The sequence below is a fragment of the Equus caballus genome, chromosome 31, assembly GCF_041296265.1.
Source record: "Equus caballus isolate H_3958 breed thoroughbred chromosome 31, TB-T2T, whole genome shotgun sequence".
NCBI lineage: Eukaryota > Metazoa > Chordata > Mammalia > Perissodactyla > Equidae > Equus > Equus caballus.
The window spans coordinates 8,562,218-8,704,386 of NC_091714.1; the positions used below are offsets into that span (position 1 = coordinate 8,562,218).

Consider the following 142,169-nt stretch of genomic DNA (forward strand, 5'->3'; position numbering starts at 1 on the left):
CTTGGGCAGGAGAGATGACCAGATGGGCCTTACGTCCCTCTTACATCTGTGAGGACCACAGGAGAGAAGGGTAAGAAAGCGGCAGGCAGGGCCATCAGAAGGCTCTGCTCTCATCCCAGCCGGTGTGAGGGGGTTGGGACAAGGGCAGCAGTAGCGAGACGGCAAGGAGGGCTGGGTGGAGGGAGAGGTCGAGGGTGGGTGACCAGTTGGAGCTGGGGTAGTGAGCTGGGAACTCTGGGAGCTGGAGCTGCCAGGGGGGCAACTGGAGGGACAGTCACTGCCTGCCTTCATCGAGGGAGGCCACCTGGGAGCAGACACAGGTCCATTCTGCCCCCGCCAAGTCTGGGGCACAGGTGAGCTGACCCAGAGAGACGTCAGCTGGAGAACAAACTTCATCACCCCAGCCCACTGACCGTGCACAGCCCTTCAACACGGACAGAAGAGGAGCCTCGAGGGGTGTTTGGGGGGACAGGGAGGGGGCGGAGGCCAAGCTGCATGGTCTACGAGCCAGTCAACGGAGAAGGAAAACATGGCTGGAACGTGGGGAGCGGGGCCAGAGGCACCAGGGAGGGGGCAGTGAGGGGAGACGGGCAGAGGGCCCAGCTTCTCTGTCTTTTGCTTTGGTGTTTTCATGTAATGACAGGAGAACGAACTGCATGAAGAGAGCTGATGTGAAGAACGAGACCAGATGAGAGGGCAGGAGGCAGGGGCAGAAAAAGGCCAGACGAGGGACCCGGCAGCCACCAGCACCCAGGGCTCTCCCTCCAGGGACACAGGGAGCAGGGCACTGGCCCCACTCAGCACTTCCGAGTGTGCACACAGATAAAGAACCCATGGTGAATTTAGTAAACGGAGTCCCGCCTTAGCCATGGGCTTTCCGGTGCCACCGCCCTGTCATGCTTCCCCCAGGGAGGCAGTGTGGGCCGTACGGGGCCATGTGGTCAGCTGGAGTTCCCACGACAGGCGGCAAGATGTGACCAACAGCACGGACACCCCACTGAAGGCCCACACAGCAGGGGCTCGAGAAAGATAAGAGTTAAATGAACAAGGTCCGATCAAGTCCCTGCAGGCTCTCCCTCACTCAGAGCCACACAGAACGGCCTGCAGTGCTGGGGGCCTGCTCCAGCCCGGGAAGTCAAAACGGGCACTCAGCGCCCTCAGCTGGGAAGTTTGTGGTCACTTTTCAGATTTGTTAATGCAGGGCTCATCTAAGCGTGTTTGGGCCCCAAAAGCCCACTAAAGAAAAGGCATTCTTGGGCTGGCCCTGTGGCTGAGTGGTAAAGTTCGTGCCTGCTCCGCTTTGGCAGCCCAGGGTTTCGCCGGTTCAGATCCTGGGCACGGACATGGCACCGCTCATCAGGCCATGCTGAGGCAGTGTCCCACATGCCACAACTAGAAGGACCCACAAGTGAAAAAAGAAAACATAGGGGCTGGCCCGGTGGTACAGCAGTTAAGTGCGCACGTTCTGCTTCAGCTGCCCGGGGTTCGCTGGTTCGGATCCCAGAAGCAGACATGGCACCGCTTGGCAAGCCATGCTGTGGTAGGTGTCCCACATATAAAGTAGAGGAAGATGGGCAGGGATGTTAGCTCAGGGCCAGTCTTCCTCAGCAAAAAGAGGAGGATTAGCAGCAGTTAGCTCAGGGCTAATCTTCCTCAAAAAATAAAAAAAAGAAAATATACAACTATGTACTGGGGGCTTTGGGGAAAAAAAAGGAACAATAAAATCTTTAAAGAAAAGAAAAGGAATTCTCAGTGTATACAGGTACACCCAATGAAAATACAGACAGTCTCACTAGGACGCTGTTTGGGCAAACGGGTAAAACCTCCCACCCCACCACCTGAGAACCTGGTGTCACCAGTCTGACCACAAGCTGCCCCGAATCTCCTAGGGACAGCATCCCATTGGTCACTGTGCCACTCACATCCCCCAGGACAGGGATGAGACTTCCAGAATGGCAGCTCCCAAACTCTCCATCTGGATGGCTGCCACCACTAAAGCTTCTGTTTTTACAGAGAGAAAACCTCCCCACTGAACTTAAGGCTTCGCTGAATCCTTAGGCTCAAGGCTGAGCGAACAGTCAAGTTCAGCTGCCGATGAAGCCAAGTGAAGTGCGGATGCTGCAGAGGAAACGACACAATGTGATCACACCTCGGCTTTCAAGGTAGACACCTGTGGTATGGGTCATTATTTTTGTTTCTAAAGTGAATATTAATGTTTTATGGTTTATATTACTTACGGAAAACATCAGCGATGCAAAACCTCCTTCAGACTGATCTCAAGTCAAGACAATGGTTTTTTGGAATTGACACCAAAAGCACAGGCAACAAAAGCAAAAATAAGCCAATGAAACTACATTAAACTAAAAAAGTTTCTGCGCAGCAAAGGAACCAATGAAAAATACAGCAACCAACAGAAGGGAGAAAATTGCAAACTATATATCCAATAAGGGGTTAATATCCAAAATATATAAGGAACTCTTACACAACTCACTAGCAAAAAAAACCAAATAAATAGATAAATGACCTGAATATTTTTTCCAAGAAGACAAACAAATGGCCAAGAGGTACATGAAAAGATGCTCAACATCACAAATTGTCAGGGAAATGCAAATCAAAACCACGATGAGATATCACCTCACACCTGCTGGAATGGCTGTTATCAAAAAGACAAGAGATAAGTGTCGGCGAGGACGTGGAGAAAGGGGACTTCTATGCACCGTTAGTGGGAATGTAAAATGGTGCAGCCACTCTGGAAACCAGGATGCAGGTTCCTCAAAACATTAAACATAGAAACGCCACATGATCCAGCAAGCCCACTTCTGTGTCTGTATCCAAAGGACATGAAATCACTATCTCGTCTAAGAGAGATATGCACCCATGTTCATCGCAGCATTGTTCACAACAGCCAAGACACGGAAACAACCTCAACATCCATCGCTGGAGGAGTGAACAAAGAAAATGTGATGTGTTATAAAAAAACAAAACACACGTCACCAACGCACATGCGCATTTAGCTTCCCTTTTCTCCTTTCCTAAACTTAGAAAGGCTATTTTTCAGGCCTAAATCCCTACCAGCCAATTAGCCATTAATGTCTCTCCAAGAAATGACGTGGCCTTTTGTCCACTTCGTGTCCAGATCCCATCCTAACTGTCGGTTCATAAGGCACTCCGGAAGACGAGCTGAGGTCCCCAGAGGTGGCGACTTCTCCTGTGTCATTTATAGACAGAAAAGCTTAGGCCACAAAGAAATCCTTGGATATGGTAACTTTATTATTGACAGTATTTACAGAATTTCACATTCAAGACATAACAAAAGTCCTGGTAAGGACCACACAGATCCACCTGCAAGTAGAATAGGATTCACACAAACAAAATCCAGGCTGGCCGTTGGAGAGAGATGCAGAGACGGACAGAAGGACAGAGGCTGTGGGCGGCCTGCTGCGTTCAGGGGCCAGGCCTCCCGAGGAGGAACGCGAGAAGGGCCCAGGTGGTGACCACGCCACAGACTCTGAAAGACAATGACACAGGTCAGTGGGCACGGGCGTGGGTAGGCTGCATGTGTGATTTGTGACACGGGCCAGCGGCCAGAGTGTGGGCAGGCTGGGTGTGACCTATGACATGGGTCAGCAGGCCTGGGCATGGGCAGGCTGCATGTGACCTATGACACGGGTCAGCGGGCCCGGATGCAGCAGGCTGTGTGACCCGGCAGGTCTAAAGCACTGACCCACAGGGTCGCCCTCCTATCGTCCTGGCTTTGTTCCCCCAATGTTATTTTCTTTCCCTCGTTCTCCCAGTGCCAACATGGAACTCCTGCCTCTTTGGGTTAGAATGGCTCTGGGACGCAGACAAGTCATATTTCCCAGTGATCAACATCAGAAGTTGACACAAGGAAAAAGGACTGCCTAGTTGACGTTTTTCTTCAAAAATGCTGTTTTCTGTTGACATGGCTCCTAAAAAGCAAGCCAAAACCTTTATAAAGCCCGATTAATAGCAACTCCACCTTTCTCGCTGCCCAGGCCCAGAAACTCTGGCCTGCTCCAGGCTGTCAGTGATGCCACCTTGACCACCCCCACTCTGCCACCAAGGAGCCCAAGCCACAACCGAACTGTGACTGCTGACTCGCTGGCTTGCCGACTCCCCCCCTCCCCGCCCTCTGTGGCCTCCACAGCCGGCCTCACCACAGACAGGGCACACGTGGTCCCTCCTCGGCTGAAACCCCTGGACGGTCTGTGTCTCCGCGGCAGTCCTGACCCCCAGCCCTCCACTCGGGCGGGACCTGCCTGCTCCTTGAGCCTCGTCTCCGTGCTCGTTTGTTCCATCAGGGGCCTTCTCTCTGTCCCTCGACACACCAGGCACCTCCCACTCGAGGGCCTCTGCCCTGCTGCCCCTCTGCCTGGACGCTGTCCCCCGATCCCTCTGCCTGGCTCACTCCCTTACCTCCTTGGGGTCTTTAACGAGGGCCCCCCATCTTCTCCTTTGGCTGGCAACCTCCCCTCAGGTCCCCCAGCTCCACCTCCTGACCTGCTCGTTTTTAATCAACACTTACCACCTAATGTATCACCCACTACACCTGTCTATTTATTGTTACCTCCCACTGGAATGGGAGCCCTGAGAGCTGGGATTTTTTTGGAAATTTTTCTTTTGGTGAGGAAGATTGGCCCTGAGCTAACATCTGTGCCAACCTTCCTCTATTTTATGTGGGATGCCGCCACAGTGTGGCCTGATGAGTGGTGCTAGGTCCATGCCTGGGATCTGAACCTGTGAACCCCGGGCCTACTGAAGCAGAGAGTGTGAACTTAACCACTACACCACTGGGCCAGCCCCCAGGGATTTTTTTTTTTAGTTACAGACGAAGCCCCAGACCCTCTGACAGTGCCCAATACAGCAGATGCTCAATAAATAGTTGAGTGTTACTGAATCAGGTTCAGTTTGCCATACATGTCAACGACTCCTTTCCAACACACACCAGCTAGTGGCCTGTGCTCGACTCAGACCAAACTGGGAGCACAGGACGGGCAGACGGACAGCCTCGGGCGGGTCACTTACTGTAACACGCAGTTGACGCTCGGGGAGTGTCTCCAGTGCCGGTAGAGGGAGACCTGCAGGGTAGGGTGGCCCCGGTACTCCCTCAAGATGGTGCGAGCGCTGCCAAAACAAGTTCTTAGGTCAGACCTGCGGCTCTGAGGCGGCTCAAGGCGGCCGCGCGCAAGGAGGCGGGGTGGCTGCAGGGAAGAGGGGACAGCTGGAAGCCAAGGCACCTACTCCTTAAACTTGTTGGTCAGCAGCAGGAACTGGCTCCGCGTGAGCCGCCGGACGTCGAATTTGCAGAGATTCTGAAACTCCCGGTAGACTTGCTGCTCGCTGAGCCCAGGCCACCTCCTGACACGGAGGATGAGGATGGGAGGGCGGATACTCGGGTAATCGGGACCAGAAAAATTCTAGAAGACAGGGAGGAGAGCAGCAGAGATTTTCCACGATTCCTACTGACAACCTACCAGTGTGAAAACTCTGAGAGAGACACTAGGAAAGGCTCTGTCTGGGGTGGAGGTAGGCAGGGGAGAAGGAAGGACCGAGCAAGTCCACATTGGTTCTGGCAGGAAGACATAAGAAAAAAAGAACAAGCTTAGTGGGGCACGAGCATCCTCTCCAAGTCTGATCTTGGTTATGGTCAGGATCCCTCTGAGATCTCCCAGAGAACCCAGCTGCTCCCCAGCCCAAGCCTCTGAATAGGAGCAAGGAACAGAAGGAAGGTACTCACAATCTTAGGGACGCCAGCTCGGATAAGATTCACCTGGTTCACATAAGGGGCCAGCACATCGAGGTACAGAGGGAAGGAGAGCTCCGGGATGGAACTGGCACTACATGGACAGAGAAAACCCCAAAGGACTCAGACACACAGGTGGTTATGCACATGTCCCCGGCCAGAGCTCAGGGCCTGGGGACAGAACAGCAGCAGCGGCTGCCTCAGACAACTCTCCCTCCCTCCCTGCACAAGTCTTGCGGCCTGTGTCTGTGTGCTTCCCCCAATTGACCCATCCCCAAGAGCTCTCTCCACGGCCCAAGCCAAAGCAGGGCTTCCAGGTGGCCACCTCTGTTGGCGAGTTTGAAGACGCCGCCGCTGAGAAATGTCAGCAGGAGGCTCAGAATCAGTGAGAGGCCACCGCTCAGAGGAAGGGCCAATCTGTCACCCCTTGACAGGACATCACTCGTGATTCTGGATGGCTGTCCCCGCTTCCATAGCCCCGCCTCCGTCCAGATACTGCCACGCACCTGAGCGCAGGCCTGTGAGAAAGCACAGGCCTCTGAGTCAGGCAGGTCTGGGTCACTATGAACTTCTCTAAATCCCAGAGGGTTTTTAGATCATGAGGATTAACAGAAAGAAAGGCTTAAAGGCCCAGTCTCGGGGCATTAAGGGGCTCCCCCACTGTCAGCTGCCTTCACCATCCAGCACACGTGTACCACCCAGAGGGCACTTAAATGCTTCAAAGCACAGGAAAAATGGAGCCAGGGCGGCAGACCTCTTATTTAAGTTATAAGCCTCACATCAACATGTCACAGACTGTTTCCATGCATGACATCCAGTACCAAAATGGACAAATATAGGCAGTACCCAATTCAACAGATTACAGTCCAAAAACGTTTCCAAGTCAGCCCCAAAGAACCCACTGCAATTCTGATTAGCTCCTTCGCCTGGCTTGCTGAATCCTATTTAACAAAGTGTACACCAAGAACGGTGCTACAGAATGCACATCTCAGGTGTGGAGTTGGTGCCCAGGAGCCCAGCGCTGTCGGCATCAAGGACCATGGGGCAGTGCATTCAAGATTCCAATGTGGGGTTCTAAGAATCCGCCCCTGTGTGCCTTATTCCAAGTCACTACGCTTCTCCCCAGCCTGACTGAGGACCCCGAGGATGCATCATTTGTCCATCTGAACGCTTTATCCTCCTACCCCGCTGTTATTTACGTGGTTACGAGAAAACAAGTGGTAACACAGCATGGAAGCGGGTGGTGGAACCTAAGCCTGACTCCACTGCCTCAGCCTCCTGACACGTGAGTTCTCCCAGTGCTAAGGGGCCAGGACCAGCACAGGGTCCAGGCAGGGGCGGGAAGGAGGCTGCGGCCCCATCAGGGACCATCTTTACACACCGACACTCTGCATCCCCCCTTCTTTGGGAGAGCCGCAGGCGCCCAGAGGTCTGGGCTTACAGCAAGGACCTGACAGATCCCGGCCACAGATGGAATCACAGGACGGAAGGAGAGAACACTCACCCATGCACCCTCCACAGGAGCAAGTGTGCCACTTTCAAGAGAACTGGAAAAAAGAAGCTGGAAATGTAACAGACGTTGAGGCGCCAGCGGATCGCCTCATCAAAATACGCAAACTCATGCTTGATTTCCGTTAGGAGACACCCGCCTGGAGAAAGACGGACAGCCTAGGGATGGGGGGCGGTCATCACGAGTAAGATGTGAGTCTCCTTTCAAAGGACAGCGAGCCTCACCTGAGCCGCAGAGGAAGGCGTCGTATGCTGCTTCGTGGGGGTACTTGGTCTCAACTGAAGCATTGTTCCAGAAGCAGGAGAGAGTCAGGCAGCAATGAGAACACAGTCCTGGAAAGGAGTCTCTCCCCCTACCTGGCTCCATACCCTCTGGCCATGCCTAGACCACCATCCCGCCCCTGCTTCCACATCCGCGTCGGCTGCGTGTACACACAGCCACCAAGTATTCCTCCAGAGATGTGCTCCCTCCTCCCCACCCACACCCCATCGTCACTCGGTCCTCCCCACGGTGGCATGAGACCCCCAGGAGGAGGGAGCACAGAGCCGAGAGCTTCCCGACAGCTTCCCGACAGCCTGACCACCACGTCAAGGGGGAGCAGATGGCCCCCCGGGACCGCCAACACACGCTGGGATTACCCCTTTTGAGGGAGGGGGTACACGGAGCACGGCACAGGAAGATGATGGAGGAAACCCCCACGGTCCCCTCCCAACACCTGCCACACGGGGAGCCCAGGCCTCGGCTCTGGCACGTTGGTGCTCCGCCAGCTGAGCAGGAGTGCTCACGGGGACGTACCGTATTTTTCACACTTGCTTGCATGAATAATCACAGGCCCAGAATTCTTGCTGGGATTCAAGTCACTATCAGAGAAGAGGAACAGGATAAAGAACGTTCACGGGAAACACTCCCTTCTCATTCTCCCCTCATCCTCTTAAGTTAACACTAATAAAAATGTCCTCAGTACCACGATCCCTTAAAAAAAAAAAAAAGCCCAGATCTATGCATGGGCATATGAGGTCGTGGTGACCAGGCCATAGGACAGCTGAGAGAACAGTAGCGCAAGAAGCTCCAACCAGGCCATTTCGAACATCTATCAAACGCTGAACCTGAGCCTTGGGACCAGGATAAACTCAATGCCGGCTCTGACCTCGGAGCCTGCTGTCCAGGGGCCTGAAGGACGAACACAGAGATGCTCACGCCTGCATCCTAGACACGCAATGCCCGAGGCGTGAGCAGTGCACTCCCGGATACAGGCTGCAGGCATTTGGGAGGGAAGGCTTCCCGGAGGAGGTGGCACTACAGGCGAGTCCTGAACCACAGAACTCACTTGGCTGACATCACATGGGGTGGTGTCAGGCATTTCAAGCTGAAAGTAGAGCACGCAAAGACAGTGAGGGACAGCGAGCAAGGCTGACCCGGTGCTTCTGAGAAGCGACATGTGGCTGAAGCCCCCATGTGAAGGGCAGGGGCCGATGAAAGAGCTCGTGTGACATGTGGGGGCTTCAGGAACACCAGGAAGACTGACCAGACAAGTGGCCCAGGCAGTTCCCATTTTAAAAGACCCCTTAAGGGGCAGTAGGGAAATGAGGCGGGACAAGCCACCAGGGTACCAGGTAGGGGCTCCCACAATCACTGGCATGAAAACTTAAGGCCTGGATGAAGGCAATGATCATGGGGGTGCAGAGAAAGAACCAATTTTAAGTATATTTAGGGAGTAAAACTGACAGGACTCGGCCACCTAGAAGATGCGGGCGGCTCGGTACACGGTCCCAGCCTATGAGGGAAGCAGGAGCTGCTCTTCCTACAGGAAGGTCAAGGACTGACTGAGACATCAGGATCACTCATTCATGCAAATGTGCAGTGGACTGCTGGAGGCCCACGAGAAACCTCAGGGTCTGAAAGAATAAGACCCTGCTCCCGTGGTGGCTATCACTCCAGCAATCAGAAACAGATCCAAAGAAACCAAAATGTGTCCTGCGGAGTGAAATTGCCCTGACTGAGAAGCCCTGCTCCATAAGCAGCACCAAAGCGATGCCTGCCTTACCTGTTGAGGACTTCATACACTTCGGAGAGATTTGAAACCCTTGGGAAATTCAGTTCCTATAATTACGGGAAACAAATCAGTGACAATAAGATACTTGTGGTCGTGTGTGTTATCTGTGTCAGGTATCACCAAATGGCCATTAAAACGACCTAGAAAACGCTAACTCCTACAACCTCCCCTTTCTCTTCAAACATACAGCCTTATTCCTTAATTATGACATCAGGGTACCTAGAATCCTTGGGTTTCCAAAAAAGGACCCAATAACCCAGGCTAGAAAAAAGTGCCACAAACACAACTCATACCACCTTCCTTCAAAGGCCAGTGTTTGAAGGGTTTTGGAAATACAGGGACTCCATGGTACCAGACTGTGGCCCAGGACACATCTGCAAGTGGCCAAGCATCCTAAGGACCCAAGGGCCTTGGGCAATCCCAGGTCACGGAGTCTTAGAGCTTGTCTCGTCCTGTGAGGGAAGGAGCACACACTGGTCCCCTGGATCAGCACCGGGTCCTTCCGCTCCATCTGAGGACTCATGGAGACCAGCAGCATCACAGGATGCCATCAGAGCGAGAAACATGTGAAGTACAACAATAAAGGCGTCTCTGGACAAAGACGCACCAAGTAACCCAGTCCCACTTCTGTGCTCCCTTCTCGAATACAGTCACGCACTGCATAACAGCATCAGTCATTGACAGGCCACAGAGCTGACGGTGGTCCCATAAGATCCGTCCCATAGAGCCTGGTGTGTAGCAGGCTGTATAAGTCGTGTAAGTTCACTGTGATGGTTGCACAGTGACAAAAATCACCTAATGACGTGCTTCTCAGAACAGATCCCCCTTGCTAAGCGGCACACGACTATAATTAACTCTGAGTGATCAGCTTAAGCCTTTAAAACATTGATCCGACGCCTCTTTCTGTTCTTCAGTTTAACTTCTAAGCAGCATTTAAACCAGTTGGCTGCTTCTCTTCTCCATGTGTCGTGTACAACAGAAGTCACTGGGAGCTTTAGAAATACCACCTGTGGCCCCTTAACCAGAGGAGACGCTGCCGGGGGGAGCCCAGGGCTCAGTATTTAGCTTCCCAGGTGACTCTGATATGCTGTCTGGGTTGAAACCCCATGACTTTAAGGTTCAGGAGAAATGTTTTCAAGGTTTGTCAAGAGGGGACCCCACCCCCTACTCTCACCCCCCGCCCTAACCCTGACGCTGTAAACATTTACTAGGTATGTATCAAGCTGTGAGACAAGTTTTCTGTTGTCCCATCTACATAAAGACACGAACTACACACAAATACGTCAAAACATGGGAACTTGAACGAGGAAAAGAGAAAAAAAAAAATCACATATGAGCTGATATGGTGCCCCAGGGGTGCTAAGGAAACAACAGATGCTGGTTGTAAAACATGAGAAAAGGGTTCAAGGAAGAATTTTTTTGAGAGAGAGAGAAAGCTAAGTGTCGCTGGGACAGATAAAGCATGTCTTAACCCAAAGTGATATCCACAGTACCTTCCAGATATCCTTCGTCACGTTCTTGGTATCAATGAGAACAGGAAACAGGTTGTGGACGTTCAGCTTAAACTGCTCGTAGCTTTCTGCAGGGAAAACCCAGAGCGTCAGAAGTGAGTTTGTTGGTAAAAACGGGAAGGAAAGTTCTCCAACCCAGCTTGTGACCAAAACTGGTTAACCAACAAAGCAAACAAAATAAAATGGGAATTGAAAACATCCCTACTCCTAACCATTGAGGACTTCTAAGTCTCAAACCATCCTGCCATCACCATTTGTAACAGTAAAAGCCAAATGGGGTCTCATCAAATTGAGGACACTACTGCCAATATTAGTTAATGTAGTTTGCAAAGCGCTAGCTGATAGAAAAAGGAGAAAGAGGTATTACTGGAATGGGAGATATGAAGTCACTTGTAAACGACTGCTCAGAGAAAAATCTAAGAAAAATCAACTAAATATCACTATAATGAAAGTAAAGACCTCTGACAAGGGAAAAAAATGGGAACTATTAATTGGGATGTTTATCAAAATTATGCCTGCATGTAGTTTAAAGAGGTTTATTGCAAAACCAATCAACCAACCAAAAAAAAACCCCTGTAATCCTCTTCTCACCAGCCTCCCACTTCCTACTCCCCAAAGGCAACTACTTTCAGGTGGGTTTTTTTTTTTTTTGGTGTTTAATCCCATTTCTCTAAACAGTATCTTTATGTTGCTGGTGATTTCCCCAGTTTTAGGCATTTAACTCTTGACTCCTCCCAGGTAAGATGATAATCACCTCTCTCCTTCCACCTCATTGTTACAGCCACCTGCACGTCACTCACCAAGGAAGGGCTCTGCCGTGTCCTCCAATGACCTTCCTTCTTGCACAGCTTTTGTTCTCCCAGCAATTTTTGCTTTGCTGTTTTTTCAGTTTTTTGGTGAGTGATTACTATTACTTTGACCTCTAATTCTCCCCCAGTTCTCTCAATATGCTCAAACTAAGGTTTTATCAATTCATCTCTTGGGGAAATCTCTCCAGAACCTTCTCACCCCTTTTAGTCTAGACTAGTGTTCTCTGTACATTAGTTCATTTAATCCTCAAACAACTCCACATTATTGGTACCATGACCTCCCATTTTACAGGCACGGAAAATGAGAATAGGTATGTTAAAGGAACTTGCTTGTGATCACACGTATAACAAGGAGAGGAAGGAGGACCCAAGCATGGCTTTCCGGTCCATGCTCTGAACTGCTACATGACACTGCTGGACATCCAACAACGGCAAGTCATGGGAAAGACGGTACAGCCATAAGACAAGGCCACACGGCCCTTAGAATGATGTTAGGTTAATGACATAAATAAGTGCTTTCAGTAAGTGAAAAAAAGCCCACATGTAAAATGAAACACTGGGGCCAGCCTCGTGGTGTAACGGCTAAGTTTGTGAGCTCAGCTTCAGCTGCCCAGGGTTTGCAAGTTTGGACCCCAGGCACGGACCTACACACTGCTAATTAAGCCAAGCTGTGGTGACATCTCACATACAAAATAGAGGAAGACTGGCACAGATGTTAGCTCAGAAACAATCTTCCTCAAGCAAAAAGAGGAAGATAGGTAACAGATGTTAGCTCAGGGCCAATCTTCCTCAGCAAAAAAAAAACCCCAAAAAACCAAAAACGAAACATAGTGTATTCGAAGACGTAAACACAACAGAGGAAAAGCAAAAAGTGCTGCTGATTATGGCTGGGTTAAAGAAGGCTTGTCTCCTGCCCACATTTCTGATTTTGCTAAGTTTTATACAATGAAACCAAACAACTTCTACAATGGGGGAGGGGTATCAATGCAACTGTTTAAGTTTTTCTCCCTGAGAAAGTCCCCTGATCTTCCACTCCTGGAAAATGATAACAGGCACAGAGCTTCCTGATCTGTCCGGAAACATGCAGACCCTGGGGAGGGGTGTACATGGAGGGGACACCCCGGGAGCACGACCCTGGAGCAATCCCCCTGCCAGATGGCAAACCGAGGTCAGAGGAAGGAGAGGGCGGGGCTGGCCCTACCTGGGAGGGGTCTGAAGAACTTCTCATGCAGATGCAGCAGATCCATCATCATATTATGTCCCACTAAGGGCTACTTGGAGGAAACCGACAGGTGAGAGAAATGAGTTTTTAAAACTAAGAACAGACACCATTGACCCGGAGCAGGCTCTCGCCAAGCCTGCAGCTTTAGAGCCACCGCAATTCTGATGCCGCGGTAACTCCACCCCAGCCCTCGTTCCTCCCCGATGACAGCAGCCCAACTGCTGAAAGGCCAACGAAGAAGACAAGCAGTGAGCAGAGCAGGAGGGCCTTGAGGCCGGGCCCACCCTGGGACTCTCAACACTGAAGCAAATACACGTTCTCCCCCAGGAATTTCAGGTCAACTAGTACTGAAGTGCCCGTGTGCCTGAAGGAGCAAGGAAACAGTAACGATTCAGACGGATGGTCTTTCTCCAGGCTAATCTATCAGGATTTGGTGAAAGTCAGGTTAGAGCCACAAAGCCCGTTGTCAACAAGGCATCACTTATTTTAAGGCATCGTCTTACACTCTGGAAGGGGCCATCAGTATCTGTGGCCAGAAAGACAAACGACTGCTAAAGACCAAGAAGACAGAGATTTTCTCGTACCTTCTGGGCTTTCACCAGCATCTGGAAAAACACAGAGAAACCCCTGGCAGAGAGAAGAATCTTCTCCTTCCAACAGCTCTCTCGATCCCCAGACGTGTTCTCAAGGTACCAGCGATGCTGTTTACTCACTTTCTTCACTACCACCTGAAACGAGAAGTAGAGACAGGCTCCCTGAACCCTGGGCTCCTGGGATGAAGCCGAGAAGTCATTCTTCATGTCGAGAGGGAAGGAGGGTAGGAAGGAGACAGAGAAGCCATTCACAGAGGCCAGATTCAGGTGAACGCGGGAGAAATGATGGAGCTGCTGAGGATGCCCCATCCCAGGGGAGAACTCACCCCTTGGTCTCTGAGCACCGTCCAGATGTCGGGGAGGGCCTGCCTCAGCACCAGCTGGACCTCAAAGGCCTGGAAGCCTGCAGCAAGGAGAAACAGGGCTTGCATGGGACCACCGAGACCCTGGAGTGGCAGTCCACCTTCCCCTCAAGAGAAGCCCAAGAGATGGATGAACCAAATGGGAAAGCGGCTCTTGGGTGAGACTAAGCCCTCAAGGCCATGTGACAGGGATGGTATGGCCTGTCATGGCATGATCTAGGGCAGCATTCTCTTAAGTTTTTGACCTCGGGGGCCACTCTTAAATTGAGGTCCCCCAAGAGACTTTTTTTGTGTGGGTTATAGCTCTTGATGTCCATGTTAGAAATTAAAACCATAAATTAAAACTTGTAAAAGTCTCTTTTAAAATAAACTCATTATACATTAACATTTTTACCAAAACATGTTTAAAATAACATTTATGAAAAGTAACTATTTTCCAAAACAGAAAACTTCAGTGAGAAGAGTGACACTGTTTTACATTTTTGCAAATCTCTTTAATGTCTGGTTGGGATCGGATAACCGCTTCTGCATTGAATCTGTTGTGATATTTTGTTGTTGAAGCACAGGAAAAAATCCACAGTCAAACAGATAGGCAGATGGAAAGGAGAAAAGAATTACTAGCCTTATCAGATGATTCTGGATAGCTTTCTTCAAGACTATGCCGAAATTCAACGAGTGGTAGTTTCTTAAAGGTTAGTTGCAACGTGGGATCGGAAACCGTTGTTAATGAGCTTTCTTGTACCAGCACAGTAAAGTCCACTGGACTACCTTCCCCCTTCGAATGGATCTTTTGCCTGTGATTTTGTAACACCATGCCTCGGTTTTTTGGAAAACACTGGTTTGCTGGGCTAAGCAATCATCCAAATGCTCACACGTTTCATTAGACAACACCAACAAAAGACACTAGGAAATGTGGCCACTGATGTCAGCAGAAAGGTCTCAGCATTGGGAAGCTGTCAAGCTTATGGTGGCAGACACAAGTTTTCCAAAATTCCAGTCTGCGACTGAAAGCTGGAATTTGATCACTAGCAAACACTGAGTTACACTCCTTGAAGTGACAGGCTTACGTTTTTCACTTGGAAAAGATTGAAAACACCCAAGATGAAATAACCACAGTCAGTTCCTTCAGGTAAAAATGCTATTCCACGAAGGAAAAAAAAAAAGCAGCTAATTCAGCTCTCAGCTCAAAAGCTTGCACAAGCGCTCTTCCTCAAGACACCACCAGCTTCGGTCAGCAGCAGCAACAATGTCTTATGTATGCTTATATTTTTGCATACTTATTTTGACACATCAATATTTAAAAAGATGAGCGAAGATTGAGAGTGAGCAAAATGAAGGATTACTGCTTCTTCACCAAGGAGGTTCGTAAGGAAAACTGGACTGCTTTCAACTGAGCGTAAGCGGTAACAAAGAATACGATTACCAGCGTGGCTGACCCTCCACCTTACCCTGCAATCTGTGCTGAGGTGCTGGCGGGCTCACCCACCAGTGCTTCAGTACCGGCAGTGCAAATGGCACAATGACAATGGCGAGTGGTAGCTGAGTGATAGCCTGACAATAGTTTTGAACTTGTGGATCCCTTGGAAGGGGTCCCAGAGATGCCCAGGGTCCACTGACCAGGGCTGAGAACCACTAATCTCGAGATGTTCATTGTGATGCCAGCTTGCACCATCGGGGAGCAATCCAGAGATTAACAAAAGCAACTAAGAGAGGAGTACGTGGGGCACTCAGGATTGGGACGAAAACGATGGCTTTGAATGGAACTTTGCTTCCTCAGCCTTAACATTAAAAGTAGGTTGAAAAGCCTTCAACTTCCGAATTGAGGTCAGAGCTTTATCTAACCACAAGGACCACACGTCTGTTGAGCCAATGCCCAGGATCCACAGGAAGAAGACAGTATGCCCCCACCCCCTGGGAGGGGACAGTGATCACCTCCAACACTCCCAGGTAGGGGGGCAGCCTTCTGCTTACCAGCAATACCAGGGAGAGTCATCCAGTCACCTTCGGCTGCCAGGTCCAGCCACCGCGTCACCTCATCAATCACCACCTTGATTTGGTCTTTATCCGGAGAACTGGAAATGGGCACATGAAAGTAGAAGCATTAGAGGACACCACCAGAACCGCAGGACGACGGTAACGGGGGAGGGGTTTCTGAGGCCACCAGTTTTAACACTGATCTAAGCAAGAAAAGGGACCCCAGGGGCTGGCCCGGTGGCACAGTGGTTAAGTTTGCACGTTCCACTTCGGCAGCCCGGGGTTCGCCGGTTTGGATCCCAGGTGTAGACATGGCACCGCTTCGCAAACCATGCTGCTGTGGTAGGCATCCCACATATAAAGTGGAGGAAGATGGGCACTGATGTTAGCTCAGGGCCAGTCTTCCTCAGCAAAAAGAGGAGGATTGGCAGCAGTTAGCTCAGGGCTAATCTTCCTCCAAAAAAAAAAAAAAAAAAAAAGCGACCCCAAAAAGACCAGTAATTTTCCAAGTCTTGTTCTGTAATAAGAAGTCAAACACCTGGCCCATATTCTCCCACACGCTCACAGGAACGCACCATCCCTTTCTGTTTCACAAGGACACTGAGGGAAGAGGTACCAGGAGCTAGCCTACACTGAGCACTACTGCCGGCCTGGCTTCTGAACTCAGCTTTCAGAGGTGATGAAGCACCAGCTGGTGAAATAAGGAAAAGACAGCACCTTGGTAAGCGTGTCTCCTCGCGTGTTAGAAACAGAAGAGCAGGATGTTATTTTGAGATAAGGAAAGACTTTTCTCCAACATTCGAAAATAACAGAAGATTAAGAATTCAAATTGCTTTTCCCTTACAAAAAGCTACATTTTTAAAGGCCAGCCTAGTGGCATAATGATTAAGTTCATGCCTTCCACTTTGGCAGCCCACGGTTTGCCAGTTCAGGTCCCGGATGTGGACCTATGCACTGCTTATCAAGCCATGTTGTGGCAGGTGTCCCACATATACAGTAGAGAAAGATGGGCACGGATGTTAGCTCAGGGCCAGTCTTCCTCAGCAAAAAGAGGAGGACTGGTGGCAGATGTTAGCTCAGGGCTAATCTTCCTCCAAAAAACAGAAACAAAACAAAGACAACTCCAATATTACATAAGATAATTATGTGGACCAGATAATTATAACATTCCAGTGTTAAAACCTGTCTCATTTAACCCCCTTCCTGATAAAGCCGAAGAATGTACAGGCCAAAGAGCTTAAATGACTTGTTCAAACGATGCAACTAGCTGACAGCAGGGACTGCCTGGCACCGGGTGGCCTGCTCCTTCCACCACACAACACTGCCACTCACTCCATCACTCCTGTCGCCAGCTCTACAGCAGTTCCAGGTTTTAAGTATGAGGACAGGCACTGGAGGGCAGAGAAAAAAGGCAGAGCCCCTGCCCTCGGGGAACACAGCAGGATCAAGCATGGGGGGCTATGTGTCTAAGCCAAGGTGTGTGACCGCACGGTCATGGTTACCCATGATTCACCCCTGAAAAACCCCTAAGATCACATTGAAAGCCAACATGACATCTCACGATAAGTCCAACAGAGCAATTTTCCTCCTCCAGCACTGGAGTGGAGTTCCTGCTTCGAGTACCTTTTCCTTTTTCCCCTCCACTTTTAAACACTAAAATCACACTCAACACAGTGATAGGCTTCTCTGCTCAGTCACAGGAATGGAATCACCAGCACTTCGAGCTACTGCCCTGGGCTGAGCGCATGCCACGGAAGCCACCCCAGCTGAAGCTGACGGCATGAGGTCACCGTGCATGCGCTCAGCCACCCCAGCTGAAGGTAACAGCATGAGGTCACCATGCTCTGGAGACAGCACGCCTACCCATGGGAAACGCAGAAAAACACCAGTGACAGAGAAACCTGCAAAGTCCCCAGAGCTATAGGCCTCACCTGTGAACGCTCCAGTTCCCAGTGAGGATGTTGTGTTTAATTTTCTTCTCCTGTTCTTCATTCATATACGGGATTCCGTTTTTGAGAAACTAAAGACGGGAACAGACAAGAAGACTAGTCAGAGGCATCCTCTGTGCTGGGTAGCAGAGTGAAAAGAAATCTTCCTTGTCTGGTTTCACGTGGACAAGGAGGAAAGGGACAGGAAAGAGGACTCAGACCAGAGGGACCAGATGAGCTCTCAGACCTCCCCGCTTCCCCGCTCCGATGCTGTACCTTGTTGTAGTCGAAGCCGTACTGATTCAAAAACTGAACACTGGAAGCCTGGAAAGAGAATTCCGAATCCAAAATCCCAAACGTTGTAGGGAAGAGAAAGAAGTTACATGAATGGGCTACATACCTATTAAAAAAAGATAACCAGAAAAAGCCAAAATCGTTTTTAAAACTCTGGCTCATACAGCAGACTTCAGCGTGGGCTCCTCCTTTCACTGTAGGAGGATGTGAACGTCGGCGTTTCCTGTACCATGATTGGCACCGGGGGCAACGAAGAAAGGCAAAGATCCCGCCCTCGGGAGCAGAGCCTACCCCCCATCCTGAGCCCAGGAGCCTGCCTGTCGGTGTCTGGGAGATACGGCACCCTCACTGTAGCACTGTGTTAACTGCCACCCCGAAGGCAACAACAGAAATGGGGAAAAGACACCTAAGATTCAGGGCAGGGGTGTCGGGGAAGGCCCCCGAAAAGGTGCTGCTTTGAGAGAGACTTCAAGGACAAGCAGGAATCTGGGCCGGAGGGCAGCAGTGGAAGGGCACAGAAGCAGGAGAGCATAGGGAATAGCCAGGGCCAAGGGGGTCAGAATTTGGAGCCTGAAGCAGAATTCGGAAGGAAGCAGGTGGAGAAGACAAATGGGCACAAGCCGGGTGTTTTGCAAAAGGTCTTCATACATACTTGTTTGACTCTCCTTCAATACTGGAGAACACAGACAATCCTGGAAGAAAGACAGTGGAGGCAATGAAGACCAAGATTAGCTACCAGCGGTTAACTCCAAAAACAAAACATTTTAGACAGTATTTTGCATCCAAAGACAATGTGTAGGCTTTAGAATAGGATAACCTCTTTGAACAAAACAAACGAAAAAACAGAAAGAGACAGATCCGAAACATGAGCACTGTCCACTGTAATTCACACTGAAATTACTAAATTGTGGCTGTGAATGGTTCTTCAAACATAGAAATAGTGACATTTTTGTAGTTTTAAAACTAAGCCAAGGAAGTAGTAAAAACCATGAAGATTTATATATTTAATGGCTTTAAAGTGTCTGTACTGCTAAAAAGACCACACCCCAAGTGAAAAAGACTTCAGAGTAGGGGGAGAGCAACAGAAACATACCTGAGTGCTGTTTCCCATATTTTTCAAAGAGGTCTTACAATAGGAAAAATAGAAAAATAGCAAAAGACAAGGATAGAGAGTAAAACACACACACACACACACACACACTCACCATCATTCATAGGAAAAGCAAGGGTCAGTAAAATTTCTCTCACGACCTGTTTTTGGAAAGTTTTATTGGAATACAGCTATGCTCTTTCACTTATCATCTATGGCTGATTCCCTATTAACGGCAGAATTGAGTAGTTGTGGCAGAGACCACACGGCCGGCAAAACCTAAAATATTTACTGTCTAGCCCTTTACAGAAAGTTTGTTGACCTTGTATTACAGATGTAAATCAGTAATGATTAGATCGTTTTCCCTCTACCAGGTGGGCAAAAAATTTAAGACTGACTGACGACGCCCTGAGTGAGTGAAGGAGACAGGCACCTTCACGGCTGTTAGTGAGAGTCCCACAACTCTGTGGATGGTTTGTAGGGAGAGGAAGAGTTTGGCAACACAAACCACTATTGTAATGCACACCTCTTTTAACTCCACAGTTCCACTGCTAGAAGTATATCAAACACACACACTCACAAAAGGACCGTAATACATAAGTATCGAGAGAGTCAATGCAACCTTGTTTTATTACACATAGGGGTAACCAAAGAATGCATCATTAAGAGACTGAATCAACAGGTACCTTCACAGTCTGGACTACAACACAACTGTTAAAAATGAAGAAATCTGTATGTGTTGATAGAGAAAGATCTCTAAACCCCATTAGTGAAAAAAAACAAGATGCAGGACAAATTGTTTATAGGATGATCTTGTTTGTATAAGTTTTCTTTAAACACAAATCACACACACGTTTCCTTGAAAGATGGTACAGGTTCCTTAAGGCGATTTATTCTGGCATAGGAACAACACTGGAAAATTGGGTTTCTGCTTGTTCCGAAGTGTTAGGCCCCATAGGCATAACATGGCCAAAACCAAACAGGCACATAAAATGACAGCCAACATCCTTGAAAGGTGTCAAGGCTGTTTTAAGAGTAAGAATCACAAAGACAATAAAAATACCTCCTTCAGTTACTGATGACAAACAGCTGAAGATTACACTCACCGATCTGGCAGATGGTGAACTGCTGAACGCTCTGGCGCGTCTTTAGATACCACTCGGATGGCAAGTCAAAAAGACTGTGGACAAACAGGCATCTCATCCTAGAGGCAATGAGACGGCACCCAGGCGCCACCCCCTCCACGCTGGATCAGGACCTTTCAACCAGGGGCAGCATTTTCCCTTGTTACAACAAGGAGGGAACCCTACCAGCATTCAGCGACAAAGGCCAGGGCCCCAGCCCCCATACAAAACGTTGTCCTGCCCGCCCGTGCTAACAGAGTGCCTGCTGAAAAGCAACGCTGGGTGGCCAGGATGCTCGGCAGAGCAGCCCCCGTGAGGGCGTCCAGCTGGGCTCAAGGCAGCTTCGCTTTACCTGATCTGCTGGGGTCGAGACAGGTTGGAACGAAGGCCGGTGAACTCTATGTCCAGACCTGTGGGGGAGGCAAAGAGGACAAGAGTCCCCTGCTGCAGACCATCGCCACTGCTCTTCAAGCTGTAAATGCTGCAGGTGGCACACGGATCCGGCTCGCCTTCTTGGTGCTCAAGAGCCCAGGGGAGGTGAGAAAGGGAAAACGCAGGCAGCCACGGCAAGGACCAGCCAGGCCACCTCGTTTCCTTCCGCCCGGCTCCACCGGCTCTTAGTGGGGTCAAAGGGGTAATTGCTGCTTAACGTCCCACGGCCCAGGCCCGGGAAGGACTGTCCCCGTCCCTCGGAGGGGCCCCCTTTGAGCCTCCCGCGGCCTGGCGACCGTCCTGCCGGGCCTCGCCCCGCCGCCCCACCCATCCCACCCGCGCCACCCCCGCCCCAGGCTCGACCGGGCCTGGGGCTCCGGCCACAGGGCCCGCGATGCCGGCGCCTCACCCACGAAGTCCGCGCCCAGGACAAGCTCCTGCAGCAGCGGCAGGCTCTGCTCGAACTCGTCGGCGCCCACGTCCATGGCCACGTCGCTCGGCCGAGGCGCCCGGTGCGGCCACGCGCTTCCGCCGCGCCGCCGCCTTAAAGGGCTCGCGCGGGAAACCGGCCGCCCCCGCGCCCGCCAGCCCCGGGGCGCGGCCACCTGCTCGCACGCCCACCCGCAGGTGCTGGATTTTACACCTTGCCCGCTGGGGCGAAGGGATGCTGAGGCTCCGGCTTTGCAGTCGGAGCCTACTGACCTTGCTTGGCACTGATTTGTTTGCAGTCCCTATATAAGATAAGAAGGTTATTTATGTAGACCTAGAATGTTAAGGTGCATGGTAAGACAAAGTAGACCGGTAAACAGCACCTGAAGGAGGCACAGCGAGGAGGATATGGAGGAAGCAAGGCCTGTTTTCTAAATCGGCACTTCCCAACTTCGCCATCATTGCCAATGTTGGTCTGTCCCCATCCCTCCCCGACAGCCCATCTTGTTCCACACTTTATCAGCATCATTGCTGTCTACACAACACTTTGTATCAAACTTGCCACACAAAGCCTCCAGAATTGCCCATCAAACTGGGAGTCCTTGGTGCACACAGCTGATCTAGCACAATCATATTCTTTGCAGAACAGATTCCTACTTACAGCATCACTTACAGGTGCATGCTGTTTTTGACAATTTCCAAAGCCACTATTCCAGTCTTCTTTATATCCTCCCTTGAATTCTAGACTTGTTTGAACAGACTTCTAGTGCCGTGGTCCTCAAAGCAAGATGCTCCAACTAATCTTTAAGATGAGGGAAGAAAACAGAACTATAATATCCATTTTTATATGTCTCCACTGGGGTATTTATTGATCAAAAGGGGATTACTACACAATTGCATTCCAAAGGCCTCTCAGAATCAATCCTACCTTTTAAAAATGTTGGTGCATACATATTTATCTTTTAAAAATAATGTATTGAATACTCAGATTGACAGTAGTGGTGTTATTTCACGTGTACGTAAATATATAATAGGGTATACATTTAAAAATGGAAGGGAAAATGCTCTGGAAGCCACCTTAACTGCTTACAGGTTCTTCCGCCCCAGATTCGTCTTAATTGCCAGAAAGAGTTAACACCTTACTTTGATTTAATCAACTCCTTTAAGAGAACTGCCCTGATTCCCACCTACCCCAGCTTCAATTTTAGATCAACTTCAATGCCCCTCAACCTCCACCTGTTATCTAAGAAATTTTCACTTCGTGGCAAATTTAGTATCCACTAACTCTGTCTGTCTCCACCTCCATTCTCAGTTCCTCACTGCTCCCTTGCAAATCTGGTTCTGTCTCGTAGGATCCAGGAGCCCAACTGAGATCAGGATTTGCCCCTTTTATCTTCACATTACTGTTTATAATAAATTGATTGATGGTGACGTTGCCTATCAAAAAACCACCTGTAACCCTGAGCAGCAACAGCTATCATTTATTGAGAGCACCCAGAACGAGGCCGACACGGTAACAAGTGCTTTGCATCAGCCTCATGCTTGTGTTACAGTGAGCTCAAAGGCGGAGAAAATTCCATGTAACCAGAAGATGAGTTCATAATGTGCCTTTATTCTCTAACTTATAAACAATGTTTAATTTGTTCTTCAAAAGTTAATTATAATTGGTGACAGCGTTTCTCAGATACATGTCTCATGTCCAAGAGAGGGGAAGAATTTAGCCCTTGATTTAAAAAAAAAACACAAGGCGAGGACGGGATAACCTTAACTACTAATAACATTCCACCATCACATTATCGTCTAAAACTTCCAAGCCGGGTGTTCCTCCAGATGCTCTCTTCCGATGGACGTAAGAGCCAACAGCTTTACAGTGACCCGTTCCCAGCACCACTTGAATTTCCTTCATAGATTCTCCGAGGCTCCTGCAGCACCACGCCGCCTTCTGTCATAGCACTCTGCAGTCGTTTCAGCTGGTTTTAAAGAGCAGGAAAAAGGAAAAGATCAAGTCAGCACCACCAGTGAGCTGCCGATCAACAGTTCACTTCCCCAGAGGAAGAAAAATAACAAGGAGCAAATGCTCCGTGGCACCACCTCAGGCTACATCAGTTTTTCAGAAAGAGATCTTAATGTCACAGATATGAAAAGAGAATGTAGAGATGTCAAGGATTAGCAGCATTTAAAAATATGATATAGACAAGACGTGAATATACGACAGCGAAGTAGAGTGGTTGACACCGTGGCTATAGCATCAGTCACCCTGTGACTCTGGGCATGCCAGCCTCAGGGTACTTCCATACAGAACAGGAGAACACCAGTCCTGACCCATGGGCTGCTGTGAGGATGAAACAACAGAATGCAGGTCAGGATACTCACCTCAGGGTCTGACACACAGAAAGAACTTGATAAACAGAACTATTATTATTATGTGAGTATCTGATGTCGCAAACTCACACACCACCTTTTACACAAGTACATGAAAACTAAAATACCGAGTCTGAGGCTGCCTCCCAGGGAGTTGGTTGGTAGACCATGAAGTTGATTCCTGCCTCTAAGCATCGCTCTGCCAGCACTCGTCCTATACTCTCACAGGCCACCACATTTTTGGTTCGATAAAGGTGCTTTTTAATAGCCCATTCGCGCGTGGATGCTGAAACCACAACCTTGCCACTGCGATGCTCGACAAGTGCCTCTATGTGATGCTGAGTCTTTACGACTCGCAACCTAAAGGAGGTGAGAAAAGAATAAAATCAGAAAAGAATCCTAAAGATAAATGACCTCAGGTGAATAAGCCTAAATCTTTCTCAAGACTGTAACCTTTGGTTCATTTACTTCAACATACTTAACCTGGATTTTACAGGAAAAGGTGCTTTTCCTCTGCATTTACGAGGACATCCTCAATAATAATAAACCAAACATTTCCACCTCACCTCAAAAATCCAGGAGAAATTCGGTATTTCTGAAAGCTGAGATTTGTTTATACAGCATCTACTTCCCAAAGCATTTGAGGAGGCAGAGCTAAGTTGCTGATGCTTAGATGCATAAGGATATGCTTACTCTATGCTTTTACTTCCCAGCTAACACCAAAATAAACATACGATGGATCAAAAGTTTAAATGTAAAAACTGAAATCGTAAGAATACGAGAAGCCGACGTGGGAGAATTTTTTGAGAGTTTCAAAGTAAGGCAAGCCTATTTAAATATGACAACAAACCATGTCATATGGCTGTTGTAAAAGAAAAGATTGACAAAGTTTTCTGCATGATACAAAACAAAAAAACCAACAGTAAAATCAAGTCAAAAGGCAAGCAATAAAACAAAAATTTTAAACATATATTGTTCAAAGGATTAATTTCCAAAATATGTAAAAAACCTCCGACAATCAATAAGAAAGTGACAAATAATAGAATAGGCAAACGATTTGAACTGACTATTCATAGAAAAGGAGAATATTAATGACACAAACCCATGAAAATATACCTAATCTTACTGATCAAATGCATGGACAACACAATTCATTGCAACACTGTTTGGAATCATAAAAGATGACCATCAATAGGGAGCCAGTTAACCAAACCATCCACGCAATGGTATTCAACAGTTTCTAAAAAGAATGAAGTAGCACTTTATGACTATGATGATGCTAACATTTATTGAGGACTTACTGTGCCAGGCACTGTCCTAACTATTTATAGGTATAGCTCATGTTTCAAAATGATCCCTTATTATTTTCAATTTTTTTTAGGCTGCAGAAACTGACAGAGAAAGGTTAAGTAACTTTAGCAAGATGACAACCAATGGTAAGTAATGGAGCTGGGATTGAAGTCCAGGGGTCTGGCTCCAGAGCCAATGTCCCTAACCAACACAAAGGACGTCCAAGACGTATTTTTATGGGGGATGCAGAACAGTATACGTGTGCTAAGATTTATGATTTAAAAACTACAATTTATACTTATGTGCATAGATTATCCCTAGAAGATCATATAAGAAACAGTATTCCTTTGGATTTTATAACACGTGTATATATATCACACATTTAAAAATTAAGCTCAATTAAAAAAAACACTGGAATTAGAGATTACACTAAGATTCTTAGTGTGAAATAGGAAAAAGAGCATTAGATTTAGAAATGTGGGTTCTACTCCTGGTCTTGCCAGGATCCCTAGTAAAAATCACAATTTCTTAAACTTAAGGGATCAACAAAGTGTTTCTGTGAAGGGTCAGAGAGTAAAGATTTTGGGCTCTGTGGGCCATCTGGTCTCTGTCGCGACTGCTCCACTCAGTTACAGCAGCACTACAACAGCCAGGTGACAACGAGTGTGTTCCAGTACAACTTGCTTTGTGGATAATGAAATTTGAACTTGATGTAATTTTCACATGGCACAAAATATTATTCTTTAGATTGTTTTCAACCTTTTAAAGAAAACGTAAAAATGTTTAGCTTGCAAGCCAGCATTGGCCCATGGGCCATAGTTTGCTGATCCTTGACTTAAACCATTTGTTAAAAAAAGGGGACGGACTCATCACCTCTAAGGTCACTTGGTACTGTAAATGCCAAAATTCTATACTGATAATACTGCCAATAGGGCAGATAGGAAAAAAAAGGGGGAAATAGTTTTCTAATTATTTAAATGATTCAAATATTAGGTAAAAGTAATAGGTTAAGTGTGGGAAAGAATTTTAGACTTAAAAGCTAGATTATTTAGAACTGAACTGCCTACTCCTTTCTTTGACTCCTCTCTGTACTCACTAAGTAAACACGCATCAGAGTGACTGTCACACTTGATTATCCCTATTCCGTCTTCCACTACAAAACTGTTAAAACTTTTGCTGACGGGCTGACATGACATCTACTTCATCTTTGCATCGCTTGCATCGAGCACAATGCCCATGAGCTAATATTGGCCTAATGTTTGCTGAACAAATCTGTCACACTGTTATGATTTTTAACTCATCCTCATATGGGGAAAATTATTGTACCTGCTACATAAAGTAGTTTTAAGAATCAAATGAGAAAAAACACATAAAGCAACTAGCATAGCGCCTGGCAAATAGAAAGTGTTCAATAACGAACAGACTCCTGACTGGTCTTCCTACTTCTACTCTTGCCCCCTTAAACTTCTCCCCAAGGCAATCACAATGATCTTGCATTCAGGCTCAAACTTCAAATCCTCTCCTAAAATCCCACTGCAGTGAAAGCGAAGTCTGTAATGCTTACTTCCCTTACAGCGCTAACGATGTGTCTCCTACCTCCCCCTCCATTTCCATCTTACACCCTTCGCCACTTTGCCCACTGGGCTCCAAGTACGCAGGCCCTTTAGTTCCCAAACACAGCAAGCTCATTCCCACCCTAGCTGTTTCCTCTGCTGGGAAGGCTCTTCTTGGCAGATAGTCTGGCTTCTTCCTATCTTTCAGGGGGGCCTTAGTAGGCAACACAGTCAGCCCCCCATTCTACATCATCCCCTTTAGATTTTCTCCGTGACACCTATTTATTTCTTGCTTGCCCCCCTGCCCTCCGCAGTCGGGCTCCTGAGAGTCCCCAGCAGCACCTGGCCCGTGCGCCGAACGAACAGATGAGAACTCCGCAGGGCACCGCGCACCGCTGTCCATCACTGACAAGCAGCCTGCGTTACCTGTGCCAGAACTCGCGGGAGGGCCACACTGTCCCCCAGCCCCGCTCTTTCCTGGCTACAGCCAAGAGCTCCAGATTGCGGGGGTTCCGATTGGTGAACTCGGGGGCAACCGCTTCGTTGTCCAGAGGGTCCCTGTGAGGCTTCACGGCCGGCGTGGATCTGGTGGAGAGCGCCGCGACCCCGCACCCTGCGGACGGAAACCACCGCACGGATCTTAAGGAACGACGAATACGGACAGCGCGAGAATACGATCTACTACCCAAACCCACCCACCCCCAATCTCCGCGCCGGGAAGGGGGACAGAAGGGATGTTCGGTCACAAGCTGTAGTCCTCGCTCGCAGACCTTGGTCCTTAGCTGTCTGAGACGATCATCGTAATGCGGCTACCCCGTTTACTTTTCGGTGGGTATCCCGAACACAAAATACGACCTAATATGCATTTATTGTGCAGACACTGGGGGGTCATCTGAGAGTTTAAGTGAAGCAAGATTCATTACCGGGGTTCCTGCAAACCGGCAACAACTCCCACAACCGCAACCGAAGCGCCATCGCTGGGGAGATCGCGGGCAAAGTCTCGGAAAAACCTCGCCTCCCCTCCTCACCGGGGTCCCTGCGACTCGCCGGCCGCAGCCATGTTAACTCAGGGAAGGTCTGCGGATCGCAGAGAGCATCGGCGCCGCGACCAGGGACGAACAAGCCCCCTGCCGCTGAGTGGCTGAGAGGGCAATCTGTTACCTCCGCTCCTCCAATCACCGCTTACGCTGGGGGCACGCAGACGCTGGGGGCAACCAATCAACTCGCAGTAACGCACTTGCGGGTGGGGCGCGACCCGTTAGTTTGAGCAGCGGCCTTCCCGGAGTTCGGCATGTAAGATGCTCGTTAACTTCCCTTTACGATTGTTTTTGGGCCATCTGGTCACAAAGCCTAGACCGACCATTGTCGGGCCCACGCACACCCCAGATGGGCACTGGGAGGAAACGGGGCAGCGCACGATGCACAGTTTTCAGACACGCCGGTTGTCTTCCCGTATGGCCCGTGGGAAACCCTGGCGTGTCCCACCCCGGTTGAGGCCTCAAGTTTATACTCGAGAGCCCAGAACAGAGCCTGCGACTTGCCGCGCGCTCTCCACCAAGCTGCGACATTGAAGGAGAACAAGGAGAACCCGACCACGCTAGACTCAGAGGCTCAGCTCAACCTGAGAGAAGGGCCCGCCCCCTCCTGTCACACCCCAACTCCAAGCCCCGCCCTACCCACCACCTTTTCTAGAAGGCACTAGAATGCGCAAAGGCGCACGCGCAACCCATGCCTGGGGAGAAGCCTCAGCCCAGTGCCTCCTTCCCGCAGCGGCCCCAGATCCTGACTTCCGTTCTCCTCCCTTCGCGCCCTCCTCATCCGCTCTCTTATTGGGCGAAAGTGCTGGACCCGCCCTCTTCCGGCTGCTGACTTCCTGCCCACTCTCACTTCTCACCCCGCCCCCTGTCCTTTCTTTCCCGTCCTGCCCTGCGGCGGGCCCGGGGAGTGGGAGCCGTGTTCCCAGCAGTCCCCGCGGCGTCGCTCGGGCCCGTTCCACGCTGCCGCCGCTGCCGCCGCTGCCACCGCCGCCCGGCCTCGGGACCGATCCGCTCGTTGCCTGCGGTGTGAGCGAAGCTCGACGTGTGCCCTGCCGCGAAGATGGAGGGGCCGCTGTCCGTGTTTGGGGACCGCAGCACCGGGGAGGCCATCCGCTCCCAGAACGGTAAGGGCGGGCGAGGCCTGAGTGGGCCGGCGGCGGTGTGGGCCCCCAGCCCGCCCTGCTGGGCCTGTGGCTGCCGGGCTTTCAGTTTCCTTCTCTTTCCTCAAAAAGGCCTCCTCCCGGGGCGGGGGCTCTCCGACCCCCGCCGGTCTGGCCACCTCGAGGGGGCGCGGCGGCCCGTAGGGGAGGGATGCCCGGGGCGCTCCACGTTTGGGGAGCTGCGCGGGTGGCGGGGTCGGCCGTGCAGGTCCAGGCGCTGGTGTGGGAAGAGCGCTTCCGGCCTGGAGAGCGAGTCCCGCGCCCCGGCACGTGCCGGCCACGCCGGGAGGCCCCCGCGGTCCGGTGCCTGTGCCCCTTCTGTTCCCCTTCTAAGCGGGTGGAGCGCGTGTCCCGGCCACGGGGCCTCGTTCTAGGGCCATTCACCGGAAAAGGCTGGGTTCAACTGCTCGTTTCACTGGTGGGCAAATGGCCGCCAAGAGATGACTTGCCCGTTGTCCGCCTTCCACTCACCCCCGCCCTCCCCCGGGATCATCTGCAGTGGATGCGGGTCCACATCCAGTTCTCACCCCACTTGTCGCTGGCAGCTTTTTGTACTTAGCTGCCAAGATTTTAGTTGCATGTTAGCATGAGCGGTGCTTGAGATGGATTTGTCGACGTAAACCTTAATACGAACTAAGGCATTTGTGGTGGTTGAGCCTCTCGAGAGCGTTTACCCGTTGAAGTCATGGATGCCTGTCGATCTTACCGTTGTTTGATAGGTTCTTAATTTTTGTCTTGGGCGAATTTGAAGTAAGTTAGAACCTTTGGATGGCCGATTTTTTGGTTCACAAAGACCATATTGATTTTAACAGTATAAAGGAAATAACTGTCAAAATCTGAAGGGAAAGGCTGATATGGATCTTTTTTCTTTTGCGTGGAGGAGTAGCTGGACCCGGAATTATAACCAGTAGATGACTTTTATTCTATGGGGCAATGAAGTGGATACTTTTATATTAAAACACTTGGCATCCCATTTTAGATGAATTCCAACGGAATTTTGCTAGTCTTCCCCTACCCGTATTGGACTTTTCAGTAGGTAATTTTTAAGTAATTAGGGTAGACTTGTAGATTTGGAAAACTCACAAGCTGTTGGATGTCGTTTACTTTCTTTAGGCCAAAACGGTGGCCTTTTGGAGTAGTGGATTTTTCTAATTTCATTTCTTTTTTTATTTGTACAGTTATGGCTGCAGCTTCTATTGCCAATATTGTAAAAAGTTCTCTTGGTCCAGTTGGCTTGGATAAAATGTTGGTGGATGATATTGGTGTAAGTACACCTAGATGTTTGTTACTTTAAAGAAAAAAGGTAGTTTTAAAAATATTTTACTGTCAGATTATTTGTTTTTGTCAGAATGCTGGTGTGGGAAAGTGTAGTAGAAATGAATCTGTATCGTAATGGGGCTGTGTTAATGTAGAGGCTGTCTTGTTTTTCCAGGTGACTGTTGTCTTTCTTTCCTCCTCTGCAAATTTTTTAGGATGTAACCATTACTAATGATGGTGCAACCATCCTGAAGTTGCTGGAGGTAGAGCATCCTGCAGCTAAAGTTCTTTGTGAGCTAGCTGACCTGCAAGACAAAGAAGTGGGAGATGGAACTACCTCCGTGGTAGGTAGTCACCGAGTGGGAGAGGGTAAAGCCTAGTGGTTGTCCTAGAATTGAACTTTCAGAAAGGGAAACTGAAGTCAGTCCTTTGCTTCTGTGTCAGAAATAAGTTCCATCCTTGAGAGGCAGGAAATTTAAGTTGTTGCTTGGGTAATGATTCAGAAACAAAACTTGAAAGGTGATGGTTATAGCTAGGTTGCACAAGTTAGGTAAAAAAAATAAAATTAAGAGAGAATAGTTCCCTCATTTTAAATGTTGATTTTCACAAGTTTTATGAGTTTTTTCCCCCCTCAGCTATGACAATATTCATAGATCACACAAAGGTTTTTTTTTTTTTTAATAGTCTCTTTTTTATGTTTTGTTTTCTCATCCCCCTTTATGACCTGAGGCCTGGAAATTTCTAAAGCCTTGTGTTTATAATTATCTAGAGAAAAAAATGTTACCAGTTTTTTTAAAAAAAAAACAAAGGTGTTTTTATATTTTAAATGCTGACAGGCAGTCTCATGCGTTCAGAATGGGATTGCGAGAAAGTCAGTGAACATGGGATCAATAACACGATATAAACTCTTTAAAGATCGTCCATAACACCGATGTAGTAGAAGCACTGTTATTTGGTAAAGAACACATAATTTGCTCTAAAGAAACAAGCAGTGGTTTGTGGGGAAAATATTTTTTAGTGTCCTTAGGAGGATGATTTTTTTAAATAAACCAAGTAATAACTTAAAATAGTACAGGTCTTTGAGTACTCAGACTTTTCATTGAGCTTCTCTTGAGCGTTTAATCTTTAAAGGTGGTGGATGTGTAGTCGTCTGTTGTACCGCAGAACTGGCTTTATTAGAGCATTTTTTTGGCTCCATCTAGTTTTGGCCATTTGTGTGTAAAACTGCAAAGAGTTTCCTTTTTTTGTTTTCTGATAACCAGTTATTCGTTTCACCACCGTCACCGTTCTGGTTAATAACATCTGAATCATTTTAGTATTCTTACATATGCGTTGCACATGTTGAATGTCAGAGTAACATTAGAGCAATGGATGTTTTCTCCACAGGTTATTATTGCAGCAGAACTTCTAAAAAATGCCGATGAACTCGTCAAACAGAAAATTCATCCCACATCAGTTATTAGTGGCTATCGACTTGCTTGCAAGTAAGATTCTTTGCATTTAGCGAGAATTTTATATTATTTGATATCAACAGTGTGTTCTTTAAATGTTTTGATTAATGACTAAATTTTGTTTTGAAAGAGTGTGTTTTATCACTCAGGTAGTAATATTTGAAGTAAGTGGGACCAGTATCCTTTTTTCCCAGTTGACTACCACATTTTCTCCTAAATAGATTTTAGTGGCTATGCTTATGGGATAGACTAAAATTGCCATGATCTGAAGAGGGAGGATTTGTTTGTGTCCTCCTCCTATATGAAATGGCTGGACAAAGTTGGTGCCTGTGACATTTTGACACTGACTTAAGAAAAGTTTGAGTAGTGGATTTTTAAGTGTTTTCTCTCCCACATGTTAAACAGGGAAGCAGTGCGTTATATCAGTGAGAATCTAATTATTAACACAGATGAACTTGGAAGAGATTGCCTCATTAATGCTGCTAAGACGTCGATGTCTTCCAAAATCATTGGAATGTATCCTTGTGATGGTCCGGTCAAGTTTAGGCTATAAAGTTAGGGGAAGGGTGATATAAAGTGTGGGTAAAAGTCATATGTGTTATAAATAGTGATAAATAGGACTCTAGCATTTTGATGGTGTAAATAATGCTAGTTTCTTTGATGAGATTGCTAAGAGGAACTGCCTTTGAATTAACCTTGATTTTCATGTGCATCCATTGTCCAAGTTTCTTGTTCTCCTTAACTGTTGGCTTAGAAATGGTGATTTCTTCGCTAATATGGTAGTAGATGCTGTGCTTGCTATTAAATACACAGATATAAGAGGCCAGCCTCGCTATCCAGTCAATTCTATTAACGTCCTGAAAGCCCATGGGAGGAGTCAGATGGAGAGTATGCTCGTCAATGGCTATGCGCTCAACTGTGTGGTGGGAGCCCAGGGTAAGGTTTGGGATTGGGTCGCGTAACAGGAGTACGAAAGGGTAAAATTTGCTCTCTGTGGACTGCATACTGTACATCTTCAGATGAAGTATTCAAGACGTGCGCCTGCTGTTCTTTAATGAAGCCCAGGGGGGAAAGGAAATTGTTTATTGCGTTGTCAGTTTCTCTTTTGTAGCTTAAGTGCATATAACTTAGGAAAAATGCAAGTTAAAAGAAAGTACATGCGTTTAATGCCATAAAAATTTGTTTCTAAGGTTAAAAGTAAAATCTAAATTTGTATATTTACATATTACATGGTTTTTCTGTGCTATTTATTATGTTTGAGTTGTTTTATAAAATGTAGTCTTATAGTTACTGTAAAGGAACTTAATATTATGTTTAATTATAGGCATGCCCAAGAGAATAGTTAATGCAAAAATTGCTTGCCTTGACTTCAGCCTGCAGAAAACAAAAATGAAGCTTGGTGTACAGGTGGTTATTACAGACCCTGAAAAACTGGACCAGATTAGACAGAGGTATGTTGAGAGATTATTTTTGGCCTTTGAAAGGGGTGTTTGTAAATCACCCTTCTGTTAGAACAGGTGATAGTTAACTGGAAAGAATGAGTGCTATATTTCATAGATGATGGCAGGTAACCAACCAGTCACTAGGTGGCAGAGTATGGCGATTATGCAACTGGGTTTTTTTAAGTGTGAATGTCTTGGAGGATTTTAAAAATTCACGTTTTTAACCAAACTATTTTCCATAAATTTCCAGGAAAATTAGAAAATGTGATGGTGTTTAAAGAGATTTGGAGTGATAGAACTTACATGAAAATTGGGCTTTTTGTGGAATTTTGGTTTTATGGGTGGATTGATATTACAGATAGATCCAGGAATGTGCTTCCTCCTATAAGCCTTACAGGAACCCAGCAGTGCAGTGTTGACTGACACCTGCTGCCCGCCAGGTCCTAGGGGCACAGACGGTGCGATTCATTGGTTGGCACGCCAGAGAGCTGGTGTGCACTCGGTCGGCTACCGCTCTGCACTTTGCCTAACACTTGACCCGTACCATTCAAATAGCTTTTTAAATGGTTAGTTGGTTAGTTTAAAAAAATGAACAGTGACTGAACTAAATCTACGGGAAGTCTTTGCCAAGAGTCAGGAATGTTGTCATCTTTTAAATCTATCTGTATGTGTATACTTTCCTTCCCTCCTTCCTGATGTAACAAAGTGTCCTTCCAACAAAGGCCCGTCCCTCTAGAATAAGTGTTCCCAATCCTCTTGCCTCCTGCCTTGAAGTCTTGTTTCATGGATTGTTCTTTCTCAGCTTCTCAAGTGCATCTTCAGCTACTAATTCTCCTCTTCATTCCTTTCTAGTTTCCACTTGTAGCTCTCTTATCTTTCAGTAGAAGCCTCTTGCTCACATATCCTGCTCCAGTTACTCTGCGTCCTTCTCCAACTCTTATAGCCAGGTGTCCCGAGTGATTTACACAAAAACTTCCCTGGTGCTTTACTTTTTCTTCTTATCCTCTTTTCTGTTCTGCTCTCCAATGGAAGGTCACTTGTTAAGGTCACTTGTGACCGCTTAGTGTTCACTACACACTTTCAGCTTTCACTTGACCTTTATCAGACCCTTGACTACTTGTTGAAAGACTTTTGGAGGGAGGAACGACTTTGTGATGCGGCCTTGTCAGTATTCCTATGCCTGGGCGGCCACCATCTCATTCTGCTCTCCCCAGGATAACTCATCATTCCCATGACTTCAGATACTGTCTCTATGCTGGAAACTCTAAAATCTAGTTCTCTGAGCTCCAAACATACCTGTGATTGTCTAATTGAGTGCTGCTTAAGCATCTCAAAATTGGCGTGTCTGGAACTGAACTTATGCTGATACCCCCGCATCTGCTCTTTGCCCTGTTAGTGATGAGGACCCCTCTACTCAGGGAGAAAACTAGGAAATAGCCCTAACTCCTCTGTTTACCTAATACCCTTTTCCCTTCTCATCTGTCACCAAGATCACTTGATCTCTGTCTTCAAATTAAATCTCAAAATCACCTGTTTTCCCTTTCCATTCTCTCGCTCACGCTATTGCAGAGTCACCCAAACTGGGCATCTGGGTTTCACTCTTGTCCCCTCCCAGGCGGTCTTCCACACAGCAGCCAAGTTGATCTCATCAATTCCAGGGCCCTTAGAAGGTCTCCCATTGCCCTGGGATAGATCTTTTAATTCCTTACGTATTCTTTTCACTGTGGTCCAGCCACAGCTGGGACTGGGGTCCACACTTCCTCCGCGGGCCCCTAGGGAAGTTCCTGCCTCTGCCTTGAACATACTCTGCCTGCTTGTTGACTGGTTAAGTTTTTACTTACCCTTTAGGTGATCAGTCTCTCAAAGCAGCTTTTCTTTCTCCTTCGATCTAAATTATACTCTGCCGTGACTCCTATACTCCACCTTCCATCGGCTGCCCTGCAGTCTCTAACCCTGTGTCTGTGTGGCTTTGACTGTAAGTGCTAAAGGTAGACTGATTCCCCTGATTTTGGAGTCCTGTCCTTAGAGTGTCTGGCACACAGTCTTTGTCAGTATATACAGAGAGGTTTATTTTGAGGTTCATCTTTAATTCGTTTCACTTTAAAAATTCTTTGATCTCATTGCTCTTCTTTGATAAGTGAAATGGCTTTAATTCTCTGTATATTGACTATTTTTCAAATCTGTGTCTCTTCCGTCAGCTTGCTGGTGATTTCCATGCTCTATATGAGTGCCCCTTGGCAGCTTCACAGACTAACGCAGGGACCAAACTCATGTTGTCGAAAGCTGAACTGTACTTTCTCATCCTGCCTCTAACCTGTTAGTATTTATTTCACTCCAGGAGTCAGTGGCTGAACCTCCCAGCTACCCAAGCCGTAAACGTTGACTTCTCTGTTCAGGCCATCTGTTCTCAGCGCAAACATTCCTGTCTCTCTAATTATTGCCTCCTTGCCTTTAGTCCTTCATCTTTCCAGTGAGGTTTCCACATTAACATTGGGATCCTTTTGAAACACAGATTCAATACCACTACTATTCCTATTTAAAAATATTAAACTTCTTACCAGTCCAGACTCTTTGACATCCCTACAAGGTTCTTCATTTTCTGGTACTACTGGGAATTTCAACTCTTGGCCCCTCTCTCAACTCCAGACTTTCCTTGTTCCACCTGCCAGGCTGGATTTATGCCTCTTGTATGCTTGTAATCTGCATTCCACTGTAGTAACCCTTGTCCCTGGGTTGCAGTTGGCAGTCTCTCCCCCTGCCAGATCCTGGAAGGCAGGGATCCTGTTTCCTTTCTCACCACAGTGCTTGGTTAGGAACTCAGATTGGGGTAAGGGAGAGCTAAGTGGTAATTTTTAATTCCTTGAACTTTTCTATAAATTGTCTGATAGATATTCTGGTCATAGAAGTGGAGGAATGGTTAATATGACTTAATCTGCAATTTTGTGAAAAATACTTAATGGAACTTAGAGCTATATTGTATAAAAAACAGAAGACAACTTTGGGTTACTCCTCAAATACTTGATCTCTGTAGAGAATCAGATATCACCAAGGAGCGAATCCAGAAGATCCTGGCAACTGGGGCCAACGTTATTCTCACCACTGGTGGAATTGATGACATGTGTCTGAAGTATTTTGTGGAGACTGGTGCCATGGCAGTTAGAAGAGTTTTAAAAAGGGACCTTAAACGCATTGCTAAAGCTTCTGGAGGTATGTCTTGTGCCAGCTCTCAGATACAATACTTCATGTTACTTTCTGTGACTATGTCTCTTTATATTGGAATGTTAACGCTTAAGCAGCTTCAAAAACAGAACAGTTTTTACTCAATGCTTTGTGCTACAAATACATTTATAGAGCCTTTTTTTTTTTAAATATAACTGGAAAAGTTTTTTAACTTAATTTCACCTTAAAATGACAGTTTCATCTTAAGATAAAAGGACAATTGCTTATCTGCTGCCTAACTGTAAACCTTCAACTTGTATTTATATATCAGTTTTATCATAAATGTTTCTGAATCTAAGACAGGATACGAAAATATTCATGGGAATATTGTTTACAGATCTTTGTAATTATCTTAATAGCAACTATTCTGTCAACCCTGGCCAATTTGGAAGGTGAAGAAACTTTTGAAGCTTCAATGTTGGGACAAGCAGAAGAGGTGGTGCAGGAGAGAATTTGTGATGATGAGCTCATCTTGATCAAAAAGTAAGAGCTACTCAGTAAACTATAAAGCTGCACAGATTTTATTCATAAGAACAGATCACCTTCCCATTGATTTGCTGCTATAGTCTCTCAGTGATATGAGCAGTTATACGCATGGGATAAAATAATACTGGGCCATTGTAAATTGAGATGGAGTAACCATTTCATCTCTTCTGCATGGCCAAGACATGGCTTCTATGTCCAAATGTCCTGTGTAAGCAGGATTTAACCAAGACACTTAACAGTGAATTTCTGTGTAGACTTACTTTATGAAAGAATTAAGAATTGCACTTTATTTTTTTTAACAGCACTAAAGCTCGTACATCTGCATCAGTTATCTTACGTGGGGCGAATGATTTCATGTGTGATGAGATGGAGCGCTCTTTACATGATGCACTTTGTGTAGTGAAGAGAGTTTTGGAGTCAAAATCAGTGGTTCCGGGTGGGGGTGCTGTAGAAGCAGCCCTGTCCATATATCTTGAAAACTACGCAACCAGCATGGTAAGAACATCTAGAGACCCGTGTTCTTTTCGACATGGGCCTGGGAGGGATCATCTTGGGCATTTTGTTAATGTACCTCATCTGAGACCTTAGCTGCTGCTTTGGGTGTTAATTTTTTCCTTCTGTGAAGATGGCTCATTGTCTGTCTTCTTAGGGGTCTCGGGAACAGCTTGCTATTGCCGAGTTTGCAAGATCTCTTCTTGTCATTCCTAATACGCTGGCAGTTAATGCTGCCCAAGACTCCACAGATCTGGTTGCAAAGTTAAGAGCTTTTCATAATGAGGCTCAGGTTAACCCAGAACGCAAAAATCTAAAATGGTAAGCATACAATCTCCCTGTCTTTTTCATTGTCATCTGTATAGCATCTATGGTAGTTTCGGGGTTTTTTAAAATTCATGAAGGATGACTAGTGATTATATTAGCATTGGTGTGTCTGGTTAACAACCCTGGTTCCTAAGCTCGCCCTGCCTCTGTGGGTAGAGTGACCTCCCCTACAGGAGGGTCCCACAGAGACAGGGGAGGTGACTTTTGGGTGAGCCATAGCCATTTTGAAGCAACTCCTTTATAAGATAAGTGATGTTTAGAAACAGTTTCTTTACTGCTATCTAGGCCTTTCTACAGCTCTTTCAGTGCTGGCTTTGTTATTCATAATCAACTACTTGAATCCTAGAGGGGCCTACCATGAATAAGGTCCCAGCATTTCCAAGCTTAACATTTGGATGAAATAGCCTTTAAAGGGATGGGATGTGTGTGTATTATGTAAGAGGCCATTTAATAGTTTTTTCCTAAAATTGCAGGATTGGTCTTGATTTGGTCAATGGTAAACCGCGAGACAACAAGCAAGCAGGGGTGTTTGAACCTACCATAGTTAAAGTTAAGAGTTTGAAATTTGCCACGGAAGCTGCAATTACAATTCTTCGAATTGATGATCTCATTAAATTACACCCAGAAAGCAAAGATGATAAGCATGGAGGTTATGAAGATGCTGTTCACTCGGGAGCCCTTGATGGCTGATCTGATTCTCTTTTATTTATAACAATGTTAGATGCAATTGTCTTGTACCTCGAGTATTACATAATTAAAGTACAACAAGCTGTCAAGCCTGGGTTCTTGTGAGGTGGGAGATGGTTTCCGTCCTCACTTTGGTCCTCTGACTTCACATATTATAGCTTAGTATCTTGTTTAAAAACAAATAAGGTTCAAGGTTAGTTTAAGCATGACATTTAAGCAATTTCATCCTCTCTGAACACACATTGCTATTCCCATCCCACCCCCAATGCAGAGGGCAGCAACACCACGATGGCCGCCCTGTCTCTCCAGTGTGTGTAACAGAGTAACAAGAATCCGACAGCCAGATGCTCCAAGAGGATGGCCCAAGGCTATAGCCCCTCCTTCAACGTTGACCTAAGGGGAAAAGATTTATATCATTTATTCTGTGGGCACAGCGTTCAAATCCTAAACTACTACCTTTCCTCTTAATGTTGTACCAGTAAACTATCCTTTTAAGTTCAATTTTTAACTGCTTAGGAACTGGTTTATACCCCTGTGACATCCATCCCAACTACCTCCCCTTCTTCTTAGTTTAAAAGATAGAAAAATGCCCTGTTCGTGTTGGAAGTAAACTAGTGCAGCCTCAGTCTTTTACCTTGGGGAGCAAGATGAGTGAACTCCGCGTCCCAACAGGACCTTAACCCAGTACCCACCACTGCTGCCTGGCCGGCACCAGGGCCGTGTCCTCTAACTGCACAGAGCTGATGAAACTTAAAATTGCGCTGTGAATGGTCATTTGCAGGCTCTCCTCAGGACTGCGTGCTCATGCTTACCTTCTCTGGGTTTAATCCCAGTTCTTTAGCTATCGCAATGGAGAGGGCTGCAAAGGCTTCATTGATTTCGAATACGTCAACATCCTCCAGTGACCAGCCTGCTTTTGCGACCTAAAGGAAAGATGAACAGTCTAAAAAACTTGAGTGGAACCAGTCTTCACTGAAGAAATAAAAGCAGAATATAGTGTAGGATAGTGAAGGGTCTCTTAAAAACTGTCACTTTGGGGGCCTAGTGATATCACGCATTTTGCCTTGCTAACACCAATTCTAAAGGGTTAAGGATAAAACTTCCCTTGGAAATTCTAAACTCTCTTAAATTTTGAACCAGTAACATCTGTTCCTTGTAGGTGAGGTGAGATAATAGAATCGGTTCTAAAAAGCATATGATGGGACTGGCCCAGTGGCGTAGTGGTTAAGTTCGTGCCTCACTTCTGCAGCCTGGGGTTTGTGGGTTCAGATCCCTGGTGGAGACCTATACTGCTCGTCAAGCCATGCTGTGGCAGTATTCCACATACAAAATAGAGGAAGAGGGGCCAGCCCTGTGGTTGAGGGGTAAGTTCGTGCACTGCGCTTCAGTGGCCCAGGGTTTTGCCAGGGCCCAGGGTTCAAATCCTGGGCATGGACATGGCACCGTTCATCAAGGCATGCTGAGGCAGCATCCCACATACCACAACTAGGACACAACTATGTACTGGGGGGCTTTGGGGAGAAAAAGGAAAAACAAAAGTCTTCAAAATAGAGGAAGATTCGCATAGATGTAAGCTCAGGGACAGTCGTCCTCACCAAAACCCCAAAAAACATGATGCAAATGTTCATGGCTGCTCCTTGTAGGGAAAGAAAACTAAACATACAACTAAATGAATAAGCTTTAAGGCTAATGGAAAGAGTTTCATAAAAGGGAAAGAAAGCAAATGAAACCTGATAGGAATAAATATGAAAACAAAATCCAGCTCAGTCTTGGCATTTTGGAATGGAAAGGATCTGAGCAAAGGTTTAAAAAGGGCAGAAGTTAATATGGAATTAGAAGTTACAAAGGACAAGTGCCAACATTCAGGATTAAACTCACAGCTTGCTTTATTGCTGGAATTGGTCCTATTCCCATAATGGAAGGCTCCACGCCTGCTTGTGACCAGGAAACTATCTGTGCTAAAGGGGTAAGCCCACGATTATCAGCTTCAGACTTCTTCATAAGAACCACAGCTGCAGCACCATCATTTATTCCTGTAAAATACGAATGTCTTGATTTCTAAAAAAAGTTCATTAACTTCACTTAGGTACCTATGTCTACTTTGTAACACCTGAAGATGTAGGTTAAATTATGCTTAACATCTTGGCAAAGCCATTTGCCATAGTTCAGAAAACAGTGTAATTACAAATGGTAAGTTTGGCAATATGACATAATTGACCCCAGAACATTCTAATGGGAGAAGGAGTGGAAAGATTAAAGCAGTGGGGGAGGGGAGATTAATGAAAAGAAATGGAAGAAACAGTCCAGATGGCACAGGAGGTAGTGGGAATTTGGTTTTGGAAAAGTAGAAAGGTGGTAGATAAACTTGTGGGTTCCTAATTTGCTTTTTCATCCATATGTCTTGTTAGGACGCTGGGAAACCAAATCCACTCTTTCAGTGTCTATATAGGTTCAGTCAGTAATCAGATATGGAGAAACTACGTTTTTCCCTAAAGCAACTAAGACAAGGTTTTAGAATAATTTGCGTATAAGTAAAAAATGGAATGAAAGAAGGCATAAACTTGGTAGACACAGAAGATGGTACACCTCCCACTGCCCTTCCGAAAGCCTGACCTGAAGCATTAGCTGCAGTGACTGTTCCTGTGCCATCGGTGAGAAAGTAAGGCTTCATCTTAGACACAGCTTCTAGGTTGCTCCCATGGCGAGGAAACTCATCTGTTTTAACTTCAATACGACCTAAAAAAGGAAAATCAGTTACCCAAGATAAGTACAGAGATGGCAGTCAATGAGCTAGGAATGGTGGATTCCTCAGATACAATACAAGGATTCATATTTGGAGAAAGGTTTATTAAAAAATATTTTCATTCCAACAGGAGGAAAGTACACACAAAAATCGTATGTAAAAATCTTTTATGAGCGCTGTCTCCATGAGACTTGGAGCGTTTCCCATATTCACAGCCCTGTGTGAGGAAGGCTGCTGTGGTTTGGGGCCAAGGACTTGGCTGGTGACAACTGGCTGGATGGGGGAGAGTCAAAGCCAATCTCATAGGGACTGGACACAGATGTCAGGGACCAGTAACAGAACTTGACTGGGACACTCCATTTTACACAATAGCAACGTGACCCCAAAGATCTACCCTCAAGAAATAGGAAATGCACACGGAAGCCACAGGAGGTGATGGATGTTCACTTCTGAGGAGATGTAGCCTGTAGGGGCAAAAGGTCAGCCGCTGCCTCCTAACAACCGTGAGGCGACGCTCCAGTTTCTCATGAGACCAGCTGCACCCACATAGCCATGAGGGCACTCTGGGACCAAGAGTCTAAATGCTGACACGGCTTCCCCTCACCCCATAAACACCCCCTGCCCCATATTCAGATGTATCCAGGACATGGCTTTTCTTTGCAACCTGAAAGCCATAACTGAGACAATTTATAAACATTCCTATATATTATCCTTTTGGATATTACCCTTACCTATAAATAGCCACGTTGATGTTTAAACCATTATGATGTATATACCCACCTTTTCTGGAAGATACAAAAACTGGTACAATCTCTTTGTCAAAATGGCCGGCTTTCTGTGCATTCTCTGTCCTGTTCTGGGACAGAACTGCAAGCTTGTCCTGTTCTTCTCTACTCACTTGCCATTTTTTGGCTACATTTTCAGCTTTTAAAGAAAAAGATAATAAAGCAAACAAACATCAGAGGCTTTCCTTTCCCCATTTCATCACATTGGTACTTCTGTTGAAAATCAGTATTTCAGTTTGGGTCTGTTTCTGAGCTCTGCACTCTGTTCCACTGGTCCACCTGCCTATCCTTAGGCCAAAACCACAGTTTTGAGTACTGTAGCTTTATGCTAAGTGTTAAAATCAGATAGCCTAAGTCCTATTTTCTGCTTTGTCAAAATTGTTTTGGCTATTCTAGGTTCTTTGCATTTCCATATAAATTTTAGAATCAACTTGTCAGTTTCTAAGAAAAAGTCTGCTGCAATTATGATAGGATTGTACTAAGGCTATAACTCTGCACATTTTTTAGTGACTGTGGGATTACAATATGTACCCTTATCACAGTCTGCTTAGAGTTAATACTGTACCTCTTCACATACAATCTAAGACCCTTGTGACAGTATAGTTCTGTCTCCCCCATCCTTAGTGCCAATACAACCACATATGTTGGAAACCCTACAATACAGGGCTATGTTGTTGCTTTACACGGCCATATGTTTTAAAGAAATTAAGAGAAAAAAAGACCACCTTTTATATTTACCTGCATAGTTATGATTTGTGGTGCTCCTCATTTCTTCCTGCAGATCCAAGTTTTCATCTGGTGTCAGTTCCCTCCAGTCTCGGGAACTTCCTTTAGCATTTCTTGTAGTGTAGGTGTGCTGGCAACAGATTCATTTTTTTTAATCTAAAAATGGTTTTTATTTCACTCTAATTCTTGAAGGATGTGTTGACGTGATGTGGAATTCTGGGTCGACAATTTCTTTCAGTACTTTTGTCCCCTGGCTTTCACTGTCTTCGATGAGTTATCTGTCATTCATATTGTTGTTCCCTTGCCCATAAATATGTAGTTTTTTTCTGGTTGATTTCCAAATATTTTTAAGTTTAGTTTTCTTTTTCAGTAGTTTTACTGCAGTTTCCCTAGGTGCAGCTTCTTTCTTAACCTTCTTGGTGTTTGAACTTCCTTTTTCATGAGATTTGGGAAACTTTCAGCCATTATTTCTTCAATATTTTTTCCTGCCTCGTTCTCTCTTCTGACTCCTATTCCACCCATGTTGTCCAGTTTATTTTGTTCCACAGGTCACTGAGGCGCTGTTTATTTTTTCTGTGTTCTTCAGGTTGTATATATATTGCTCTATCTTTAAATTCACTGGCCCTTTCTTCTGTCCCCAATTTCCTGTGTAGGCCTTCCAGTGAATTTTTCATTTCAGATCGTGGATTTTGCAGTTCTAATGTTCATTTGGTTCTTGTCCATATTTTCCCTTTTACTGCTAAGATTTCCCCCATCTGTTCCTCCACTAAAGTCATGTTTTCCTTTATATCCTTAAACATAGGTAAAATAGCACCTTTAAAATCCTTGTCTTCTAATTCCAATATCTATCACTGTAGGGGTCAGATTCTATTGACTGATTCCCATCCCCTTCCTGGTTATAGGATACATTTTCCTATCTCTTTGAATGTCTAGAAATTTCTTACTGCATGCTGGACATTACAGTTGCTATATTGTTGAACATCTGGATTTTACTATCTTTAGCAAGTATAGAGTTTTGTCCCAGTGGTTTAGCAAGTATATTGAGTTTGTCCAGTGGGTTCAGTAAGGTCTCACTCTGGTTGGTCAGAACTCCTATGTCTCCCAGCAATCTAGGAAATCTCCATTTGATTCACAGCTCCCTAGCCCTGTTTTCTTCTAAGTTTTGTGGGGTGTTACCCTGCACGTGCACAGTGAAGTATAGGACCAAAGACTTATGGGGACCCACAGCAGATTTCTGGAGCTCCTCTTCTTTGCAGCTCTTCTCTCCAGTACCCCACCCCACAAACTCCAAGCATCTCAGCAGCTCCAAACTCCAATCTCTGCCTCCCCAGGTCACTGTGGCCACAGTTCCCCCAGGGAGAAAGCCCGTGAGAGTGGGGCTTTCCCTTTGTTCAAGAATCTCAGCCTTACATGATTGTTGGTTGACATGTGAAAACAGTTGCTTGATATATTTTGACCAGTTTTGTACTCGTTTCTAGTAGGAGGTCTGGTCTTCACTAATTACTACATCATGGCCTGAGCCACTATCTTTTTTTTTAAGCAACAGGAATTTATTTTCTCATAGTTCTGGAGGATAGAAGTCCAAGATCAAGGTGTCAGCAGGTTTGTTTGCTCCTCAGGTCTCTCTCTGTGGCCACCTTCTCACTGCGTCCTCACACGGTCTTTCTTCTGTGCCCACATCTCTGGTGTCTCTTCCTCTTCTTATAAGGACACCAGTCAGATTGCATTAGGGCCCACATTAGAGATCTCATTTTAACTTAATTACCCCTTAAAAGGCCTTAACTCCAAATACAGTCACATTCGGAGGTCCTGGGGGTTAAGGCTTCAACATGCAAATTTTGGAAGGACAAAATTCAGCCCATACATCTTGGAAAAGCCTTGAGAGCTGAATTTTTCATGACCATCTGTGGTGATGCCGAGACAGTTAGTTGGACCCACACTCTGACAAACTGCCCTAGAGCTATGACAAGTAAGACCCTGGTACGGCACACAGCACCTTCCGTGGTCTGCCCACAATCTCCAGCCTTCTCTGCTGCGGATCTCACTCACACAGTGATGGAGAGGCCTTGAGCTTCTCACTGTTCCCACATCTCCAAGCTCTTCCCTCCCTCCCTGCATTTGCCCACACTGTTCCCTCGGCTTGGAATCTTGCCCTTCCCCCCCATCCTTTTCATATGGTTTTTATTCCCCATAGGAGCAAAGCCATTGCCACACGCATTTGAGCAAGATGCTTAACTCTAAAATTAAATGTCCCTTCTGTTAAGTTTTACGTTTACATGCAGTAAAGACATAAGTTCTTTCAATCTTCCAGTTGCTTTCCCAGTAAACCTAGACCACAGGAGCTTTCCAGATGGATGCCTAATGAAGTCCTGATTGTGTAATGCAAAGAATACAGCTGGGTACCAGAAATACTAGTTTATCTCTGACATTGCCTCTGCCACAAAACCACTATTTGTGGGCTCTTGTTTCTTCACGTGGTCAAACGAGAGATGGATACAGAAGAACTCTGAGGTGCTTCCCACCTCTAACATTCCCTGATAATCAAGGAGTCACAAAGGAGAGAGGGGCTATTTCCTCATTTCATTCATCAAAGGGGAATCGTCTCTGTCATTAGGGATACAAAATGATCAGGACCTGGTTGCTGCCCTTGAAGAGGAAAGCCCCGCAAAGCGGATTATTATCTGATCTTTCTAACCTTTTTACAGTCCGTATGTTTTCCGCTATATCTGCCTTACCTGTAATGCCCATATGATAGTTGTGAAATGCATCTGTAAGCCCGTCGCAGAGGATACTGTCAGTCAGTGGCGTTTCTCCCATCTTGACTCCTGTCCTCAAGTGAACCAAGTGAGGAGCCTGGAAACAAGAAAGACAAATGGATTTAGGCTTGGATGTAACCAGCCCTCTCCTTATGTTCCCACTGAAATGATCCAGTGGTTCCTCCGTCTTCGCCTAGCCCCCTTGTGACTCCGCAGTTCTGGCCCATCCTCCGCCTCCTCACCCAGGGCCCAGGGCCTGGGGCCCCGGAGTCAGCTGACTACTCCACCCTGCCTACTCTTGGGAACCTGTTACTCTCCTACCTACCCATTTCCATTTTTCATCAGACCTATCCATTCTGTGTCTTACTTCCTTAAGAATTTCATTTATTCTTTCCAAAGAGGCGACTTGTTACCTGTTAAATGAAGAGTTCATCTAAGGCCTTAAGTGATGATAACAATGTGCTACTTATTTTGATGGGAGACATAATGCCTACAGTGAGAGTAACCAGGTTGCCTAATTAAATGATGGGAGTGATTTCTCGGTAGGGGGTCCTCTTAACTCCTACCAATTCAATAGCAACTATAATAGAATGGAAAGTCTTGGAGTCACAAGATCTGTACTCGAATCCTGGCTCTGGGCCTCAGTCTCCTAACTTATAAGTTTGGAATGATGCCATCTACCCCGTAAGGGCTGTTGTGACTGCACGTATGAAAGCACCTCATAAAGAACCACAGAGATAGCAGTGTGGTCCCATCACTGTCACTCTGAAGTGTGTGCCGCCTTCAGCCTACCTCTTCCTGGGCCTCAGCAAAGGCTGGGCTGGACCGCCTCTGCCTAGGGCATCCCCCGCTCAGACCCTGCACTGCCTGTAGGAAGCAGGGCATATAGTTTTTCCTTTCCACCACTGTGCCAATTTGAGGGCTGGAACTTGGTGAAACAGATTGCACCTGGCAAACCTACTGGAGAAGGGCACCACTCAGTGGTCCTCTTTCCCATGTTCTACACCCCCAAAAGGTCAACCAAATTTGGTCCCTAGGTCCCTTGCCATGTGCAGGAAGGTAACTGGCAACATCTGTTTTTGACTTTTCTTCACAAAAAGAAAGAAATTTAAGACCAAGGATATCAAGCAACTAATGCTATAGGTTTAGTTCAGAAAATATTTTACACTTTGGTAACATTTTCAAAAAAATATATTGTGTTCCAATCACACTGGTTGACAAGCTTTTTCTTCAACCTGGATTTCTCATCCACTTTGAAGAATAATTAACCTTCGGGTAGGGATCAAAGTTGAACCCATTTTCCGTTGATTTGCTTACTGTTGGGCTCCAGCTCTGATATGCGTCAATTAACTCCGCGATGGCAGGGACACGAGTTTATCAGCGAGAGGTCAGGGACAGCCATCTCTTCAGAGGCCTTACCTTGCTCATACTTTCCATGCCTCCTGCAACCACAATGCTGGAGTCTCCGATCGCTATCGACTGGGCTGCAAGGCACACAGCTTTCAGGCCTGACCCACAGATCATTTGGCAGCTCCAAGCTGGAACAGAGTAGGGGATCCCTGCACCCATACTGGCTTGTCGAACAGGATTCTGCCCGCAACCTGGAAGAAGGAACACAGAGGCCTCTGAGCAACCAACGAGAAAAACAGCAAGTACACACAAAATCCGGAGACTGCCAACTGAGTCTCCTGCCACTACTCAGCCAAGCCACGTTCCCACGAGAGGCGAAAAGGCGGGTGTACTCTCTACATATCACAGTCTAGCCTTTGAATACATACTCTCTTGTGCTGTTCTACAGATATTTTATGGATATAAGCTCTCTTCTCCACAAAGCTATGAATACCTTAAGAAGGAACTGTCCTCTTGATCTTTCAATAGGATGTGGAAAAGCACACACTCCCTCATACACACGGGGCAGAACTTGGGCATTGTTCATGTTTCTAACTAGGGCTATTGCTTCCATGATCGTGGCTTACGACCCCTGGGAAGGTAAAGGGTTGTTTACATATGAAATCCTCTGATAAGAATCACTTCTTTGGGGGGCGGCCTGGTGGCATAGTAGTTGAGTTCACACGCTCTGCTTCAGTGGCCCGGGATTACAAGGAAAAATAGGGAGATTTGCAGAGCTAACATCTGTGCCAATCTTCCTCTGTTTTGTATGTGGGATGCCACCACCACATGGCTTGATGAGCAGTGTGTAGGTCTGCACCCGGCATTGGAACCCGTGAACCCCAGGCCGCTGAAGTGGAGAACGCAAACTCAACCACTGTGCCACCGGGCTGGCCCCTCAAGGTTCCTGCTTTTTAAGCTACAGTGAATTACATATGCATTTAAGTAAATAATTCCTTTATAAAAATTTTATGTATATATTCATAATCCCCATCTTCAGGTACTTAGAGTTGAGAAATGAGTGCTGAACATGATTAATCAATACTCCTGCATTTAGCAGAATATGAGCTCCATGAGAACGAGGATTTCTATCTGATATGAACATTGCTTATCCCTAACTGACAGAAGAGTGCCTGGTGCACAGCAGGGGTCAGTGAATATTGTTACATGATTGTGGAGGGCACCTGAACTTAAAGAGGAGGACAGATGTGGGTTCAAGTGCTAGCTCCACTTCAACCTGTGACCTTGGATAAGTGACCTGACCTCTGAAAACCTCACTTACTTCTTTGTAAAGTGGAGATAATATGATGCAATAGACTTACTGAGAGGATCAGAGAGAAGTCAACACAGTGCTATAAAGGCCCAGCACTTAGCAGGCCCTCAATAAACAGAGCTATGATATTTCTTACAATTATGTGGAGATACTGTAGAGGTGAGATGTTGAAGAGATAACAGAGAAACCAGAGGTGGAGCCCCCTGGGGCCACAGACTAAGTCTGAGCTTCGGATGTGAGAAGGAAGAAAGGAGAGGCCGCCCGAGGCAACCGCCGGTCTGAGCGTGTTTCTCATGTTTTAAAGCCTTGGAGAGTCACAAGAAAGTGGCATGCTTTGACCTTAATGTCCAGAAGGACAAGTTGAGAAAGGAAAATGAGGAAGAGCAACTACACAACTAAAAAATAACGACACACAAAAATGGGCCAGGTCTCAGATAGGGTAAGGACAAGAGTAGGTTATAAGTGAGCATTACCAACTGTCACTATGAATAATCAGAATTTATGCCTCTGAGTGAGCATGAAACTAGTTATTAATAACTAATTAGGAATTATCAGAGATCGATAGTCCATAAACCCAGTGTGACTCAGAAGTGGGACTTGGGCACTCTGGTGACTCACCTATGCCCACCCAGGGAGTGATAGCCTGAAGTGCCACCTACCTTACCAGCTCACGAGAAGTGAGCCTGATGGGGCGAGGGCCTCCGGGTGCTATGGAGCCCCATCCCCAGCACCTAGCACAGGGCGAGGCACAAAGGAGGAATTCGGGACACTTCTAGTGAATGTGTGATCCCTAGGGAAACAGGGAGGGTGGTGCAGACTCTGCCACGTGCCTGGCTGGCCCTGCTTCTAGACATGGGAAGGCAGTGGAGGACGGCGGTCTAGGTTCCGCAAGAACAGAAGTTTCCGCGTGTGTGTTTGGTGATGGGCTGCTTCTGAGAAACCTCATCTCTGTCCAGGTCACTGACCAGTTACCTGCTGCCAAAACGTGTCCAAAGATGACCTCTGACACGTCTTCAGGGGCCACGGCGGCCCTCTTCAGGACTTCTTTGATGACAGTCGAGCCCAAGTCATGGACGGGCACGGTGGACAAGGCACCATTGAAGGAGCCTAGGACAGAAGGGAAGGCGACAGAGGAAGAGGGATACCCCCGCCCAGGCGCCCGCGCAGCTCGCAGGGGTGCAGAGCGGACCGAGCAGCTGACTCGCAGCAGCCGAGACCCGGGCCCGGGGCCCCCAGAGCGCGCCTGGAGGCCGCGGACCCGCGGGAAACCCGCCCATCTATTCCCCAAGTCCCAGCGGACGGGCGCAGCCCACGCTTCCCTAACAAAGGGGGCGACCCTCCCGCGCCCGCACGGGCTTTGAAATGATCACAGCACTGAGGAGATGGAGGCAATTCTAATCTGGTTCTACCAGCGCAACCCCTCCGAGCGCCACCGCTCGGACCACCCAGCCGCCCGGCCGCGGCGGCCACACGGCTGAGGTGGCGCCCCACCGAGCTGGCCAATCAGGGGCCTCGCGAGAGAGCGCCTCTCTCCGCCAGCCAATGGGAGAGTCGGGCGGCGCGGTGGCTCAACACGGGCAGCCAATCAGAGCACGCGGAACGGAGAGGGTCTGACCGGGTGAGGAAGGGGCGGGGCTGTCCCGCAGGTTTGAGGAGGCCCGAGGCGTCGGGTTCCGGGGATCCCAGGGGCCCCAGGGGTCCCAGGGTCCCCGCGGCCAGGCCGGGCCCGCGGCTCAGACCCCGCGCCAGGCCCGCCGGCCACTCACCAATGATGGTCCGCGCCGCCGAGACGATGACCACGGGGTCTGAGCCTGCACTCATCCTGCCGCCCGACTGCTTCTCGTGCTGCTGTCGGCCCCGCGTCGCTAGCGAGTGAGGCAGAGCCCCGCCGGGCCGCGGGCGGACAGAGGGCGGAGCCGCCCCGCCCACCGCCTCCGCGGACGCCGGTGCGCAGGCGCGGGGGCGGGGCCAGGCGCGGGCGCCGGGGCCGCGGGCAGAGGGCGGCGCCGCGGACCGGGGACTAAGACAGGCACGTCCCGCCACCGTCTCAGAGCGTCATCTGAGTCCCCCGGTGTGGTACCTTCTGTCCTGATGTTTTTGTTTTGGGAGAGAGTTGGATTTTTTTGAACTTGATGTTTTTTGGAGCAGTGAAAAGTGGGGGGGGGACAGAAGAATGTCCCGCGTTCGGCCGCGGCCTCGAGTTCCCGGGGCGAGAGTGTCGGGAGCGAACGCGGCTCCCTGCAGGCCTGCGGGCTCTCTCATGGGTGCCTTTGCCCTCGGGGCTTCCGAAGTTCCTCTGCTTCTTGCCTGGGCGCCTAGCATCATTCACTCGCTTAGGGGTTCACTCTGTTCTCCACGGTGCACACCCCCGGGAGGACTCCGCGCCCTTCCGTGCGGTTGGCACCACGTGCCTTTCTTGTCCTGGGAGCTCAGCTCTAGCGGTGGCTGTGCGGGGAAGCCTGAGTGTCGTCGTGTCCCAGCGATCCAGAGGTTTCCTGTGCTTGACAGTTTGGACAAGCTGAAAGGAGAAGAGCTGTAATAACAAGTTGGGTCACTCTTCTGTTTAAAACCCTTAAAACTTCCTGTCCCCTTCTGGGCAGAGTTCAGCATCTTTCAGAGCGCTCTGGGAACCTCACGACCTGGCCCCAGTCCCCTTCCAGCCTCAGTTCTGGCTGTTTTCCCCGGACACACCCCATAGTCTTGCTCTGTCTTATTCTCTCTAGCATCTAGAACAGTGTCATGTACATAGTAGAGACTTCATTAATGCTTATCAAATAAATGTTAGTGAATTTTCATGATATTATTCAAGAGCTCTAACAGTCGCCAAGAGCTGCAGGAGGCCCCATACAGAGAGGCTAGTCAGCCACAGGTATGGAGTCTTACATAAGTTTGAATAATAATTAACATTGAACAATCATCAATTACCAATATTGGTAAGGTGTGTTTGTGTAAAGGGTAAACACCTGGGTGGGGTGATCAGTGACGGCTGGAATTTCATCACTATTTAGAATAGAGGAGGGTGCCGGGTGGCGCAGAGGTTAACACACGTTCCACTTGGGTGGCCTGGGGTTTGCCGGTTCAGATCCCTGGTGCAGACATGGCACTGCTTGGCAAGCCATGCTGTGGTGGGCGTCCCACATATAAAGTAGAGGCAGATGGGCACAGATGTGACCTCAGGGCCAGTTTTCCTCAGCAAAAAGAGGAGGATTGGCAGCAGATGTCAGCTCAGGGCTAATCTTCCTTAAAAAAAAAAATAAATAAATAAAAAGATTCCTTTATAAAAAAAAGACCAGACAATACTTTCCACCTCTTTCCCTGGAAACAGTTACAGTGATCCATTCTCAACGTCCATTTGACTCCAAATAATTAGTCTTAGTCCTGGCCAATGGTTTCAGAATGGACACATGACCCAGTCTTGGCCACAAAAGGTGAAGGGAAGCTTGCTGGGTGGCTCTGGGAAGGGTATTCTCACTTCTAAGAGATACAGAGAAGTTGGATCCTTTCTCCCTTTGGACGGTGTGGTGTCTTGGTGTGAGGGTTAGAACTGCTGCACCCACCTTTTCAGCATGAGGGGAGCCAGCATGACTGTAAGGCCAACACATTGAGGACAACAGAGCAGAGATGGAAAGAACTACGGTCTTTGAGGACATCTTTGAGGATAACCGTGGTGTCCATTCAACCTCTGGTCTTCCAACTCTGTGAGATCAATTTTCCTTATTTGTTTAAGCCATTTTGAGTTAGGTAGGCTGTTCTGTTGCATGCAACTGAAACATCCTGATTCATCCGGGCTCACTTCCTGGCAGGAAGAGAAGATTTTTAGATGTTCAGTAAATCAAAGAGAAACAACCTAATATGCTAGGAGGGAAAGGGTTTCTAGGCAGGCATGCAGCTTGTTGAGAAGAACACTGGAGCAAGAGAGCTGTATCGCCAGGTTGTGTGGACAAGGTTGACAAGCCTGGGGAATCCTCCTGAAGAGCTTTCAAGTAGATTGAAAACTCGTTAGGTCCTGGGAACCTGCATTAGGACTTGGCAGAGATATGTGGATGGGCCACAGACAGCAGAGAAGATGGCTAGAGCTCAGGCCCCGTTGGTGGGCTGATAGAGAAGTTTCGAAAAGCCTGGATAACTGTTTCCTTGGGGAGAAGCCCTTTGGGTCTGGCATAGTGATGGGGTCAGCAATGCTCCCTAAGAACTCAGCAGCACACTCTAAGCGTCTTCTGTCTAGAACGTGTTCCCTGTCCCGAAACACGAGAATCCAAGGAATTTCACACACTTGTTCCTAAGCTTCATGCTCTATTCTAGATGTAAAGTCCCCTTATATCTCTGACCACCCCTTAGTCTCCTTCATGGACTTCCTTCGACTACCCCTTAATATATCTCCCAAGGTTCTTACTCTGCCCCAGCACCGGGGTAATACCAGTCACTGCCCTGGCTTCAGTTACCACCTATAGACTGACAACACTGAAATCTCTCTAACCTAGTTGTCTCCTGCGCAGACAGGCCCTCTCCATTAAAATCTCCCACAAGCACAGCAAATTGAACACATCTGAACTCATCCCAGCCACCTTTTCCAGCCTTTATTGTTTCTCCTCTATTCAAAATCTCACTGAGCAGTGTTAACTGTCTTCTGTTAACCAACCTACCCTTTGTAGCACTCCTCTTAGACATCACCTCCTCCAGGAAGCCTTCCCATCTCCCGCATTTGGTGCCCCTTGGTATCTTCTCCCTATCTTTCTACTTACCATGTGTTAAAATTCCTAGTTTCATCTGTCTCCTCTACTAAGACTGTATAAGCTTCGCAAGACAATCTTGTACTGCTTTATGCACAGCTCCTAGCACATTAGAGGCATTAAATATGAATGAATACTAATACATTTGTTATGCCCAGTGCCTAACACTGGATGAATATGAATATATCCTTCTGGATGCAAGAAACGTATTCACGTGTTTCCGACCTGGAGGCTCTGTCCAGAACCAACTTAATAGGAAAAATTGAGAGTACTGCTTGCTTTCGTTGTGTGGCCACACGGCCCCTGTTCTCTGGGCCAGAGTCTTCATTACCACTGTTCTTCACTATCTACTCAAAGCTACGTACAGGCCAGATGGGGACTGTGAACAATGAATAGCCGAAAGAAGAGGAAAAGAATCATTTTTAAAAGTACATCTGCTTCTAGGATCATATGCTGCGTGGGCTGGTGAGTGAGTGGCTGCGTAGCCCCCGTAATCTCTAGTGCGGAGGAGGGGCCCCCGTTACAGGAGTGCTCCTGAGCCAGTTTCTCCTGAAGCGGCCTTGCCACTCTTCTTGGTTGTTTCACAGCGTTGCAGGCATCCAGCGCGGATTTGAGCCAGGCAGAATTCACCAGCCAGCCGGGTGGCAGACTCCCTCGTTGGTCTGCAGGAGCAGTCAGTCCATCACCAAGTGGACTTGCCACAGCTGGAGTTTGTGGTGCTTACAACACGGGTGGCCAACACTCCCTTGGCACAGCTCCCCCAGGATGGGACCAGATCAAACGTAATGACATTATCCAAGGTTGTACGAAGTGTTAATTATAACCACGGGAATAAATGAAGTCCCATGAATGTGTCATCAGAGACATTGGCAATGATTGAGTACAGGGGACAACTACTATTAATGAAATCAAAGGAAGACGTGAGAGAACACTGTCACGAAGAATGGCTTGGCATTGTTTCCAAGTGTCCCAGAAACCAGAGTGGCCAATTGCATCAAATACAGCTGAGAGGCCAAGGGAACTATCTAGTGAGCCCTGTGACAAGCACTTACACATTTCTGTTCTCACTATAATCTTCCTAGCAGTAGCATCCACTGAAACTTATGTGAATTGATGGCAACTGGTACATCCTCCACTAATGCCAGGACTTTGCCTAATGTTCTCATTCCTCTTGTGCACAAACTGACACCGTTTGCGTCAAAGGCCAAATTAACCACTTCTAAGACATGATTCTTAACTACCCCTCTCAGCTTAGCCAGCGTCTTGAACTATATACCTAAAATGTTGCTAATTTGCTTTTTTCCCATCACTGCATTGCCATTTCACGTGATTGTTTCCAACTTGTACGTTTTTGGCACAGCAGCCAGACTGCTGGTGAGATGCCATCCGCAGCAGCTCAGAACATTTCTTCCTCGTCTTCGAGAGGATGAAAGGAGGCAGAATGACACGGCGCCGAGCCCAGGCTCTTGGAATCAGATGTGGTTCAGCTGCCAGCTTTGAGGTGGGTACTGGGTGTTGCCTGCAGACCTTTAACAACTGCAACCTAGAGGGCAGCTCCAGCACTGACTTACCCTTTGAAGCCCACTTCTTGTTCTGTAAATGGGGCTAACAAGTGCCCATCACATGGAGTGATAATGGGAACAGTAATGCATATAAAATACCTGTCGGTTTCTGGCATCTAAGTACTCAATGGATGTCAAGAAATGGTTAAGGCATTTTTTACTACCTTCATGGTACAACTCTCTCTGGAATAATGCTGAAGTAGAGGCATTGAAACTTTCTTACTAACCTTGGGCTTTATCCAAGTTGACTGCCCTTAAAACTAGCCATCTCAGGAAGTACTCCTCAAGCTTTTGCCAAATGCTGGGTTTCTTTTTTCAGGAGTCATCTCCTACTTGTCCCACTTAAGAAGTAATACACTTTTTACAGAGACAGGAAGTAATCAGAGGCAGCTTTGCACTTTGACATTGAAGACATCACAGTCCGTTTAATTAAAGCTATCTTTTCTCTTTCAGTGGAAACTAGCCAAACGATAAAAATTTACACTTGGAGTGGTTTGACCCAGGGAGATGGTCTGTCATCAGGACTGGAACTTCACTTCCAGGCAGCAGTAATGGCTAACGTTTACTGAGCAGTCACTATGAGCCTGGCACTGCTGTAAGCACTTCCCATGCTTTAACCCATTTAATGCCCTTTACAGGGAAAAACGGAGCCACAGAGGGATAAAGTGGTTTGCCCAAGCCGTGAAGCAGGTAAGCGGTAAAGCCAGGATTCAAACCCATCAGTTCCAGAGGTCACTCTCAATCTGGAGTATGACTCAGCACCTCTCCTATCAGTCGTACCAGCAAATAAAGCACCCAATTCCAGAAATGAAGCCTACTGACTGCACAGTCTCAAGTTCCCCCTGCCCAAGTTATTCACCGATCAGTACAAACTCAACAGAATCACGAAGACTGGCAATGACGCAGAACAGGGCTATATTAAATTCAGTCATGAAATTATATCACCACTTAAAAACTGATTTCTTATTGCACACCAATGATTACATAACACCAAAAGACAGATTACATTTTTGTTTGACCTGGGCAAGTTAAAAGGATGTACATATCAAAAACCAAAGCCAAATCAATAAATCAACAGAATATTATTTAGTATTTTAGTACACACCAAAATGTTTTTCATAAGCACATTTAAAATTGTGTAGGATTTAATACTGTACAAAAAGTTAATCAAAAGATAGGAAGTGCAGTATTTTAAATATACCACTGACGACCAGATATCCTTGTATGCCAGTTGGACAAGCCAAAACACTGGAGTTATTTTCAAATAAGTTGTACGTCAGTTTTAAGAGTCATAACTCCACCTCTGAGGTTCCTTGATTATAAGTAATATCTCAAAGTATTATGCTTTCAGCAAAAATCACATCTCATCTCAACCACGTGTGAAAACCTCGAGATTCTAAAGCCCTTCAAGACCACAGACCTCGAGAGTTAAGTGTTTAAAATGGCAGACAATGAAGCAAAGCTGAGTCTTCCATCTTAAGAACATTTTCTCCTTCATCCTAACAGCCACAGCCTTCCTAGGTAGCATTAGCAGACATGCTCTGAGTACAAAGCAGCAGCAGTGGCCATGTTTTAAAACAAACATCACTGGCTGCACAGGTACCCTCATTACCGGAACTACCCAATCAGCTGAAATCATTTCAGAAAAACAAACTCTGCTTTTCAATTAAAACCGAACAAAGAGTTAGGTAACTATTTCCTTCTTTATGTTTTTCTGTATTTTTGAATATTTTCTAACAATTATTTTTACAAGTCAGGAAAATGAATTTAAAGTATAGCCCTAAACTCCAAGTTCATTTTGCAAAACATGGCATAAATTAAAAAGAAAATTAAGTGCACGATTAAAACTGATGCATAGACCTAAGTTGCACCTTTGTGGTATGTTGAAGGATAACGAGTAGAAATTCAGCAATCCAAAGAAAACGAATGACAAACGCTAAACACACTAACCAAAACAACAACAACAACTCGTGCAAGGAGTTACAATAAAAATCTTTATTTAGGTTTGGTCAGTACAGGTAAGATATACTGGAGTCACAGAGCAATAGGCATTAACAGGATACAACAGTTCATAAAAACTGAGTAACTATGCACACAAATTTCTTAAACATTCAGTCACCTAAAGAGAAAATGCACAGATGTATGGTGGAAAAAACTGTATCTAACACTGAAACTACTAGAGGACTCCATCAACAAGTCCAACTTTTAGTGATAAAACTACTGTACTGGGCAAACTTGGCAGTCATACACCCACATCTACTCTAACAAGTCTGAATGGTGCGCGAGTCTAAGAGAACAGCACGAGTAGGATGCCCGTACACAGCACAGGCTCTAGGAGAGACACAGATTTATACAGACATCATCGTGTTATACTTTAAGGAAGGATTTCCATTTACAACTTCACATTAACTCATATAAAAATAACTTGACCCTACACAAAATGTCCTTTTAGCAACATTCAAAGTAATTAACTATTACAATTTCCAAAGTGGCAGAGGTATTGAAGCAAGGAAAAAAAAAAAAAAAAGAAAAAACACACACACCCACAAAAAAGGCAAATTGTGACAAAAGTATGCGTTAATTTTCTGGACAGTATCCTCTCCCAAATTAAATGACACTGTATAAAAATTTGCTGGAAAAAATATTACAAAACTGAACCCTGTACATTTACACTTGAGTCCAAGCCATTCTGCACGTGGCGGGAACCCGCAGTTCGGTTACCTTTCCCACTCACCGGCTTCTCCTCGTGAGGGTCGTGGTTGGAGTCTGTGTCATTGGAGTGCTGTGTGAGAGAGTTTTCACTGCCCGTGGGAGAGTCTACACTTTCATAACCCGCACTGAGTTGGTTTACGTAACTACTACCTCCTCTGCCAGTTCTCTCCTCCGAGGTGTTGGAGGCCTTATTACCATTCCCTGGAGAAGAAGGAAAGTCATCTTCGGTTGTGTCCCCCTCCCTGTGAAATCCAGACCCAGACGTCCTCTGCCGGGAGGAACTGCCATTACTTGGTCCATTGGCCAGACGACTGCAGTCTTTACCTGCGGCCTCTGCCTGTCCTACGGGCTCAGAAGATGCAGTCCTGCTGGTACTTGGGGCTGGGGCTTGAGACTGCTGCTGTTGGTACTGAGCCAACTGCTGGCGTGTCTCCCTCAGTTGCTGCTGAAGAACTAGAATGGTACTCTGCATACCCTCTACTTCTTCGTCAAGCTGGATGATGAAGTCATTCAGTTCTGTGCAAAGGAGAGTCAAACCTACTTTAATATTTCTTGTAACATATTTTAAACTATTTCTTAGTGCCTGCCACAAAGCCAGGCTGTCAATAAATGTTTAAGTGAACAAATATAATTCTAAAATCACAAAATATTTTAAAAATTTGCCTGGAATTTTAAAATAGCCATACGAGAATAAGTTTGCTTTGGGGGGAAGACAGATGCTTGGAATAAATATATTAAAGCAACCAAGTTCAAACGGACTCCCATCATCTAGCCGCATACGACTGGTCACAGCCCACAGCATCTGCTCCGACTCCTCGCCCTCCAGGCAGTGTGTCTCAGCTCCACAGCAGGTCTGGCTCCAGGCAACAGTGTGGCCCTCTACTCTAACACGCCAAAGAGGCCTACGCTGTAACCAAGGACCATTCCACGTAAGAATGAAAATCAGAGAAAATAACCTTTGCAAATTGATAAACACACGTCCATTAAGTTCTAAAAAGGCTTTGATGTCACCACTATACAAAATCTCCTATTTGCTATGTGTACAAATAGAGGAACTATCACTTTGAAAAGGTAGTTTTCAAAGATATCACTTGACTACTGATCTTCTTTGCAACCGTCAGACACACTAATTCTTAGTTTAATTTTTACAGTTAGGATATTTTCCTTACTATTAATTTCCTCACAAAGAAGAGAAACAAAATGGATGCAGTGTCACTTGGCAAAAAAAAGGGATGGCAGGTGACAGCTTGGTTTGTCTTAGGAAATTTAAATATTGCATCTTATTCATAAAATAGGACCTTAATAGTACAATCAATTATATATTTTTAGACCACTGGAAATAGTCAAATACTTCCAAGATTTACACATAGAGAAATTGGTTACATGAAGATATTTCCCCTTTTAAGCACTGAATATAAATTTGGATTTCCATGTAATGCCTTAGTAATAGAACACAATTTCACCAAATCCCACCCCTGAAAAACAAAAACTTCTTATGAAATTGCATAATAAACAATTAGGAGAGTGCGGGGAAAACACTAAAATTAAATGGCTTTGTTTGCTGACTCAACTAGAAATGTTTCATTCATGATTTTATAGAACAACTGGCAGAGATGAGCATGTACAGAATCTAATCTATAATATTCATGCCTGGCAGGTTTTTAAAGCCAGTGCAAAGTCAACCAAACTTTTCAAAAAACCCCTTACCATCCTGACTGCTTTTAAGCTCCTCACTATATTTCTTCTGTAAAGCCAACTCTGCTTCAAGTTGTGCAATACGGCCCTGGGACAGTTGCCTTCCAAGCTCTTGATTCTCCTGGATAAGCATTCGACACTTCGCCATTAACTTTTTGCCTGTTTGGCTGCAAAGGAAAGAGCCATCCATCACAAAATGAAAACAAAACTCTCTACAATCTTCTTTGTTTGCAATGATTACAGTGATAGATGTAACACATACAGAACATAACTACGTCACAGCAGATGCTTCCCTGTAATTACCACCTTCTTTTCTGGAACACATCCATCTTCCCCATTTCAGTATTTTGCCAATACAGCAGCAAAAATAAACTCTAAACAAAAAGTGCCCAAACGGCTACTTTTTGTTTCTATTACATTAATAATCGATTCTGAAATCTACATTAATCACAAATTATCATCTGAGGTAGAAAAAGGCCAATTAACACATGCCTGGGATATACTAATATTAGTAAAATACTAGAGTACTTGGCTTTATGGAACAGAAAAATTTTTGAAAAGGTAAATGCAACATCAATCACAAATGTACACTTCTTTAAAATAGCTAACATAGGAAAATCAGTACTTGTAAATACAAATGAATCAGAGTATATTTATTCTTGCTAGAACAGCATTTAACAAAGATGCCTCAGCAGTTCTTACAAGAATATTTACTGTACTGAGGCATGTTCAGTAATTGTTTTTAGAGAGCTTTTAAAAAAAGCACCTTAAGACTATTTGTCTTAATTCCTCATTTAACTTTTTTATATGATATATATTCTTTTGAGGTGTCAAACTGTGAGGTAAGTTTTTTTAAATTTAATATTGATATGTGGTTATGATTTTATTCATGATTATCCTTAGGACACAAAAAAAGACTGGGGTTACTTATCACAAATAATGCAAATATGTAAACATTTGCCAAATTAGGCGTGTCAGACTTTCAACCAATTAACTACCAAGTGCTAGTGCAACATATTATAGACACTACATGCGTATACACAGCAATTACAAAAATGCCATCCTAAGCCCTAAGAACAGTCTCTCAATTAAACTACTCTTGTGCTTTAGCCTCAGCAATAACAAAAGGCAGGATCACTTTAAAGGGATCCAGTTTAAGTACGTGACTGTGCCGTCACCTCTAAGCCTTGGATAGGGACAGCTGGATATTCTTCTCAGTCAAGTTCAGAATGACCTTACTGGTTAAAAACACTTTTTCTGCTGACACTTTCCATTCTTTCCTTCTTTTAGTGGGGCTTTCAGTTGTCTAATATGTTATTTAAGAATGTATCTAACCCTAATAAGCCTTAGCACTTTTAAAATGGGAGCACTTGATAAATGATTCTCAGTCTTGGACTCAGTGTTGCAAGGTTCTGTCACCTATAAGCACATGTTCCAACCTAAGTGGAAGTCTTTAATTTAAGTTTCCTTACACAAATTTATGGCACAGTAAAAGCTGGCTTACTACTGCTCAAAGGAGCCTCGGGTGAAAGCCGTGAGTCGGCACGTGGTAGGTTATGGCAGCTTTACTAGCTGGTGTCCCTGTTTCCTGCTGCTGTAGCTCCAGATATCCCCCTTTCCCCTCAGCAACCCCAGACTTCACCCTCTACCAAACAAGAGTTTAGAAATCAAATGAGTTAAGAAATGGGCACCACTGTCAAAGGTAGTGGCGTTCCTCCCACTTTACTGCCTAGGCTCCCACAACTTTGTTTTCTTGCAAAACATACAGCATTAGTGGTTTCCAACTCAGGTGAAAAATCTCCTTTTACAGGAATTTACTAAAGATTAGAAAAAAACAGACTGAAAAATCAATACATTAATTTGTGACCTGAGAACTTCCTATGAAGTATCACAAATTCTAACGCAAAAAATCGTTCATTTATAAAGTCATATCATTTTTTATAACTAAATGCCTGTTCTAAGATAATGCTAACACTTCTGAATTTAGTGATTACCAAAACAAATCATTCTGTAATTTTACATCATTTTACTATGTCATATAAAATTTGTGTCGTGTCCATCACATCATAAAAAATGACAAGAATTCAATTATAAGTAACTGTTTTGGGAATAATTTTTTAAAATAAAAAAAAAACCCAATCCACTCTTAAAATCAAATAACCCACAAGGAAAATATAATAGGATAGCTCAAGAGAGTAAGAAAGGATGGCCACTGAACATTGTTACTGAGGGGAAGGAAAACAGCATTTTGGAGAGGTGTACACACAATTACCTAAACGATTCAATGCAAACTGAAAACTGTCAAAATACTGAAATATAGCCCTCTAAATAACTCTAAAATATATGCATTGTCATATGCATGAAATATTTCAACCAAACTGCCCAAGATAATTCCAGGAATCTTTCTCTCTCAAAATTAAAATAGGAAAGCTAAAAAAAAAAAAAAACCCACCACCACCAAAACACAACCCGTTCTATTGAATTATTCCAGTCAGAGTATTGACTGAGCACTATATGTTTCAAATTAATGATGTATTCACGGTACCTGCTATTCTCTGGTTTAAAGACTTTTTTACAGAACAAAAGCCCATTTATAGGTGATTAAAGTAAATTATGATTCATTGATACAATGGAAGTATTATGTAACCATTAAGAATGAAGTAATCTAAATGTACTAAAAAAGGGAAAAATGCCCAAGGGATAAAGTGGGGGAAAAAAAGCCAAGCTGCAAATCATCTTTATGTATATACGTTCACTTCTATTTAAAATCAGTACATATAAAATGACTGCGTATGCCTAGAATTATCTTGATGATATCCAAGAAATTTAAGTGGTTACTGCTGGAGACCAGAATGGGCAAGGGCAAGGTCACATCCACGAGTCACTCATTTTCATCTCCAGCTTTCTTCATGCTATTTCCATTTTACACATAAGCATGTATTATCTTATTAATTAAAGAAAAATTTTTTAACAGTAAGAAGAAAAAAACCCTAGAGACCTCAAAGTGACTGTTACCTAAGTGGCAAAGAAAAATGCTGGCTAAATTTGAGTATATGTTAATAATACATTTTATGAATTATTTCTTGACCTACTAAAAATATGTAAGCCATTTCTACTGTGATCTTAAAAGGCATAAAGTACATACAAAAGCCTTAACGCGGGCACAATAAACTAATTTCAAACAGATTTCGTTACTTACCCTCCAACCCCCACATGTGGTGAGAATTTTAGATTTCTTGCTGTAGTCAAACAAACCACTTCTTCAACCCACCCTCTGCCCCACAATCAGTTCCCTAAAGCACAAACATACAAGATACTTACAATTGATTTGAATGATTAAGAGAGAACTTAAGTCACCCTTGTTAAAACTGCACTTAAACCGTTGGGACAATCTGGAACATTTATCTTCCACTCATCTTAGATTCCATTATCACCAAGGGAAAATTCGAATTGGTGACTTATAGAATGATCTGACGAAAAAAATTCACCTCCAGGATTGGATGGAAGCATGAAGAACAATAATGCCTCATTTATCTAAATGATCAAATGAATTTGCTAGAAATGATCACTATATCTTTTTTTCAATTCACAAAAAGTCTCACTTAGGCCAGCCCGCAGTTCCAATACATATTTCCCCAATCTTCTGGCAGGCACCCTGTGAAGCTGTCCCACGTTAATTTCTAATGCAAAATCCTGGGACAAGGTGTCAAAAAGTAACAAGTGTCAAGTCTCCTTGTCTTTTATGATACCAGCTGGAAAAAAGTAGGTCTTTTAAAAATGAGACACAGAGCCTTTTCCTTCACTTTGAAGAGCACAGCAACAATTTTTCCAAAATCAGTCTGCTCTCCACAGCCCCCCAAAATCAAAATGTTAAAAGTACAACAAAATCATCATAGTATTCCTTGAACTTTAAAAAAAAAAAAAAAACCAACTATTTCAAGGCACATTTAATTTAATATCAAGAGTGCAATACAAAAGGCCCAAATACAATGAAGGAACACATTCCCCCATTAACACCAACGACAATGCTCTTTCCACATGTGCCTGTTAATGGAATGGGGATTTAGCAAATTTCACTACTGAAAAAATATCGCAGTGAGTCTCATCACAGCCAATATCCTTATACAGTCTAATTGTGAAATGAATGTTAGAACGCTCAAACAGTTTAACCTAAAGTTTGATAGCACACCTTCCAGTTGTACAGTCCTCAGTGAGAGCATCCACAGCATTAGCAACCATTCAAAGAACAAACCATTGATTAAAACCACATTGACTGAAGGCTCAAGTGAGTAACAGAGCCCCAAACTAAATGGTAAATATATGAACTACTTGTACTGACATCTATTATTTGATTCTCTCAGGACTATTAAGTTGGTTCTTACCAAATAAACCCTTTAAACGCAAAATTCACCTCATTGGAGTTTTGACCCAGAAGTTCAACAACAAGCACGAAGTCCACAGTCTTATTGGCAAAACTGCTATACAGTGTCTCTAAGTCACTATGCTCAAGGGCAAGAGCGATGCATATTCCATGTTTACATTTTACTGGAATTTTACATGTTCAACTCATGATTTTAAATCTCTAGGTTTTCATTCCTCCAAACTGTCTGAAGACACAGTGTGCCACAGACTTAAGACTTGTGTTTCTCCCTCTATTTTCTTCAAACAGAAACATTTCTCAAGTGTCTACATGTTCTAGAAGGGGAATTTTTCGGAGGTGGCCACTTCTTCGGAATAGTCCGACGCCATCAGGCCTCTGAAGCAAGGGGAGGGGGAAGAGAAAAAAGCTGAAACACAAGGTTCATCTGGTAAGTTTTACATTAACCATTACAAGCTGGATAGTAAAAGAATGTGGCTTTTTTGGCTCAAAAAGTCTGAGTCTTGGTGTGGAAACGAGTACTTGGCTGTCCCACCACAGCTTTCTCGTAGTGGGACTGTCAGGGAAGTCTTGACTGGGGAGTATGATTTGTTTACCTATCAGGCGTAAACTTCCAGGCACTCAGTTCATTTTGGGCTTGTTCCAGTTTGTCTTTAGTCTGTTCCAGTTCACCTTTCATTTTTAGGAAAAACAAGTTGATCGCTGGGTCTACCATTGTTGATCTCAGTTGGGCAACGCTAGGCTGCTGGACTTGCTTGAGGTACTGAATCTGAGTCTGTGCAAAGCAAAAGAAACAATTACTACCCAATCAAAGGAAACATATTGAGAAGGTGGGGTAAAATCCCTTTCATCCACTGTATTTACCAACTTGTTTATTTTATTTTTTAATTCTTTTTTTGAGGAAGATTAGCCCCGAGCTAACATCTGCTGCCAACCTTCCTCTTTTTGCTGAGGAAGACTGGCCCTGAGCTAACATCTGTGCCTATCTTCCTCTACTTTCTATGTGGGACGCCTACCACAACACAGCTTGCCAAGTGGTGCCATGTCCACACCCGGGATCCAAACTGGCGAACCCCGGGCCGCCAAAGTGGAACGTGCGCACTGGACTGCTGCGCCACCAGGGTGGCCCTCCAATTTGTTTATCAAGCAGACTGCTGCCCCCCGCTTTGATCTTAAAATCCTCTAGATAAAGTACAAATACAAATTAAAAACAACTGTTTAAAGTTATTCACATGGGAATTAAGGCTGCTTGATTGTATTTCCATATTTGGAAGCTTTAAATCTTACTTTGCAACCAAAATGATACCAAAAAATCAATGTTGTATTTACTAAAAATGCTGACACCCACTGGAAAAAGCCAAGTTGAAACTATTAATTATATAAGAGTACAGTGATTTACTCATTCAAATTTGTGCCCTCAGCAATTATCTATGTACAAGTCCCCTAAAAATACAGGTACAAGACTATAATTTAAAACAAATATTTGCATTTCTAAATTTAAAAATATATAGTACTTATATTTACATGAGTTTGGCATTACAACTTTATAAATGGCACCTTAAGCCAAAATAAGGTGTACGTTCATTTTTTTTCCTTCTGATATTTCAATCACAGAATTGTAAAGCCGGAAGGTAACTGACCTAGTCCAAACTGCTTATTTTGGAGAGTAAGCCAATTGTGCAAGAATACAATTAGTTCAGTGCCAGAACTGGGACTAGAATTCTAGTTCTCAAGCCTCCTCACTCCCAGTCTAGGGCTTTTTCCACCATACAAGAACCCCTCTACTTACATATGAAACCTTCAATTTTGACTTCAGTTGGACTATTTACTAGCACACTAAAAATACATTTCTAAAATATGAAATACAGTTTATTAACATTAAATGCATCACCTTCTTCACACCCAAAATAGATCTGGTTTAAGATCCTGCTTCACACTAAGGCTTGAATAAGATTAAACTTAACATTTCTTTTCTTTTTTAAAGATTTTATTTTTCCTTTTTCTCCCCAAAGCACCCCAGTACATAGTTGTATATTTAGTTGTGGGTCCTTCTAGTTGTGGCATGTGGGACGCCTGCCTCAGCGTGGGCTGATGAGCAGTGCCATGTCCATGCCCACCCAGGATCCAAACCGGCGAAGCCCTGGGCCGCCGAAGCAGAGCGCATGAACTTAACCACTCCGCAGTGGGGCCGGCCCCAACATTTCTTAAGCAGTTAACTTCTACCATAAACTTAGTAAAAGACACAAATACAGTAAGTGGACTGGGAATATACTTAATTACCATTTCACTGAAAACAGATCTAATTTTTATTTAGCTCAGGGAGATTTTTTAAAGTAAATCATTTTAAACGAAAAAGTCCAACTGCTTATTCAATGTAAGGCCAGTTGCTAACAAATCAACAGGAATAAAGCATGTCACACAGTATAAACCATGTACTCACTATCATTAAAAGAAACACTGCCTCTCCAGGACTGACATAGTTACTATTCAGATTTACAAAGTGAACTGCCTTCATCTGCCACGTATAATCTTGCCCTTTCCTCGTGCTTTTGTTCCTGCTGCGCTTTCTGCAAAACCTCACACTGTATTTTAACCGAAAGAGCAGCAAGTTGTTCAGCTGGCCTATGCAGGGAAGAGCTGTAAAAAAATGTGGCTGGAAAAGGATAGATTCTACTTGAAATAACCTTAAAATCTAGGCTGAGACAACAAAAGAGTGATGAGCCATCACCAAAGGCTTTGATCGGGCATGATACGATCAAAACCACCAGTGTTTATAGGACAGCTAGAGAATCAGGACAGTCAGTAACACACAGTATCTAGGCAAGAGGTAAGAAGTACCTGAGCTAAGATGTCAAGAGCAGGACTCAAGAAGAGTTCAAGACACACTGGTGTTATGAGCTATCCATCGGCACTATTAGGTCACACTCCCTCCACCAGGTGTTAGCACTCTGCAGGTAAGATTCATCCTTGGCACGTGTGAGCATCTAGCACAGTGCCACGCAAACGGGGAGACCTAAGACTATTAAATGAGTAAACGGCAGAATCTAGAATCCTGAATACCAGAAAAAGTAGAGAATCAAATGAGAGAATTAAATGGTTCTGAAACTGTGAACTTGAGAGGTAGGGCCTACTCCATTAGATATCAAAATCATCAAAGAAAAAAAACTTTTTTAGAAAGTGGGTATTACATAAATAGAAAAATTTATATTCAAACTACTGGTGAGACTTACTGGAACCAAGTGTTCAGCCAAAAAAACAGCCAAAGGTGGGGGCTGGTCATTAGTTGAAAATACAGAAAGTGACGGCTTATGAGTACTGAAGAAAGAAAGTTATTAATACATTCATTAGTGACCTTACAGAAAAAATACCAGTGGTAGTAAAGATGGAAACTAAACTGGTAGAAACAAAAGGAGAAAAAGTGATAAGAAAATGACAGAGGCTACTCTTTTCTTTAGCAAAGTAATAGGTGAGTCATCATTTTGAAAAAGTGTAGGAAGAGGGATTGAAGACTTTTGAGGAAATGTGGACAATCTCTGCATGGGAAGTCAAAGGACTGTGACTGAGCCCCATATATTACGGGAGTCTCCAGTAACCAGAATATTGCGTTATACTTTAGGTTTTAATAAATATCATCAAATGAATAAAGATTACACAGAAGAATTCAAGAAAATTTCAGATTTTAAAATTAGAAACAATAGGGATAGAGCTGCCTCTGTTTTATATAACTTATATACACAAAAACCAAAAAGGAATGGCTAAGACTGTTGAAAACATCAAATTGAATCTAAATTCAACCAGAGCTAAACAATCAAATATGTCACTAGATTTCAGATCTATGTAGACATGGCAAATAGCACAAAGGAAAGCTGTAACCATTAAGAAGGAGACATAGTAGAAGTTGCTGATACTAAGAAAAAGAGTTTTATGCACAAAGGGGTAAAGACAGCAGAGGAGAAACTAATCAGATGGCTTGCTTAAGTAAAGCGCAAATGCTCCTTATACCCTCACATACCAAGATACTGAAAAATATCTGAATCAATATACTAATTATCATAAACCATGGAGATTTAAGAGAGTAACTTAAAACTTCTGACTTCTTGGCCACAAAAAATATTTTAAATCCGATGATGAGAAAGGCTATCTACCAACTTTACATTTAACATATTTACAGCTCAAAGTATATTTACCTAAACAAAATGTGCATTTATAATTAGCATTAAGCATACAAAATTAGCTTAATACTAGTTCTATTGTTATTAGTGCTGTCAAGTTGATTCCGACTCCTAGTGACCCTGTGCACAGCAGAGCAGAACCCTGCCCAGTCTTTCTGCATCATCCTCTCCCCTTCCGGGGCTACAGCAGACAATGTTCTGCAGCTATTCACAGGATTTTCACGGCCAATTTTTTCCGAAGTGGGTGGCAAGGTTCTTCTTCCTAGTCTGTCTTAGTCTAAGAAGCTCTGCTAGAACCTGTCCACTCTGGGTGACCCTGCTGGTATTTGAAATACTAGTGGCACAGCTTTCAGCATCACAGCAACACGGAGCTGCCACAGTATGACAAGTGACAGATGGTGGTGTGGTTCCCCGACCGGAAAATGAACCCAGGCAGCGGGGTTGAGAACGCTGATTCTTAACCACTAAGACCACCAGGGCTGGCTAATTAATACATGTAAATACAATTAACATATGCAATAACATGGACTAAAGACCAATTCTTCAAAAAGACTTAAAACATTTGAAATACTTACAGTACACTCTTGCATCTCTTGTTCCTTGGTTGCTAGTCGCATTACAAGGATGTTTTCCCTGCGTGCAGACTCTTGCTGTTGTTGCTTTAGTTTTTCTTCAGACTCCCTTAAGCCAGTTACATCATTAGCTGATGATTAAAAGAAAAAAATTCTCCAAATTATGAAATATAATTTCAAAACCAAACTGAATTAACCAAAAGAAAGTTCTAATTGCCTTTGTCAAGGATAATAAAAACCAGGGTAAAAAAATTCATCAAGTCTTTAGTTTTTATCTTAACTACTTTTATTACAAGGAAATTTGTTCCTGATGCCGAGTGCTCTTTTAGGAGGTAGTGGTGTTATACTGGTCCACAATCATCTAATACTAAACAGAATTAAGTTCTTAGAGTCTAGTCTGTTCCCAACAGAACACAGGAAACTTCATTAATATTTGCATTTGTTGATACTACAGCTGACCCTCCGCATCCGGAGTTCTGCATCCGAGGATTCAACCACTTCGGATGGTGGAGGCAGAACCAATGCCCCCTGCAGATATCGAGGCACGACTATATATTTTTCACAAAGTCCCGATTAATATTGTTTTTAACATAGTCAATATAAATATGGCAATAACCGCATGGACAATTATTACTTTAAGATTTCATAAAGTTCATAACTTCTACAGATTATCATATAGTCATATAATAATTGAAATTTCAGGGTATTAAGCTCTCTGGACTTGGAAAACTATATTGGGTTGGTTTTGCGTGCGTGTGTGTGGGGGGGGGGGGGGGGGGGGAGATTGGCCCTGAGCTAACACCTATGCCAATCTTCTTCCACTTTGTATACTGGATGCCACCACAACACGGCTTGATGAGTGGTGTGTAGGTCTGCGCCAGGGATCCAAACCTGCAAACTCTGAGCCTCTGATGCAGAGCGCACAAACCTAACCACTACACCACCGGGCCAGCCCCACTATATTGGTTTTTATACTCAAAAATAGTATGTTACTCTAACTCAGCAAAAAGTGACAAAGATGGGGCTGGCCCCGTGGCCAAGTGGTTAAGTTCGCGTGCTCTGCTGCAGGAGGCCCAGTGTTTCGTTGGTTCGAATCCTGGGCGCGGACATGGCACTGCTCATCAAACCACGCTGAGGCGGCGTCCCACATGTCACAACTAGAAGGACCCACAACGAAGAATATACAACTATGTACCAGGGGGCTTTGGGGAGAAAAAGAAAAAAAAAAAGTGACAAAGACTAAAATGGTTTGAAATTATAAACTTCATTGACTTTATTTTGACCAGATTTTTAAAAATCTGTAAATATACACCTATACCCTGTTGTTACAATTTAAGTTCTCGTAAATTTATTACTGCTTGCTTTTACATACCTCCCTTCTAGATAATTCACGCTTCACTTCAAATTCCACTGTGGAAGGTGTCAGGGACAGATCAAGCAAAGTTTCAAATAGCTGTGCATTTCCCTAACTGTGCTCTCGCAGAACCTTGCATACAATTCTTCGAAAACAGTCATGCTACGATTATTGTGTGTCAATCTTTCCCAATGACTGGGAACTCCTCAAGGAGAGAGATCATGTCTCGTTCATCTTTCTCTTTCCTAGCATATACAGTGCCTGAACATAGTTCTTTAATAAAATACTTGAATAAAAGTTACACTTGCTTATTAGTAAAAACAATTACCCCGTATCTATCACAACAATCTAAAGGGAGATATTCATATAGTCTTTAAGAAGCTAAAAGTCAAACTTACAGTTAAGATCTGTGTACTTGCCCTCCAAAGCTTGCACATATGCTTCATACTGTTTCCATCTAGGACAAAAATAAATTCATATATTAGTTGTTACACTGAAATTGCTTTTATTAAATATACTACAAAATCACATCCATAAACTTATAAATTTAAGTAACACTGAGAATTCCATTGCACAATTTTTAAGGTCTCTTCCATTTTGAGATAATTATAAATGTAGTTCAACCAATAATAAATTAGTCACATCATTATTCCTTCTCAACTTATAGGAAAGCTAGGCAAGGGGAAATACAGAGAACAGCATTCTCTGCTGAGAAGATACCAAGTGTGCTCCTCTAGGTCCGATCACACACCATAGAGGACTTTCTATCATTGATGCTCAACACGATGGCTGGATTATAGAGGCTGAGTGAAAAACTTTCTACTACTTTCAGATACAGTCCACTTCAGACAAAAGACATATAAGAAACGTGCCTAATTATAAAAGACTAAATGCTCTTTAACTTGGCTTTTTTTGGTGAAAATACTGGGTGACTCTCTCAAAGCAATATTTATTTTTACCTATAAGAAAAGGGGAGAGAATATACTATTTTTCAAGACTTAAAAAAAAATCATATCTAATTGGCAGAAACAACTTGTCTAAAATGCCATATGCTCTCAGAGGGGGACGAGCACAGCTGGGCTCTCAGAGCATAAGGGGACCTTTCTTCTTCATTATATTCCTCTACCCACAAAATATGGGCTACATTAGCTGCTCTTGACAATTACTGCAGATAAACAACAAAGCTTTTCTCAGTCTTTTGTTTAAGCAACTGCTAATGGAGAGGAACCTGCCCTGAAAGCTTGCTATCTTGCTTTCTGAAGAGCTATGTCTTCAACCTGATCTTCAGTTACAGCCAATCAAAATGTACTTCAATTTCAGAAAATCTTTTAATAAGCTTACAACTTTTAAAAATTGACAGGTTTGCTATGAGATTTATTAATATTACAACATAATGAACAAAAAATATTTCATAATACCAAGCTAATGCACCTTCTAAATAAAGATTACTGTTCAGCCAAGGGAATGCTCATTTTTATGGCCCCTACAACCTAGGACGCAGACAGGAATTCATTCGATGTTTGGGGATGAATAAAGGTCGTTTGGGGAGACTTCGTAAGAACTATTTACACAACCAGAAGGACCCACAACTAAAATATACAACTACGTACAGGGGGATTTGGGGAGAAAAAGCAAAAGAAAGAACTATTTATTTTAGAGGAAGAGAAAAATATAAAAGCTCAACCAAGAATATCACTATCAAGAAGACAGAAAACAAAGACTAGTTAAATAGGTAGCAGGTGATTTAAAATCACCAAGAGAATGAGGAGGAGAACACACTTAAAAGTCATAAATGCGAATTCTCTAAAGAAACAAGTTAAACTGACCCCAAGAATACAAACTGCACATGATTTAAAAACCTTGAAGGTAACTTGCTTATAGTACTGATCTTGCCCCTACAGTTAAATCAAGAAAAAGACTGCACGTACTAACCAGAGGAATTACCTAAGAAGGGATCAAAGGCAAGGAATGTACTATATCAGAGGCACAAAGAGAACATCAACATGTGAGTGGCAGTATATCACAAGCGTCTACCTCAGCAGGAGAGGACAAGAGGGTCTTAAAATACTATAGATTTAAATTTTATGAGCAAGAAAATAAAAATATGCAATAAAAAAAAAGGTATGCAACAAAATAAAGTCATACATGAGATTACGGCAAAGGAAGATAAACAGCACGTCCACAATAGAGTAGCTCTGAGAGTGAGGGTGGGAAATTATCAGACTCTAGGAGATAACGAAACACATCATCCATCTCCCCCGTCTTACAAAACACCTCCCCTCTCACCCCCTACTTCTAGCCTGTTAAATTTACTTAGTTCTTCAAGTAAAAATTCCTTGAAATTTCCAGGAAAAAAAGTTCAATGACCTTGTAAAGGTTGCCCTGAAAAATATTCATTTTTATCTAAAAATCATGTAAAAATGATAATTTCACCAACCATATTAAAACAAAATGCATAAAGAATATACTTAAGTTCTAAAACACAAAACACGTGTGATCTCATTTTCTGATTTCTTATCTATAAAAAATGAATACTATAATGCTGTACTTGACAATCTGCTTTTGCAAGACATTTATAACATAAGCACAGAAATTCAGAGCTGGAAGTGACCTTTAAAAGTAATTTAATCCAACTCTTTTAATTTGCAGTTGAGAAAATGAAAGATATAAAGTTAAACGAGCTGACCAAGGTCACAGCTACGAGAAGGAATAACTTTGATTCATCAGTAATGCATTTCCTCCATAACTAGAAGTGTATCCTTTAGGACTACAACTTTTTCATGTTAAACAGAAAAGGAAAAAACAACTACATCAAAAAAAGCCTACTTAGTGGTTAAACTGAAAGCTTTCCAAGAGCAGGGTCTTCCCTACAGCAAGTCACACACATGAAGTACAAATGCTTTTCAAGTTAAACTTCTGAGTATGTTCCCTTGGAAGGAAAAAGCTCAGGTTATCTGTTCGTCTACAAGTTCCCCAAGCTGGTGCTCTAGTTCTTTCAAGTGCTATGCTTTCCTCATTCATATATAATGAAGAAACAGCCCACGGGAAATAGGTTCAAAAAGTACATTAAATGATTTGAGGATGCATTAACATTAAAAACAAAACAATATCTGACATAAAGATAAACATTATAGCATAGAATGACAATATAATGTTCTATAGAAAGATTTTTACATTTTTGATAAAAAAATTTTACCTTAGAATTAACTCATCTCGTGCCATAACTTTGAAGTCTGTTTCACTCAGTCGAACCTATAAAGAGAAGAAAATTAAAATATGAACTGAGTGCTCTTCCTAAAAATGTTAAATACCACCGCCACTTATGCTCTTCATCTTCTTATGAAGACTGGATCATAACTTTTAATCCCTCAATTGCTGGTTTCTGTTATTAGGAATTCCCTCACTACTGAAGACATACAAAGCCCCTCCCAACAGGAACTCTGTACTAAGACACATGAAATGTCTCCAGTCTGAGACTTAAATGGCTCAGTACACATTGCCATTTTTTAAACAAAAAAATCTTATTTTTTTGGAAAGAAGTTTTAAAAAGCCGAACTATTTGGTATCTTTAAAATGAACATCATTATTAGGGAAATGCAAGTTTAAACCCCCAAGAGTTATCATCACACACCAACTAGAATGGCTAAATAAAAAATAGTGGTAACACCAAATGTTGGGTGAAGCTGCAGAGAAAATGAACTTTCATACCCTGCTGGTGAGAATGTAAAATGGTACAGTTGCTCTGGAAAAGTCTGCTCTGGTTCCTTTTAATATTAAAAATGGATGTGCCCTACAACCCAGCAGTTGCACTCTTAAGCACATATCCCCAAAAAATGAAAATTTATTTTCACACATAAACTTGTACACGAATGTTCACAGCAGCTTTATTTGTAATAGCCCCCATCTGGAAACTACCCAAATATCCTTCAACAAGTGAACAGTCAAACTATGATACATCCATACCACGGAATACTACTCAGCAATAAAAACAAACAGACTAATGATATACGCAACAATTTGGATAGACCTCAATGAAATGAAACTGAGTGAAAAAACCCATCTCGAAAGGATACATACACTCCACGATTTCATTCACATAACATTTGTGAGCCAGCATAATTCTGGAAATGGAGAACTGATCAGCAGTCGCAGGGGGTTAGGGATGGAGACGGAGGGGATGGGGAGGCACAAAGGAGGCTCGTAGTGATGGTGCAGTCAGCTTTTCTGGTTGTGGTGGGAGCTACACTGTTACACACGATAAAACTGCAGAGCTACACACACACAAAAACACAGAAAGCCGTATAACCAGTGAAATCTGAATATGCTTTGTGGATTGTACCAATGTCAAGTTCCTGGTTTTGATATTGTTACACAAGACAGTGACAGTGAAGGAGGCTGAATAAGAATGCACAGAACCTCCCTGTACATTTCTCTGCAACTTCCTGGGAGTCAATAATTATTTCAAAATAAAAAGTTAAAAATGAAAACCAAAAGACAAACAGGCATAATATTCTAGAGCTAGTTGAAACTGCTTTGTAAATTGAGAAACATTAAGTGTTTTCTTTATACCAAATGAAGATCGTAAAGGTGAGGCATCTCTCCTACTTGAGTATAATATTAAGGCTTTATTAGTCTCCATTATAAGATAACTAAAAAATGTTTTTCTTTACAAAAATGTTTCAACTTGTAACATTAACCAGTAACAGTAGTGTTATAAAATTAAAGAGGGAAAATCATTATACCAGACTATATTAAAAGTCTAACAGCACACAGTAATTCTCAGATTATAAAGCACTGTATAATTATTTCAAGAATAATTTGACTTCCAAACTTAAGACAGATATTTCCATTAACACTTATTATCTAAATTGCTCACTTAAACATTCATTAGTTAGTAAACACTTACCCTGCTTTCCCAATGGAATTACAAATTCCTCTTAGAAACTATGTTATTTCTTCAGTAACCTCCTTTGTGTGCGTGCAAGAATGACTAAACTGAATTAAGGCAGGGAATACAGAAGAGGGGGAAAAATGGAAATAGAAAACAAAACTTCAGAGGAAAAGGCAGAATCTAAGAACTAGCTGGCTGTAAACTTTTCTTGAAAAACAGAGAAGTGGTTTTACATTACAACCAAAAGGATTTAAATTAGGGAAAAAAGAAAATAAGTAACTTATAGAAACTTGCCAGTAATCTCTTTTGACATTATTTGTAGTTATGTAGCTGGAAATATTTGTATAACAAAGGCTAAGAGTAGTAGACCATGGGGATGTCATTATAATAAGTTTCCAAAAGCTGAAAATATTCTAAAAATACATTGCATATATGCTGTCTAGCACATTAGACAACCACAACACTATTTTTGTTCTAAGGCAAAAGTGAACAATAAGCAAATATAGTCCCTTCAATTCTATTATCCAAAAAATAGAAGAAATGGAAGAAAACAAACCTTTTTCGGAAGAGGCTCCTCGTTGGTCATCTTGAATCCTAGAAAAAGGGGCAGAGAGAAGACATTTAATTGATTTTCTTCCAGTTAAGGTAGGAACAAAAATAGTGGCCATTTTCAAACCAATTTATTAGTGAACTGAGTTATGACCAAATCATTAGGTTATTTTTTTAATTTAAATAAGCCTTTTGTTTTAGAACAGTTTTAAATTTACAGAAAAGTTGCAAAGACATGACAAGGTTCCCATTTACTCTGCACCCAGTTTCCCCTTTGTTAATATCTGTTACTATTGTTCTTACGTTACTTTTAAGAAATCTTTTCTAAAAAAATTTGATTTTTTTTTTTTGATGTTGAAATATAATTTTTCAGTCCATTCTTACACCTGCCCTCTGAAAGACAAATCTTATGGCAGGAATGATAGCTTTGTGCTAACGTCAGATACTGACCTCAGGCAGCAGGCCTGGCATCTTGCTGAAAGGATACAGAAGGGCAGTACCAGTTGCTTAGCCTTTCCTTTTACAGCATTATGCTGTTATACTAAAATAGAATCTATCATTGTCATAATTCACCACTGTATAATACCTGTATGATATATATACTCACACCTTAATAAAGTATTTCTACACTGTTTAATTTCATGTCACAGGATAATCTGTATCTCAGAATTAGTTTCTTTATACAAAATTCACTTACCCTTATTGTAAAAGATAGGTTAATGAGAGAACTACTCTCATTAACTTTATTATGCTTACTGAAAACACTTTTTCTTTTTTTTGGCTGAGGAAGATTCGCCCTGAGCTAACATGTGGTATCAATCTTCCTCTTTTTGTATGCGAGTCAGTGCCACAGCATGACCACTGACAAGACAACTGGTGTACGTCTGTGCCTAGGAACCTAACCTAGGCCACCGAAGTGTAGTGTGGGAAACTTAACAAGTAGGCCACCAGGGCTGGCCCTCACTTCTGCTACTTCTTAATATTCAAATTTAACAAGGAGACAAGCTAATTTAAAGTTATTCCTAGGGGCTGGCCCCGTGACCTAGTGGTTAAGTTCGGCATGCTCCAACTTTGGTGGCTGGGTTCAGTTTCCGGATGCAGACCTATACCACTGTCTATCAGAGGCTATGCTGTGGGGCAGCTCGCATACGAAATAGAGGAAGACTGGCAACAGATGTTAGCTCAGGGCAAATCTTCCTCAGCAAAAAAAACCCCAAAAAACAAACCTTAACCAAAGAATTTATGGTGTAAAACTGAGTTTTTAAAAGCTACTTGATTTCTTAGTGAATACTTGACACTCCTCTAAAGGAGATGATCTTCCAATATCTTTTTTTTGGTGAGGAAGATTTGCCCTGACCTAACCTCTGTTGCCAATCTTCCTCTTTTTGCTTGAGGAAGACTGTTGCAGAGCTAACATCTGTGCCAATCTTCCTCTATTTTATGTGGGATGCCACCACAGTGTAGCTTGACAAGCAGTACTAGGTCCGCGCCCAGTATCCAAACCCATGAACCCTGGGCTGCTGAAGTGGAGCACATGAACGTAACCACTTAGCCACCAGGCCAGCCCCCCAATGCCGTTTTTTTTATGTTATGCACAATCCCAACTCTGTAAGTCAGATATTGTAACCACATTGTCACTAAACCCTAATTTTCGGATTAGGTACATTGTTTTGAAGAAACTAGTATGTTTTAGGAAAAAATCATACATCATATCATAAAATTACTGACTTAGTTCTTCCCTCTTTAATAATCTTATCATTGGATGTAGTAAGCAAAAACCTGAGTCTATCATGTTTCTGAGCTGATGGAGTTGATCAAGTCTCTCTGACCAACCAACACCTATGAAGACATGACCATATTTCTGTGATTTTAAAGTCTGCATATTTTTCTGTTTTTTCCATTAAATCAGTCCCTGCCTACTTTAGGCCCCCTGGTGCCCAGTTTATAATCTCTCTTGCAAGTTAGACTGCTGTTTAGTGACTATCCTACCGTGATATCAGCGATTCCAATCATTTGGAAACCACCCCCCAGTAAGTTTCATCTCCACAAAGATCTGACTACAGCACTTCTACTCTAGCATGGCTTTAACGTGCATGCACCCCACGGGACTGCAACCTCTTGGAACCCAGAAGTATGGCATTTCCTTGGAATTTCCCATTTGTCCAGAGCTAAACAGAATAGGTAAACAGTAACATATGTAAACTAGAAAAAACCCTACAAGACAATTTTAGCCATTTGAACTTTTAGCCATATTTAACTAGTATATAAATGTATATGTATGTATGTCACTATTCTGGTTAAATTCTTCTAAAGGCTTCCCATCTCACTCAAAGTAGTGCCTGCCAACCCCTTGCTCTTATTCCCTCATACCAGGGTCTTTTTTCTTCACTGCTCTTGATCACAACTTGACAGTTTATATTCCGACCTGTTTCTCCCAGTTACAAACTGAGAGAATTGTTTCATTCATTGATCTACATAGTAGCCACTCAAACATTTCCTAAATGAAAAGTATGAACAAATGAATTTGCTTCAGTTACTATTAATATCATAAAGAGAGCTAAGTCAGTCTAATTCTTACGCAAAAATCAACCAAAATGACCACACTGTAAAATTGTGAGAATGTGAACTTAATATAACAGGTACTGTGATAGACACCTATGAGTGAATTAGAAAACAGCTAAATTTACCACCCGAATAGGTAGTCTACCTGTTATCTAGTTAACTGGGCACCATAGCTACTCACAATTTTAGTTATAAAATGTAAGCATCACGGATGTTACTCAAAATAGATTAAATTCCAGTTTATAAACTAGTATATACTTCTACAAGCTGACACTCTCCCCCAGGTTTATCTGTTCATTCTTTTCTTAATACACAGTTATTCAGATTCTGATGCCATTAAAATTAATTAGCAACAATTAAGCTAAATTTAAAGGGCATTTAAAGGACTGAGAAACACATGAAGGAAGTTCTAATAACCCTGCTTTTCTAGAAGAGGACGGCAAGCTCTGAAAATAACGCAGCAGAATCTCTAAGCCTCAGTTTCCCCATCTCAGAAAAAGTTACTGCCACCAAGACTCAAAATTATTTTGCTATTTTTGAAGATAAACATTAGTCTTTAGCATGGTAAGCGGCACAAAATAAGCATTTAATTATTAGTTTCTTTCTCCCCATCAAAAAAACAGACACTCAATCCCTACCTATTGAAGAACCTGAAGGGAGAATTCACAGCTTGAGGGTACCAGTCACAACATGCTCCTGTCTTTGTTTCTAAGCCCTACTGTAGAATCTTGGTGATCTCCAATTTTAAGCATTCTTAACAGCGAGTTACTTGAATTTTCAACATTGGTTTACGTTCTCTTTCCTTTTAAAAAGTCTGATGCCAGGTAGATTTTAATTGCACACTGCTTAGAGGATATCTGTATTTTCTTTATAAAAATAAATTTCTGGCGCTGGCCCTGTGGCTGAGGGGTTAAGTTTGTGCTCTCCGCTGCGGCGGGCCAGGGCTTTGCATGTTTGGATCCTGGGCATGGACATGGCACCGCTCATGAGGCCCTGCTGAGGCGGCCTCCCACATGCCACAACTAGGGGGACCTACAACTAAAAATACACAACTATGGACCGGGGGCTTTGGAGAGAAAAAGGAAGAATAAAATCTTAAAAAAAAAAAATTTCTAAATTTGTAACGCAAGTCAGGGACAAATACAGGTTTTGTATAAATGTTTGTGTTTCATATGTCGACTCTCACAGTCACAGGTTATTCCACGTTATGGGATCTGTGACTTGGGAATTCAAAGTATAAGCATTTAGAAAGAAATTCTTCCCTTATCTTTAGCTGACGAAAACTCAATCTTTCTTTGAGAGCACAAGATATGCCACAATAGTTAAAGGGACAGTCGACAAAAGCCAAATTAGGAAAAGGTTTAAAATTTAAAAGCATCAACGTTTCAACTATAGACAAAGATAGAACCTGTTTTTCAATTTTGTCTTTCACATTGCATGAATGTGCTAAGAAATTTATTATTCCCCAAGGCAATTTTTTTTAGCACAACTGACAAGAAGAATAACCATCTAAAGCCACGTCTAGATTCACAGACAATGGATATCCCATGGTCTTGGAAGAATCTATTCTCATATCAGAAAAACGGAACGACTGAAATATCATTTGGATTTGAACCCTGAATCTTGAAGGAAAAAAATGAATGAATACTCAGTGCTATGAGCCATTTATTTAATAATCACAGCTTTTCAAAGTCAAAGTTAGTCTCTATTTTCCAGAAGATGAAAATGATTATGAGTCATTAGGTTATTAACACAGATTAAAACAGCTAATTAAAAAACTGGGGGTTTGGACCCAAATTCAGTGCCTCTCCAAAGCCAGTAACTGATGAAGATGGATAATTCTTCCATTCCTCCATCCTCAATAAAGATTAAACTTAGCTAAAGTAGAGAATGCAAAAAGGCAAAAGAGAAAAAATTCAAAATTGGCCAATGTAGCTACCTTTTAGCAGATTTCAGATTGGTTAAAACATGGTTTTAAAATTATGTAAAGGTTTCAGTTAAGCATGTGGAAAAGTCAGAGATAATACTGCTCTCAAGTTTAGAATGTCAGAACCATCATCTACTCTTGATGCCTTAACACTGAGAAACAGCTTATGATGGAGAGTTCAGTTTCGGTTGGTTGGGTGCCTAGCACCCCAGATCCCAATAGTTCCCTGGCTCTTAGCATTATGATCCTGAGAGGCAAGCACTGGTTAACAACCTCAGCGAGAAAGCATGTACCTCGCTGAACCCAAACATAACTGAATGCAAAAAACTAATGTGACACTATAGGAGGCACAGTACTAGGCAGGAATTGGAAGACTACCTTTCCTGACTCTTGTACATATGTCATGCAGTCCTGAGCAAGTCACTGAACTCTGAGCTACAGCTTCCCAATCAGCCAAAGAGGATACCAATTTTGCCTGCCTCACAAAGTGTTGTAAATCTCAACGTGCTTTAAGTGCCATAAAAATGCTATACCAAGTACTTTTCAAATAAAATACTGACATTAACATAAAACATCATTTTAATGTGCATTTAGGAAACATTAAATTCCACCCAACTACACTTTCAAGAGTGAAGAATCTTTATTTACAGCATTGAATTCTAGTCTGATGTATCACCTCACTACCCAATAGGATATATACAGTTATAGGAATATTGAAAAGCTTTTCTCTGAGAAGCTTAGTAAAAGAAAATATTTAGAGGCAGAAAATGTGGGAGGTAATTTTAAAAAATAAAACCAAATACTACCTAGGTCTTGTTTTGTTAAAGGATCTACCAACATAAAATTTTTAAGAAGAAAAAAGTTTTTTCCAAGAGCAAGATAACACACAATTACATGAAAACGATCAAGACAGCTAAGAATACTTTCAAGGGGATTCTACACTACATAGATACAGGGCTCTAAGAGACTTGGAAAGCCACAATGTGCTATGCAAATGTAATTATCACAACTCTCATCGCTACATTATACAGCTGCTACAGATTTTCTGTATCATATATACCAAGTCATTTCTAACAAATAATACACAAAAAGGTTCCGAACAAGCGTGACTCAAAATTGAACTGGGAAAGCTAGACATTATTAAGTTCTATGCATTAGTGCCTGGGACACACATATTATTACTTCCGTCCTCTGAGCCTTAGAAATGTGGGTAGTTTGCCCAAGTTCCACACTGAGAAGTGAAAATACCCATCACTTAGCTATAGCTGTCTGTTAAGACAACGTAAGATCTAAAAAAATCTGTAAAAATACACCCGTCCAAACCCTTAAAATTTAACCTCATCCTTATCACAAGCCACCTTATGGACTGCAATTTCTTTCCCCAACTTGCCTAACCACATGCTACCGAAAACATGAGTAAATAGATAAAATTTAGCCATCTTGAAAAGATTTTCGCACGTAGTTACTTTTAACGGGGTTTTAAATGCCTACGGTACGTTTACTATAGGACACTTGACTGTCAAAACTTAAAAATCGATAAAAGGGTACAACTTGAAGTGACAGACCTGTGACTTCCACTTCTCCTCCTAAGCAATGGAATTAACGACATTCTAAGAGAGGAAAAACTAGACGGACAACCTACGGCTAGAACACGCTCATGGAAATATTTTTCCACCTCGGGCAAAAGAATCACTTTTTACTTTATAAACACGGTTATTTAGGATTTTAACAGAGTCCTTTGGGATCACATATCCAACTGACTTCATCAAAACAAGAACCTGGACTTTTCCACTCTGTGTTCCCCACTGACTAGTGAAATACGGTTGGGGGGGGGAATCAACGAATAACAGCCTGACAGGGATGCAAGAGGACACTTTAAAATTTCGCGAAAATCGCCAAGTAATTCAAGAAAGAGTTGGATTTTTTCCTGCCCCCCGCAGAACGCAGGCGATCATTTAAAAATGGAAGCCTCCGGGAGGACGCAGCTGAAGGCCGGGCCGACTGCGCGATGGGAAATCTGAGCAAGCGGCGCGCCGCCCTCCGCGGATCCGGCCGACCGGGTGGGAGGGGGCGACACCGAGGCGGGGACAGCACGCGCCCCGAGGGGGCGGCCTCCGGGCTCGCCGGCCCGCCTGCCTCACCCCCGAGGACGCAGAACGGAGATAAAATGGCCTCGGGGAGGCGGAAGTGTCCCCGCAGGGGGGCCGGCGGCGCGGGAACGGGAGGCCCGGGCGCCCCGAGCCGCCCCTTCCTGGGCCGGGCGGCCGCGCCTCAGCCCTCGGGTCCCGGAGGTCCTCGCGGCCGCCCCGCACCTACCTCTCCGGACGGAGGCCGCGCCGGCGCCGCTCAGTCACATAGGCCGAGGCCGCGCCGCCCCTGCCGCCCGCGCGCGCTCCGCCGGCCCCCGCGCGCCTCCGCCCGCCGCAGCCCCGACAATCCCCTTTATTTGCGGGTCTCGCTGCCACAAAATGGCGCTGAGGGAGGAAGCGAGGCCCCGCCGCCCCACCCCCTTCCCGCTCCTCCCGCCGCCCCGCCCCGCCGCCCGCGTCCCCGCCCCGCCATGTTCGCTCCGGCGCCCTCACCGCCGAGTCGCCCCCCAGATACGGCCGCGCCGCCGGGCCCCGCCGCGGGGAGGAAAGGCGAAGGGACCGCGCCCGGCCGGCGCCTCGAGCGCTCAGGGAGGAGCTACGTGTCGGCGGCACGCCCCACGGCCGCCCCGGCGCTCCGAGCTCGGCGGGGGCGGGCGGGGAAGCGGGCCGCCGGGAAGTGGGGGGGGGGGGGGGGGGGCCGCGAGGTCGGAGGTCAGCCGCGGGGCATCACGGGAAGGGCGGCGGGGGGCGCGATTGGCGGCGCGGAGGGGACGCGCTCGCCGGGCCACCTGCGGCTGCGGCGCGGCCTCTGGCGGAGGAATCTGGGCAAGGGCGGCGCGCGATTGGCCTCTCTGCGGTGCAGCGTCCGTGGGTGATGCCTCCGCGCGCGGGTGGGCCAGGTGCAACCTCCGCGGCGAGGCCGTGGGCGGGGACTGGGGTCGGTTTAGGCTTCGCTCAGCCTCGCTGTGTAAATTTTGAGAACTTAGAAACCGAGCCTCTCCCTTCCGTCGTGGAGAGCAGCCTCCCGGCCGCTTGGTTCGTCCCCGCCTTGACATCTCGAGGCGAAACGGAGGAGCTATTGTTTAGCAGATGGAGGTTGTGCCTGTGTCAGCTGCGCTAGGGGCACCTGCCAACTCAGAAGCGAGGGCAAGGCGAACCCTGCGAGGTTTTAAGGAACCCGGTACAATAAGCTTTGTAATTCGAATATGCTCCCCCATGCAAGACTTTGTGTCATGCGGACCATTGCATAAGAACGATGGAGTTACCTGGTAAACGTGGAACGGGCTCTTGCACTTGCTGCGGGGGTCAGGTAACGCTTTTGATTGGCCTGCCTTTATCCGAACTCTTTATCCCCAAAGGAGGTGTCCTGGAATGAGGTGATTTATGAGGACTAGATTATACTCCAGATGGTCAAAGGGATCGTGGTGTATTTCCAGGAAATCAGATCAGTATGGAGAAAATATTTGTAACTTACATCACAGGAACTCTTAAAAGAGTGAAAAGAAAAAGACCAAAATCCGAAGGGAAAAGTGGGCAAGGATGTGAAGAGACAGTTCACAGAAAAGAGTAGCAGTGGTCCTTAAACGTAAAAGGCTGTTCCTCCTCCTTATAACGGAAATGCACATTGAAATGACAAGGCTCTGGAGAAACGGTGCTCATAAATTTCCTGGTGGGAAGGGGAAAATCTTTCAAGCCCTGTGGAGTACCAAAATTATATGTGCGTTTATTCTTATATCTTGCAATTCCCCTTCTAACCCTAACCTTATTCTGAAAATACACCTCCAGAAATAGAAACAACACTTAGGCAAGGTTATTTGTTGCAGTGTTATTTGTCATAACAAAAGTTTGGAAATAACCCAATGTCTGTTAATAGGCAACTGGTTGGACATGATCCATCCATACAATGGAATATAATGCAGCCATGAGAAAAGAATGAGGATGATATTAATGTGTTGCTTTGGAATGAGTCCCAGGTTGCGTGGAAAATTGGAAGGATATCCTAGAAACAGTAAAAATGGTTACCTGTAGAGGGCAGTGGGGAACGGTGGAGGGGAAAGAAATAGAAGAAAGACTTCTCTGAACTTTTAGAGTTTTACATAGCTAAAAGTAAATAAAAAAGGAAACAAAGTAAGCCCAAAGTTGAAAGCAAATGGCAACAAATGAACTTAACTCTAAGTAAAAATGGCAACATAACTATGCCGTTACACAGAGAAGGGGTATATTCTAAGGATGAAAAAGAACTGCAAGGGAATCTTCCCGTTGGCTCAGTAGTTTATAATTAATGGTAGTATGGTTGCTGTGGTTTTGAAACTATGTAGGATAACACAAATAAGTATTTTAACGTGATAACATACCCGACCTTCAGTGTAAGAGAAAATGAGATACAAATATAAGATCAAGGAAGTTCAGGGAAAAAACCTGTAATATGTTTAAATTGGAAATATCAATTTGAGCACATGATTTTTAAAATAAATTTTTAGTTCTGTGCACTGAAAGGGCCTAGAAGCATTAAGGTAACAAATTGTCCCAGTTTGCCGGGGACTGAGGGGATTTCCCGGGATGCTGGACTTTCCATTTTAAAACTGAAACTGTCTCAGGCAGAGCAGCATGTTTAAATCACCTTACAGTAATAATGAGCACACTTGGCACCCAGATCATTGTTTCTAAATTCCATTTCCCCCTAAATAGATCTAGAGGTGATTCCAGTTCTGAGACAGGGAAAGTACAAGATGAGTTAGACATTTTTTTGTGGCTGAATGCAAAGAAAGGGCTTTGGCTGATGAAGATCTGTCAACAGGACTTAGGAGAAAAGGCAACACTAATCTATAGTGATAGAAGTCAAATCTGTGCTTGGCTGGGAGGAGAAAGGAGCAGAAATTGGAAAGGAACATGGGGAAACTTTGGGGTGATGAAAATCTTCTATATCGTGATTAGGATTGTAGTTACCCAGGTGTATACATTTGTCAAAATTCATCAAACTGTACCACTAAAATGGGCACATTTAATGTAAACTATACCTCATATAAGTTATACATAAATTGTACTTAAAGTGTGGAAATAAATGACTAACCAAATGAGAAAAGCAAAGGCTATTTATTCAGAGCTGGCTATAGCAAGAGAGTCAGCCACCATCACTTGTCTTGGCAGAGACTGGAAGGCAGGCAGAGGAGTGGGAAAGCTTCCTAGTGGAGGAAAGGGACGACTTCAGATGTGTCCTGATGGAGGCTGTGGGCACGAGAAGCTGGAGGCAGCCAACTAGAAGCTAGGCATCCACGTGATTGGTTAGGGGTGCGTTTTCTCTGTGTGTTAGGGTTTTCTCTGTTGGTTCAAAGTTGGAAGTGGGGACAAACATTAGGGAAGCTGTCACTTTCTGATAGAGTCCTGGCCGTTTTGAGCTGATTGTTACAGAGTTATTGTTTAGTTTCCTGGATTGTTACTTGTGATAGCAGTCTGGCTTCCTCCAGGTTTGACTTATTGCAGTCTGGCTTCCTGGCCTGGTTATGGATGAGCCGGCTGGTGTCCTGGGCAGGTTGCTGAGGTTGGGGCTCAGAATTCTATTTTTATATGTGGCTATGTCTATTTGTATATTCAAAAGTAAATAGTCTTCCAAAGTAAATTTTAAAAACACACAGGAGCCAGCTTGAAAGGTCTCCCACAGGCCAAATTTAGGGCCATTTTAGCATCAAGAAGAAAATGACAATATTGAATAGGTAAGCTCTGTGACTCTATAGTTAACGCTTGATGGGTGAGAAAGTGGGGCGGGGGACTATTTTTCCGTCGTTGGAAGTGACTATCACACCAACTTCTTACTCTGAAAATTAGTTATTAAAGGGAAAAAATAGTATTTGCCCTGTCTTTTTAACAAAAGAATTGGGGTTCACTTCCAGTTGTTGAGGAAAAACTCTTCTTTACAATAGGGTGCTAGCAAATAAGTGTAGAATAAATGATATAATTAGAAAAGAACCATTATGTAAATCCTAAAGAAATCATTGACTCAGGCAAGGATCATCAAGGGACTTCAAAACCTTTAGATGACAGATTGCTGGGAAATGGGATTATTCCTGTGGCGCCAAAATAGGACTCCACTATTTTATTAGGTAAATAAAGTGAGTTATCTAATTGTAAAGAGAGCACCCTTGTATAGTGGAGCCATCTGGTGGTCACCACCTGAACCAAATGATCAAATTTAAAATCTGTGATTGTGGGACAACCTCCAGTTTACAGAAAATACGGGAGAAAGTGGTAGTGCAAATCTAACAATACTAGCAAAATTAATTATTGCCCCAAAAAGCTTTATGAAACTAACAAACAGTAAATATTTATTGAGCACCTGAATTAGGCCTAGCACAGTCCTCAGTATCAATATCCGTCCAGCTTCAAGCTACAATTTCAAAGGAAATATCCAAGTATGATAAAAATTACTTACATATGACTCTTTTAAATAGCACATACTATTGAGTTAGATTGATGTGAAGTAAATTGGCTACTTCTTTCCCATCAGCCTACTACTTAGCCTGTAATTTATGTTCCTACTACTTTCATTTAGGAGCCACCTAATAAAATATTAATAGGCAGACCAGAGGGAAGAAGAAAGAGGCATTTGGAGTGAGTCTGGCCTTTGTCATTGGTACCCAAGAAGTCAGGAGAGCTCAGAGCTGGTGTGACCATGACCCTGAGCATATCATGCTCTTCATAAGTCTGTTCCTTTGTTCAGTCCATATTTTCTGTCTGCAGTGCTCTTTCCACTCTTTCTTACGAGATTATCTCCTATTCCTCATTAGCAATTAGCCTTAGAGACATTATTTGCTTAGCTTATTATGTGTCAAAGCTAGAGATATGTGGTTTTACAGCTATGGGAGCTAAACCAAGCTTCCTAGATTAATTTTCTCTTTCTAAGCTGGTGGCTTTTTTTGTGTGTGCGTGAGGAAGATTGGCCCTGAGCTAACATCTGTTGCCAATCTTCCTCTTTTTGCTTGAGGAAGATTGTCACTGAGCTAACATCTGTGCCAGTCTTCCTCTGCTTTATGTGGGATGCCACCACAGCGTGGCTTGAAGAGCAGTGCTAGGTCCACACCCAGGATCCAAATCCGGAGACCCTTGGCCTCTGAAGCAGAGCACGGGAACTTAACCACCATGCCACCAGGCCGGCCCCAAGCTAGTGGCTTTTACTCTGACTTTCTTGTAAAATTTTTCTGTGAGCAGCAGTGCAATATGCCAACCCAGTGTATCTAATCTTTCAGATTTAGGTAACATTTAAATTTTTTAACCACCCTTGAAGCTAATGATGTGTAATGATTCATTTTCTTTGCAGCCCACAAAGAACTCCACTGGCACTCTAAAAAAATTTTTTTTAAATAATATAATTAGATTTCTGTCATAATTTTTACTAGTACTATTTTTTTAATGCTATTCTTTGCAGTTGTCTCCTTGAATATAATGCTGAACAATTTTCCAGGCTTTGTTTCCTTGTGTGTTTTTTTTTCTTTTGAAGATTGACACCTGCGCTAACAACTGTTGCCAATCTTCTTTTTTTCTTTTCTACTTTTTCTCCCCAAATCCCCCCAGTACATAGTTGTATATTTTAGTTGTGGGTCCCTCTACTTGTGGCACGTGGGATGCCGCCTCGGCATGGCCTGACGAGCGGTGCCATGTCCGTGCCCAGGATCCGAACCAGTGAAACCCTGGGCTGCCAAAGTGGACTGCACGAACTCAACCACTCGGCCACGGGGCCGGCCCCTCCTTGTGTTGTTTTGAATCAATGTATTTGTCATATACCCAAGAGACATTTACTAAGTACCTGCCACATTGTATTAGGTACAAGCTTTACAAAGGAGGTTTTATTCCCCAAATAGTGGCTATACAGTTGGGTTTTAATCATTCTGAATCCTTGGTGGGAGCAGGGAGCAGAGATAACAGAGGTGTGGGGAACTCAGAGTCACTTGTTCTTGGAAACAGCCTTGTCTGGTTACTGGGAGATCCTTTCATTAAGAAAAATAAAGGCAGCCCTTGGAGATAACATCCCTATCTTGATCTCTGTAATTTTTTTCCTTATCACCCATTCAGTGCAAATAACAGCATTCTCTGAAAAGAATTCAATGTACCAGCATGACTAAGCATCTCTGTTCTCCATCCGGCTTCCACCAGGGTACCATGGCACACCCTGCTGGGAGCCGTGTTCCTCTTCTTGCTGATGGTCCCCTGCTTGTGTTTGAGTCATATCTTCAGCCCAGGGGATGAATTATGGCTGGTACAAGCCAATGTTTCTTAACAGGAGTGCTACTGGTATTTTGGGCAGAATGAATCATGTTTTGTGTGCAAAAGTGTTCTGTTGCATTTTAGGATGCTTGTCATCCCTCGAGCAACCCACTAAATGCCAGTCGCACCTCTCTATTTGTATGACAACTGAAAGTGCCCCCTCTCTATTTCCAGTACCTCTGGATGGGCAGGATGCCTCTGATGAGAACCCTTGATTGGTTGTGGGTATCGTGGTCTCCTTTACCAAATAGTGATGCCGAGTCTTGCATGCAGAATTGGCCAGTGGACCAGTTCTGGCCAGGACCAGAGGAAATTCCCTGGGGCTGCTGAGAAAGATTTTCCTCTCTAATAAGAGAAATTTGCATGAGGAGAAAGTGCTTTTCCCCTTCTCCCTTCCTTCTTGTTAAGAGGCTGGGAGAGGCTGTGATGCTTGCATAAGACACCATCTTATGACTCTGAGGCACCAAGTGGGAAAACAGAAGCCAGCCTGCCGAGAAGCCAGCCTGCCCAGAGGGTGGAAAGTCCCTGGATCCTAGATGACATTGTCAAGCTTCCAAACTAACCAAGGGAGTGCCAGCTGTTGGGCTTTTTATGAAGTAAAATAAAAATGTCCTTATATTTTAAACCACTGTGCATCAGGATTCCTATTACTCATTGCCAAACTCACTCTGACTTACACAGTTAGAGTAGAAGGGTATTTCCCTGATAAACAAGTTAAATAAAATGCAAAGATATCAATAAAGCTAAGTTTTTCTCAGGAAAAAAAAATATAATAAAACAATTCACCTGCAGAGAGTTGAATATTGAAAGTCTCAAGATATGAACTATGTTTCCTTTACTGAACCCATGCTTAAAAATAATTTTTTTTAAAGATTTTATTTTTCCTTTTTTCTCCCCAAAGCCCCCCAGTACATAGTTGTATATTTTAGTTGTGAGTCCTTCTAGTTGTGGCATGTGGAATGCCGCCTCAGCATGGCCTGATGAGCGATGCTGTGTCTGGGCCCAGGATCTGAACTGGCGAAACCCTGCACCATCGAAGCGGAGCGCGCGAACTTAACCACTCGGCCACAGGGCCAGCCCCCAAAATAATTTTTCTTCCTGCGGCATTTTGCTTTATTGTTGCTATTTTTATGTTATATTATGATTAAAAAACTCATTGTCTAGTGATTCGATAAAGCAGAAGTTTAAATACCAGTATTCACTTCCAGAAAACCAAACTTTTCCGTGTTCCTCTCACAAAGCACAACTAAAAACCCTGGACTTTACATATAAAACAAGCAAAAGAAGACCAAAAGGTGGAGAGAAGGATGCACACAAGCTAGGGACCCCAGGACTAGGGGCCAACACAGGGGCACGTTCCCTGGCCTTTCATTTTGCCTCATAAACCCCAGAAGCAGGCAATCTGAAAATACCAACAGGCCCCCCAACAGAAGCCTGCTCCCTAAAACCAAAGGACTGGGGAAGGGGCAGCCCAGCAAGACAGAAAGCTTTAGACAGCAACTGCTCTCTCCAGCTGGACACCTCACCCTGGATCCGTGCCAGCACAGGCTTCTGATCAAAGCACCAGTGAGCCGGGATGTGGTTCAGAGGGGAGACACTAAGGCAGGATTCTCTCGCTCTGGGGCCTTCGAATCGGAGTACTTTGGTACACCTTGTCAACAAATTGCAAAACAGGAAGCGCTTGTCATAGTCTGGGAAAGAGCACCACCTAATGATGAAACGAAAGCAGAAAATCTAAACGCTGTGTCCAAGCCTTTGGTCAAAGCCAAGTCAATGGGGGCCCTTAGCAAATCACTGCCCGGGCCCAGCCTGGGAGGGAGGGGAGAGTGTACTGTCAGAAGGGATGATGGGGCCCAAACAGAATGTACTAGGATGTTCCAGTTCAAAGCCAGGTTTTTCCCTCTTGAGGTGGGAAAAGTCAGTATGAGACATCTCCCAGGGGAGGCCCTGGGGAAGTCCAGAGTTGCAGGGGTTCTGGAGAGGAAAAAGAATACGGGGAAGGATTTAGACAGAAAAATGGGAGATGATGGCTAACACTTTGCTGAGTGCTTAACATACATGATGTTGGTCCTCACCACCAGACATGCAAGGAAGTAAGGGCTTGTATTAGTCCCACTGGACAGATGGCACAGCCGAGGCACAGAGAGGTTAATTAACATCACAGACAAGAAGGAATGAAGCCTCACGCTGGGTGAAATTAAGCTGATTTCAGAGTCCACTCTCTTAAACATACACAACAGGCTTCTCTTAGGGACACACATAAAAACAGAAACCTTTAGCATAATAATTTTACTGTCCACTGAAATTCTATCAGCCCCTCAGTACATAGTTGTATATGTACTGAGTGCCTCTGGTTGTGCTATGTGGGATGCCACCTCAGCATGGCCTGATGGGTGGTGCTAGATCCGTGCCCATCCAACTACTGCAGAGAATGTGACTTAAAGTATAGTTAATCTTGTAGACTGATATGATAAAAGTAAGGGTGCCTTATTTGGGACAGTCTTATTTTATGCCTGTATACCCTGGAGCTGAATAACTAGTCTCCCTTGCAGTAGCAGAAACCTCAGACACGGGGGGAGGAAATTTTGTTCTTGTTCCTTAGGAAATAAATGCTGGATGCAGCCAAATGACCCAAGTTTGAGTTGTGCTTCTGCCCCAAACAGAGGAATAGCCGAATGGTATTGAGGGCAGGTTTGGTGGGAGGTGATCTAAACGGGCTGTGTGGCCACGGGGTCTTTCATAGGGAAAACCAGGCTGTCCAAGGCCATGTCCAGAAGGCCTGGAAACTTTAGGTGTGTGTAGGCAAACAGATGTTTCCAGAGGCCCATTCTCTGAGCAGGGCTCAGCAGTGAGGGAGCCCTGGTGGTGGACAGTGATGGGGGATGAAGCTGGAACCATGTGGTGGCGCCGGCTAGTTTCATTCCAAGTAGGACCCCAGGTGGAAGCCCAAATGAGAGAAGGGGATCCAGCCTCTAGAAGAAGGGCCCAGCGAGGGCCAGGAAGTGTTCGCAGGCCTCAGACATTGAAAATAGGGAATGAGCAAGATAGACGGGGTAAATGCCAGCAGATAAATATGCTTCTGTATAGGAATCTTACTAGAAGCCATTACAAAGATAATAAATATTTGCTAAGTTTTTTAAGGATAAACCATGGAATGGCTTTGACCTAGTAATTTTCCAAAATCCACTATGTACATGACTTCAGCCTTGACTTCTGGGAAGCTAGAGTCAAGTGCTCCCTTCAGTGTCACTTGGGCCATCCCTGACCTTGTGCTAGACCAGTGATTGTGTAAGAGCTTAGCTTATTATCATATTCAACCAGAGCGGTAACATCAGTCATATGATCCATGCATGCTGTCCAGATTATTTCCAACGTCTAGCTAGTCACTAGATGTACCATGAGGTGAAAATCTTCTTAGGTTGTGTGTTCACTGAAATTCTATCAGTTAGTGGTATAAATGTATATTCATTATGCAAGAACTGTAAGAAAGCTAAATACACCTCTCATTCTGTTTAATGTCATTATTTAAACTTATAAACATTTATTTATTTATTTTTAAAGATTGGCACCTGAGCTAACATCTGTTGCCAATCTTCTTTTTTTTCTTCTTCTCCCCAAAGCCCCTCAGTACATAGTCGTATATGTACTGAGTGCCTCTGGTTGTGCTATGTGGGACGCCGCCTCAGCATGGCCTGATGGGTGGTGCTAGATCCGTGCCCAGGATCCGAACCGGTGAAAAGCCGGGCTGCTGAAGCGAAGCGTGAGAACTTCACTACTCGGCCACAGGGCCAGCCCCCTTTATAAACATTTATTGACCCAAAAGAATATAATGTTCTTCCTAAAGTTTTCTACCTAATATTTACTATTATTACCTATTATTAACTTACAACCTATCTTCAAATGTATTTAGCCTTTTAAAAGTCCTTAATAATTATCTTTGTACATAAAATTCATTACTAAATGAACTTTCACAATCCATTAAATATTATGGGATTTGACTCTTGTAGTAAGAAATACACACTTAGACGTCAGCTGACAATGACAGTTGTCATGAACAATGACCTCAGCAGTAATCTAGCAGCTGACATGCTGAGAAATTATTATAATATCAAGTATTTAAAATTAATTTAAATTTAAATTACTACTACTAAATTTTTTTTTTTGAGGAAGATTAGCGCTTAGCTAACATCTGCTGCCAATCCTCTGATTTTTGCTGAGGAAGGCTGGCCCTGAGCTAACATCCATGCCCATCTTCCTCTACTTTATATGTGGGACGCCTACTGCAGCATGGCTTGCCACGTGGTGCCCTGTCCGCACCCGGGATCCCAACGGGGCGAACCCCGGGCCGCCAAAGCGGAACGTGCAAACTTAACCACTGCGCCACCGGGCCGGCCCCTACTACTAAATTTTTAATGAGAGAATAATTTTGTTTATTTTGAATAAAACTTCAGATTTATTCGTGAATTTCTAAGTTTATTCTGTGATGGTGCTATTTGTCTTTGACCAAATACTGATCATAACAATTGGCATTAGACATTCAGTTAAAGTGTGAATTTATTACATTTCTAAATTCTTTAGAAAGTGGCTAATAGAATTAGGTCATCACATTTCTTGATATCCTGTGGATATTAATTTACATTTTAACATTTATTGTAATTACCAGTTGTAAAATCCTTATTTTGTGTGTTTGTCAGAGACTTGTTAAATACTCTCCACGCCCATTTCCTCTTCTTCCTGGTCACAGAGGTGAGCTATGTGGTCCTGCTTCTTGATCAGCCAGGTGTGGCCACGTGGCTGAGTTCCAGAGAGTGGTATATGGGCAGAGGGGATGTGTGGCATTTCCAGGCTGGGCCCATAACAACCTTTCTCATTCTCTTTCCCATCTGCCAGCTGGTGGAGAGGAAGGCAGGGACCATGACTGCGATGGGAATGTCAACCCTGGAGAAGCAGGAGCTTATCTGTCGTAGCAGCTAGCATCACTCTTAACATACTCTTCTAAAGGAATTTCAAGGAGCCTTGGAAAACAGATCAGGAAGCCATCAAACGTCTACAAGAATCTAAGTTGTAACTCTGCCCACTGCTTTCTAAATTTAAAGGTCACGTTTGGGCTGATTGGGGGTGGGTGCTCCTAGGCAAGTTGGTGGCATGAGCACAGGTTCGCCTCTAAAATCCCCACCGAGAGGACCCATGGGACAGACTCATGAGGAAAAAAATCCACATCAGTGCTAGAAATCTGGAGTGCCACTCAAATACCGGGAATATGGGAGAATTTCCGGTAGACATCGTGTTGATGTGCTCCTATCACATGGAGTAGCAATGACTCACCAGATGTGATCGTAAAGTGACTTCCCTTTTGTCACCTACTGTGTCGTTACATTGGCCTGATGGGCTCGTGGTTTTCTTTGCCCCTAGACCATAATGCCAGTCCCATGACCGTTATTTTTCTTTTTTCTGTTTTTTTAATTCTTAGGGAATAGAAAGTCACATAATCATTTAGGTCAGAACATAGGCTCCATCTTAAATGCCCCATCCTGTGTAATAAACTCTGACACTGATAGACAGTCGAGACTCCTTCAGCGCAGGCCGACAGCAAGCTAGCAATGGGAGGAAGGGGTGGGAGCTGGTGGAGTCTTTGCTTCCTGCCTTCTCCTTCTGCTCCTCCTCTTCTAGCATGCTAATCATGGTTTGTGACTTCTCCAGGATGAGCTGCAGGAGGGAGCAGGTGTGGGGTTCCTGTTCATGGTGGGACATGGGGGTATCCTGTTTGACTACTGTTGTCTCGCCTGGCAGTGTCTGAAGCTGATTCTTTCTTTCGTGGTTGTGGAGACCACCGTCACTGAGGATTTCTCACCTAGAGTTCAGTCTGAAAACTGAGAGCCCACATTGTGTCCCAGGGAAACTTAAGAGAACCAAATCTCTGCCTTGGACTTGAAAAGTTTACCCTCAACCTGAAAAAAAAGAGGCCAATGGAAAGTCAAATTTTAACAAAAATAGATGGTATGAATCCAAAGCCCAGACATTTAAACACAACTTCCAAAGTGCACTCACAGAGGTATCTGCTCTTCATTCAGCACTGAGACATGAAATCTTTATATCCCACAGGATCAGAAAACTTGTTTGGGGCCGGCCCCGTGGGTTAAGTTCATGCACTCTGCTTCAGTGGCCCAGGGTTTTGGCAGTCGGGATCCTGGGTGTGGACATGGCACCACTCATCAAGCCATGCTGGGGCAGCATCCCACATAGCACACCTAGAGGCACTCACAACTAGAATATACAACTATGTACTGGTGGGCTTTGGGGAGAAGAAGAAGAAGAAGAAGAAGAAGAAAAGAAGAAGATTGGCAACAGATGTGAGCTCAGGTGCCAATCTTTAAAAAAAAAAAGTTGTTGGGACAGCCCTGGTTGCCTAGTGGTTAAGTTCAGCATGCTCTGCTTCAGCAGCCTGGGTTCAATTCTCAGGCATGGACCTACACCACTCATCTATCAGTGGCCATGCTGTGGTGGCAGCTTACATACAAAAATAGAGGAAGAGTGGCAACAGGTGTTAGCTCAGGGTAAATCTTCCTCAGCAAAAAAAAAAAAAAAAAAAGAAGTTGGAGTCTCCTCATCAACTGATGAATGCATAAAGAAGATGTAGTATATATATACAACAGAATATTACTCAGCCATAAAAAAAAGACAAAATTGGGGGCTGGCCCAGTGGCACAGTAGTTAAGTTTGCACACTCTGCTTCGGCAGCCTGGGGTTTGAAGGTCCGGATCCTGGGCGTGGACCTACACACTGCTCATCAAGCCATGCTGTGCCCCATATCCAAAGTAGAGGAAGATTGGCAACACAGATGTTAGCTCAGGGCCAGTCTTACACACACACACACAAACAAAGACAAAACCATCCCATTTGCAACAAGATGGATGGACCTTGAGGGTATGATGTTAAGCGAAATAAGCCAGTCAGAGAAAGACAAACATTGTATGATTTCACTCATATGTGGAAGATAAACAAATACATGGACAAAGAGAACAGACTAGTGGTTACCAGAGGGGAAGGGGGTGGGAGAAGGGCGAAAGGAGTAAAGGGGCACATATATATATGGTGGCAGATAAAAACTAGACTATGGGGGGTGAGCACGATGCAGTCTATACAGAAACTGACATATAATAATGTACATCTGAAATTATGCAATGTTATAAACCATTATGACCTCAAAAAAAAAAAGTAGGATTCAGAATAGTCTGTCACATACTTACCTTGAACAATGCATTTTAACTTGAAACATGCAGATGCATATTCATTCAATAATTTTCGAAGGAACAGCCAGAAAACCATTGGTGCTCCCCATCCCCACACTAATGATGCACTGTCTGTGAGTTCCATTCTCAATTCTCCAAAGGAGAGTGGGAGCTGAAAGACCCTGCAGAGTGGCCTGATCCTTTAACTACTTAATGATTTTCCCAATCTTGAATGTTTGTTTTGCCCACATCTAATTAAACAGTGATTATGTTTAGTGCCTCATCTTTAGAGTCTGCACAAAGCATTCAATTTAGTTTTCATTAAAATAACTTCCTTTCCTTTTCACACTCATATTTTGTCAGTTTACATTGTGCTTAATTAAATCACCTAATTTCAATAACTAGTAAATAAGTAAAACTTGGTAAGCATCCAACTGTTGGGGGCAATAGTGAGTAATCTGGCCTGATCATTCCTGGACATCTTATTACATACTACGTATGGACTTGATAGTTTTAATTTTGCTCTTTCTGGATTTTTGACTCAGAGGACAGTCAGTACGTCATGGTTTAATGAATAACAATAGAACTTGACGGTTAAAGCACCAACTGAAATCCTTTCTCATCTACCCTCCAACGCCAACTTGTGGAGTCAGCAGCCACTAAAAGCAAGATTATGAATTCCCCAAAGCCTGGATCAAAGGTGGAGAAGCTCTTGTTCTGGGAAGGCTGTGTAGGTTTGGTAGCTTTTCCCATCAGGATATATAGAAGACAGATTAGGGAGGAATAAGAGCTGACTTAGGCTTTTTTTTAGAAAAAAATTTTTCTCTTACTTTTTTTTTTTTTTTTGGTGAGGAAGATTAGTCCTGAACTAACATCTGGTGCCAATCTTCCTCTTTTTTTGCTTGCGGAAGATTGTCCCTAAACTAACATCTGTGCCAATCTTCCTCTACTTTGTATGTGGGCCGCCACCACAGTATGGCTGACAAGTGGTGTAGGTCTGCACCCAGGATCCGAACCCATGAACCCTGGACTGCCAAACCAGAGTGTACTGAGCTTAACCACTATGCCATGGGGTCAGCCCCTTTCTTGGGTTTTAACAGAGTGTTGGGCTCAGTCCTTTCCTATTTTGCTCCCCGCCATGCCCTTTGAGAAAGGGGGTCATGGAACATACACGCCCTGGACATTGGGGGTGAACTTGGACACTGGTACCCACTTTCCATCAGGACAATTCTGAAGATGGAGGCACCAACTGGTCATAATGGGACCATGGTGAGGAAGCATGAACCAGGCTGCCCTGGGGGCTGCATAGCAGATCAAAGAAACATTCACCCAGAAAAGGGGCCAGGGGCCCAACAGAGCCATGGCCACTCCTGAGCAGGGGCAGGGGTTTACATGACAGAGAGCCGGCTGGAGTGAACCTAAACTAGACCTGTCATCCATACAAAAACTCCCACATATTGGGGGGACCATTAAAATGAAGTTGAGGCAGACCAAGATAGAGCACGCCTCCTCTCTCTCAACTCCGACTGTGGCTGGAGCTGGTGGCACTAGTACAGGGGGCCAGATGACGCCAAAGTGGGAACCAGCTGAGAAGGACCATCCCTCTTGCATGCAGACTCCCCTTGCCCTCCCTGCAGGTGGGTGCCAGCAGCTCTCTGAAGGAGCAGGGCAGGGAGGAGAGGGGAGCACAGTGGGGAAGTCCCAGGTGGGAACAAGACCTGTGATTGTGATGACAAACTCAACAGTGGCTGTCATTTTGATAACCAGATGGGATGACAGAAATCACTGAACTGCCGCGTTCGCTTGCTTGGGTCGCTATAACAAGCTAACACAGACTGGGTGGCTTAAGGAACAGAAATTAATTTTCCCACAGTTCTGGAGGCCGGAAGTCTGAGCTCAAGGTGTTGGCAGGATTGGTTTATCCTTCGGTGTCTCTCCTTGGCTCATGCAGGGCTGCCTTCCTGCTGTGTCTTCACATGGTCACCCTTGGCCTGTGTGCATCTGTATCCTTATCTCCTCTTATAAGGAAACCAGTTACACTGGTTTGCTCTCATTTTGGCTTAATAACCATTTCAACTTAATTGATAACCTTTTTAAAGGCTCTGTCTCCAAATACAGTCACATTCCGAGGTCCTGGGGGTTAGGACTGCAACATATGAATTTTGAGGGCCACCACACAGCCCATAATAACTAGATAAGTTCTAAACACGTCTGGGACAAAACTAAGACATCCGCTCAAGGGGGATGAGAACGTTCAGGGTCAGTGTTGCAATTAAGAGAGCTTCCGGTTTGTACATCACGGAGAGAACACTCTTCAGACCGAATCCAAGAGTAATTGATCAGCCTTCTTTCATAATTAACCAGAGTATCTTGTACCAACATATAGCTGACGAGTTCCTTAAACTAAACTAATATTCTTAGGATGAAAACACTCATAGGCTTATTTTACATCATCTTATCCAATTTCCCACCAAAAGGCCAGTGGAGATGTAAGCCAGGGTGAGGGAGGTCAGGACGGGTGGTGCTCTGGGACATGCCCGAGATGGGGCCCAATGTCCATGCTGTTCCCAGTGGACCAAGTTCTGGCATGAACCTCTGTGGTATATGAGGCTATGCCTTCTGCATGCTTCCTCTGGTTCCTCAGAGTGGGCCTCATGGTGTGGGGTACAGCCCCTGGCACAGAAGATGTGGCCAGAAGATGTGGCCAGCCTGGGGTCCTCGTGCTGGTCATTGCTCTCAGTGGTCTGGGTCGATTCATCTTGTGTAGCTCTTGAGAGTTATTTTTAGAACTGTGCCCATGACTTCAATCTCACTCCATGATAAATCCTGGGATATTAATTGGAATTTTGTGGTATAAAGACTGACAGATCTCCCCACCCCTTACCTGGAATGCATTAGCCATGTTGTTTTTTCACCTGGGGTGATGATTAGTTTCATGTGTCAACTTGGGAGGGTGTTTTGGATGACTTTAACATTTAAGTTGGTGAACTTTGGGAAAAGCAGATTGCCTTTCATAATCTGAGTGGGCCTCATCCAATCAGTTGAAGGCCTAAATAGAACAAAAACTGACCTCCGTCCCCCCACCCCCGCCACTCCCCCCAAGCAAGAGGGAATTCGCCATCAAATTGCCTTTGGACTGAACGGCACCATCAGCTCTCCTGGGTCTCCAGCCTGCTGGCTCACCCTGCAGATTTTGGACTTGCCAGCCTCCATAACCATGTGAACCAATTCCTTCGAATGCTTCTCTTTCTCTCTATACATACACATCTTACTGGTTCTGTTTCTGTGGAGGACCATGACTAATACACCTGGAGCTGGGATGATGGTTGGGTTGTTCATTCTCCCAAAGGGGCAGATGTTGCATAGTCTTCATGGAGGGATCTGCTGGATTCTAAATATGGTACAACCTTTCTCTTCACCCTCCCTCCATTCTGTTCTGTTTTCCCAGGTTCATGGCCAGCAAGTCTGATTCTCTCCGTAGGCATGGGTGGGAAGAGTCAGTGAGGTGGGCCAGTGCCAAGGGGAGCTCCAGGAGGGCTAAGCTCCAGCCTCACTAAGTCTAAGAAGCAAAGGGGATTGAAGGGATAAATGACCCAAGGTGAGAACCAAGGAGCAATACCAAGTGTCAGGTTCAAGAGTTCTGATCTGAGCCACCTGCAAGAGATGAGGCCAGAGATCGATCAAGAGTTGAGAGGACAGGAATAAGCTGGGAAGCAGCACAGGAGGAAGAAGAAGGGAGGCAGTTTCAAAAGTTGAGCTACACACAAAGAAGGTAGGGTGGAGCTCAATTCTATTGGGTGCAAAGAATGTGGGAGAGGGTGTGGCAGCCACTCAAAGGCACGGAGGTCCGTCAGGATTAACAGAGACAGCAAGACATCCAAAGGCCAGCTCTACTACCTACTAGCTCTGTGTGTGACTTTGGTCAAGTCACTTACTGTCTTTGTGCAAAAGAGGAATAAGCCACTTCACAGGGAAGTTGCGAGAGTTGAGAGCTGAGGTAGAACTTTTGACCTAGTACCTGGCACACGTTGACAATCTGCTCAGTAATGTTGGTTCTCTTCTCCCTTTATGGATGCAATCAACCCACCACATGTCTTCTTCAATAAAATACTTTTGGGAGCTGGCCTGGTGGCATAGTGGTTAAGTGTGCACACTCCACTTGGGTGGCCTGGGGTTTGTGGGTTCGGATCCTGGGCATGGACTTACACACTGATCATCAAGCCATGCTGTGGAGGTGTCCCACATACCAAAAAATAGAGGAAGACTGGCACAGATGTTAGCTCAGGGACAATCTTCCTCAAGTAACAAGAGGAAGATTGGCAACAGATGTTAGCTCAGGGTGAATCTTTCCCAGCAAAATAAATAAAATAAAATAAAATACTTTTGTTCTGAGCCAAAATCCCCCTTTCACTTCCAGTAATTAATGTGTTCTTTGAGGATACAATCTAATTATAATTTGCCTGATGTTGGGGTCCGGGGGAAGCTCACTTTGAAACCTTTGTTAATGATACTGTATCTTTGTCGCCACGTTCTCTTTTAGCCTGGGTCCTTGATTACTCTTGGTCCTAATAACAATCCCAATTATGCAAAAGAAAGTTGGCACGCCCACTTGCAGTTTTCACTTCATTCCTGTCTGGGTAAGATTTGTGATTCAAACGGTGGGAAAAAAAGGAAGAAAGAAAAAAAGAGAAGGTAGGTCATTCCATTAATGGTCAGAGTTCATGCCCAAGCATGCAGAGATAAAGCCACATCAAAGGATCTGTTAACAGCTATTTTCTCATTTTCTAATTCACTACTCATTTCCCCTTTAGTTACACTATTTCACGTTTTTTTCAGACTGGAAATGTCACAGCTAAATGGCAACATTTCCTAGCTTCTTCTGTTGCTAGGTGTAGCCTTGTACCTAAATTCTGAGTGGAATTTGTTGGGTGAACCTACCACAAAGGATCCTTAAAAGGGAGACAGCTGGGGCCCACCCTTTTGCCCTCCCCCTTCATGGAAAGTAAGGTGAGATGGCTGGTGCTCTAGAAGCTATTAAGGATCATGAGGCAACTCTGAGGATAGAGGAGACTGGGTCCTTGATGATTCATGGCACTGTCATCCTGGCCCTGGACTTCCTACTCAAGAGCTCCTTTACTTACGTGAGAGAATACACTCTTCTGCTTTTTTGTTTTGTTTTGGTTTTTGTGAGGCAGACTAGCCCTGAGCTAACATCTGTTGCTGATCTTCCTCTTTTTGCTGAGGAAGAGTGTTCCTGAGCTAACATCCAATCTTCCTCCATTTTGTATGTGGGACGCTGCCACAGCATGGCTTAATGAGCTGTGGTCCACACCCAGGATCTGGACCCGTGAACCCCAGGCCACTGAAGTGGAGTGGACAAACTTCACCACTATGCCACCAGGCCAGCCCCTACACTCTTCTGTTTTTAAGAGACTGTCGCTGGATCTCCATTACTAGAATATGAATGCAATTAGTTAATAACTGGCTCAAAATGATTTCATCTCCACCCAAATTTTGCCCCCTCCAGCCAATATGTTGGTCTCGACTGCTGGGTCTGAGGATGGCCATGAAGCAGACTTGGGAAGTTTATTCAAGGGAAATCCACAGTCACAGTGCCCTGATGTGGCCTACAGGATCCTGAGCTGGCCGGAGGAATTTAACCCCAATCAAGTATAATCTAACTCCTTGGCTAATTGAACGAGTATTCTTACAGTGGCCACTCAAAAAATGAAAATGTGGCCTGTTTATTGGACATGGTAAACTAAGAAGGTAAGAAACTTCTCGTTACCTCCCACAGCCTCCAAACCCTTGGTCTCAATCCTGGATCCTGTCAGTGTCCGGGTTGTCGTCTAGAAGGATGCAGCTGATGGTAGGATGTTAGAGACTCTTCTACTTGACTGTCACTGTCACTGCCCTGCTCCCAATCTTTGTTGCTTGTTTATAAGACCGTATCCTGGGGTTCAATTTAAGTCTCAAATCATCATCAACTCTACCAACAAATACATCGATGCAGCCTGGTTCAGCTCAGTCTCCTAACAGTGATGTCTTGTTTTCACTGGAACAAGCCCTTTTATGAGTGACAGATCTGTGACTGAATTCTGTGGTTTCATCCTTCACAATGCCCTTTTCTTCCATTTCCCATCGCTGGTACCCTAAAACTGGCTCTTAGTACCTCTTGCGAGGGTTCTTGCAACAGCTTCCTAACCAGCCCGCCCCTCTTGATGTCAATGCCAGACTGCTTTGCCTGAAAAACTACTTTCAACGTGCCTCACATCAGCTAAAATGCTTCTCAGCTTCCTGTTACCCACCACATGTTTGAGTTTTAAGGGCATCCGTAACCAGTTCCCAACCTGAATTTCCTCCTTCACCCGGTCACATACCCTTGGCTACAATCTCCTGATTTCCAGTAAGCCTCAGCCCTCTTGCTGTGAAACCATGCTGGGTGTTTCCCCTTTGGGTTTGTTATTCTCCTAATCCAAAGCCGAGTCATCCTTGGCGGTGAGGGGTGGGGATTGGGGGTGGAAGGTAAGGGATGGGGGACTTGCGAAGAGGGTGGAAGAAAGTCACTGAAACTCTGACATGCTTTGTTCAGCATCTACTGTTTTATTTTCTTTTATTCTATTCCATAAGGGCCCAACTCAGGCCACTAACAGTGTAAAGCTTTCCCAACTTCTATACAGGGAGGATTTACATAATTCAGGAATTTTTTTTAATTGTTGAGAAAACATCTGATATTTACAGCTTATTAGACTATAAGACACTATGGGAATGAATCTTCTGTTGTACTTTTTATATTCTGCTGAGTGGTTGGTTCATGAAGTCACTCCAAACACATGCCCAAAACTTGACTGGTAGGGCTTAGTAATCAAGATAGTAAAGGAAAATGTCTGCTCATTTCCTCTGCCCATTTTTTGATCAGGTTGTTGACATTTTTGTTGTTGAGTTGTATGAGTTCTTTATTTATTTTGGAAATTAACCCCTTGTCAGATGTATGATTTGCAAATATTTTCTCCCAGTTGGTGGGTTGTCTTTTCATTTTGTTGATGGTTTCCTTTGCCATGCAGAAGCTTTTTAGTCTTATGTAGGATATGAACAGACTTTTTTTCCCAAGGAAGATATACAGATAGCCAACAGGCACATGAAAAGATGTTCAACAACACTAATTATTAGGGAAATGGAAATCAAAACTACAATGAGATAGGACTTCATACCTCTTAGAATAGCTATAATTAACAAGACAAGAAATAACAAATGTTGGAGAGGATGTGGAGAAAAAGGAACCCTCATACACTGCTGGTGGGAATGCAAAATGGTGCAGCCACTATGGAAAGCAGTATGGAGATTTCCCCAAAAATTAAAAATAGAAATACCACAGGATCCAGCTATTCCACTACTGGATATTTATCCAAAGAACACGAAATCACTAATTCAAAAAGATAAATGCATCCCTATGTTTATTGCAGTATTATTCACAATAGCCAAGACTTGGAAGCAACTCAAGTGCCCGTCAAGTGGGGAATGGACAAAGAAGATGTGATATATATACACAATGGAATACTACTCAGCCATAAAAAAGGACAAAATCCCACCATTTTCAACAACGTGGATGGACCTTGAGGGTATTATGCTAAGTGAAATAAGTCAGACAGAGAAGGGCAAACGCTGTACTATTTAACTCATATGTGGAAGATAAACAAACACATGGATAAAGAGAACAGATTAGTGGTTACCAGAGGGGAAGGGGGTGGGGGGAGGGTGAAAAGGGTAAAGGGGCACATAGTATGGTGACAGATAAAAGCTAGACAATTGGTGGTGAACACAATGCAGGCTACACAAAAGCTGAAACATAATAAGGTACACCCGAAATTTACACCGTGTTCTAAGCCAACATGACCTCAATAAAATAATTAAAAAAAAAAAAAAAGTATGAACTTTGGGTTCTAATCCTGACTCTTTCACTTATTAACTGTGTTACCAGGGCAAACTGCTTCACCTCAGTGAGCTCGTTAACTGTCGCCTGGAGTCAACGATAGGGACCCTAGGGGTGAAATAAAGATAAATGCGTGTAAACCCTGCAGCGCAGTCCCTGGTGGCACATCGTAGGTGTTCAGTAACCGCTATCATCAGGCCGCCCTTGACCTGGCTCCGGCCTGCCAGAGGTCCCAAGGTCAGTTCACTGGGAAAGAAAGGTCACCCCGGGCAGCGGTTAGAGGGGCACTGGCCCCACATCTTACCAGCGCCCAAGACCCGCCTTCCGAAGGACCTCAGCAGCCCGCGGGGCGCGCCAAGGCCGCTCAGGGAAACAACAGCCTTTCCCCTGGAGACGTTGTCGGCCCCGTGGCTGCCCAAACACGGCCCGAAGGCGAGGGGCGGGGACGCACCCGGGCGCCGACCCAGCCCCGCCCCCGCCTCCAGGACCTGCCCCCGGGCTCCGTGGGGCGGTGCTACTGCGGGGCGGGGCCGCGGACCGTACCATCTCACCCGGGGGACGGGGGAGGGGGCACGGCGGCCTTCCCTTTGGCGACACGCCCCGAAGCACGGCAGGTGAGCGTCGCGGGTCCCGCGACCCACTGGAGAAGGTGGCCGGCCGGATCCCCTCTTCTCGCGTCCCCTGAGCCCAGAGACCCGCGCCCCCCGGGGTGGTAGCGGCGAGCTCAGGGGGCGGAGCCGCGGGGCTGGTCGTGCCCTTGAAGAGCGGCCGGGACGCGCGTCCGCCGCGGGCCGTGTGTGCGGCGCGATCTCCGAGGTGCTTTGCCTTCTGGACGGTCACCATGTTGTGCCGGGCGGCGTGCAGGTGAGGCGCCGGGGACGCGGTCACGGCCCCAAGGACGAAGGGGCGCGGGCGGCGGGCGGCGGGCCGGGGCCGGCTTCGCGGCCGCAGCTGCCTCCATCGTCCCCGCACTCCTTCCCCGCTCAGCCTCTCCGGGGCGGGGGGCGCGGGGACGCGGCGGGCGACCCGGCCTGCCCGCAGGTGTCCGCTGACCGCGTCCAGGTGCGGCTGGGGCGCAGGGCGGCCACGTTGATTGAATGCTTCAAAGAACGTGGAGGAGCCAACGATCCGGAAAGGTCCGCTGCGCTGGTTCTTCCGCAGCCTCGTCTGCGTAGACAGGTGCGCGCGGTCGAATCGGTCTGTGCACGCTCTCTCTTCCAGCACGAGCAGGAAGCTGGTGCCAGCTCTGGGGTCTCTGGGGTCCCGGCAGAAGCACAGCCTCCCCGACTTGCAGTATGATTATGGCGCTCTGGAGCCCTACATCAACGCCCAGATCATGCAGCTGCACCACAGCAAGCACCACGCGGCCTATGTGAACAACCTGAACGTCACCGAGGAGAAGTACCAGGAGGCGCTGGCCAAGGGTAGGTGCCCGGCTGCCTGGCTTTGAGAACCTGGCTAAACTGGGAGTCATGACAGCGGGGCGTGTCCCCTTAAGGGAATGCCTCTCTAGTCAATAGAACCACTTCACGTGTTCTTGTTGACTTATGGGCCCAAACTTGCAATGAAAATATCCAATTTGTGGGAAACTGAAACGAGCTTGTATTTACTTAGAATTCAATATTATAATACAATGTGGAGTTACGTTTTTTTTTTTTTAACAGCGTAGTTGACGAAAGCAGTAGCTGTGGACATTGTGTATTTTGTGTCCGGGGGTGTGTATGGGAATATTATAATGGGAATATTTCCCTATTGTGATAGGGAATTCTATGATTTTGTATAGAATGTCTCTATACAAAATAGTATTACACTTTTCAACTATTAGTTAATCAGTAGTTTGCACGAGGAAAATAATTAACAGTCGTGTTTCCAACTGCATGTATGGCTTAATAAGCTACACAGGTAAAAAAATGTATTTGAAAAATACTTTGGAGTGGCAGTCCTGTGAAATTTGTTGTGTAAATTTCAAGACAGTGACATCTTGTTGACTGGGGGCATCTAGTGGAAAAGTGTAGTATTTCAGCCCGATTGTTTATGAGGTAATTGGCTCAACAAAAAGAAGTGGAAGTTACAACATTCTGGAAGATTTGCTTGTGCAATCAGTTCCCTCAAATACGGGAAAAGTTTTGATGATTTAGGAAATAAATCCAGGAAGCCTGTGGTAATGAGAGGCTGGGGAATAGGCCCGTTGTGAAAGTGTTTCCTACGTGACGTCTGGCACCCGTGAATCTGTCTGTCAATATTTTAAAGACAGCTTAATGTTAGTCTGCTTCTTGCGCAATCAAAGCTGCACTTGTTTAGTGAAAACCACTGGAAAAAAAGCTTTACATGATATTATACCATATTGCCTGTAAATTAGTAAGTCCCCGCATAGGTTTCTTTTATTTAAAAAATTATATTTTAAAAATTATTGAAGAGTTAAGTTTTTGTGTTTGAGAATTTGGGAGAAAAGAGGAATGTAAGTAAAATAACATTAATCTCATCACAAGTGAGTAACATCAAACAAAAATATTTAACTTTCATTGCATTTAACAGAGGAAAAAAACAGGTGAAACCAAAGAAAATGTTGAACTTCAGGAAAGTTCTTCAAAGCAGATATTAAGCCCCCAAATTTCTATTAAAATTTAAAAATGATTAAGTGAACTTGGAGATCATTAAACTGTTTCTCAGTAAGCATATTTCTTTCCCATTCGAAAAATTTGTTACTGTTGATTTATTAAAAAGCAATATAAAACCTACATTTATTTTTAGGGTGACTCTTCAGGAAAAATTAGTAAAGGGAACACTGATCTGTAAGAAAATTATTTTGTAAACAACAAAAAGTTGGCATCAGAAAAAAACTCTCAAAGATTGTCTGTGTGGGGCTGGCCCGATGGCGTAGTGGTTAAATTCACGTGCTCCACTTCGGCGGCCCGGGTTTCTCTGGTTTGGATCCTGGGTGCAGTCCTAGCACCGCTCCTCAAGCCATGCTATGGGAGCGTCCCACATAGAAGAACTAGAAGGACGTACAACTAGGACATACAACTATGTACTGGGGCTTTGGGGAGGGAAAAAAAACAGAAAAAAGAGGAAGATTGGCAACAGATGTTAGCTTACGGCCAATTTTCCTCACCCATAAAAAAAAAAAAAACCCTAAGAAACAAAAAAAAATTATCTGTGTATTCAGATATCACTAGGTTCTCTCCTTCTTTCTGAATTGCTAAACAACTGGAGGTTTGGCCTGGTAGCTTCAGAAAGCGACATTTCTTACATATGTTCTTAGTGTATACTCTAAGAACATAAGTAGCGAACTTTTTCTATCTTTAAGCTCCCTAAGAGCAGAGTTCTCAGTGGTTCTTTATGTTCTTTACTTTGCCTCTTGTATCTTGTGAATAACAAGCACTGAGTGTTTATTGAACAAGAGATTTCCCATTTTTCCTAAGAGTTCGGTTAATTTGTAGCTTCTTGAAAGCATAGAAAAAAATATTTTTCTTTCCCTGCTTGTTTAGAAAGGTAGAAAAAAATTCTTCAAACATAACTTTTTTTTTGAATATAGCTACCAGGGAATTAATTTTTTTCCCTTAGAAACTACGTTCAATGTATTCAATTATCTAGTCAATCAACAGACATTTATTGAGTGCCTGTTACATATGAGGCAATATTTTGGGCCCTGGGGATACAGCATGCACAGAAGTCCTTGTCATCCCTGGAACTTTCATTCCAGTGGGGAGACAGATGAACAAGTAAATATGTAGTATGCCGGGGGTTGTAAGTCCTATCGAGAACAACAAAGTAGGGGAAGTGGTCTGGAGGGGCTGGCGGGGAATTGCCTATTTTATATTGTGGTTAGAGGAGGCCTCACTGATGAGGTTGATGTTTCAGTAGAGACTGGAAGGGGAAGTGGGGGAATGAAGCGTGAGGCTGTCTCCAGGAAGAGCATTCCAGCACAGGCAACAGGAGTCAGTGGGAGCCCTAAGCTGGGAGCACGTGGAGCTTCTCATGTCAGTGCGGGGAGGCCGTTGTGGCTGGAGCTGGGCCAGCGAGGACGTGCGGAGGGTCAGCTGACGTGCATTGCAAGGACTTGGGGTTCATGCTGAGAGAGAAGAGCAGCCTTTGCAGGGTTTGACTAGAGGAGGGCCGTGATCACCTTGGCGTCTAGAGGAGCCCTCTGGCCACTGTGTTGAGACGAGACCGTAGGGGACAGACGTGGAAGCAGGAGACCCGTGAGAGGCGGAGGCTCGAATGCAGGTGGGGATGCTGCTGGTATGGACCAGAGGGAGGAGGTAGGGCTGGGATCCTGGATGCATTTTACAGGTAGAGCTGGCTTTGCTGGTGGATAGGATATGGAGGGTGAGAGGAAAGAAGTAAAGAATGACCAAGTTATCAAAAATGTCTTGAGCAAACAGTTGGCACTTACAGAGATGGGGAAGGCCACAGGAAGAGTAAGTTTCGGGGTGAACATCGGGAGTTCCCTTCTGACTATGTTCAGTTTCTTGCTAAGGTAACATTGAAATATTCCTAGTGAATATCTAGTGAAAACTAGAAATGAGAATTGAAAATTTTCCATATAGTCTGTGAATGGAACCCTACATTTTAGCATTGCACTGTTTCCTAGCTTTGTTCTTTCTATTATTTCATTTGCTAAAATCTTTTCTATCCAAGAAAGCTCTTGAGTTCTTTGAAGCTCAGGAGTGACTTTTCTACCAGCTTTGCCCGCCGGGCTGGGCCTCTCACTGGTGGTTGAGCACATTCTGAATTGAACTGAAAACCCATGGGACAAATAGTTTTGGGAAGGTGTTTTTTTGTAGAATCATTAAGTTGTGGAATTTTAGGATCAATAGGATGTTACTGATAAGCTGATCCAATTATCTGACACTTTACAAAGAAAAAAATAGTGTATAAAATGGTTGAAAAAGTAAGAATTTAGAAAAATGTGTTTGCGTTTTAACATTTCAGGGGACGTGACAGCTCAGATTGCTCTGCAGCCTGCACTCAAGTTCAATGGTGGAGGCCATATCAATCATACCATTTTCTGGACAAACCTGAGCCCCAATGGCGGGGGAGAACCCAAAGGTTGGTATATGTTGGTGCAAGCTTGGCGGCATTTTGGGCACCGTAGGAACAAATGTTGATTTTCTTAAGTTGCCTTAATTCTCCCTGAGGTCTTATAATGGCATATTTTTCGTAGCAAGGAGTCCAGCAAAATTCTAACTTTTAAAGGGATATACGTAAGAATGGAGAATGCATTCAGGGAGTTATAACATCAGATTTTATACTCACATACACATAATATCATGTACGGTGTCTCTTTTTGGTTGAATTGTACTGTACATTAGCCAAAGCCTGGGGAACTCAGGGTTCAGGAAGGACGAGCTTTCCCTTACTAGCTCTGGGACCTAAGGTGAGGTCCTTAACCGTTCTGTGTCTTACCTTCTTCATCTTTGTGCTCCTGGGTAATAATAGGGCTGTTTTGAGAATGAAATGTTATTATCTGTGAGGTGCTCGGAATAATGCCGTTTGCCATTATTTTACTACTATTATTTTACTGTTTCCTAACTGATGAGAAGTCAGTTGTCCCAGAAAATTAGGTTTTCCAGGACAAGTGCAGGTGTTGAGGGGGTGCAGAGCCGATGGGCTTGCTCACTGTCCTTGTTTACTTGACTTCCTGTGTGGCGTGTGGTGGCCCAGGCGGCTTTAATTATCCTCCTCAGCCTGGGAAGATATGGGGCTTAAATATAGCTCCCCTCTCTTGTCTCTGGGCTTCTGGCGTGTATATTACGTTTCTGTGTTTTGTTTTTTGTTTGTTTTTAATCATGTTAGAGAAGGCATCTTATGCACTGAAATAAGCGGTTTCATTTGGAGGATAAAAAGATGAATGGGGGAGTCAGTGTGGGAAACTGGACATTTTATTTTTTCTGAGTTAGGTCTTCAGACCAAGGCTTAATAGTTTTGAGGTTTTGTGAGTTACTGGAATCTCACATACCCCCACGTTCAGCCCGCAGGTTTTGGTGCTCTCTGCCGTTTTATGTTATCTGTCCCACTTTATTCCGTTATTTCTGCTTATAATAGATGATTACCTTAAGCCGGTAGAATCAGAGAAGTAATATTTTTGGCCTAGTTGATGTACTCAATCTAGAATTATATTCTATATTGCTACAGAATAAAAAGGCTTGTCTGTTGCAGTGTACCCTTAGTTCAGTAATAGAAGAGAAATCGTTCTTTTAAAAATGATATAATTGAGGTAGGAAAGATGTAGGCTGCCTTCGAGAAAAATCAAATAACAGCCATAACATTTTACTTCCAAATTGAGACAGAGGAGATAAGGTAGAAGTCAAAGTAAATTCTCTATTGAGGGAAAAAGAAAGCTAAAATATTATTTCTTTCTTGATAGAAATAGCCCAGTGAGTGAAGAAATCCCTGTGGCACGCTTCAGTGACAAATGTGTGAATTAAAACTGTGAGACTTATGACACGACGTAACACGGTGTTATGTAGTCTCGCTGGGTTATGCTGTGTCTTCTATATGACGTTGTCTAGTTGTATCTTGGGCCGTATGACAAGCATATTTAAATATGTAATAACATATTCTATTGTAATAATTGTAATCTATTTATTTGTGGGGTTTTTTGGATTTTTTTTTTTTTAAATAGGGGAATTGCTGGACGCCATCAAACGTGACTTTGGTTCCTTCGACAAATTTAAAGAGAAGTTGACTGCTGTATCGGCTGGTGTCCAAGGCTCGGGTTGGGGTTGGCTTGGTTTCAATAAGGACCAGGGACGCCTCCAGATTGTTGCCTGTCCTAACCAGGATCCCCTGCAGGGAACAACAGGTGAGATTTGAACATTGTCACATGTTCATTTGGGAGAGATGTTCACTAGAAAGCATTTAACTTGAGGGACTGGCCTGGTGGCGCAGTGGTTAAGTTCTCAAGTTCCGCTTTGGTGGCCCACGGTTCATTGGTTTGGATCCTGGGTGCGGACATGGCACTGCTCGGCAAGCCATGCTGTGGTAGGCATCCCACATATAAAGTAGAGGAAGATGGGCAGGGATGTTAGCTCAGGGCCAGTGTTCCTCAGCCAAAAAAAAAAGAGGAGGATTGACAGCAGATGTTAGCTCAGGGCTAACCTTCCTTAAAAAAGAAAAAAGAAAGCATTTAACTTGAAATAAGAAAAACCAGCGGCGTTTAAACCTATCTTGAGTATGTACTAATTTGAGCAAATCTTAACAGATGATGCTCAAGTCTTGTGCAAGCAGAAAATGCTTTAAAAGTCCTTGATATTTTGAAGTGTAAATCTTATCCAAAATAAGCACGTGTAATTTTACAGACACATTAACCAAAAAATGTTTTAAACATAAACTCTGCTTTATCTGACAGAGTTCCTACCGGCTTACATAATTATGCGCACTAAAATTAGATAAACGAGAGGGAGGAAAAGACGTGTGAACCGAGGCTGACTTCAGCCCTGAGTCTCTTGCCCCCTCTGCTGGGCGCTCGTCATCAGTCTGGAACTAGAGCTCCAGACGGCTGCTTTTCTGGGGGTTTTGGTATATGAAAATGCTTGGCTTAGAAGCTCCAGCCTGGGCTCACCAAATCCTTCTTGATGTGGAGCCAGATTGCATTAGAAACTCTTTAGGAAGCAGAGCCCTAAGTCATCCAGCGGTTAGCTTCAACTTTGGTCTTTCATGTCACGAGCCCACGGTGACGCCTTGACATCAAACCACAGCAGTTCTCAGCCACTTTTTCTCCCCCTACACACGTCAGGAGACTGGGTTACGAGACCCACTTCCCTGGATGTGCTCAGATTTTGCCAGAATCTAAACAGCTCTTTTGGGAAAGTGAGATGCCACAGAATTTGTAAAAGCCACGAAAGGTTTGTGAGCCCTGCCTGCTGTAGAGTCATGTGTGGCCGTGAAGGTGCCTGCCTGGAAAGGCTGTGATTTCTAGGTGAATCCCAGCTACCCCTCCTTCCCTCCCACTTGAAGAAAGCCCCTTGGAATGAAAATAAGTAAAAGTCATGGCAATTTCTTTATGGGAAAAAACTTTGATAAATTTCATTACCTTAATTATTAATACTAAGTTATTAGTGGCATACCTCACAACTGATCAAGCTGTACTGGTTGAGAATTGTTTTCTTAGAGAAGAGCTATGATTTAGTTTGAGACTTTTTCTAAATGAGTGTGTTTTTAAAATTTTATTTATTTGTTAAATTTTGTTTATTTTTTTTGGTGAGGAAGATTGGCTCTGACCTAACATCTGTTGCCAATTTTCCTCCTTTTGCTTGAGGAAGATTGTCCCTGAGCTAACATCTGTGCCAGTCTTCCTCTATTTTGTATGTGGGATGCCACCGCTGCATGGCTTGATGAGTAGTCCGTAGGTACACACCCAGGATCTGAACCCATGTACTCCGGGCTGCCAAAATGGAGTGTGCAAACTTAACCACTATGCCACTGGGCTGGCCCTAAATGAATGTTTTAAAGATACAGCTAATTCTTCATTTATACTGTTTAATTTCTGGAAGCAGTGTATCTTTTTCTTTAGTCCAATTTAGTTTTCTTTGTTAATTTATCCTTTCTGCTAGTGTCTCATTAAATGTGTTCTATTCTTTAAGACTAACGTTAGCCTTGGGGAGCAGAGCAGGTTTCTCATAAACACCTCTGGATGCTCAGGTCCTGGGAGGTCCTCAACAGCCCCCACAAACATAACATACCTTATAAGACCCCCACTGAGGACCACTGAGAATTGTCTGTTGGGTACATCTGTTGGTGTCTTAAGAACAGCTATTAAAATACTGTAGTTAATTGATTTTCCCAAGTCTACTTTAATTATTTTTACTATTCATCACATTTTCTTCCAAAGAGTAAAGTTTAAAATCTTTTTATAGGAATACTTAGTCTTAGGCCGTTTTCCTATTTATATAAGAAACTGAAAATGGATGCGAATGTTGTAAAGGATAATTTTGTATGCGTAGGATGAAGTTTAAATTGAGAAGCTGCAGTGTTTTAGATGGAAATTCATAGTGTTTTGCTTTTTTTCCCATTCTTTCCAATAGGTCTTATTCCCCTGCTGGGGATTGACGTGTGGGAGCACGCTTATTACCTTCAGTATAAAAATGTCAGGCCTGATTATCTGAAAGCCATTTGGAATGTGATCAACTGGGAGAATGTATCTGAGAGATACATGGCTTGCAAAAAGTAAAGCATTATCGTTACACCGAGTGCATTAAGCAATTTCCAACTATTTTTGTAGTAGCTCGAAGTACCACAGTATACCAGTAAGCTGCTCTAGGATAGCATTTCTGAATGTGGCTTATTCAGATATTTGATAAACGTAATGCTATGAATAATTTCCTGTTTTACAATTTTGTTATTGGGCAACTGTTTGAAAATATTAAATGCTTTGTATGATTCGGTCTTTTCATTGAACGTTTCCTTCAGAGAGCTAGAATGGCTAGGAGGGTTTAATTGTCATCATAAAACCATCAAAAGTATCCCATTCCTATGCTGTTAGGGGTCTGTGGAAGCCTTTCTCATCCCATTCTGTTGTAGGAAATCTAGTCTTTTGCCCCAGTTGTTTAAGAACAAAATATTAAATTTATTTCCCAAGGGGAATAGTTTTCTATTGAAAATTGCTCTTTTTGTAAGTAATCCTCCATGTAGTTTTGCTTCTGGTGGTGTCACCCAATGGTCTTTAATTGTTTATGGTCACATGTAACACTGGGTAATCACCATTTTGTCTTTTTAAAAAATATTACTTGATCGCTAATTGAGAATTGCTTTATAATGAGAAAGAAATAGTCGTGCATCTGAATTTTCGTCTAGGGAGAAACACAAAGACTTGATGTGAAATGTTGTCCTCAAACCTAGAAATGTGTATTGTCTAACTTCTCAAAATGGACAAATTAGGGCCAAGCTGATAAAGTCCACGAAGGGAGGAGGTCACAGATGGTTCTGGCCGGGCGCTTGGTCAGGTGCTGCCTTCGTGGGTAGAGACAAGTGGTTTCCAGATGAGGTCAGCCGCATGCCTCCCTCAGAATGGAGGGAGGTGCCTCCCTCATTTATTTCTAAACACTTGTTTTTGAGTTATTGTATCCCATTTGATGTTTTGCTTTTCTTTTAAAAAATGTACAGTCCCAACAGAAGCTTTGTATTGAGTTTTTTCAATAAAGGGAAAACCATACCCTCAATACAGTGACTCAGCATGTCAGGTTGTGTTCCTGTTTCCTTTTTGCGGATGAAGCTGTTTACAGGTCACAGGTTCTTTCTGTATTTGGCTTAACATGGTCGTGCATTTCCCATATTTCATCGTCTTCCTCTTTGTCTTGAATTTTGTCAATTGGACATTTCCTAATTTACCTTACAATTCTATTACCAAATATCTCATTTGTTTCTAATGGTTATTTACTACAATAATGCTGAGGTGAGCAATCCAGATGGGTTTGCCCTTCTATTGGAATATATATAAATATATAAATATTATAATATATATATATATCTATAAAGGTTTTTTCTCAAACCTATTTTGTAACAGGATGTTTCCCCAAGTTTATTTTAACATTTTTCCCCCCAACTTTATTTTTCTGTTTTTTACTGGAAAAATGCAGTAAGTTAGCAGTTTCAATATTGAAGACTGAAGTTTTTAAAAAGATTTGAATTCAAGGCACTTTTAGAATTCAGTTAGAAAAGGATTTAGGTTTTATGAATTGTCAGTCAGCAGTGTTGATGAGGTTGGTGATAACTCTGTATGTGTTGATGCTTGTGGGTTGAAAACACTTCGAGACTGAACAGTAAAGTGACTTACGGGGAGCGCAAATGGGAGTCACGTGGTTACTGCTCACCTACACAAAGAAGGCGGTGACCTGTTTACACAGACCATCTAGAAAAGTGGGACCTTTTTGAAAGATGGGCTTTTGAATACAAGTTGTCTGCTACACCCTGGTTTGTACGGAACTGACAAAGATATGCAGAGACTCCTGATTTATATAAAGGTTTTGGGCTCTTACTAAGCTTTAAGATTCCAAACAAATCTAATGTTGGAATTTCTATGTGCCCCTATTTTTGCTGTGACTTTATGTCGAGGGAACGAGGGACAGCAGGGTCCTTCACTAAGATTGTGGGTTTTCCTCCCTGGCGGATAGATTTGAAGACACTAAGATAATTTACGGAGTAAAGATTTTAATCTTCCAGTGGATAGTGTCTGTTTAACCCTGTTCTTCATAAAAGAAAAGAAACAGGGAAGGTAAAATAGCCATTTCTTCTGAAAAGAACCAGTATTGTCTATCCAAGAAGGACTTTGTGGCCGAATCAGTGGTGCCCGCTCGATTCGGAGATGTGCTTTGAAAACATCCCTGTGATCAGTACTGGGGGGACACAGGACCCCAGACGCACGCTGTCCAGGAAATCATATCTGTTGCTTCAACTGCTGTGTAATAATTAACCTTTGATGTTGAGAAATTACAACTTCATCGCACACTTCAAGTTCACGATCTAAAAATGAGTTTTGAATTTCTGTTGAGTCCCTTTAAAAAAGTAACATCAAAATCACAAAATTAAGATTGATGCGTGTTAAATCATATCTAAAACCAGATATAAATACAAATTTTATTTCCTGTTTTAATTTCAGGAGAACTGTCTGGGAAATTTATTAGGTAACTTTTATGAATTACTGTCTCATTTTCAGTCGTACCCTGTGATCCCAACAAGCTAATGTCCTGTCTTCCAAGATACGCATAGTACATATTAAAAATTCTATAAGGTTCTGTATAGTTTTCATTTAATTATTCATTAAAGAAACATTTATTTTCCTATTGTAAGTGTGAAGCTTTTTGATTGTTAATAAAAGAATCTGTCAACTACCAAAAGAGGTCTGTATTGTGCATTTGTGTCAAAACATTCATAATCCTACAGTGTGTTATCATTTGTACTAAGAAAGGACTAATCAGTGATGGGTGGTTGAAATGTTACCCTTAAAACCCAGAAGGCCTGTGACCCGTATCTCCAGTCGTATCTGTAGTAACATCATCTGATGCTGTAACAGCATAGTATTTTATACACTAAATTAGAAAGCGATAACATCTGAGATCATTAACCAAATGTGGAATATTGTCTTAACTCTTTGAAAAAAAAAGAATCAGACTTTTGTCACAAGATGCATTTTACATAAAGTTGTGGACTGGTGATATGTTTCACTCTGGTGTTGGAAAGTATGAGCTTACCTAGTACAATTTTCCCCAGACTGCTGGTATCGCGTTTTTGGAAGGTGAAGGAGGGCCACCGATGCTTGGGTTCTCCTGGTTTGCCACATGCTGAGTCTGCCGTCCACGGCGGCTCTCATCATCGTCATTAAGCGGGTGGAGCGTGGAGTTTTGTGGGCCAGTTCTAGAGATGGCGCATGTGCTTCTGCTCATATTTCAAGGCCGACAAGGTCACGTGGAACTGCGAGGAAGGCTTGGAAACGTAGTTTAGCTCTACTCCTGTATCTGGGGAGAAGGTGGAGCAGGCTTTGTGAATGGCCAGCCTCTAGACTGCTTTGGGACTTTGAGCTATTTATTTGACCTCTCTGTGCCTCAGTTTCCCCAGCTGGCGATAATGGGTTGCTGTGGGTTTTAGATGCCTTAATATGTGTGAGGTGCTTCGAACAGTGTCTGACATGTAGTAAGCGCGACGTGCAGCTGTAATAACCGTTGTTTAATGTGTCTTCTCAGTTTTTACTTGTGTGACTCCGACACTCTGCAGGGGAGGCAGAGAATACAGACTCAGCAACAGATCCATACAGCCCTGCCCTGGGCTCGAGTGGCCGCACTGGACCCTCTGCCTGCTTGGTGTTCTTTCCACCACAGTGCATGATATCCTGAAAGAATGCTTTTTATTTGTCCCGTATAAGCCGGCGTGGGGGGAAGCTGCTTCATTTAGGAAAAAGCTGTGATTTCTTGATTCAATCAAGCAGTTCCACCCAGGTTTTGACTGACTTGTCTGTATGCACATTTTAAATGGATCCTTTCATTTCCATCCCAGTACCAAAGTATGGAATTGTTTCCGAAGCAATTTTTTCTAAAAAGCTTATTTTTATTTTTTGGTTAAGCCTTTTGGTAAGAATGCCTGGGATAAGCCAAAAGTGAGTGTACCACCCCCCGCCCCCCCCCGCCCCCGCAAAGAGAGCAGATGGGAAAGTGTGTGGCTTTAATTTCTATTTTTCCACACACTTAGCCACCAAATCGTTAAGGAGTAAGATTCCTTACAGGGTCTTTGTAAGCAAATAGAGATTTTCTTTTTTGTTTGTTTGAAAGTGAGATTTCTCAGACAAAATGGGATATTTGGGGGCAAGTTCTGGCCTGTGTGTACCAGCGTGTACTCTGATTCGTTCTCGCCCTCCGGGCCTTCCCGACCTTCTCGCACACGGTGACACCCCTTCTCCAGGGCTTTCTCCATCAGCTGTGTCTCCTTTTCCTTTGTCCGTCAACTTGGGTCTTCTAGGAATGGTCTCTGTGTCATGTATTCCCTTCCAGGACAAACTGCTTGAAAATGTACTATTCACAGTGCTCTCTCACCTCCCGTGTGTCAATCATGCTGCTGCCTTTGGGGTTCTGCTCTGCGCCCCAATGATCCAGTGCCGCGTCCAAGGTGTGTTGATCATGGTGGCGAACACTGGTAGGTCTGCCCGACGAGTTCTTCACTGACTCGTCCCTCAGTGACACTCTGTCCTCTAGTGAGGGCCGCCAGCCCCGAGATGGGCTCAGCAGAGTTCTTCTCTCGAAGTTTTAAGACCAGAGTTTTAAAAGACAGTTGGTCCCTCTCTTCAATACTTAAAACTATTAAATGTCTTTCCTTTATTTAAACCAAATGGTACTCAATCCTGGCTGCACACTTGAGTCGTCTTCCAGGAACTTCACACAAGTAATGATGCCCAGGCTCTACCCACAGGAGACTGATTCAAGTGGTCCAGCATGGGTAGATTTTTTAAAAGTTTCCCTGGCCTGGTGGCGTAGTGGTTAAGTTTGTGAGTTCTGCTTTGGCAGCCAGGGGTTTGCCGGTTCGGATCCCAGGGGCAGACCTCCTCACGCCTCATCAAGCCATGCTGTGGCAGCATCCCACATACAAAATGGAGGAAGATTAGCAACAGATTTTAGCTCAGGGCCAGTCTTCCTCACCAAAAAAAAAAAAATAAATAAAGTTTTCCAGGTGACTCTAATGTGCTTCCAGGGTCAAGAACCTTGGACAGAGCTCCACTGTGACAGACAGGGACCAGCCCACAGAAGCATGGACTGCAGCAGGTGCACGTTTAGCATTTTGCCCCCATGCAGGAGTCCTGTGGGGCTGCCTGAGGTGGTATCTGCTGCCTTTGCCTCAGCACCTGCAACAGAGATGGCCTCTGCCCACTGAAGGTCTAGGTTGTTGCTACAAAGTGGCCCCTCAGCCAGGGACTGCGCTCCTTACACCTAGATGGGGCCACCTGGCTAGTTCTGTTCTATGACCAGAGGTGCTTAAGAAGTGGGTGAACCTTCCTAACCTTCCCGAGTCCCTTCTGCTGGCTTCTGGGCGTGAGCACTGCTCTTTTGGAAGCCACTTGTTTTAATACGGTGTGGATGCAGAAGAGAAGAAATCGGTAATACTTGAATCACTGCTTCAGGGGGGAGCTGTGTGACCAAGACGCCAGTGAGTGAGGGTTCTCAGATCACGAGATGATGTAACGAAAAAGATTTGTGGGATTTGTTGGTTACAGCGACTAACAGTAAGTCCTCTAATAGCTCGGCGGCCTATCCTCTTCTGTCTGATGTAGCACCTGTTATTCTTTGGGACATCCTTTTCGCTCCATCAGGGCTTCGTAAGGCTTCTGTTCCTGTGCTCTGCCCGCTCCCCTTCCCAGTTTGGCCCACAAGGTGGCCTCAAGAACCAGACTAGTCAAGTTCTCTGCATTTTTGGATATCTCTTTCTTTTCTTTTTCTTTTTTTCTTTTGAGGAAGATTAGCCCTGAGCTAACATCTACTGCCAATCCTCCTCTTTTTGCTGAGGAAGACTGGCCCTGAGCTCACATCCATGCCCATCTTCCTCTACTTTATATGTGGGACACCTGCCACAGCATGGCTTGCCAAGCGGTGCCATGTCCACACCTGGAATCCAAACCAGCGAATCCTGGGCCGCCGAAGCAGAATGTGTGAACTTAACCACTGCGCCACCGGGCCGGCCCCTCAAGTTCTCTGTTTTTTTGAACGTGTCATAACTTCAGGGATGGTTCCATGACCCAAAATGGGTCAATGAGAATCTTCTCTAAGCTTCCGCATAGGCCGATGGGGAAAGAGTTTTCCTCTTCCTTTGGACTCCTGTTTGGGAGGGCCTGCAAGATGACGGCCTCTCATCCACTGCGGTGGAACAAGCTGGCTGCAGAACTAAGTCAGTGAGTGGAGGAAGGAAGAGCTGAGCGACGGAGGGAGAGGCAGAGCCCCACGTCACTGTTTGAGTCTCTGCATCTGGTGGTACCTGAAGCCAGAGCCTGGGTTTACTGTTGATGTGAGCTGAAAAATATTAAAATTATTGTACTCGTCATTTAGTTGCTCCTTCTGCTGAGGCTGGTTGAGTTGGATTGTTGTCCCTGGCTAACCCTCTGCCCCTTTAAATGCCAGCTCCAGCTCTACCCTCCAGACATGCAGAGCCAGCTCCCATCTCGCTGTTCCACTGGAGTGGCTCAGAGGCAGCTCCCGACTAACCTGCCTCCAAAGTGAACTCTGGATTACGCCTGCTCCCAGATCTGCTCGTCTCAGGGTCCTGTCCATCTCAGTAAACGGTCACACCTAACGGCTCGAATCCGGGACCCGAGTTACTCTTAAGTCTTCTTGTCTAGCTCTCTTTATCCAATTTAGCAGCAACTCTTGTCATTTCCATTTCCAAACTATAGCCTCTCATCCATATACTCTCTCACCTGCATCTTCCCCAGAAGCGCCCCAAATGGCTTTTCAGCTTCCACTCTTGCCTCCCTGTAACTGTATTCTTATGCGGCAACCAGAATAATCCTGGAAGTGTACATTCTTGTTCTTAAAACTCTCCCACGGCATTCCTTTGCTCTTAGTATAAAGTGCAAATTCTTTTTTCTTTTTTTGAGGAAGATTGGCTCTGAGCTAACATCCGTGCCCAACTTCCTCTACTTTATATGTGGGATGCCTGCCGCAGCATGGCTTGACAAGCAATGTATAGGTCTGCACCTTGGATCCGAACCAGCAAACCCCGGGCCGCCGAAGCGGAAAGTGAGAACATAACTGTTGCGTCACCAGGAGGCCCCTAGTGTCGAAATTCTTTACCAAGACCTGCAAAGCTTTGCATGGTCCGACTCTTCTCTCCTTTTTCAATCTCATCTCACATCACTCTCCCCAACTTCTTACACTTCAGGGGCCCTAGACTCTGCATTTCCCAGACCACCCTCCATTCTTTTGTACCTTTGGGCCTTTGCACCTGCTCTTGCTCTTCATGGGAAGTTATTCCTCTCTTTCTTCACATGGCCGTACTTGCTCAGAGAGGCTTCTCCGACCATCCCATTTAAAGCTTTTGTTTTCTTCCTGGGAGAGTCTGTAATTACCTTGACTGTTTATTCCTTTGCTTGTTTACTCTTTTCCTCTCCTCATTGGAATGTGAGCTCCAAGGAGGTGGAGACCGTGTGCCATTCATAGCTGAATCTCTGAGTCTTGTGTCTAGCACACAGTTGGTGCTCAATAAATAACTCTTCTCTCCATGTGGCAGGCCCTCAGCGGGTCCTCACAGCGCAGTTTGAAACCCCCTCGACTAGAAATTCTCTATGGTCCCTGTTGGTTCCAGAGTTTGTGGTCCTCCTGAGCTAAGTGCCCATCAGACATAATATCTTGATTAATATTCCTCTAGGCTGGAGTAGGGGCTCCAATAGGGACACAGAGCCAGGTAATTTAGAGTTGTAGCTGTCTTTATGGAATAGGTTTGCCACCAGAGAGTCAACACTATGTCTCAGTCTGCTTGGGCTGCTGTAACAAAATACCACAGACTTGGCTTAAAAATAAGAAATTTATGGGGCTGGCCCAGTGGCTGAGTGGTTGAGTTCGCGCGCTCCGCCACAGGCGGCCCAGTGTTTCGTTGGTTCGAATCCTGGGCGCGGACATGGCACTGCTCATCAAACCACGCTGAGGCAGCGTCCCACACACCACAACTAGAAGGACCCACAAAGAAGAATATACAACTATGTACCGGGGGGCTTTGGGGAGAAACAGGGAAAAATAAAATCTTTCAAAAAAAAAAAAAAAAGAAATTTATTTCTCACAGTTCTGAAGGCTGAGGATCCAAGTTGGAAGCTCCAGCTGACTCGGTTCCTGTGAGAGCCCTCTTCCTGGCTTGCAGACGCCACTTCTTGCTGTGCCCTCACATGGCGGAGGAGAAATCTTGCCCTCTTCCTCTGCTTAGAAGGCCACAGACCTGTCGAGTTAGGGTCCTACTCTTATGACTTCTCTGAACCTTAATTACCTCCCAAGACCCTGTCTGCAGATACGGACACAGCGGGGGTTAGCGCTTCAACATACGAATTTTGGGGGAACACAGTTCAGTCCACAGCAATCTCTAATCTCTTTAAGCTTTTTTTTCTGTCTTTTTTTTGCACTACCTCAGTATTCCAGGTGAGTAACGGATCTTTATCTAAATCATAATATTACTATAAACAGGTCAAATTCCACTGATGCAAGAAATCTGGCAAAGGAAATAAATTTACATCTTTACTCTTAAGACAACTGTATAAAACCTTCTCATATACTCACACACCTGGTGTCTGTTTAAGGAATGTTTGCACTCAGAGAATTTTAACATGGAGAATTTCCGGCCTTTTGAGGTTTTAAACTAAGCACAAGTTTTACTTGTTTTTCTTACCAAGGATAAGATTTCCTGCATATTTCCTGATTATAGAGGTAGGAAATAGATGAAATCAATGCCCCACTTTTGTTTTAATTGAATACTTGTGAGGAGCTCCCTTTTCTTGGCCCAAAGGTTGAAATTTAACCCAAACACATGAATTTGTAACACTTTAAATGCTGGGAAGAAGTGGACAATTATATGCCAGATTCTCTATTATTCTGTCTGATTTGGCTGTATTTAGTTGTCATTATGGGTATTGGTGAAACAGAGATGGAATTTAAAAAAAAATTTTTTTAAGTATTCTTTTTTTGAATTTATTTTTTATCGTGGTCATAATAGTTTGTAACACTGTGAAATTTCAGCTGTACATTATTATTTGTCAGACACCGCATAAGTTTGCCCCTTCACCCCTTGTGCCCACTCCCCAACCCCTTCCCTCTGGTAACCACTGAACTGTTCTCTTTACTGGTAAGTTTATGTTCCACAAATAAGTGAAATCATATCATGTTTGTCTTTCTTTGTCTAGCTTATTTCACTTAACATAATACCCTCAAGGTCCACCCGTGTGGTTGTGAATGGGACGATTTTGTCTTTTTTCTGGCTGAGTAGTATTCCATCTGCTTTATCCAGTCATTGGTCAATGGGCACTTGGGTTGCTTCCACATCTTGGCTATTGTGAATAATGCTGCAATGAACATGGGGGTGCATAAGTCTCTTTGTATTGTTTATTTCTAGAGATGGAATTTTTAAAAATAGACTTTATTTTTAGAGCACTTTTAGATAACAGAGAAACTGAGCAGAAATTACAGAGATTTCCCATTTACCTCCTGCCTCCCCCACCACCTCCCCGGCTATCAACATCCCCCACCAGTGTGGGACATTTGTGATAATTGATGAACTTACATTGACACATCATAACCACCCAAAGAACTCAGTTTCCATCCAAGTTTGCTCTTGGCGTTGCACATCCTATGGGTTTGGACAAATGTACAATGACATATGTCCACCATTTTACACACAGAATGCTTTCCCCACCCTTCAAATCCTCTATGCTCCACCCGTTCATCCCTCCCTCCCCTAAATCTTTGGCAACCACTGATCTTTTCACTGTCTCCACAGTTTGCCTTTTCCAGAATGTCATATAGTTGGGATCATCCAGGTTGTAGCCTTTCACATTGGCTTCTCTCACTCAGTAACATGCACTTAAGTTTCCTCCATGTCTTTTCATGGCTTGACAGCTCATTTCTTTTTAGCACTGGATAATATTCCATTGTCTGGATGTCCCACACTTCATCCATTTGCCTACTGAAGGGCGTCCTGATTGCTTGTAAGTTTGGGCAATCATGCAGAAAGCTGCTATAAACATCCAAGTGCAGGTTTTTGCGCTGATATAGATTTTCAGCTCCTTTGGATAAATACCAAGGAGAGTGATTGCTGGATCATATAGTAAGAGTATGTTTAGTTTTGTGGAAATGGAGTTAAAAAAACTTATAGATGGTTAAATGTTCACCCAGCACAGAGAGGGTCTTACCAGCAGCTGGGGCCTTTGCCTGTGATTGGCAGGCTGTGCCCCACATGGGTGTCAGGCCAGGCTGTATCCAGCCATCTTCCTGCCCTGGAGTGGAGCTGCATCAGCTCGATTTCCACAAAGCTGCCCTGGGAACTGCCTTAGATCCTGCTAGCAGTCGTCTCTCTCCTTGGGTCCTGGCCCGGTATCCTGTTCTCAGGGCCAGTTCTCCCATTTCTTCTCTTTCCTAGAGAATTCATCTTTTCCATGGCTGCTGGGTGTGGGGTGGGGAATGGGGAATTTTGTGTCTGTATTGTACCTCCTAAATACATCCCTTCCTCTTAAACTCCCCATTCTGCAGCATGCCCTGGGTTCATCTGAAACCCAAGGAGCCACCTGCTACCTGCTCCGAGCCTCAGATTTAGTTCTTATGCAGGCCTCAGGGTGAAGGACCTGTTTCCCTTGCTCTTCCACAGCCTTTAGAAGTCAGTCCCCATAAAAAGCTCTGTTCTTCCCCGGAGGAAATCTCAGAATTGTTTTTCGCATTATCCTAAATATATTTGCCCTGCAGCCAGTAGGTGGCAGTATTTCCACGCTTTTCTCCCTTCCACGCACTCTGCTAAAAACAGGATTTCTGTAAAAGCAGAGTGGCTTCAGGGTGTTGGAACAGTCCTAAAGAAGATCTCCATGCACACATTACCTGGACCATTTTTTTCTTTTGTTCATTTGAGAACAGATAATCTTTGACATGTTTTTCGTTTTAAACTTTTAAATTCTTTTTATTTTGAAACACTCTCAAATTTACGTGAAAGTTGCAGTTCTAGTACAAGAACTTTAGTTTTTTCAGAATCTTTTGAGGAAGTTGTCGATGTGATGCCCAGTCAACATTGAGAACTTTCTCAGTATTTCCTGCAAACAAGGACATTCTCCTACATGGCCACCAGACAGCCTTCAAGATCAGGAAATGAGCAATTACACATTACTGTCCTCAGATGCCGTTCAGATTTCATCCATTGTCCCAGCAAAAGGATCCAGTTCAGAATCACCTTTGTATTCAGTTATCTTGTCTCCCAATATCCTTCAAGCTCAGAATGCTCTACAGTCTTTCCGCATCTTCCACGACCTTGATACTTTTGAGATTACAAGTGTTATTTTGTAGAACGCCCCTCAGTCGGAGAATATCTGTTTCCTTCTATTAGATTCAATTTATGCATCTTTGGCAGGAGTATCTCAGAAGTGATATGCGTCTTTTTCGCTGCATCCTCAGGCGGCACATGGTTTCAATTTGTGCCATGACTGCTTAATCGATGTTAACTTTGACCACTTGTTTACAGGTGTCTGCCAGGCTTCTCCATCATAAAGATATTCTCTTCTCCTTTTAACTATTAAAACTTTTGTGAGGCGGCACTTTGAGATTATGTAAATATCATGTTTATCATCAAATTTTCAAATTATTCACTCATTTGTTTATAGCCATATGGACTGATGAATTGCTGCATTATTCAACGGGTTATTTATTTTGATGCTCAGTGAGAACCACTTCAAGATGTCTTCTATGTCCTTTTGACATGCCCTGTCATTAATTTCTGGCATAACACATTCAAAACTCATATTGTACTTTCTCTACCCCCAAATCAGCTATTTCTGCTAAGAACCCTGGGTCTTTTTACAGGAGAACGGTGTTTGGAAACCAAGATCCAGGTGCCAGCTGAGCTCATTGCGATTGGAATATCATTGCTCCCAGGATTTTTTGACGGACAGAACTAAGGACTATGTGACTGTGCATGTGAATATGTATATATTATATATGCACACACATATGTGCATACACATATGTGCACACACATATCCACACATCCGTATATATCTACATGTATAGATATACGTATACTAGACAATGACATCTATATTTACTTCTGAAATAAATATATATACTGAAAACCAAGAGTTCACACTAGAACTGACTACATAATTTGCGGGTCCCAGTGCAAAAGGAAAAGGTCGTGTCTCTTGTTCAAAGAACAGGAAAAACATGCTGTTTAAGGTACTAAAATATAAAGCTATTTCGTATCTTTCACAGTCTCTTTCTATCCGTCATGGTGTTTTTTAAATTTGCTATTTAATGTCATTCCAAGAAAAGAATAATTAAAAATTAAAGTGTTAGCGTGAATTTTACCATTCATCTTTATATTGTGCAATGCCAACTTTCAATGCCAATGTCAGGGCATTGACTTGTATGTGGAATCACCCATAATGACAAAATTCCTATTTCGAGTTGTGTATTTTGTTCTTGCCAGAATAGTGGTGACACTGCACAAAACTAACTCAGCTCCCTATGATACCGACCCTGGTATCAGTTTCCCCACATTAAACCTAGCATATATGGGGTTAAAACCAAAACACTCATTCCCTGCTTACTCTCTGGCTTCCTGCCTCCAGAATCCGCTATCCTCCATGGAGACAGACACCGTCCAGGACAAGCACCTGGACCATCTCCTCCCTATTAAGAGAGACGAGCTGGTGGGAAAGCTGCTGACCAGCAAGGTCACGAGCTCCCTCCTCTCTGCAAGTGTCTCAAGGCCAAAGGCAGGCTGGTGGGAAAGGTCCGACCAGCAAGGCCATATGCTCCTCCTCCCCTACCTAAAGCCCCAAATAAAAACCCTTCCTTTTAGCTTTTCGGAGAGTTTGGGATTTGAGTGTTAGCTGCTCTCTCTCTTTGCTCAGCACTGTGCAAAAATAAAATTCCTACTTTCTTCCACCACACCCGGTGTCAGAGATTGGCTTGCTGTGCAACAGGTGAGCAAACTCACTTCAGGTTTGGTAACACTTTGATTTCACCTCCTGCTCTGTGCACATTCTACTGAAACTCTCTGTTGTAGATTTGGCTCACTGGGGAGGAAGGAAGGACTTAAAGGAAAAGGAACTGAGTACCGTATCTTTCCTTTTCCTTCTATGTCACCACTTTCAGCATAATTGGTTGGCTAATACAAGACAACATGAGTAAGAAAGAACATTATGGGGCTCCTTGGTCTTTTGGGTTCCTTAGAATGCCATAGTCTTATTTATGTTGGACGCAAGTTGTAGTCTCCTCAAATGGAGAGCGGCTCTCAGAGTTGTCAGTGGTCTGTTACTCAGTCATGAATGGGACACGCTTACCTTGTGCTGGCTTCGGGTATTGTTGAACTCCCGCACATCGTGGGTCCACGGGAATTCTGTGCTCATGGGGCATGGCAGATGCTCCATGTGAATGGGACATCAGGGAACAACAGACAGGTGTGCCGCGTGTATCTCGTCTGCTTATTCCAGGCTCTAGTGTCCTGTTGGACTTCATTTCCAAAACACAGTTCAGAAATATTAAGAATTCCGAGGTGGTGACAGCAGAGCATGAAACAAAGCATGGGGCTCTTCTGAGCTCAGGATCTGCGCGGGTCATACCTCCAGGAAGCTGGCCTTGGCTCTGGCATCTGACACTCAAAACAAAACTCACTTAGAGCCTACCTTTGGGGCTGCCGTGGGTTTAGTTAGAAGCTCCCCACATCATGGACCCTGTGCAAATCGTAATCCAGGGAAACACACTCATTTCTTTGTTTTGTACATCTGGTACGTTTGCATAGAGCATTTAGCCTACATGCATAGTCTTGTAAAGACTCCAACAGGAAGTTTCTAAATTTGCCTGAGGCGAGTTTCTGTGGAATGCTGATTTCAGTTCGCTATTATCAGCTCTCTTTCTCAACCATCTGAAAAGTAATTCCCGTTGGGCAAGAGCTCACATTTCATGTTGTTTTCCAAACATTTTGTTCTGACTTATTTAGGATGCCAAGATGTCATAGTCAGTTTTCAGACATTTTAAGGAGGACCCCAACCGCAGTTGAGGAAAACCATGTGTGGGTGTCAACCATGGTGTGGCATATTGACTTTATCTCCTTCTTGCCAAGGAGTTTCTTCCCATGAGAAGGTAATCAGATTTGGGTAGGTTATAATTTTCAATTCCTATTTCTTTAAATATTTCACTTGTGTCTTCCCCCTCTTTCTGTTCCTGGGAAAATCCACTTATTCTCTAGGACTCAGCGTAATGGTGCCTCTTCTTGATACCCCAGGCCAAGTTGGTCACTCCTCTGCACTCTCTCTGCTCCTGTCTCTGTCCTGGTACTTACTGGTTTATACGATAATAATCGGCTTCGTGGTCTGTTCGCTCCACTAAGCTTCAAGCTTCTCCAGGGTGGGGACCAGGTCTTTATTCATTTTGTATCCCTAAAGCTTATCACAGGGCTTGACATCTGGCACATGGTCAATTTCAAAAGGGGGTACTTAATAGCTCTTTCCTTTAGATTTTTTCTTCTCACATTTTAGTCTAGAACTTTTCTCAGTTTCTCTGGCATATGTTTTTAGTTGTGGAAAATGGAATAGAAAGCATTATCCCGTATGTCGATGACATGTTTTATTATCAATAACTACGAGTTATTTTCTCTTAAGATTGGCACCTGAGCTAACATCTGTTGCCAATCTTTTTTTATTTCTTTCTTTTTCTTCTCCCCAACACCCCACCCCAACTAGGAGTTATCTTTTATTTTTTTTTTGAGGAAGATTAGCACTGAGCTAACATCTGCTGCCAATCCTCCTCTTTATGCTGAGGAAGACTGGCCCTGAGCTCACATCCGTGCCCATCTTCCTCTAATTTATTTGTGGGACGCTCACCACAGCATGGCGTGCCAAGTGGTGCCATGTCCACACCCAGGATCCCGCGAACCCCGGGCCGCCGAAGCGGAATGTGTGCACTTAACCACTGAGCCACCGGGTCGGCCCCAGGAGTTATCTTAACAGACATCTAATTATTGTCAGAAAGCATAACATAAGATAGTCTCTTCAAAAATTGGAACTATTGTTTTAAAGGTTCATTGCAAACCACTCTGCATAGTTTAATTTCTCTAAGCTTCTTGAAAGTTAAACTGTTTCAAGACATTTCCAGCTCTTTCCTAAGAGTTTTTAAAAAAATGGTACAAATAGCTTTTGGTAAGATTCATTTAAAAACACTTGCTTGGCGTGCTTTCTTGTGAGTATCCTTAATGGCCTACAACTTGAACTTCAAGGGTCCATTGGTCCGTGTGGACCTAGAATTGTCCTCTGGGGAAGAGAGTGACCCTGCCTGCTGCTGTCCCCTGAGCTGCCTTCCTGTGGCGTGACTGGCCTTCTCTTCATGCACACTGCAGTTGATTCGACAAATCCCATCTCAGGTCAACTGACGCTGGAGGCATGTGCACCTGCCTGTTATTTGCAGCATATAATTTGCACTTCAGATAGTCGTCAGAGTAAAACCCCAAACTCTCTGCTGATTGATATCTATAAAAATCAAGAAACAATATCTATAGAAGTTTGTGTGAAGCGTGACAGCTTCGTACGTCACCTGGAAATCCTCCCTAAGTCATAGGGTTCGCTCTCTCACCATCGTCATCTGCTTCTTCCTCCTTCTTATTATCACCACAGTTGTGATATTATGATAAAGGTGATGCAGTCCATCTGTCCTCTAGATTTTACAAGATCCTCTAAAAAAATCACTCCTGGACTAGACACACCATTGGATTACTGCCCATGCGCATGCACTGTGTTAATTTTTAAAAAAATTTTTTATTGAGTTTATGATAGTTTACAACCTTGTGAAATTTCAGTTGTACATTGTTGTTTGTCAGTCGTTGTAGGTGCACCCCTTCACCCTTTGCGCCCACTCCTAACCCCCCCTTTCCCCTGGTAGCCACTAATCTGTTCTCTTTGTCTACATATTAAACTTCCACATGTGAGTGGAGCCAGACAGAGATTGTCTTTCTCTATCTGGCTTATTTCGCTTAAGATAGTACCCTCAAGGTCCATCCATGTTGTTGTGAATGGGACGATTTTATCCTTTTTTTCTGGCTGAGTAGTATTCCATTGTGTGTATTCCACATCTTCTTTATCCAATCATCAGTTGATGGGCACTTAGGTTGCTTCCACATCTTGGCTATTACAAATAATGCTGCGATGAACATAGGGGTGCATGGGACTTTTTGGAATTGCTGCCTTCAAGTTTTTTGGGTAGATACCCAGTAGTGGGATGGCTGGGTCATGTGGTATTTCTATTTTTAATTTTTTGAGAAATCTCCATGCTGTTTTCTGTAGTGGCTGCACCAGTTGGCATTCCCACCAGCAACATATGAAAGTTCCTTTTTCTCCACAAGCTCTCCAACATTTGTCACTTTTTGCTGTGGTTAATTTTTGCAATTCCAGCAGGTGCAAGGTGATGTCTTAGTGTAGCTTTGATTTGCATTTCCCTGACGATCAGCGATGATGAGCATCTTTTCATGCGCCTATTGGGTTAATTTGGTTTTTGTAGACCTCCATTCACCGAACAGGGCAGCAACGTAAGACAGTAGTTGAGAGTTTCGGCTTTGGAGACAGACGTTCCTGACTGAACCCTGCTCTAATCCTGGCTCTTCCTCTTGCCCCCTGTGGAGCCCCTAGTAGATTCCCTGATCTGTGTAAGTCTCAGTTTCCCCGTCTGCAATGTAGGGTAAGAATATACTTGATAGGGTTGCGGCTAATGATTAAACAAATAATTCACACGCAACATTTAGCACAGCGCCTGGCCCATAGTAAGTACTCAATATATATTTAAAAACTGTTTAAAAATTTTGACGTAATTATTAACTGCGCGTTGGTGTACCATCATTGGCCTGTGTGGGGATGACGTTATAAGATGGGATTCCCTTATGGTACCGTGGTGGGGATTTGCCAAGATGCTCATTCATTGATTTATTCAACAAGTATTTGTTGGCTGACTATTATTGCCAGGTACAATTCTAGTTGTGGGTGGCAGAACAAAGAACAAAATGTTAAATAGTCCCTGCCCTCAAGGACCTTATATTCTAGTTGCTGGTCGGTGGGGGGAGGCAGTAAGCATAAAAAGTGGGCCAATTATTTAATACGTTAGAAGGTGAGAGTGCTGTGGAAACAGAGTCAGGGCAAGATAGCGGGGTAAGAGGATGTATTTTAAGAATGTGTTCACAGTGGGCCTCACTGAGGTGTCCCTTGAGTGAACGTTTGAAGGAAGTAGGGCTGCGGGGTGCAAATATCTAGGAGAAGAGCACCGCACTAAAGGAATGGTGTGGGAGCAAGTTCCTGGCGTGTGCCAGGAATAGCCAGAACAACTGGCTGGAGAGCAAGGGGGCTAGCAGTGGGCCACAAGGTTGGGGTGGGGGTGGGGAGCAGTTCGCTTAGGCCTGTGGGCCTCTGGAAGGACATTGGCTTTTGCTCTGATGAGATGGGAGCCATTGGAGGGTGTGGATGAGGCATAGCTTGCCCAACTTGTACCTCACAGTTTCTTCCTCCCTTCACTCCCTCTTTCCCTGCCCCCTCCCTCTCTCTGTCTCTCTCTTTTTCTTTCTCTTCCTTCCTCTTCTTCTCTCTTCCTTCCTTCCTTCTTTCTCTTTCTTTCTTTCATCTCTCCTTCCTCTTTTCCTTCCTCTTCCTCTCTTCCCCCTCCTCCTCCATCTGGTAGATCAACACGAAAGCTTTTCCTCAAATTGCAGCATCAGATCAGCTACGTCCCTGAGCAGCTGGTTGGTTTTCAGATCAGATTATGACGGGGGTGAGTTGGTGCCTTCCAAGGTTGTGTTCTTTGTGTTAACAGTCAGAAAGCTAGTCTATATCAACTTTGGGATCAGAGCAAGGGCCCCTTTTTGGCAATCGAGTATTGAGCTGATGGAACCTGACTGGGTCATCTGTGTGACTTCCTCATAGCTGTAGGTGACTTCAGAGGACATGCCGTGGCTGGCTATTGCTGTCCTGGCTGCGCCATTGTTTGATTGGTAGTGATTTCCCGCTAGACCATGAGCTCCGCGAAGGCAGAGGGCGCAGTGCTGTTTTAAAACCAGCATCGTATCCCCACAACCCACTGAAATGCCCTGTCCACTTAATAGTCTTGGTTGAATGAGCGAATACATCGACTCAGTGTGATCCTTTCCACTTTCTTTACCGCCACAATGCAAGAACCACACGTTATGAAACCCGTGTTCCGAGAGCCATAGGCAGTTATATTATTGGATAAGAATCCATTTAAGAATACATTACAAGACTGCCTGTCGTGCCAGCAAGATGTGGGCCATGGGGCCCAGCTTTTGTCATGATTTAGCAATTGTCTGAAATATTCCCTCTCTACCAATTTCTTAAAAAGTCAGATAAGAAGATCTCAGAGGAATGTTAAGATTTGATAAGGAAACCCACTTTTTGTGTGTGTAAATGAAAAAATTCAGAAAACTCTTTTTTTAAACTTAAATGGTTTTTAATATATTAGTATGACTATGTAAAAATACAAGCCTATATAAAAATCTCTATTTTTACAGATCTTATGTAAGTATAAAACCAAATAAATGGATCCTTTAATACAAACACAATTACGAAACCAATACAATTTAAATGATCCTAAATTGCTCCCCCATCCCCCATGAGCATGACACTGTCTCCTCCCCCCACCGCCCTCCTGTGTTTTTCTTGGCAGGTTTCCTTCCACACCATTCCCTGAGGCAATGCAATTGCCCTAACACTCTCTTTTGCTCATGATATTGCAAAACATAATATTCCTTCTGCCGCCTGCAATGCAATTTATCTTTTAGCTTTACTGGGTTAAAAACACCTCATTTATGTGTTAAATCCATTTCTGCTTAGCTCCCCAAACTTAAAGTGTTATTCCCTGATGACCATGTCATCAATAAGCACAGCCACAAAGGAAACCATCTCGCCATCCTCAGACATAACGCAGGCGTCAAATAGTCTGGAAAGCGCTTACATTAAAATTGTTGGCATTACTACTAAAATTGGAAAAAAAATTAATAATTTACTAATTTGTGTAGAAAAACTTCAGAGTTCCCAAAGACATATCAGAGGACTGTAGCTTAAAAACATTAGGCTAAATAGTAAATTACTGCTTATTTATTCAGACTCAAATATGAAATCAATTTAGTATTTTTTCTCTGTGTGCTTGTGCACGTGGAGTGTGTGTTGTGTGTGTGTGAGAGAGAGACACAGAAAGAAGGAGAGAGAGAAGGGAGAGAGGAGTTATTCTTTAAATATAATTGTTTATTTAAGCTGGTCTTTAAATTTTGATGAGTGCATAATCTTACAGAGATCTTTGAGAAGAATCAGGCAGAATGTTTGCCTCTGGTTATTTTCAAAATTTTTAACATCAAGTTGAAATACTTGAGATGAAAAGTACTGTGTAGTTCTAGTAAATAAATACAATAATTTAAGAATGCGTGTCGGGCAAATGCCAAGACTATTGCTTTTTATTTTCCACTTAAGACAAATCTTTTTAAATTTTGTTTGAAGATGGTATTTACCATTTTGTCATACTCTAGATTCTTCATTAGATGGTTTGTCTAAAACTTATTGGTGTTTAGATTATAATAAACAGGTTAATTATCTGTTTTCAGTCCTTTGTAATTCTCTGAGGCAGACTAGTTAAAATGTCAAGTTACTTTTTTTCTTGACTTTACACAAATATTTTCTGAGATGTTCTATGAATTCTCCAGAAGTAGAGTATATACTTTCCTACTGCCAAAGAATGTATGTTCCATAAATTTGAGCTTTTGAACTCTACCTTGAATTTGATCTGTGAATGTTTGAAACACATTTATGTTTCAAAATCAAATTGTGAAATTAATGTGGAATCTACATCTTGAAACTGTCTGAAAGTCTCAATATTTAGATGACCATAGTAACAAAAAGTGTGGGGACTTCAAATCCAGCTTCGTGTTTGATTTACTAGTTCTGGTTCTAGAGCAATTCTAGTAGTTCACACGTAAAATGCGTTAGCTCTTACTGAGCAAAATACACAAATGTGAAAAATTAGTTTTAAAATTTAATTCTGACTTTGATAAAGAGCAAAACTGTATCACAGTTAGACTGTGGAATACAAATTTTAACGTGAAATTCTATTTCATATTCTAAATCCAGACTATTTGGAGATATCCATTATTATTTGGTTATTTTTAGTTTTCAACCAGGTGTTTGGCATCGTGTGGGCCCCACAGGAGTGTAGCATAGCTTGTGGACATATTCGCTCATGTGGGATATTTGTCATTGTGACAGCTTGGTGTCATGCCTATGTACCACAAGTTTTGTTCACTATTTGTGTTAGGATCTTACTGGTTATGGGATGGCTTTTACAATCCTATCCTAAAACTTTACCCCTGTCGACGAAAATAATCCATAACCAATCTATAAATGAAAATTTGGGTGAGTTTATTCTGACCTTAAATCTGAGGATTATAACCCGGGGCCTTTCTTCCCGAAGGAAGAAAGGGCACCAAAGAAGTGGGGTGCACATAGTGGTTATGTACCCCCAGAGAGGATGTTTCACATAGAATTGAAATGTCCCTTTTACAATAGCCACGAGACTGCTCTGTTGGCACAGCCGATTGATGGACACAGCAGGTAGGTCTGCTGTCTCGGTGAACACAGCAGGGTGGCAGTCTGTTGTCTCCAGCTGAGTGGTCACAGGTGAGCTGGGTGGTCAAAGGTGAGTGCAGCAATCAGTTCCTAGCCTAAGGAAAGATGCTTATCCCTAAGGAAATGCTAATGTCGGGGGAAGTTGCACCTTTATCTCAAGGGCCTTTGTTCTGGCCATAGGAAATGTCTAAGCAGATATACAATGCGTGCTCAACAGCCACAGTCAGGCCCTTTTGGAAACAACAAAGTAAGGCCGAATTAGGTTTATACCAAATGGCTTCCTCATATACTCCAATATCCTATTGCTTGCCATTTTTATTTGTCACCCCAAAACATTCAAGTTTTACTGTCACAGGGGGATACAATTAAAGTAATTTTGGTAAAGTGTCATTATTCATGACATAAAACACTGACATTTCCCCTGGTTAAGATTAAGCTAAGTGGGCTATATTTATGTGTGTGTGTGTATGTACTTGCAGTTATATAATGTTTATTGTGTATAGTATCACTATTGAATTTGTTGACATTTGTGGAGTACACAAATAGAAAAAAAGTCATATACTATAAGTTTCAGTTTGCATTTTATGTTTTTCAAGGTATTTATATGGGTGTAAAGACAAACACACTCTCAGACGAACATTTGGCGACACGTGTTGAGCCATGAGGCTGAAGGTCGGTCCAAATTGAGGGCAGATCAATTAGGATGTGTTAGTTGCAAAGAAAAAGAATCTCAACTCACATTGGCTTAACTAACAAGAACACTGAACAGCTCATGTGACAGAAATCCAAGGATATGGTGTTCTTCGGGGCTGGTTGATCCAGTGGCTCAGTGTGGTCCTCAGGGATCCAGGTATTTTCTGTCTGCTGTGACATCCACAATATCAGCTTCACGCAACGGCTTACTTTCTGAATAGCTGTGCTTTGGCTGCAACTCAGTCAGGGCTTCACGCTTCTCTATTCACACCCAGCAGAGAGAGGTCTGGTGTCCTGTGGTTCTTTGAAGAGCCAGAAACCTAGAAACCCAAACTTCTCACATTCCATTCATTTGAATTGAGCCACATGCTTGTTTCTGAACCAGTCTGTTCACTGATGGGCTTAGGCCTAGGTTCCTAAACCAATCTCTGGTAAGAGGTCTACCCTCTTAGTATGGACCAGTTAGAGTCCATCCCTGGAACTGGGAGCAATGCCTTAAAGCTAACCATTGCAACATTAAAGGCGAGTCAACCATAACATTCGTTACAGGATGGGGATGGAAGGGAGGAAAGATAGGTGAGCCGTGAATACCACTCCTTAGCAAAAGGGCCAAACCCAATCCAAGATCCAGGCTTTCTCTTCAAAGAGTGAGTCAAGGATTGGGCAGAGATGTCAAAAACCTGATCTCATGGGGTTGGTTTCAGAGACAAGAATCTAGTCATCGCGGCTGGGAGAACCAGAGTGCTGGGGAAAGAAGGTAGTGGAACACAGGACATCTTAGATGGGAAGAGTAGATCCCAATTTCAGGAACCTGAGGATCCCAAGGATGAGTAAGAAGACTGACTTAATATGGAGCTGATGGAATCTGACATTAGAGCTCTTCATATCTTCCTGCCTTTCTCTAGAACGGGTGTCAGAGTGAGGCTGCAGATACTGGTGGGGGTTACGTGGCCCCAGCGATAAAAGTTAGAAGGCAGACCAAAAGCATGACACTATGCAGAAACATGTGGTATAGACAGGGGATTATTCTGACCTGAATCTGTTGATTGAATTGAGAGGCAATGAAGAACTTCAGCTAATGGGATAGGCTGAACTGAATACAATACCCAGCAGGATGTTAAAATGGGACTCTCTTAATTTCAGTTTCAGCAGAGGCCCCAAAAGCCAGAAACAAAACCCATATGCCAAGTACTCCCACGATTTGAAGGGTGGTGTAGACCATCTATGTGAGACTTGCAGAGGGAATGGCCTCAGATTGGTTCTGCATCAGTGCATCGCCCACCTGCAGCCTAGAAGAGAACTGAGGTGTGAGAAATGATGAGACAGGAATTTTCTGGAGAGTGGCTGGAGTGCTGTGGCCTTTCCCCTCCTCCTGCAGGAAGAGATGGGGGCGATGCCCCTCACTTCAAACCAGGTGATAGAGGAGGCGTATTAGTTTCCTGAGCTGCTGTAACAAAATGCCTTAAACCGGGTGGCTTAAAGCGACACATATTATCGTCTGACAGCTCTGGAGGCTGGAAGTCTAAAATCCGCGTTGGCGGGGCCAGGCTCTCTCTGAAGGCCCTAGGGGAGCATCCTTCCCTGCCTCTTCCAGCTTCTGGTGGTGGCCAGCTACCCTCGGCAATTCCATGTTTTGTGACAGAATCATGCCAATCTCTGCCTCTGTCGTCACACGGCCATCTTCCCTCTGTGTGTCTGTGTCTCTCCTCTTCTTATTAGGACGCCAGTCAGATTGGATTTAGGGCCCACCCTACTGCAATGTGACCTCATCTTAACTTGATTACATCTGCAAAGACCCTATTTCCAAATAAGGTCGCATTCACACATACTCGAGGTTGGGACTTCAGCACATCTTTCTGGGGGACACAATTCTACCCACAAGAGGGGGCTCCAAGATGACCCTTGGAGAACTCCATAGATGTCTTATGGAGACGTGGGGCACATGATTAAGTGTCTAATTCTTTATAAGAGAAATCTAAAGGTGAGAGAATGTGGCTGTTGCTCCTGCAAGTTGGAGAACAGAGTGAGGCAAGCGCTGGCTGCACAGGGATTTGCTGCCCCTCAGTCCACAGCAGCACAGAGGTGTGTGTTTCCAGGAACAGGAGTGGAACACGCTAAAAAGAAGCTGTCCAGGGTCTTCTTAAAAGGGATCCCTCCCCAGATGACTCCTGGAGGGAGACTGAGACCTCCAGAGAGGGGATGGCTCACCAAGAAGGGCTGGAAAATGCAGCCGGGACTGCACCTCTGCCCGGCCTCAGTCCCCAACGCTGACCCATAAATATTGCTACACGTAACTATCTGTATCTACATCAGGCTGGACATAACTTTTTACTGACATCTCCAATTCTAATTCATTAGCACGTGGGTCATTCTAACCTCCTTGCTTACTCGTCAATTCCCTCTCCAACAGTGAGAAGTCTGCTCCCACTATCCACCCTCTGTTTACTTAATTGTTCAAGTCTGGTATCCCCGAACAGAACTGTTAACCCGGACCCCGACGGGAAACAATTTTATTGAGTGGAGTCCAGTGTTGGTGTGCTGCTCCTTTTGCCTTTAATCTGACAGATTCCTTCCATTTCCAGAGTTACTAAGGTCAGCATCTTTTCCCCTCCCCCCCCTCAGTGAGACTGTTTCATACGTTTGTCATACAGATAGATTCTTTTGTCACAGTCTACATTCCATATTGGGATCGCTGACTTCCTAAATAATTTTTACAAATTTGTGTACATTAAGGCTCAATCTTCGTGCTATGAAGTTTTTTGGGTTTTGACAAATGCACGATATCACGTAGCCACCATTACAGTATTATACAGAATAGTTTTATCATCTTAAAAAAATTCCCACGTTTTCCCTGTTCATCCTTTCCCCTGCCACCTGAAGCCCCCAGCAAGCTGATCTTTTAACTGTCTCTCTATATTTGCCTTTTGTTGTATAATTGGAATCATGTAATATGTAGCATTTTCATATTGGTTTATTTCACTTTGCAATATGCATTTAAGCTTCCTCTACATCTTTTTGTGGCCTCATAGCTTGTTTCTTTTGACTGCTGAATAATATTCTATTGTATGGATGTGCTAAAGTTCGTTTATCCATTCACCTGTTGAAGGACATCTTGGTTGCATAAAGCATCTGTAAACATTCACGTGCAGGCTTTTGTCTAGACACAAGTTTTCAAATCAATTGGGGAAATACCTAAGAGTGTGTTTGCTGGGTCGTACAGTAGGACTATGTTTAGCTTTGTAAGAAACTGCCAAACTGTCTTCCAAAGTGACTGTGCCATTTTGCATTCCCACCAGCAATGGATGAGAGTTCCCGTTGCTCCACATCCTTGTCAGCATTTGGTGATGTCAGTGTTTTGGATTTTGACCCTTCTAATAAGTGCGTAGTGGTATCTCATTGTTGTTTTCATTTTCAATTCCCTAATTACAAATGATGTTGATCATCTTTTCATATGCTTATTTGCCATCTGTATATCCACTTTGGTGAACTGTCTGTTCAGATCTTTTGCACATTTTTTCATTGGATTGTTTGTTTTCTTACTGCTGAGTTTTAAAAGTTCTTTATATATTTTGGATTGAAGTCCCTTATCAGATACGTGTTTTGCAAATATTTTCTCCCAGTCTGTGGTTTGTCTTTTCATTCTCCTGTCTCTCCTAGAGCAGAAGTTTTCAAATTTTGATGAAGTCTAACATCAATTTTTGCTTCATAGATTGTGCTTTTGGTGGTGTATCTAAAGAGTCATTGACAAATCCCAGGTCACATAGACTTTATTCTCTATTTTCCTCCAGAACTTTTGTAGTGTTGCCTTTTACATTTAGGTCTATGATCCGTTTTGAGTTGATTTTTGTGAAGAATTTAATATTAAATAATTACTTGTTACATTTGTACCATGGTGGGACTAAATTGGGTTAATCTGTGATCTTTTCCTCCACCACTTGGTCACTCAAGAATTCACGACACACATATATTTTGTTACTATCACTGCTCACTCTAAAGCTGTTACATTTTCCTTCTAGATCTACTCCCAGTTGTGTTCTTTCTCACCACCTCAGTTGGGGTGGATGTTTTTTCCACATGGTTGCACTTATTAAATGAAAATTGATTCCCTTATTCCATATCTCATTAATTGGAATCCTATAGAGATAACTCTAAAATTAGAGAACGCTGGAAAGGGGATTGTCTGCCCTTTTTTTTTTTTTGCTGAGGAAGATTCACCCTGAGCTAACATCTGTGCCAGTCTTCCTCTATTTTTTATGTGGGTTGCCACCACAGTGCAGCCACTGATGAGTGGCATAGTTCTGCCATGCCTGGGAGCTGAATCTGGGCCGCCAAAGCAGAGTATGCTGAATGTAACCACTAGGCCATGAGGCCATCCCCTCATCTGCTTTTAAATGGACATATTCAGGTAAAATGAAAATGGACATGTGCAGGTTAGGGGTAGTTCATTCTGTCTGCATTGATATTTTTCTCTCCTGATACTGTGTTCTGCCTGCCTCCCTTCTTAAGCTGGGAATCTGCATCCTCTTGGCCCCTAACTGTAGGTTGACCCCTGTCACAGACTCTTGGACGGTCCTGTCTCTAATGAGGAAGATGCAGGAGTCATAGGTCAGAAGTGCATAAGCTCATCCTCTAGGTTGGATTGTCCATCTGAACTCTAACAATTTCCTGCATGGTTGCTGCTTAAATACCAGACATCTTAGATTCAACTTAGAGCTTTGGCTAGTGGTAGCCACGTCTTCTCTTCCTAATTCTTGGGGGGTTCATCTTTCAGTTTCAAACCTGCATCTGACTTTGTCACTTCCGGAAGTAATTAAAATCAGTATGGATATGTCCAGACCCTCAGCCTTCATCCTTCCCATGGATCTGAATGGATTCTGGTTCTAGTTCTCTCCTTTTCAGCCCATCCTGCTCCATCCAAGCCTGAGGGCCATCTCTCTCTCTTTGCAGCCTCCAGCAGAGCCCTTGATAACTCCCACAGCCCCTCTGAGTGGGCACAGCCTGAGACGTCACTTCTCTCTGGGAGCCCCACATGTCTTTTCGATATCCATGTGACACCACACACATCTGCCTCCTCCAGCTCCTTCTCTGCCTTCCTCTCTCGCCCCGGGTGCCGTGTTATCACCCTCACTCCCGCATACTGAACTCTGCGCAGTTTCCCAAACCTAGCTCTCATGCTCCATCCATCTTCCTGGTCTTTGCACAGACGTCCGACTATCTAAACCAGGTCATGTTTGTTCCTTGACCTGGTGAAGCATCAACTCTTTCTGGAAGGCACTCTGCATCACCCCTGCCTGTCCTCCACCCACATCTTGTGTTTCAAGACTCCTTGTTCATCCTGCTTGCAGAGCCTTCTCCTTATGTTTGCCGATTGATTAACTGACCTAATAAATAAATAAATGCATGAATAAATTTACTACTCTATCAATGTGCCAACTTAGGGACGTACGAGGTTTTGTTTCACAAAGTGTTCAGAGATGATGAGATTCCCTGTGAGCTGAGTCCCTCTCTCCTGCACACCAGGAAGCAGCTCGTGGGGGCAGAAGGAAGACGGATAAAGAGTGGAGGTAGGGAGCACAGGGTGAGGGTCGGGGGACAAGGGTCAGCGCCCTGTACAGGGTGGCCTCGCAGGGAGAGTGCTTGGGACAGTTGTGAGGAACCGGTCACTTCAGTGCTATTGACAAGATGGCTCCACCCTCCCTGTAGGCAGGTGGACTTCTCTGGGGACAGAGGACAGACTCTGCTGCAGAAACAGCTAATGCACACCTCTTCCATGGGGGCGGGAGCACAGAAATTTGTTCTTGGGAAGCAAAAAATCGTAGGTTATTGCAATGGTTTGTGGCCCCCTAAAGAGCCTCCACCCACGACCAGATGTACAGTAAATCCCTGGTTTTTAAATTTTCTGCAAGAGGGTGATTAGGGAAAAAAGACTAAAAAGGCTTCTTGGGAGAAGGGTGGTAATGATATGAAGGTTGAGAAAAACTAGGTGAATAGATGATCTCGAAGCCAAAGAAGACGGATTCTGCCAGAGGTATGCTGGGAAATGGTGACATTTCTGCACGGCCCAAAGGTCCCCAGCAGATGGGTGAGAAGGGCTGAGATCAGCTGCTCTGGGGTCCAGCCCTGAGCCTTGTCCACCCACAGGAGACCCTTTGTAAATGCGAGCACAGCATCCTACATGCTCGTGGAGAGCCTCAGTCTGGGGGTCCTGCCCGCTCATCTTGAGTCTGAGCTGGCCGTGTTGGAAGGTTCAGACTGAGTAAGAGTTGAATTATGGGCAAGTGAGCCTGGCGGAGATCTGGTTCACAGAGGACACTGCACCATCGCTGGGATAAATCAGAAAAGTGGGTCTTTCTAAGGACATACGAGTCCTTCTATAGCTGGAGAAATATGGGTCCTGCTCTCCCGGGTGGAAAGTGCCCTGGAATGAGGTGGTGGAGTGGTAGTGAAACAGCAACCCTGGAGATGCCAACAGTCCCTGTGTTTTTGTGAAATGGGGGTGCTCTAAAAGTTATCAGCTGAAAGTCGAGGCCAGAGGAAATTCTGATGCACGCGTTATTCTATTTGCTGGAAACAGCTGATATTATCCTAAATTGAAATCCTTTTGTTTCCCTTCTGGAATCATCTAATCCTGAGGTCCCAAAGGAGAACTGAAGAGAGAAAAAAAACTGCAGAAAAGTGGGACACTTGCCAATTTCTTTTTTCCCAAAACGTTCGCTCTGCGTTGGCCTGTGGTAATGAATTGTAATGAACCTATTTATATACACACTATTATTGGTGGAAAATCAATCAATCAAGATTGGCCTCAATAAATAAAGGTCAAAGAAACAATTAAAGACAATCTGGCGGTGATGGGTGCACACAGAGATTTGTAATTTCATGTTGTAAATTACAGGATGATGAAAGTGTTGACATCACTTTTCTTGAAATAGTATGCTGTCTGGGGCTGGTTAGCTCCGGGGCCATGGCAGGCATGGGCTGTGAGCTCTTCTCCATCTCACAGCCACATCAAGCCACACCAAGGGCCATCGGGTGACGAGTGTGGGTGTGCTGGCACCGGCCCGTCGCCCTGACGGGGGAACATCTCCAACTTTCAGCTGTGACGAGGGTGGACCATGGAGCTAATTTTCACATGAGACCAGCATACTTGCTACCACAGACTGGAAACACTGTCTTTGCTGTTTTCTACAAATGGAAAAAGTTGGAGTGTTGATTTTCTTGTGGGAAAGCTGTTTAGTTCTTCTGCTGAGGATGAAAACTCTCTCTCCTAGTTTCGCCCCATCAGATATGATGGCCGGGCCGTTGTTAATATCTTGTGCTCAGGTTCGCGATTGCCTACCAGGGCTGAGCAGGGTGGCCACCGTCACAAATGTGAAATGAAACAGCCCTAGTCACACAGAGGGGCAGAGTGTGGTCAGAAAAGAGGGGCACCTGGCTCAAGACTCCAAACAGGCAGTGTTAGATAAGCAAACAGCAGAAGTTAGAGCAATGGCAAAATGACCCTTTCATTTTTATCTTCTCCTGTGGAACCCCATTCTGGCCCCATCTCCTACTTAGTGTGATAGGAAGATGAGTTACCTGTCATTTGGAGCTCGTGAAGACAGTCTAGATCTTTCTGGGAACACAGATGATGCAAACTCACTGGACTGTCATTCCCCACCCCCCACCTCTGCCAAATAAATTTGCTGGGGGGGAAGATAAACATATTTTCAATTTTCCTAGATAGCGCCAACTTGCTCTCCAATGCAACTGCTCAAAATTTACCCTCAGAATTGTGTGAGAATCCTCATTTCTCCATAGCCTTTCCAACTCTTGATTCTTTTGCATCCGTCTTAAATTTTTTGCTGGTCTCGTGGGTGGAAAGTGCTGCGTCCTAATTACTAGTGGACTTGAGCTTTTTTTTTTTTTTTTTTCCATTTGTTTATTGGGTCTTTGGATTCCTTCCTCTGAGGATTGCCTATGCATGTTTTTTTTTTTTGGGTGTTTGCCTTTTTCCTTATTGATTAGTAAGTTTTTTAAAAGTATATGTTTTGATGCTAATCCTTAGTTTTTTCTTTTTTTGTGTGTGAGCTAACATCTGTTGCTGGTCTTCCTCTTTTTGCTGAGGAAGATTGTCGCTGAGCTAACATCTGTGCCAAGTTTCCTCTATTTTGTATATGGGACACCAGCACAGCATGGCTTAATGAGCAGTGTATAGGTCTGTGCCTGGGATCCAAACCTGCAAACTCCAGGCTAATGAAGTGGAATGTGCGAACTTAACCACTACGCCACCGGGCCAGCCCCTCAGGTTGTTCTCTGGAGGACAAAGACCTTTTTTATTTTTGAGGAAGATTAGCCCTGAGCTAACTGCTGCCAATCCTCCTCTCTTTGCTGAGGAAGACTAACCCTGAGCTAACATCCGTGCCCATCTTCCTCTACTTTATATGTGGGATGCCTGCCACAGCATGGCGTGCCAAGCAGTGCCATGTCCGCGCCCGGGATCCCAACCAGCGAACCCCGGGCTGCCGACAAATGGAACGTGGGAACTTAATCACTGCGCCACCGGGCTGGCCCCGACAAAGACCTTTCTTAGTCTGTGACTTCTCTTTTATTTATGGCATCTTTTGAAAAATTGAAGTTTTATGTTTGATAGTGTCAAACATCGATATTTATGCTTTTTGTGTCTTTTTAAAGAGATCTTTACCTACTCTGAAGTCATAAATATATCCCCTTATACTTTTCACTAATAATTTTAAGTGATTTTTCTTCTTCCCACATTTGAGTCTTTGATCAATCTGGTATTGATTTTGGGGTATGCATTTAACTTAACTTTTCGATATGCAAAGTCAATGCCCTAACACTATTTATTGGATATTCATCCGTTCTCTGGTTGGTAACGCCATCTGTATCATATACCAAGTTTCCAAATATATATTCAGGTCAATTCTGGGCTCTCTATTCTGCTTCATTAGTCTTTTTATTTATTCCTGCACCGACACCAAACTGTTTTTTAAAGAAATTTTATTAAGGTATGATTAACATACAACACACTGCATGCATTTAGTTTTTAATTTTATAAGTTTTGACTTATACATCCATGAAATCATCACCATAATCAGGATGGCGACCACACCATCCCCCCAAAGTTTCACCGTGACCCTCAGCAATCCCTTCTCTTTGCCTCTCTTTGACTTTTCAACTACTGATCTGCTTTCCATAACTGTGGATTAGTTTGCATTTTCTAGAACTTCATATCAATGGAATCATATAGTATGTACTTTTTTGCTATACTTTATTTCTCTTCAGATAATTATCTTGAGATTCCTCCATGTTGTTGTGTGTATCGAGAGTTCGTGTCTTTTCATTACTGAGCAGTATTCCATTGTATGGATCTGCCACAGCTGTCGATCCATTCACTGATGGCCATTTGGACTATTTCCTGGTTTTAGATATTACAAATAAAGATGATATTAACATTCACGTACAAGTTTTGTAAAAGCATGCTTTCATTTCATTAGGTAGATACACACTCAGGAGTGGAATGTCTGGGTCCC

At 44.1% G+C, this 142,169-nt stretch overlaps 6 protein-coding genes and 2 non-coding genes across 15 annotated transcripts; 4 read left to right on the top strand and 4 right to left on the bottom strand.

The window, feature by feature from the left end:
* Positions 1-3,249: 3,249 nt before the first annotated feature.
* PNLDC1 (PARN like ribonuclease domain containing exonuclease 1) lies at positions 3,250-21,380 on the bottom strand. Its single transcript, XM_023632944.2, has 19 exons — positions 21,076-21,380; positions 20,587-20,644; positions 20,217-20,290; positions 18,673-18,712; positions 18,003-18,126; positions 17,730-17,818; positions 15,796-15,896; positions 13,789-13,865; positions 13,454-13,597; positions 12,849-12,918; positions 10,821-10,906; positions 9,319-9,374; positions 8,070-8,134; positions 7,499-7,552; positions 7,269-7,311; positions 5,759-5,858; positions 5,263-5,438; positions 5,047-5,145; positions 3,250-3,508 (listed from the first exon to the last, which is right to left on the bottom strand). The coding sequence occupies exons 1-19, from the start codon at positions 21,149-21,151 to the stop codon at positions 3,445-3,447; spliced, it is 1,596 nt and encodes a 531-aa protein (XP_023488712.1). The 5' UTR covers positions 21,152-21,380; the 3' UTR covers positions 3,250-3,444.
* Positions 21,381-22,687: 1,307 nt separating this feature from the next.
* MRPL18 (mitochondrial ribosomal protein L18) lies at positions 22,688-27,409 on the bottom strand. Of its 2 annotated transcripts, none has more exons than XM_001500639.4 (4): positions 27,223-27,409; positions 26,726-26,912; positions 23,585-23,816; positions 22,688-23,065 (listed from the first exon to the last, which is right to left on the bottom strand). In XM_001500639.4, exons 1-4 carry the CDS (start codon positions 27,272-27,274, stop codon positions 22,961-22,963), a joined length of 576 nt encoding a protein of 191 aa, XP_001500689.2. In that variant the 5' UTR covers positions 27,275-27,409; the 3' UTR covers positions 22,688-22,960. The 2 variants fall into 2 exon arrangements, with proteins under 2 accessions (XP_001500689.2, XP_023488720.2); XM_023632952.2 differs by having other exon boundaries at positions 23,734-23,816; positions 27,223-27,357.
* A 115-nt stretch (positions 27,410-27,524) lies between these two features.
* TCP1 (t-complex 1) lies at positions 27,525-37,946 on the top strand. 2 transcript variants are annotated; one of them, XM_001500650.7, is made up of 12 exons: positions 27,525-28,460; positions 29,675-29,760; positions 29,969-30,097; positions 31,140-31,237; positions 31,610-31,720; positions 31,959-32,140; positions 32,529-32,655; positions 35,678-35,853; positions 36,225-36,348; positions 36,654-36,846; positions 37,001-37,164; positions 37,644-37,946. In XM_001500650.7, the coding sequence occupies exons 1-12, from the start codon at positions 28,397-28,399 to the stop codon at positions 37,858-37,860; spliced, it is 1,671 nt and encodes a 556-aa protein (XP_001500700.1). In that variant the 5' UTR covers positions 27,525-28,396; the 3' UTR covers positions 37,861-37,946. The 2 variants fall into 2 exon arrangements, with proteins under 2 accessions (XP_001500700.1, XP_023488711.1); XM_023632943.2 differs by lacking the exon at positions 27,525-28,460 and adding an exon at positions 28,776-29,246.
* Positions 31,391-31,528, top strand: LOC111771436 (small nucleolar RNA SNORA29). The gene has a single exon (XR_002805294.1). It is a non-coding gene; the product is annotated as a small nucleolar RNA SNORA29 (small nucleolar RNA).
* Positions 36,408-36,537, top strand: LOC111771440 (small nucleolar RNA SNORA20). The gene has a single exon (XR_002805296.1). It is a non-coding gene; the product is annotated as a small nucleolar RNA SNORA20 (small nucleolar RNA).
* Positions 37,854-51,325, bottom strand: ACAT2 (acetyl-CoA acetyltransferase 2). The gene is made up of 10 exons (XM_023632946.2): positions 51,087-51,325; positions 49,296-50,062; positions 48,502-48,636; positions 46,287-46,468; positions 44,847-44,964; positions 41,381-41,524; positions 40,471-40,593; positions 39,736-39,890; positions 38,670-38,780; positions 37,854-38,250 (listed from the first exon to the last, which is right to left on the bottom strand). Exons 2-10 carry the CDS (start codon positions 49,348-49,350, stop codon positions 38,080-38,082), a joined length of 1,194 nt encoding a protein of 397 aa, XP_023488714.1. The 5' UTR covers positions 49,351-50,062; positions 51,087-51,325; the 3' UTR covers positions 37,854-38,079.
* Positions 51,326-55,792: 4,467 nt separating this feature from the next.
* On the bottom strand, positions 55,793-81,546 carry WTAP (WT1 associated protein). 6 transcript variants are annotated; one of them, XR_011434515.1, is made up of 9 exons: positions 81,216-81,430; positions 74,152-74,189; positions 71,901-71,956; positions 69,103-69,161; positions 67,354-67,481; positions 62,611-63,381; positions 58,241-58,395; positions 56,858-57,049; positions 55,793-56,734 (listed from the first exon to the last, which is right to left on the bottom strand). XR_011434515.1 is itself a non-coding variant. In XM_070256567.1 (9 exons), exons 2-9 carry the CDS (start codon positions 74,179-74,181, stop codon positions 56,466-56,468), a joined length of 1,068 nt encoding a protein of 355 aa, XP_070112668.1. In that variant the 5' UTR covers positions 74,182-74,189; positions 81,216-81,542; the 3' UTR covers positions 55,793-56,465. The 6 variants fall into 6 exon arrangements, 4 of the variants coding, with proteins under 4 accessions (XP_070112668.1, XP_023488717.1, XP_023488716.1 ...); XR_011434514.1 differs by lacking the exon at positions 81,216-81,430 and adding an exon at positions 80,950-81,090; XM_070256567.1 differs by having other exon boundaries at positions 63,203-63,381; positions 81,216-81,542.
* Positions 81,547-102,909: 21,363 nt separating this feature from the next.
* Positions 102,910-111,527, top strand: SOD2 (superoxide dismutase 2). Its single transcript, NM_001082517.2, is given in 5 exon segments — positions 102,910-103,001; positions 103,359-103,561; positions 107,073-107,189; positions 108,766-108,945; positions 111,167-111,527. Coding segments are annotated over 5 exon segments (669 nt in total). The 5' UTR covers positions 102,910-102,978; the 3' UTR covers positions 111,313-111,527.
* The last annotated feature ends 30,642 nt before the right edge of the window (positions 111,528-142,169 follow it).

Coding starts and splice junctions, on each gene's coding strand:
- PNLDC1 (XM_023632944.2), bottom strand. CDS start 21,151: ATGGACGTGGGCGCCGACGAGTTCGAGCAGAGCCTGCCGCTGCTGCAG. Junction 20,645..21,075: donor CCTGGGCGCGGACTTCGTGG/GTGAGGCGCCGG, acceptor CCTCCCCCACAG/GTCTGGACATAGAGTTCACC. Junction 13,866..15,795: donor GACTCTCCCTGGTATTGCTG/GTAAGCAGAAGG, acceptor TCCTTGCTGCAG/GCTTCCAGGCCTTTGAGGTC.
- MRPL18 (XM_001500639.4), bottom strand. CDS start 27,274: ATGGCGCTTCGGTTGCGGTTGTGGGAGTTGTTGCCGGTTTGCAGGAAC. Junction 23,817..26,725: donor TCCCGCGAGTTCTGGCACAG/GTAACGCAGGCT, acceptor CACCTCCTTTAG/GTTGCGAGTCGTAAAGACTC. Junction 23,066..23,584: donor GGGAGGCAGCCTCAGACTCG/GTATTTTAGTTT, acceptor CTTTAAAACCAG/CTGAAACGACTGCAGAGTGC.
- TCP1 (XM_001500650.7), top strand. CDS start 28,397: ATGGAGGGGCCGCTGTCCGTGTTTGGGGACCGCAGCACCGGGGAGGCC. Junction 28,461..29,674: donor GGCCATCCGCTCCCAGAACG/GTAAGGGCGGGC, acceptor TTATTTGTACAG/TTATGGCTGCAGCTTCTATT. Junction 35,854..36,224: donor CATTGCTAAAGCTTCTGGAG/GTATGTCTTGTG, acceptor TTATCTTAATAG/CAACTATTCTGTCAACCCTG.
- ACAT2 (XM_023632946.2), bottom strand. CDS start 49,350: ATGAGTGCAGGCTCAGACCCCGTGGTCATCGTCTCGGCGGCGCGGACC. Junction 46,469..48,501: donor TGGACACGTTTTGGCAGCAG/GTAACTGGTCAG, acceptor TCCTTCTTCCAG/GTTGCGGGCAGAATCCTGTT. Junction 39,891..40,470: donor CACTGCAGCTAATGCTTCAG/GTCAGGCTTTCG, acceptor CGTATTTTACAG/GAATAAATGATGGTGCTGCA.
- WTAP (XM_023632948.2), bottom strand. CDS start 74,181: ATGACCAACGAGGAGCCTCTTCCGAAAAAG. Junction 58,396..63,202: donor TGGAAGTTTACGCCTGATAG/GTAAACAAATCA, acceptor TTTCCTTTGCAG/CCAAACAGGCAAAAAGTTAA. Junction 57,050..58,240: donor GCTTAAAAGCAGTCAGGATG/GTAAGGGGTTTT, acceptor TCCTTTGCACAG/AACTGAATGACTTCATCATC.